We start from the raw sequence: 115,094 nt of genomic DNA on the forward strand, positions 1-115,094 counted from the left end.
TATCTTGGCCTTTCTTTTCTTTTTTGGGTTCAGTAATATCGCAGATAGACATCTTGCTTTACATCTGGGTTTTGGTACCTGATCGGCATCAGCGCTAACCTATGGTTTGTATTATTGTCAATAATACATTTCTAATAGTGTTAAAATAACACAAGTTAGCGCTACGGGGTGTTGTTCTATGATGAATAGTGAATAGATTAATAGTTTTTGATAATTTTAGAGAACCAATAAATAATAACTATTACAAAATTAATTTAAAATTATACTCTTATATGGAAAGTCCACACTACTTGTAAATTCGAGAAGCGTGTGCATTAATCATTTTATCATAGTATAGTATTCTTGCTCCCCAAGAAAAACCAACCAATTGTTTACTTAGTACTCTACGTTATACTAGTTTCTACTCACGACTGGTCACAAACACGGCCGCTGAGTCATCTGAGGAACAAAGAGCAAATCAAAGAGGGATGAGTCATGCTTGGGATTATTCTTTTGGCACTTCATGTGATCGCAGATCGAGAAAAAGATCCTCAACTTTATTTTGTCCGAAACTCTTAATTAGGGAAGAAGCCCATGATCCCATGCATGGTTTGTGAAGATTATCTTACTATAACTTTCTTTTTCTATCTTCCCATGCAGCACGGGCGTACACAAAGTAATCTCCCTATCTTTTTATTCGGTGGTACTAACATCCTACATTTAAAAATAGAGGTAGTAATATTTCTTACTACTTCACCTGCTACTAGCACCGACGGTTTGTGGGCCCACCAATTGGGCGTATGTTGAAAATACGTTGTGCGACATATATATTAGCAAAATAATAAAAAAAATATAAGTAAAACTTATATATATGTACGTACGGTCATTAGCAGTGGGACCACCTACTTAATTTAGTTAATATAATGAATTAATTTGCATTTCATAGACTTCAGTATGTTTATTCATTGATTTGAAATAAAATTACACACTACTTACACTCTACTTACATATATAATTTTGGAACTTACATTATAAATACATTAAAATTATGTATGTAATTTAGGGACTTACAATGTAAATGCATGCCGACTATTTTTATGAAAAATATGACATCATAAATATAGCTACCCTCAAGAATAAAGTGATGTATTGGGATTGGAAAATCCCTTATATTTTATAGCATATTACCTTATATTATGGTACGGAGGGACTACTATATTTTCGCTTATGCATATGCATATCTGAATCACTTATTATCAACTAAGGATCTTTATATATGTGTCCTCAGTGATTCACAAGCAAAAAGGGTAACGGGGTCACCTATATATTTGTCGATAAATTTTCTACTAAAAATTTGACAGATGTAATTATAGTACAATCGTAGTGTAATTACACTGTAACTTGTATGTAATTACAGCATGTAACTACAGTGTAACTTGTATATAAGTTTTACGTAATTTTGAATCGTTAGATCTATTACAAGATTTGTCCTAGTGAGAAAGAAAAAAAAATCACAGCACACACATATGTGTGAGGATTTGTTCCCACGACCTTCATTTTACCGAAATAACATGTTACGGGGAGATTTTTGAAAGTTATATACAAGTTACATTATAATTACAGTGTAATTACATGTAAGTTACAGTGTAATTACACTACGATTATACTATAGTTACATCTGTCAAAATTTTGGGAGAAAATTTGTCGACAAATATATAGCAAAATTGTAAACGAAAAGATAGGGCTGATTGTAGGCAGATCCACCTAGGTCAGGGTTTACTGGAGAATCGATAATTAAGCTGGCAAAACAAGTCCAGTATAATTTGCAGATAGGCCCGCACTTTGGTGGGCATCCCCCTAGATAGCCTGTTACCGCTTGGCCCAACTCCGCCGAGCAGCCCAACTATGTCAAAGAGATGCCGTGCGGGTTCGGAGATTTCTCCCCCGACCCATCCGTACCCGGTGCCGTCGTTGTGCTCATCCGATCCGCCGCCGCGGTTCATGTTGTCCGTTACTGGCTTCCGACGAAGGCAATGGCGGCGACCACCGTTACCTAAATAGCTAATCGAGTTTACATACTTTTTGTTTTTCGTTGACACGTTTTTCAAACGATTAAACGGTACGTTTTAGGAGGAGGAGGGGCTCGCCGGTCTCACGCGCGAGGAGGTTGGACTCGGACATGTACGCCCAGCCAGGCGGAGAGCGGTCCTGAACCCGAATGGCCTCGCGGGAGGGCACGCCGCGCTCGCGCGCCAAGACGTCGGCGCCGTTGGTGTCGGCCACGGCCACGGTCAGGCGTACCCGTGCGTCGCGATCGGCGAACGGCGCGCGGTGATCGGCGAAGGGCTCCGGCTCGGAGGCGCTGTCCTGGGGATGCGCAGGGAGGGGCACGACCACGAACTCGCCGGACCCCGCCGCCATCTTCTGATCCGTCGCTTGAATTCGATCGAGCAGAGGCGGAGGAGAAAACCGTTTCTTTTGGGCTTTTGGTGTGCTGGGGAGTGGGATTTGTGTGTGTTGTGTGGGGGTAGGCAACTGACAATTGGCGGTGCCCGGTGGAAAGGAAACTGACACGTGGCGGTGCCGGGCCGGGAATCACCATACTGACGGCAGAAAATTCTTGCAACGCTCGTGCGTAATCAGTGGCTGCCGTTGAGGCACTGACATGTGGGCCCTTCTATCAGTGTCTCGACGGCACCTGCCGTTACGGTGAAGGATCAGCTTCCTGCAAAACATTTCCTACTAGTAGTAGTATATATATATATATCAAAAATTATGTTTAGAGTTAAATGTACGGGTGGTATGACAATTAAAATGGTTATAATTTAGGTAGCGATTGGTTGCAAGAATGTGATGAGATAGGACGAACCCATTTTTAGAGGTGTTTGGTTGAGGGGTGAGCGGGATAGGTGGGACTAGAAGGAGGAGCGGCGGCGGCGCCAGCAAGGTGCAGTGGCGGCGTGGCGCACCTACAATGCCATGTGGCGACGCGTGAGGGGCAGGAGAAGCGAAGGGACCGAGACAAGAGTCACAGAGAGAGAGAGAGATTTGGGGAGGATTGGATTAGATTACACTAGATGGGCTAGACAGGCCGCCCGATGTAAAATGGGCTAAATAGAGTTGTTGTGTGGCCTGAAAGTTGCGGATTATCCGTCAAACAGTACATCAGATAATCGGATTAAAATATCGGATAATTCACATCCGCATCCACATCCGGCCGGATATCTCAAAACCCTTACCATATCATCACATCGGACAAATTCGGAGCGGATCGGATCGGATAATATCCGCTCCGTTTTCACCCCTACCCTCAATTATGCCAATAGCTCCCTCCTCCCCTTGTAGTTTTGAGAAAATTACTCTGAAAGAATTAGGAATATTGAAAAAAGATTTTAGAGTCCGTATGGGAATAAAATTTATAAATAAGTAAAACTCTGAATTTAAAAATTAAAAATATTGCAAGAAAGGTTGAGAGTACTTATAAGAATAATATTTATAAATAATGGAACTTTAGAATTAATAAATAAGAAACATAAAGAAGAGTCTGAAATTCATATAGGAATATAATTTAGAAATAACTAAAATTTGAGATTTAAAAATAATTAATAATTGACACTTCTATAGTACAATATAGATATTACACATTGATTAGTTTGGTCAAATTAGTACGGTATTTAAAATTATTTTGTTATTTTAATATATTTTAATAATAAAATATAAATATAAATATTACTAATTTTGAGCAGAGCATAGCAGCGGTGGGTTATGCTGCTGCTGTGTGTTATGCCGGTGTAGTTTGTAGCGCTTTGCACCATAGCGTGCTTTGTGCTTCTTTTTTTCTGAGTTGTTGATTCATATAAAACTGTAAAATATAGTGTTCTGTCTCAATTTGAGTTTAATTGGTCGCCGTCCTTCTATTATCCCGGAAAAAAATTGTTGATTGAGCAAAGTCATGTGCTAATAATTTTTTCTTTTTATATTATACGATAGATGCACGCGCACATACCATTACACACGCAACACCACACTCACACCTCCGTGAATGCGTCCCCTAACACACGTTCTAAGAGACGGAAACCAGTAGCAGATCCCTGGAGTCACAGTACATACCTCATCTACGAGCGTTCAATTATGATATTCTGTGAAAACAATCAATTCTGATATCACATTATTTAACGGTTTTGCATCATACGAGTTCTTAAGCATTGAAACAATTGTGGTGAACGTTTGAGTCTTCAATCATGTACCTCCATTAACGAAATTATATCTCCAGCTGATTGTTTATTACTGGTTACAGAATCTTCATAAGGTTGTCCCAGTAGGACGCTCAGGTCAGAATCCCCAAACCAATGTAGGATTCAAAGCTATCCCTGAGGGTTTCCTCCATGGGCCTGAAGGTCCAACCTAGCTTCTCAAGCTTCTCTGAACTAAACCTAGTGTTTTGTTCCTCATCCACTTCCACAAACCTAAAATCGATAAAAAGAACACAACACAATAAGTCTCTACATATGCGATGAATAAACAAAAATGCATATATCACACTTCAGGCATGTACTAAGGAACACAAAAATAATTAAGCTTGCTGATGAAGTGGCTTACTTTTGGGGATAATTGAAAGTTGGATATAAGCTCTTTGACGTGTTTATTATATCACTTAGTTTTCTTGGAGTTGAACTGCATATGTATCGTTCAGATCCCCCTGAATTTTCATAGACTAAAAGAAGAGCATCGGCAACATCGCGAACATCCAACAGAGTCTCGAGTCTGTTTCCAACCGTCTCGTTGTCTCCTGCATTAGAAACAGGGGCGGAGCCAGGCTTGGGGCAACTTGGCCTTGAGTCCAATACTTGGCTCCAAAACTCCAAGTAAATCCTTTAGTGAATTGTAAATAAAATTTGGAAGTATATAATTTCTAACTGAAATTGTCAAATTCAGCCCTAGCTTGCATATTTTTTTGCTCCACCACCGATAAGAGCAGTATGGTATTTCAGTACGCAACACTTATTATACAGAGTAAAGTAGCTTGATGTTTAATTATTGAGCTACGAAAATATTATAGCAATTTCTTTGCATGATTCATATTGGAAAAGGAAAAAATATGAAACAAGTGGTGAGATATCATGCATGCTATTATTGTCTAACACAACATCATACGGGAATTTTCAGTTAAACTAAATCCGCTACTATTGTTGAATGTAAAAGGCAAACTGAAATAAGAAAATTCCTATCCACCTTTTATAATATGAAAGAAGACTTCAATACTTGTAGGTACTGTAGGCCAATGGACCCATTATCAACGCCGGACAGATAGTTACAATGTCCATCCCAGTTTTTGCCGCGTACTCAAAAGCCTCACGCTCTGCCAGTGTTTTGGAAAGGTAATAGGGGTACCACTCCTATCAGAAACAGCATAATTAATTGATTTTTAGTGCATTTGACAAAGAAGTAGCATGAATTACTGAAGGTAAGGAAATTGTCTCTATGATTGGTAAACAAACCATGCACGCATTGCTAAAAAGGGAAAAATATTGTACCAAATATCAGGAAAAGAAAATTCAGATTGTGCCCTTGTTTATCTGTATAAAGTGGAGTGCATAGGACAAGACAAAGTCTTTTTTAATTTTTTTTTAAAAATCAATTCAGACTGTTTCTCTCTCCTAGAGTGCATAGGAAAAATTGCATATGCCCACCTAACCCAACATGCCAAAAATTGCATGTTACAAAAGTAGAAAATATTAGGACGACATAACACTACTTCATCAGTACTCTTAATAACAACTTAACATGATTACTGGAGTACCTCATTCTTCCTGCAGGTCTCCTCATCTGACCAGCTGTCTTCGTTGAAGGGCTCACCCGTTGGCCAGTTGGGATTATTGAACACTGCGACAACTGAAGAAACCACCACAACTCGCTTCACTTTTGCTTCGTGGCTAGCTCTCAACACATTCAGTGTCCCAGTTACAGCCGTAGCGATGATATCTACCTGCATCACAGTAATTTTTGTAGGACTTTATTACACATCTTAAAAGTTAAAAACACTTTTTGCTTCTAAGTGAACCTAGTTCAGTACTAGTAGTATATGTCATCGGAGTGATTACATTGGAACTAGAAGCAAATCCAAACTAGTATAGTACAGTAATTTTGACTGAAACTTCTGAAAGAAAAGGTAATTTTGTCTGAAAGGTTCAGGATGGTGTAAGCTACTGACCTCAGGATTGGTGGGTCGGCCGGAGGTGACAGGGCTGGCGACATGGAAGACGCCGTCGCAGCCGGCGATCGCCGCCGCAGCCGGCGATCGCCGCCGCGACGCTGCCGTAGTCGAGCACGTCGGCCTTGAACAGCCGCAGCCTCTCGCCGGCGTTCTCCAGCGCCTTCAGATGGGCGTTCTCAATTTATAGCTCAAAAAATTATTGCAATCATCTTGTACTACTTGTAGCGATCCTTCGTTTCAGAAAATTTCTTACAGAGATAAAATCGAAGGTTTTCTTACCGAGGTCGCGCACGGTGCCGTTGATGACGTAGTGGTCCTTGGAGAGGAGGAGCTTGACCAGCCACGAGGCGAGGAATCCGCCGGCGCCGGTGACGCACACGGTGCTCGACGTTGCCGGCGGCGGCGCTTCCATGCTGTCTCTCTCTCTCTCTCTCTCTCTCCTTGCTTCTCGATCCCAGCTTCCTGGCTGCTAAGGTTGATAGCTAGCCTAGCGAGTGGTTTGCTTGCTCCGATGTCATACGCTCTATCTTTGCCAATTGCCACGTGGCGCGAAACTGGACAGCGATCGATCGAGCTCCACAAGTTGATCAGTACTATGTGTTCGCTACTATTTGTGGATTTTTCGCGTACACGTGGACGTGGTCCGGTTTTTTTTTTATTTTTTTTCTGTCGTTTTTTCCAGTGCCGTACATACAGATTGGAGTGGAGGCGCCGGTGAAAATATCATTATTAAGGGCCTACTTGGAAGCCCTGTTTGTGGCCAAATAGCAATGTAAAATACCAGCCTAAATCTTTTTTAGGTGTGGAATAAGTCCACTTTGCCTCCCTTATCTCTTGTTGCTAACTAAATTACCTCCCTCAGCCACAAAACCAGATATAACGCCTCTTCCGTCTTCAAAAACGGTGCAAATAGACTCTTTGATGATTTGGAAAGTAGTTTTGCTGACGTGGCAGGTTGATCACGGTTGACTTGTTGAGTCAGCGGGTGGGGCCCACATGTCATTGCCCTTTTACACCTTTCTCTCTCCCCCGGTTTGGATCAGGGGCCTCGGCGATGACCTTCTCATTCCTCTCCACCGGCAGCTTCGTCGCGCAACTATGGAAAGCGATGGCGGGGGAGACGACGCTCCATTGGAACCTGAGGTTCGTGGAGGTCACAGATGAGGCGCCATACGTCGACGGGATTCACCCGTGCTACAGTAGGTTGTCGTCATCGTCATCCTCGCCAGTCGGCAACCCGGCGAACGACGCCTCCACGTCTCTGCTCCGAGCGATAGCATTCATGGTGTTTGCGTCGTCGACTCATCATCCACCGCGCCGTTGCGGTGCTCTCCTGCTGCTGCCTGTGAAGAGAGAGGGAGAGAAGAAGGATGGAGAGGTGGGGAAGAAAAAAAAAGGACCTGATATGTGGGCCCACCGTATTTTTTTTCATATCTCGCCGACATGTGGGCCCCACTTGCATAAACCGCTTCCCAAACCACCAAAAGAGTCTATTTGCACTTGTTTTCAAAAATGGAGGAGGTGTTATACCCGGTTTTGTGGCTGAGGGAGACGATTTGATCAAGGGTGATGAGGGAGGGAGGATAGACTTATTCCTTTAGGTTTTAATGTACAAGTGGTGCTTGGATGGCCCGTAGCCCACTAAATATACCTCCGATTGTCCCCACTTCGCAGAGTAGCTGACAGCAGAAACACGAGATATCGAGGTTGCGAAATGGGCACAGAACACATGAGAGATTTTTCTTGTGTGCTTGTGAAATGGGGTCAGTTGATTATGTGCACAAATTTATGAAATATGCCTCGATCTCTTGTGTGTTTCTGCTGTCAGCTACTCTTAAGGGTTTGGATGACCATAATTTTCATGTTCTGTGTATAATTTTGATGTAGTTTCAATTGGTTTCTCATTAAAATTTCTGTATATGACAATGTTTATACTCTTTTTTTAAAAAAAATCAGTTATGACCTTTATGCAAATCATGCTTGCTTGCTAGAGCTGAGTAGGGTTCAGCTCTTTTTCAGTGGTATTTTTGGGCCACACCAAACTACAGGTGTTTTTATTTTACACCTGAGAAATAAAACAAAACTCCCAAACAAGCTTTAAATGTGTATTTTACTTTAGATTGTGCATATGGATTAAAGTTACAAATAGACCAACATTATAATCACTTTTCATTCAATACCAAATATTTTATAATTTATTGTAAACGTATCCACCGCTGCTATATATGCTTTCCTCGTTTACGTCTTAACTAGTGATCTTCTATCCAGATTAGAAGAACTAACCATAGATCTAATAAGCTCCCTCTAAAAAATAGAATAGTGTGTGACTAATGACGGCTAAAGTTATAAAGAAAAATAAAATATAGACGTATAGATGGTCAATGAAGCCTTACGAACAGCCAACAACAACGGTTTGTTTAAACTTAGAAAATCATTGCATCCTAATGCAATGATTTTGTTTTCTTTGCCGAACATGTGTTGACATCATCGTCACGTGTCCAACGGGTGGATATACCGTTTACGAATTTTTCTAACCGAATAATCTAAAAGTGATTGCCGACATTGTCTCGCCTATATATGCATTGGCTCCCATCGGTTGCCCATTTTACCCAAAATGGCTTATTTGGCTTATTAAAAAATTAAAATTAATTTATAAGTAAAACTTTTGTAGATTTGTTAGTAGCGACTTAAAAGACAACATTAACAAAAATTACGTTAAAAGTATTTCAAAATCAAATAAAAAAATCTAAATTTTGACTTATTCTTTGACTGTTTAGGCCAAACGATGGGGCTGATTATTTTTTCTACTTTTTGTCAAAGAAAGAAAGCCATACTCGATTCCTCCGATGTAGAGCCCACACGAGGGGAAAGGGGATCGATCGAGGATGTGTTGGAAATGGAGGAGCAGAGTTGGTTAGAAGGGACAAAAGAAAAAGATTACTTATACTATAAGCTAATCAAATACTGACCACTTGCATTAAAGTGTTGCTTTCCGTTCTTTTTCTTGCGTACTAGCAAGAAAAAGTATTTTGGTGTTTTTTCTTCCTTCACTGTACTTTTCTGCACGACGACCAAGAATATGTGTGGTGCTCGTCGTTCCCAGGATGGTTAATTGGCGGGTTTAGTGGATTATTGTTCGGATCCGTTGTGTCTTGCCACGTCGAGCGAAAGTGAGAACTGGACAACAATGAGCTGCAGATTTCACATCATCTAAATTGTGCTTGATTAATTATCTGCGAATTTTAACATCTTTCCTCTTCTCCTTCTCCTTTTAGTATAAACCACCTGATTAATCACGTACCATGGAATGTGTCGTAGCTAGTGTATACCGTCTGTCGGAGTCGTGGGTCAGATTGAATACCGTGGCCCGTGGGTCGTGGGGCAGGAAGGCATCTTCCAGATCGAGTTGCTTAATTAATTAGTAAATCCGTTAATTAATTAGCAGACGAGATAGCGAAGTGAAGACGACAACGGGCAGAGCACGACGTACAGGAGAATAATCCAGCAATTAATGCAACTACCGACTTCAGGGTTGGGTTTTGTTACAAAGGTTGAATGAAAATTTGGATATTTGTAACACGTTTTTCAAATTGCTAAATGGTACATTCAGTACAAAAATTTCCTATACGGAAGTTGCTCTAAAATATTAGATAAATATATCTTTTAAGTTTTTAATAATTAAAACCTAATTAATTATACATTAATACTATCTCGTTTTATGTAAAACACTTCCTTTTTATCTATATGAGATGACTTCGTACCTTAATCCAATGCTGCTTTTGGGAGTGGAGTTTGGAACTTCACTTTCTTGCATGAAGAATATATTGGTTTATTAATGTATGATTAATTAAGTATTAGTTAAAAATGGTTAAAAATAGATTGATAGGATTGTTTAAAGCAATTTGCATGTAGAATTTTTTTAAAAAAAATGTATCACTTAGCATTTTGGAAAGCACGGATGTGAAAAATAAGATAAATGAGTTGGAAAATGAGGGAGAATAACACAACATAAAGATTAAAGATTCAATATATATTGGTCCAATTTTTAAAGATGCTCATGGAGAGAATTAATTGATGTCTATGTGTGTGTTTACCTTGATTAGGTATACGTGCGTTCGATGTCTTAACCATAATATAATCAATTAAAGGTACTACTGTGTACTTAATTAATGGCAAGGATCTTTGATCACTGCATGCTAGCGGCGGCTGACAATATCGCGATCGGGTCAACTAGGACCCTTTTTGGCCTCCAAATTGCTTCTAGAAAATATATTACGCAGCGTGCAGGAGAGAGGCAAACCGATCGCAAAGAGTAAGACTGCGTCATACTCCTTCCGTTTTAAAATGTATGAGTATGACAATCTTGTTGATTTTCGTATAACGTTTAATCATTCGTCATTTGCAATAGACTTCTCATGCAACACTAATTCCCTCTTTGTATATTGGTTACATGATCATGCACGTGTAGGTCGACAGTCCGATGGAGCAAATAAACCACTAGAATCAGTTGTCGTTTGCTCCAATCGCGTTGAATTTTACCTTGAGTACGCTGAAATCAGGCACTTATAAAAATTAAGATAATCAAGGTATAATACCTGTCGAAACATGAATTCGGCAATAATAAAAGGGGTAGCGCACGAGACCTAAAAGTGGATGGATACGGAGACAAAAGATTTAGACAGGTTCAGGCCCTCTCAGTAAGAAGTAATACCCTACTCCTGTTTGGGGATTTGAATCCGCCGGGTGTGTATTGATCTGATGATCAGGTTGTGGCATGTGCCTCCTAGAGGGCCTCCTGCCCACCTTATATAAGATGGGGGGCGGGATTACAAGATAGAAACCTTAACCAATACGGTATCAGTTTCCTAAATCTACTTTACAATCTTATCAAACCAGGACTTTAGGCCGTTCCATAATATACATGGAAACGTAATACCCAAGTCATGATCCGTTACATATTTCATAGATATAAGTTATCCCCTATAACCAGTCGGATAACCATGCCGTGTGGGTATGGGGTACCCATAATCTCCACAGTAGCCCCTGAGACTTTCACAGTCAAAAAGATAATCTTCTCTCAGACTAGATTACTCCAAAGCCTAGTGCTTCAATCATCTTCGCCATGATCTCCCGAGTACTTTTACCAAATCAGAAGACTGTGGAGGGCTGAAAAATAAAGTCAGGTGCATCGACTAGATGCACCTAATAGGTGTAGCCCCCGACTATGTGGTTAGTTGAACAAACTAAGCATATAGTCAAGGAATAAATAATCCAACCAACTGAAAGGTTTTTAATAATTATAGTCAACCAAGTGACTTAATATTAATATATAGCATATGCGGCGTGAATCCCGGAACAACATGATCCGAGTGATATACCGACTGCTTTGTAAAATATGATGCGAGCAACCTAAAGTTGTGTACATCATGGAAAATTCATATAGCAAAACAGTTATAAAAGAAGCTTGTATGCTGCGAATAAAGAAATTTCCAAAGTATTGAGCACACACAATGCGCACACTGCTTTAACAAATGTGCTTAAGTCCCTAAAAGACACATGGTTTCACCACACCTGGAAATACACAGCATATGTGGTATAAAATCCGAGTAAATAAACTCAAAAAGGATTTACCAATCGCCTGAAAAATGACCACAATATATAATCAGCCTAAGCCATAAAATTGGTCAATAAAAACGCACACTTACGTGGCAAAAAGCAATGATATTATATCCAATCAATTGCTATATAAACCCAAACAGCGCCTTAACTATATAAAAAAGTCAGCGGGGCAGCTATGAAAAACTTCACTGTTGGGCACCTTTTAAAATGCATTGTACCAACTCCTAAAAAGTTGAATAACTGTGGTATAAAAGGATTTTAAGGTATTGGGCACTTGATCACGCGCACTTTGGCCTAAGCAAAAAGTGCCTAAGTCCCTAAAAGAACGTGACAGGCCACACCTGAAAATATGGGCTGTAGACATATTAGGCCTAGGACAAAAAATATGCCTTTGACACCCTTTAAAGGATGACGCATATAACATGCGCCGAGTAATAATTCTTCCTGTTGATATAGACCAAGTGTAGCTCATATGAATAGCTTCTGATCTGAGTGATTATCCCTTATGGGATACTCCAAAATAGATATAAAAATTGAATCCTGACTGGCGCAAGTATTCGGTTGATAGCCCTTACGGGGAATAATGATTGGTCCAGTCTTCGAGCATAGAAAATAATCTCAGAACAAAATCCAACTTAAAGGTATGATCCTTGTGTTGAAGTTGATAAGCCCCTGAGCATTTATAGCTTGTCCTTCTGCCATAGTCAAAATTGTCCATTGGCAATAGCTGACGCAGTCTGCATGGAAATGAAATGACCAACATGAAGATGATATTGCTCATCAGAGGTGATGGAAGATGTCAGTGGTAGTAAAAACAGTGACACCAATCAAAGGTGATGAAGTCGCATAGTCGTGGAGGCGTAGAAACCAGTCGGCAGCAGTCAGGTCAGCTAGCAGTGAAGATGAAGGCGCCCAACAACAACGACAGAGCAGTCGGTGGCGATGAAAGTAAGCCGACGATGAAGATGTAGACGCGCATCAACGGTGATAGCGAAATCCACCAATCATGAAGATGAAGAAAATAGTCGATTACGACAAATGCAACCGATGGTAATGACGATTGGCAGCAATAGAGATGATCAAATATGATGACGAAGTTGCCCATCAATAGCAGTAGAGTGGGCTATGTTGAACAGGCTTGACATGATGTTGATGAAGATGACGATGTTGGTGATCCAGTCAATAGCGGTGTAGCAGCCGATGATGATGACGAAAACGTTCATCAGCGTTTGCGTAGTAAGTCAACTGTGAAGGTGAAATAATAGTCGGCGAAGACATAGTCATCCATTAGCAATAGTGGAGATGTCAGGGCCGATGAAGCAAAGGTGCTGGTAATGATGTCAGTGACAATAATCCATCAAACTGTTGAGAAGATATCAAAGCTCGAGTAGTTTCCTTGATGCGAGCATGTGCATAAAGAAAACTGATGCAACGCTTCTTGATTTACGAAGATGACTGCAGAACTTAGTGTTATAGCTGTTGTAAATGCTTCACTTGGAGAAAAGTATATGCTATTGTCCAACTCGTCCAAACCGAGCTGATTGGTTGATAACTCCAAACTCCCGAACATATAGATTAAATTCTTGAACTTGATACTTTGAGAAATTTGGAGTAGATTGAGGCGGCATGAAGAAGCCAAAATTGTCAGTGAAATAATTGAAGTTGATAAAGTAAAAAGCTTGCTCGGAAGCGAAGACGAAGATAATGACTCATTGGCTAGTTAATTGATTGCTTCATGTTGACATAACATCTGTCGAATTTTGAGTCTTGTATTTGTGTAGCCCCCGACTCTTTGGTTAATTGGGAAACAACTAAACATAGAGTCGAGAACTATAGCTTGTCGTCGAGTAGACTTTACTTGAGTGAAGATACGTGTTGAAGATGTCCGACTAGAATTCTTGAAAATTGGAGAACCACTTGTTGTAGTAGAATAGCACGGCATCGAATCTGGAAGTGCGTGCCGAGATGTTGAAGATCTTGTAGACGTCGTGGTTGGTGAAGTAGCAAAACTTGCGGAGTTGAGGCAATAGAGTTTGCCGGTTCCAAAGATAATGAAGATGAAGTCGCTCCACCAAGTCGGCAGCGGCATAACCAGTTGGCGACGGAAGAAGTAAAATGATGACGAAAACGAAGACGTCCTTGAACGGCGGCAAAATAGACCAACCATGAAAGCGAAGACACCATGGGCGGCGGCGAAGGCAAACCGATGATGACGATGACGCCAGTCAATGATGACGAAGGCGCGCAGCCATGGAGATGAACAAGCCAGTCGGTGTCAGACAAGGCGGCCAGCAACGAAACGATGACGTCCATCAGTAGTGGTAGCAGTATAAACCAACCGTAGAGGCAAGGGCACTAGTCAAAAGCAGACGAGATGACCGGCGGTGAAGACGATAAGGCCAATCAACATTGGCAGAATCATACAGCCATGGAAATGAAGAAACCAGTCGGCAGCAGACGTAGACAGCTTGCGTTGAAGGTGATGACGCCTATTTGCGGTGGCTGCGACGTGGCCAGCCGTGAAGACGATAGCAACAGTTGGCGTCATACGAGGTGGCCGGTCGGAGAAGATGTAGACGTCCTACAACGGCGGCATAATAGGCCAGCCGTGCAGGCGGAGACACCAGTCGGCGGTAGCAAAGGCAAGCCGGCGGTGAAGACGTAGACGCCCAACAACGATGGTGTAACCAACCAACCATATAGGCGAAAACACCAGTCGGTGGCGGACGAGGTGGCCAGTCGGTGAAGACAACGACGCTCAACAACGGCGGTGTGGCCACCCAACCGTATAGGCGAGGACACCAGTCGGCGGCGACGATGGCAAGTCGGTGGTTATGTTCTGACTGATCCATTCCTGTAGGAGATAAGCTTAAAGCCATGAATCCCTTTTATGCAAATCTGGATCTTGATCCTGCAAAACAAACATATAGGATGACTAGTATCTGATGTAAATATAATACTCGAGGAAAATTCAAGTATTTTAAAATATTTATAAATATGTATTTCTCCTCTCGTCAATCTTGATTTCCCCGAGCAGATGACTCCTTACGTTTAAACACTCTGCCCGACTAGTCATAGCCCCCAAGCACCGGGAGTCGGCCTAGGCGCTTCCCAGACATGCATACGAGTGACATGAGTTCGTCATTAATAGAACAAAGTTTCACGGATCAGAGTTTACTACTCGAGTACTTTTGCAATTGTTAAGAGCAGAAAATAAATTATCTTATCTCTATGCTTTTGATTTATTCCGAGTAATACTTAGCACCTTGTGTTACTCGGTCCATCCAACGAGCCCCCGGTGCTTGGAATCGGCCCAAAGGCAACTATCCATTGATAAACCAAACGGAAAGCATAGGAAGATAGAACTTCATAACTTAATAGGCACTTTACTGTTACTCGGATTATTTCGCAAGCAATCAAGATAAATATTATGAAAATTGTTGAAAAATATGATATAACATCTGTAGCCCCCGACTCACTAGTCAACGGCGAACCAGTTGATATAGTGAGGCAGAGGAAAAGAAAAATATCGTATAAAGAAAATTAATGATGACTTAGCTTTGTAATATTCCCCTTGGTAATGGCAGAGGTGGCCAATGTGGGAACAAAGTCGTCCATCAATAACAATGAAGACACCAGTCGGCGACGACGAAGGCGGTCGACGGTGAAAGCGAAGATGCTCACCAACGACGGCATAATAGGCCGGCCGTGTTGGCAGAGACACCAGTCGGCGGCGGCAAAGGCAAGCCGGTCGGTGAAGACGTAGACGCCTAGCAACGGTAGCATAATAGGCCAGCCGTGTTGGCAGAGACACCAGTCGGCGGCGGCAAAGGCAAGCCGGTCGGTGAAGACATGGACGCCCATGAACGGTGGTGTGACCAACCAACCGTATAGGCAAGGACACCAGTCGGCGGCGACGGAGGCAGGCCGGTGGTGAAGTCGTAGATGCCCAATAACGACGGCATAATAGGCCAGCTGTGTAGGCGGAGACACCAGTCGACGGCGGCGAAGGCAAGCCAGCGGTGAAGATGTAGACGCCCAACAACGGCGGCATAATAGGCCAACCGTGCAGGCAGAAACACCAGTCAGCGGCGGCAAAGGCAAGCCGGTCGGTGAAGACGAGGACGCCCATGAACGGTGGTGTGACCAACCAACCGTATAGGCGAGGACACCAGTCGGCGGCGACGGAGGCAGGCCGGTAGTGAAGTCGTAGACGCCCAACAACGGCGGCATAATAGGCCAACCGTGGAGGCAGAAACACTAGTCCGCGGCGGCGAAGGCAAGCCGGCGGTGAAGATGTAGACGCCCAACAACGGCGGCATAATAGGCCAACCGTGCAGGCAGAAACACCAGTCGGCGGCGGCAAAAAGGCAAGCCGGTCGGTGAAGATGAGGACGCCCATGAACGGTGGTGTGACCAACCAACCGTATAGGCGAGGACACCAGTTGGCAGCGACGGAGGCAGGCCGGTAATGAAGTCATAGACGCCCAACAACAGCAGCATAATAGGCCAACCGTGGAGGCAGAAACACCAGTCCGCAGCGGCAAAGGCCGGCCGGCGGTGAAGATGTAGATGCCTAACAACGATGGTGTGACCAACCAACTGTGTAGGCGGGTAGACCAGTTGGCGGCGACGGAGGCAATTGGTGCGGGTACATTTACCTGTAGCTCGAACCCTAGATACATCCACGCATCACCCGACCAATCCATGCTCATGCAATCTAGTTGTGAAAACGTGTCCTTTTATGAATCGGACTCAACCGTTCATGAGACTTGTATTTTCGGCGATGGCGACAAAGTCCGAACTGATTGTAGCATGTATTATCCGCACAGCTTGACCTGATCTGGTTGAAAAATTGCTTGTGCTTGATGAAGTGCTCCTGCTTGCATGCATGTGCATGTATATGCATGGATCCAAACAGACTTAACCAAACTAATGTGGCTCTTGCCTGTATGTACAGCGACATGCAAAGCCAGTCGAACATTCACGTCCAAGATAGGAACTGAATTGCTGACGGCTGAATTGCACTGTATAACCGTCGTGTGGGACTTGGCTTGATAGTGATCAGATTCCGATGACAGGGCATGTATCTGATTAATGATCTTGAATAGGTGATGTCAAAAATCAAATTGAATCCGAGATGAATAGAACTTGAGCATAGTCCTTCCGGCGTGTTCACCCAGCATCTCGACCGATGTCTCTTTGGTAGATTGATTTTTGATCAGAAGATGGTGTCGACGGCGGCAGAATCCATGAAACTCAAAGCGAGGATGATGCCGGCGACACTCAGGATGATTCTATCACACTTCTTGACAGAAAAACTCGACGCACACCTACCTGGCGCGCCAACTGTCAAAACATGAATTTGGCAATAATAAAAGGGGTAGCGCACGAGACCTAAAAGTGGATGGATGCGGAGACAAAAGATTTAGACAGGTCAGGCCCTCTCAATGAGAGGTAATACCCTACTCCTGTTTGGGGATTTGAATCCGCCGGATGTGTATTGATCTGACGATCAGGTTGTGGCATGTGCCCCCTAGAGTGCCTCCTACCCACCTTATATAAGATGGGGGGGTAGGATTACAAGATAGAAACCTTAACCAATACGGTATTAGTTTCCTAAATCTACTTTACAATCTTATCAAACCAGGACTTTAGGCCATTCCATAATATACAGGGAAACGTAATACCCAAGTCATGATCCGTTACATATTTCATAGATATAAATTATCCCATATAACCAGTCCGATAACCATGCCGTGTGGGTATGGGGTATCCATAATCTCCACAATACCCCACCTAATTGCTTCATGTATCTATAATATATACCTCCTGCTGAATTCTTTATTGATTTGATTTATCCTCATGCCCGATGGTCATACCTGAACGGCCATGCTGAGCTGCTCGCAAGCATACATATATGTCATGTCAAGCCAAATCCAAATCATCCATCCAAGTGTGTGGTAAGTGGTAGCAAAGATCAATATTCTACCTTGTACTAGGTAGTATATATCTAAAGTACGAATTACCCTCCCCCCCCCGAACTATCGCGGTCGTCCGAATTAGCCCCCAGAACCACAAAACCAGGCATTCTTCACCCCCAACTATGAATACCGGACGAATTACCCCCCTCGACCCAATCCGCGGTGGTTTTGGTCTACGTGGCTTACATGTGGCAGTCCAGTCAGCATTCTCTTTATAAAAAAATTGTGGGACCCACCTGTCATACACTATTATCTCTTCTCTCTCTCACTCTTCCTCTCTCTCTTTCACACCGTCTCATCACGGTCATGGGTCGGCGGCAGCAACGCGTGACGTGGAGGCGGCGGCGGCGGGGGATGAGGAGCTCGGCTCGGCTTCCCCCCTCCCTCTCGGCGGCGGCGGTGGCGGGGGACACGGAGCGGCGGCGGCGCGTGACGCGGAGGCGGCAGCGGCGGGGGATGAGGAGCTTGGCGGTCGGCGCGGCTTCCCCCCTCCCTCTCGGTGGCGTGTGCGCGGGGAGGACGAGGGCGCGAGACGAGAAGGCGGCCGAGGAGGCGAGGCGAGGCGGCGGCGGAGGAGGAGGAGGAGGAGGCGAGCGGCGGCGGGAGCTCGCACTGCTCGAGGCGAGGCGAGGCAGCGGAGGAGGAGAAGGCGAGCGGCGGCAAAGGAAGCGAGGCGGCAGCGGCGGCGAGGCGGTTGGCGGGGGGAAGACGTTGCCGCCTTCTCATCTCGCGCCGCCTCCTTGTCTCGCACAGTCGCCTCGCCTCGCGCTGCCAGTTGCTACCTAGTCGCACCGCCGCCGCCGCTCAAGCCCGCCCCTATGCCGCCCTGCCCCGACCCGCGCTCGCCTCTGCCTTGCCGCTACGCTCGCCTCTCCGCCGCCGCCGCGCTCGCCTCTCCGCTGCTCTCGCCTCTCCGCCGCGCTCGCCTCTGCCTCGCCGCCGCGCTCGCCTCTCCGCCGCCGCCGCCGCCTCGCCTCTCCGCCGCTCTCGCCTCTCCGCATCCGTCGTCGCCTGGAGAAGTGAGAGGGAGAGAAGTGAGAGAGAGAGAGTAGTGAATGACAGGTGGGTCCCACATTTTTTTTATAAAGAGAATGCTGACTGGACTGCCACGTGTACGCCACGTAGACCAAAACCACCGCGGATTGGGTCGAGGGGGGTAATTCGTCTGGTATTCATAGTTGGGGGTGAAGAATGTCCGGTTTTATGGTTCGGGGGGGTAATTTGGACGATCGCGATAGTTCGGGGGGGGAGTAATTCGTACTTTTTCCTAACTTTTATCATCTCTGAGAGCAATTTGATGATTTCCCTACTGCCCTGAATCCTTGAAGAATTTCATCTCTTATCACTACTACAGGATAGATTTTCCTGGACGCCGCCCCTTTTGTTTCCATGCAATCCGTAAGTGGAACCGCACGGAAAAATAGGGGAACCGGTGCCGGGTTGTCACCCATTTTCCCGTGCGGGCATCTTAATCCGTCCGCACAGGTCGACTTAAGAGGACCGCATGGAAAAATCAATTTTCGCATGTGGACTTTTTAAGTGGACCGCACAAGAAAATACCTCCCTCTCTTTCCTCCCACCCACTTCAAATTTTTGACATCCTCTCTCTTCCTTTTTTTTCTCCTTTTATTCTCCATCAACCACTCCCATCTCTCTTTCTACCTTATCTCCTCCCGGCTTCCCACCTCCTCCCCACCTTAACTCTTATCGGCTTCCCCTCCTCCGTCAACAGCGAGCGTCAGCAGCGGTCCCTTCTGCCCGCGCAGCGAGGAGGAGGCATCGTCGGCCATTCGTCATGCACGTCGTCAATGCAGCGGCGGCAAGCGGGCGGAACCTCCTCCTAGTTGTCGTCCTCATCGTGCACGTCGTCAAGGCAGCGGCGGTGAGCGCGGCAGCGGCGAGCGGGCGTAACCTCCTCCTGGTCGTCTTTCTCGTCGTGCATGTTGTCGCTTGGCTCCCTCGACGACGACACCATCATCGCATGCATCGTCAAGGCAGCGGCAGCGAGCGAGGCGGCGGCGAGCAGGCGTCCCCCGCCCGGATCCAGCGGTGCCAGCCGTCCCCCGCCCGGATCCGGCGGTGCCGGCCAGCGCGACTGTGGCGGCGGCGGGCAGGCTCGACGGTGACAACGGTGGTGAGCTCGGCGGCGGCCGGGGGCGTGTGGTCCGGCGGGCATCGGTGATTTTCACACTTTTTTTTTTGGTGTTTTGGTACTGTGCGGGCGGTATAATTTGACCGCACGGGATAATCGATTATCCCTGCGGTCGGCTCGCCCGTATGCAAAAATACCGATTTTCCCAGATACGCGGCTGTAGACGGGTTGGACCACCGCACGGGATAATCAGACCACCCGCACAGAAAAATAGGATCTGTAGTAGTGTATGAGTCTTCTTGCACATAGAGAAGAATTCTCCGATGGCTTTATTCCAAGTTCCTACAAGGGAAATGTACATGTTGTTTATTTATTCATTGTGCATATATCAGTATAATAGCAAATGTATTCATACGATAATAATCCATATCAGTGATCATATTGCAACTTGTATTGTTATTTCTTCAGTTAGTTTCGTAGTTATTTTCATGCTACTGCATGTTTGAGGGGGAAGGTATCACCCAGCAACAGTATCGAGATATTATATTTAAATGATGTATATGATCGAAACTGTGGTATGTATCATGAACAGCAACACAAATTAGAATCCTCCATATCGCTAATATTGTTTTCTTAACATAAGAAATTTCTTCCAACACATTATTGTACTATATTTTTTCTTAATGGAACTTATAATTTTCATCATGCTTCCTTATAGATATAACAAAAAATTTCCGCAGAACGCGCGAGGTATTTTTTAGTTTTTTTTCCTTATGTCATTCTGTTTTACCCAACTAAAATACTAAATAGAATAGTATATAATACTATATATGCCAGATGCTACTACATATGATAGCCGTTTTATAAAAATATTTGGGGTATATAAGTGTACCTCATGCCTTATGACGTGTCCGCCGTTGACAACAACAACCATAGGATTACTAGTCCGTACCATCTGCCTTTGATGCCAAAGGCAGTCTTTTCGCTTACTTTCATCCATGTCAAACATAGCACAATTAACAGCTGTATGGCTTGGTCCCACCATCATAGTGATTAATTAACTATAAGTAATTGATAAAATTAGATGTTTCTCTAGCAAAATAAATCAGTATGATATCGGTAATTGATAAAATTAGATGTTTCAAGAGATCTTTCATGGGGTTGTTCATATTTTGATACCAGTATGATATTTTTCTGCTGAAGATGAAGATTAAGTTTTTTTACGTAAAATGAGGTGGTATTAACATATGATTGATTGAGTTTTAATTATTACAAACTTGAAAATTAGATTAGTATGATATTTTAGAGCACCTTTCATATAGAAAGTTTTCGCACGAAACACACCGTTTAGCAGTTTAAAAAACGTACCACGAAAATCTTAATCTTCATCCAACTTTTATCGAAGAAAAGAACGGAACCTAAGTATGCTAGCTCATCGATGATCCCCCGGTGCTTTTCACATGGTAAAAAGACCGCTTGCTATTTGCCAAGACAAGAAGATGATCTCCCAAAGCCGTAGGGAATCGGAGTCAAGCTCCGTCCGATTACTCACGAAATTCGGACGATGCACCAAATTTCAAGAAAAAAAAACATCGTAATAGTAATAGTAGAGGTTACACTCGACGCTGGAAAATTAACGAAGGCCGTGTTTAGTTCCGAAATAATTCTTCAAACTTCCAACTTTTCTATCACATTAAAACTTTCATACACGCATAAACTTTCAGCTTTTCCGTCACATCGTTTCAATTTCAACCAAACTTTTAATTTTGGTGTGAACTGAACACAGCCGAAGCTAGATAGATGTGATGAAAAAGTTAAAAATTTATGTTTGTAGAAAAGTTTTGATGTAATAAAAAAGTTAAAAGTTTAAAGAATTATTTTGGAACTAAACAGGGTCATATGGACAAAACGAGATGTTCAGACATTTTGCCGAAGCTACGCATGCACGACTCGGATCCCTAGACAGCAAACGTGCCGGCCGTAGGGGCGGGAGGTGTGTAGTACATCTTATGGTTACGAAGCTTCCTGGAAGGTTCACTGGTCTGGCTTACCCGCTTCACACTAGAAACTTTTTGCTCGATCGTAACGTGTTGTGTCATATTAGCTTATTGATTGGCACTCTTGATTCTTGAAGGCCGACCACCTCCGATCGGAAATTCAGAAATGCAACTTGGCTTTACATACTGATTTTTGCTCTGATTTCTCACCCGCGTTTTCTGCTACCTTAAAGTCAAGAAAAATAGTCCAGTTGCATCGTAATATTTCTGCCTGTCACTGGGGAGGATATTGGGTAACCCATACCCGTACCCCAATTTTACCGAAAATGATGGCGCGCGGGCGTCCGATCCAGCGATAGAAAAATCGGGCTCTCCTCCCAGCACTGCTGTCACGCTGCATGCTGCTGCCCTGCTGCCTCCTATGCCATGCAACCTATGCCCCTAGCATATGATGACGTCATGCAAACTTACTAAGCGAACTTTAAACTATTTTTTCACTTAAATTATTTATCCAAACCATGATCCGATTACACCATTAAATCTATTACAATTAAATCTTTAAAATAAGACCACACATGGATATAATCCGATGAAAAAAATAGTTAGCTTATTATTAAATTATTTTTAAATGTTGCACGCAGTTCCACCAAGTAGATCGGAACTGTTTCACTAAGTAGGTCGAAAATGTTCAATCGTTTGAAAAGCTGAAAATGTTTTGTTGATGTACACGGGGTTTAAGTGTTGCAATGGCTTTAAATCGTTTGTTGCATACATTGAACCAAATTGTTTCATCTAGCGATCTGACCGCGTTTCACTTTCTTTAATAATTGAAACATCTATTCACTATTTGCTGAAACATTATTTTTATATAAGATGAAACATCGTCTAGTTCTTTCGAAAACTGTTGTTTCATTACGTTATAGTAAAATGTTTCATGAGGTGATTTGGTTGTGTTTCAGCTTTTTTTACAAGACTGAAACATCTTCGATCTACTTAGTAAAATGATTCCGATCTACTTGGTGGAATTATAATTATTAAAACATTATAAAGTACATGCTGAAACATTCCTAGAAGAACACGTGCAACATTTACAAATTAAAAAGTGAAACGTTATATGAATACTACATGAAACATTTAAATGATATAAGTGCAACATTAAAAACAATTCATTAATAAAGCTAAATATTTTTTCATCGGATTATAGCCATGTTTGGTCTTGTTTTAAAGATTTAATTACAACGAATTTAGTGGTGCAATCGGATCATAAATTAGATAAGTAATTTGAGAGAAAAAGTAGTTTAAAGTTTGTTTAAAAAACTTGACACACGCATGGCTGCATGTTTTGTGCATGTAGGGACTACAACTAATATTTTCTGTGCATGCATGTTGTAACTGTGGGGGCTCTGATTGTTTTCTCTAGATCGGATGGCTGGGACAGGCCCCGATTTTTTGTCTTCCGGATCAGGCGCCCGATCGCTAGGCGTGTCCCAATTTTACCCAACCCAAATATTACCCATATCCAAATTAAGTTGGTATTACCCATTGGGTATAGGTAACCAAATGGATAAGAGAAGTGATATATGTGGGTCCCACATATAGGAATGGATTAAAATTTATGCAAAGTTGCTCTTTCATATAATAAATCATCCCTCTAAATTTCAGTTAAATTTGACAAAATTTTATAATGTGAACACGAGTTTAAAAATTTTAGACCAAAGTTTTACACATAGCAAATAGGTATGAACGAAGTGGGTAAAATGGATAATACCCTCCTAATATCCAAAATTTAAACGGGCTAATTTTTTATCCATATCCTATTCAAATAATGTGGATATAGATATGGATAATGAATACCCAGTGACAGGCCTACGTGATATCTTTTATATTTCTCGTTGTGACTTTTTGAGTCACAAAAGAGAATCCAGTTGCATATATGGTACCCTTGCATATTTCTTGTGCTGACTTTCTTAAGCATATGTTCTTGAATCTCACTTTGCTATTAGGATAACTTTATTATTCTCTTAACCCTTTTATTGGACATTTGTATTATTGTACAATCCTTAATTAGTCAATTATATCATAAAAATGCATACCTATGCCCAAGGTACAACTGCATACGCAAGTACAGAAACGACCATATATGCCATTTGGTTCATCCAGTAAACACTCTCCGTCCCACTTTAATTGTAGGTACGGGTTTCTGTTTCCAACGTTTAACCGTTTGTCTTATTTAAATAATTTAAAAAAAACTTAAAAAAATAAATCATGCATAAAGTATTGTTCATATTTTATCATCTAATAAAAAAATAATTATTAAAAAAATAAAATATAACGAGCGGTCAAAGGTTGAACACGAAAACCCATAACTATACTTAAAATGACATGGAGGGAGTAAATTGGAAAAAAGAGAAAACGTCCGTCGCAGATTGACAAGAACATCACAAAGGACACATACTTGACCCCTCCAATCTAGAGCCCGGATCGGAGCCGACACGACACAAGTAGGGGTGGAGCAGAGTTGGTCATTAACAAGGACAAACGAACAGATCAGCTCTAAAATAATCTTACCAAAATTTTGTCCAAAACTCAAAAAAGACGAGTACGAACACGGATTGGAGTGGGGTCCGCGGCACGTGTGTGTGGTGGTGGGTGAGAATTGAAGCTTCCGGAGTCCGGAATGCACCGAAAGGCCGGAGGACATTTATTCAGGTTCAACTAATCAAGAGAGCCCATCCTCAATTTTTTCTTATACTTATTAGTCAAAATTTTCAATACTAAATTTAAAATTTAATTTTTGATTTTTTTATTGAAATTTATTTTTAGTCTTTGCTTTTAGAACTCTAAAATACGTATATAAAAGTTTTATTTATAAATTATTTTTTGTGTGTAAATATATTGTTTTGGTTATTCCCCGTATCAAACCCCGGCCCCTCGTGTGGTCGTGACAAAAATCAGGCGTCAGCGTCAGGCGTATTGACTTCTAAGGGGCGCCGTTTCCCTCTTTAACATTCGCGATTGCGTGTTCAAGTAGCTCTAGTGTGCACGTAAAATCAATTTCAACGTCAAACAAACCGAACTATTGTATGTACACTACCGGAAGCAAACTGTATGTGCCAGATGAAAAAGCGACTCCAAAACAGAAGACGAGCACTGACGAAAAAAAAAGTTTAATTGACGGTTAGTTGCTAGAATTAATAAATTGAAGAACGCTTCTACAAATTTTGTGAGTATATCGACAAAATTAGTACTTAAAAAATAATATGTATGGCAAAGACGATATGATCGAAATAATTAAGTTGGTACATCAATTTTAAGTTAATTGTATTATAATAGCACCAACCTTACAAGTTGTTGTACCCGTATACTCACTTGTTAAGTTTTTCACTAAATCACACCCCTATCTTTTAATTGTTGCACTACAACACTCACTTCTCAAGTTGTTTTACTTAATTGCATCCATCTGCTAAATTGATGTATCATGGATGTAATTTACTATAGATTTTTTTAATTTTTACAGTTTTTTAAGTTATTATTGAATGCATTATCAAATCCTTGAAAGATTTCTTAATAGAGCTTTTCAACTAAAAGTTTAATTTCTTAATAACAACAGGAAAGTGCTCTGTACTGTTTTTGTGAACAGTATTTAGAAAAGATCTAGGACATTAATTTCTAATCTAATGGTGTATGTAGGAATGCTTAAATTGCCGTGGCTATAACCACTGGAGTTGATCCCAATCCGGGTCATGTGATATTGTGATTAAGCTGTCGGTTAGCCCCGGTCGCCTTGGGGAAGGGAAGCTTCCTGGAAACTACCTATACTACAATAATACGAAGATGAAGATTAAGATTACGGTAACCTGACCGGATGGTACTTGTACCGTAGGTCTTATGAATACCCGGCCTATGTGCCTCGTCCTAACCTACCTTTCCTCATCAACCAGGAAATTCACAAGAGTTTTTAGTTTTACGCTTTGATCTGCTTCTTCTCCTCTTCGTCGAAACCGCCTTTCACCTTAGGTCTCCAATAGGTTATTTTTCTGAGGTATCCAGCTTTCTTTCTCGAATCTCTTCCTCTCTATTCGATTTTAATTAGCCACTTTTAACTGTATATGGTTGGCTGAATTCGTTCTATGTACAGTTAACTCTTCCTCTCTATTCGATTTTAAGGGTCTGTTTGGCACAGCTCTAGCTCCTCTAGCTCCACCCCTCCTGGAGCTAGAGCTCAGCCAAACAGTTTCAGCTCCATAAAAAATTGGGAGTGGAGCTCTCTCATAAAATGAACTAGAGTTGTGGAGCTGGGTTTAGGCAGCTCCACAACTCCACTCCAGACCCAACTCTAGGAGCTAAATTTAGCAGTTGGAGCTGTACCAAATATATCCTAATTAGCCACTCTTTAACTGTACATGGTTGACTGAATTCGTGCTATGTACAGTTAAACCAATCCGTTTTCAGTTGGTAACAGTTGGTTCATACTATACCAATCTGTTTTAAGTTTACCCTCGGCTTCCTACGGCCGGCATCTTGGGAGATGTTTCGGTCTAAGTATGGCCAGTTTAATCGGTTTAGTTCAATTTACAAAAAGGCGGCCTTTTAAATTAAGTCGAATCTGTTTTCATCACTTCTCTTTCTTCTTTTTCTTTATCTACCCCTTTTTTTTTGGATAATAAGATCATTTGGGTTTGCAGAAGATTTCTTTTCTCAAATCTGTTGCCGGAAAGGTCGTGCATATGAACTTCCGCATACAGTTTGGTTAATTTGATCTATTAACTTCCGAATTCGCAATTAATTTGTGGGGCAGGAAGGCACAAATTTGGAACTACTCAGATCTTCAAACTTGGATATGCTCGTAGGCTTACCCAAGTCTTTTAGCGCTAATTATGCCTTCTCTGATACAGTAAGTATCCTTTACAAAAGCTGTTCAATCCTTTATATAAATAAAGGTGTTCTCTGAGAAGCGCAGGGGGAAAGTACATCTCTTCCCTTTCGAATTAACGGATTAGGAAAATCTATGTGTGGTTTTAGAAATTAATAGCATATTTTACATGTGAATCCTGCCATTAATCCTTTTATCATTTGCAAATTCGTTATTTTTTCTTCTTTGATTTTTGTCATTTGTATGTTCTACAACTTTTTGTGTCATTTTAAAAATCGAGTTTTTACTTCTCGTCAATTCGTCGACTGCTTATCAGTTGTATTCCGGGCCTTTTTACAAATTTGGAGGTCCATCTCTCTTTTACCTTACCGGAGGCTCCATCTTCTATGTTTAAGCAAACATGAGAAATATTGATTATTAGTATTCTTTTTCAGGAACAATTTGGAACAAACTGGCTTCCCAACGGGGATATGAAAAGAAATAAGAGTTCGAGTAGGCCGAAAGAAATAAGAGTTCGAGTAGGCCATAGTGATTATCTTATTATCCATTGATTGGCTTATCGCAAATAATTTTTTAATTTTAAATGTTATTTTTAGTTGATTTTTGAGAATAGGAGAAATATGGATTATTAGTATTCTTTTTCAGGAACAATTTGGAACAAACTGGCTTCCCAACAGGGATGAAAAGAAATAAGAGTTCGAGTAGGCCGAAAGAAATAAGAGTTCGAGTAGGCCGTAGTGATTATCTTATTATCCATTGATTGGCTTATCGCAAATAATTTTTTAATTTTTAATTTTATTTTTAGTTGATTTTTGAGAATTTGTATCGATGTCTGTATTTCAATCTTGTCTTTTAGACTACCGAGGGTAGTCTTTTTGAGAATTTGTATCGATGTCAGTATTTCAATCTTGTCTTTTAGACTACCAAGGGTATCCTCAATGTTTTTTTTTTTACATCCAACCATTTTTGAGAATTTGTATCGATGTCTGTATTTCAATCTTGTCTTTTAGACTACCGAGGGTATCCTCAATATTTTTTTTTTCACATCCAACCAGATATATACGGTCATTGAAATACGGAACTTAGCCCCGCAAACGACCTAATCTGAAATTTGCTCCTATGGAGATTTGAACTCAAAACCTTGGGACACTACTCAGGTCACTGTAAGTCTGTAACCACTAGGCTACATGTCCTTTCGTCAATGTAACCACTAGGGTATCCTCAATGTATATGTAACAATAAGCAATAGTGGTAGGGCCTAGTGCAGGAAGCACTAACTATTGGTAATACAAACATAACAAAAAAAAATGAGTATTAGATGTGGTCTCGTATCAAACATGGCAATGTGTGTGAGTGGTGGTAAGAGCAAGTTTAACAGTATACCCCACTACTAGCTTCAAATCATTTATAGCTAATGTAATAGACAATTCATACAATAGTTACTTACTGTACTATTAATACATGTTCCCACCTGTTATACACACATTACGTTTAGGAGTCTGTGCTGCAGCTGGTTATAGATCTATAGCCCGTTGCTATTCTTTCTCTTCATTTATCTCTTTAAAATATGTTTATAGCTGACTTATAGCCTGCTATTGTACCAGCTCTAAAAGGAGTATTAGATGTGGGTCCCATATCAAACATAGCAATGGTGTGAGTGGTTGCAGTGTATAAATAAATCAATAGCAGGGACTATCGTGGCCTCGTGGGTCACACCTATAAAGAAATATGCTCTCAGCTCTCTCTCCAACATACTCCCTCTATCCCATAACGTAGCAATCTAGTATGGGATAAGACATATTCTAAAACTATGAATCTAGACATGTCTAGGATGGAGTATAGAACAAAGACACTTATCTTCAACAAAAATTGGATAAAATTTTGGATACTCATGGCACACTTTTCATACTGCTAAACGGTGTGTTTTGTGCGAAAGTTTTCTATACTAAAGCTGCTCTAAAATATCCAAATTAATCTATTTTTCAAGTTTATAATAATTAAAACTCAATTAATCATACATTAATACCACATCATTTTGCGTAAAAAACTTGATCTTTCATCTTTTATCTTCAGGAGAAAAGAATATTAGAATGACAGGCGAGCCCCAACACTTTGTCCTTGTTTAGTTCCCAAAACAAAAACTTTTTACCCATCACATTAAATGTTTGGACACATGTATAGAATATTAAATGTGGGAAAAAAAACCAATTACAAATTTTTATGTGTAAATTGCGAGACGAATTAAGCCTAATTACGTCATAATTTGATAATGTGGTGCTACAGTAAATATTTGCTAATGACGGATTAATTAAGCTTAATAAATTCTTCTCGCAGTTTCATGGCGGAATCTGTAATTTATTCTATTATTAGATTACGTTTAATACTTCAAATGTATGTCCATACATTCGATATGTATGTCCATACATTCGATGTGATAACCAAACCTAAAATTTTTCCCCAACTAAAACAATGCCTTTTATCTCTCCACTAAAACCAGGTTCTATGCTAGCACCCATTCTTGGGTTAAGACCTAAAAAACAGCTGCAATGTATAGTGCGTTATCTAAGTCCCACACTGTGGATGCTCTCATATAACACATAAAGTTTTATCCATAAATTATTTTTATTGATTTGTTCACTTTTCAATGACTTCATCAGATGTGATAAGCCCTGTACATATATCAAGCATGTCGAAAAGTATGTAAAATAATGTCACTTTTATATCAGATGGTCTCAAAGACAGGAGAACGAAATTTTAGTCATTTATGTGTGGCTCGTTTATGAACAATTACCATCATCATTCCTCTAAAATTAATTAATTTTTCTTGTCTAATTCTTTGTTTGATGGAGTGGAAAAGGTCCTTATAATACAAAGAAGCAAAAAAAAAAAAAAACAACGGGCCTTCTCTGCACGCTAACCTTCAAAATTTACAAAAGTTAACCAACATCCATCTATGTTCAAAACTTCTTCAATTTTACCGGTATTTTGGTACATCATCTGTATTTGAGTCTGTTTTTAAGGTCGTTCACGTTTGGAAATACAGATTCAAAACCGATATTTTGGTACGTCATCCGTATTTGAGTCTGTTTTTAAGGTCGTTCACGTTTGGAAATACAGATTCGTGTTTGAGTCAGATTTTAAATTCGTTTGCTTTTAGAAATACAAAAGGATTCATATAAGAAATCTCTTTAAAAAAGCTCGCATGCTAACTTAAGATGAGAGTCGAACTCCTAATTGCAGCTCATGATTTTCTAAAAAAATTAGACGGTGAATTTTATCCTAACTAAACCATATAATAGTAATAAGTTTAAAATAGCATTCACCCGTTGCAACGCATGGGCATATTTTCTAGTAATACAAAGAAGAAAAAAACAACGGGCCTTCTCTGCACGCTAACCTTCAAAATTTACAAAAATTAACCAACATCCATCTATGTTCAAAACTTCAAATGCTAACATCCATCTATGTTCAAATGCCTTTATTTTACCTAGTTGCAGCTTTGGTTTTTTTTCCCCTTTTCTTCCTCACTCTCTTCGGGCATAGGCCTGTTTGGCCGATTGCGTTGTATAGGAAAAAAAAACTCTTTTTCCTTTATGTGTAATACTTTGGCGCATTCGAAAAAAAAATGCTGCACACATGAAATTATTTTATTTTGTGGGTTAAAGAAATAATTTTATTAAGCATTTACGTCTCTCTCTTCTCGATAATAGAAAAAAGTACTCCCTCCGTCCCAAAATATAACAACTTTTCACCAACATTCTCTTATAGACCACTTTCCTTATCCATAACTATTTTGATACCCAACATTTCAAGTTGAAACTTACGCTCAAGTTTGACTAACTATTAGTCAAAATATAAAAGACTGACCTTTTTTTTTAAAAAAAAATGAAACAAATTTACACGTTATAAAATAAACGTAGAGAGACGATGATGAAGCTTGAACGGAACCGCGCGTGCAGCATATTTTAGTTGTAGCTTAAGATTCCGCTCCTTATATTAATTATACCGTGACATCCAAATTGAGGTTGAAAAAAAAAATTCAGATTACCATTAAAAAAATCTTCTAATTGCAGGGCCGGCGCCGATGATGAGTCACCAGCTGGGTTTCGTCGTCACGCTTCTTTCGGTCAGCGCGACTGTCCTCCCGGTTGGCGTCGGTGGGGCCCACGCCCAAGTCAGCTATGTCCCACTCGTCGGGCTCGTCGGTGTCCTCGCCGGCGCAAGCCTCATCTTCGCCGGCGTCAAATCCAAGGCGACGGCGGCCAGCAATCCAACAGCATTCAGCCGCGACCTGTCCATGGTAGGCCTCCTCACTGCGGCGTCTGCAGTTGCGGCGCACGTCGCCGGCGTCGGCGGCGGCGGGCCGGCCGTCGCCTTCGTCCTCTTCGTGATGCTCCTGCTCGGCGTCGCCATGGTCATGCTTGGAATCCATGGCGGCCTCCACTGACACAGTGACACTTGTACAACAGTGAACAGCCAGCTAACTAACCATAATACTCCTAACATAGTATTATTAACCTTAGATTCGTTCTAACTAACCCATGATCTTGTGATCGCCTTTTTGTTGTACAAGAACACAAAATTGCCGCAATGCAATTTCACCACCTGATTGGCTATCTCTGTTGGGTTTTTGAATTTTTTGGTGATATATAGCTTTTCTTTCATGTTTTTTAAAATTTAATTATGTTTTTTCTGGATATTATCGTGGTGTTATAATTTATCTACGGAGAGATTTTTGAAAATTGCATGCAAGTTACATTAGAGTTACAATATAATTATATGCAAGTTACAATATAATTACACTATGATTATACTGTAATTACATCTATCAAATTTTTAAGAGAAAATTTGTCAACAAATATATAGCAAAATTCGAAGGACCACCTATACATTTGTCGACAAATTTTCTTCTAAAAATTTGATAAATATAATTATAGTACAATCGTAGTGTAATTACACTGTAACTTATATGTAATTACAGTGTAACTTGTATTAACTACACTGTAACTTGCATGTAACTATAGTGTAACTTGTATGTAAGTTTCAAGTAATTTTAAATCATTAGATCTATTACAAGATTTGTTCTAGTGAGGAAGAAAAAAATCACAACACACATATATGTGAAAGAATTCGTTCCCACGACCTCAATTTTACCGAAATAACATGTTAAGGAGAGATTTTTGAAAATTAAATACAAATTACATTATAGTTACAATGTAATTAAATGCAAATTACAGTATAATTACACTATAATTATACTGTAATTACATATGTCAAATTTTTGGGAGAAAATCTGTCAACAAATATATAGCAAAATTGATCTCTGTTTGGCAAGAGCTCTGCCCACCTTGGTTGATCAAACTTTGAATTTTCATGGGCGAAGATGAGGCCCATAGCAGTACGCTCAATAGGCGAGATATAGGCCATAGGCCCATAAGTCCAACAAAATGGGCTAAATGAGGAAAAGTTCGGCCCAAGTTTGTTCATCTACGCTTCTGAAACGAATTTGTCTTGAGTTGGCTCGAAATGTGCATTTCAAACGGTTTATTCAAAACTTGCCCGAAATCAGGGGGAAATAATAGACACCTCGCTAGGCTTGAATTTCATTGGCCAGTTAAGATTGTGAACCTAGAAACGACACAACAATAGTTTCGCTCATTGCAGGAACCAAGAAAAATGAAATGGAGATGGCCCAAAAAAGGTGGGTTGAACCATGTATAAATGGGAACAATTTTGAGGGGAGGATCTGTCGAACAGAAAGGGTAAACATTTCATCGACTCAAAAAATAATCTTCAAAAACTGACCGGTCCGGTCCGGTCGGAATTCCAAGGAGATCACGCAAAAGGCTGGTACAAGTCAAAACCCAACCGGAGTATCAAGTGGTCAGAACTTTTTCAGCTGCAGAGCTCAGCATTCGAAGGTTCATATGAACCCTAATTTTCAACTCATGGTGGTGGATTTGACTCGATGTGTATACACGTACGTGGCATGACCACGGATGTGAGCTATCATTGAAATTAAGTTATTGGGATGATCTTGAGGTGGTCAGAAAGTTGCTAGTACATAGTTTTAGTTTATTCACCATCAGCTGATGTTCTTTGCTACTATGTCGTATGAGTAATTCGGTCATCGGATGATCAACTGAAATTCTAACTAACATTTTCCGCTTTTACCCATTTTTGGATCTGTTATCCCAGATTTTTACCTCTTTTTTTTCTTTTTTCCATTTTTTGTAGAAGTGAAAAATCAGTCGTTGGCAATACACCTTGATTGGCAATGTTTACTTCCTGACAGAGTTAACATTCTTGTCATTATGTGACGGCTAGTTCATCTACTCTATCTTATCAGCCATTATTTGGTCCTTTGGCACACTAGTGAAAAATTCAAGCCAAAAAATGGAAAGTGATGACCAAACAGGATGGAGTACAAAATTGTACTACTCTAGCTTCATAAGTCAACCAATCGTTGGTTCCGACTTCCGAGCTGCTATAAGCCAATTCAAATTTGACTGCTGCTTATATAGGAGTACCATTTTAAATTCATTGTCGCCGTCTCGTTGGCATGGAAATTTCGTAAGAAATTCGTCCACTCACTACCTACCATGTCAGGTGTCGCTGTCCACCCTGTCAGGTGGCCGCCGTCGCCGTCGCTGGCCACTGACAACGAAGCCGAGTGGCCGCCGTCGGTAGCCGCCGGTGCGAACGACGGTTTTATGATCTTGCCTCGACCGCCCCTGATGGGCGCGTAAAGCGTAAACCATCCCCACCGTGGAGTTCGATCAGAGCTTCAACTAATAAACTTAATTTCTTTCTCTGTCTCAAAATATATAATATTTGGTTTTAATGTCTATGAATTTTATCTAACCAAAACTTCTTATATTTTAGAACAGATGGAGTATAATTTATTATTTTAAAATAAAGACTCACGATTTCATGTATAGATGAAAAGTCTACAGCAAATAATTCATTTTATATGGAGTAGAACATATACTCCCTTCATTTCATTTTAAGCGCATCCATAAGTTTATATGTTCAACTTTGATCGTCCATCTTATTTAATTTTTTTTATGATTAGTGTTTTTATTGTTATTACATGATAAAACATCCATAGTATTTCATTAATGACTTATGTTTTTTAAATTTTATTAAAAAATTTTAAATAAGACGGACGATTAAAGTTGAATATAAAAACTCAAAGTTGCACTTAAAATGAGACAGAGAGAGGGATAAACACACGTATCTATATTCACTAGCATATCTCATGCATAGTTACAGCCCAACTAGACAAGACAACAACGAGGATCGTATTATCGGCTTATAGACAAGACAGACACCACTTTTCATTTTCTTTATTTTTCTCTCTTTTTCATAAGCTTATAATTAACTTATAGCCTACTATTAAACTTACTATCAGATAGAAAATAAGAAAAAATATATATATTATGTCAAAAAACAAGCTCTTGTGTACTCTTTTCGTGCTAAATAAATTTAAGTTAGGAGGGGATGTAACTTAGTAGGGTCACAGGTTGAGTTGTTTTTTTTTTTTTTGACGGAGGGGTAGTTGCGTCCATCAGCAACAGTGGTTTGTGACAAGAGAAAGAGAGGAAACAAACAGAGCGAAGAAAAAGAAGCAGAGCACCGGTTGCGTGGCGCTGAACATGACTCCGGTCGCTGCCGACGACGCGGCGATGGTACCCAACACGGCCAAATTCCGACGAGCGAACGCAGCCGCCATGGCGAGCACGGTGCAGCTCCGGCTCACGTCGTCTCTGCTGGTGAGGTAGACGCCGGCGGTGATCAGGTTAACTCCGGCAACCGCAAGAGCCCAAAGAAAGAAGAGTTGGAGGTCGCCAGCGTCGCCGGCGTTCACCGCCACGGCGAGGGAAACCATGGTGACGGAGAGGCCGACGGTGGTCGCCCAGTGACCCCAGCCGCCGGAGTCAGCAGCACGCGCGACGTCGCCGCCGCCGCCAGCGCCTCCGCCGCGGAGGCGGAGCGCGAGGTGCAGGTTGGCCTCCTTCTTGATGTCGTACTCGGCGAGGGTGCGGCCGTCCTCGAGGTGCCGGCCGGCGAACATCAGCCGCTGCTGCGCCGCCGGGATGCCCCCCTTAGCCTGGATCTTGGCCTTCACCTTCCCGACGGTGTCCCACGGGTTCACCTCGACGGCGAGCGGTCCGGCCGTCACCGTCCTCACGAAGATCTGCATCGTCCCGGCGCCGTCGCCGGCGCCGCGGCGGCGGAGGTGGGGGACGACGTGGTCGGTGAAGAGCTGATCGAGCGTGTTACCCCGGACGACATCCCCGGCACCAAACCCGAGCCGCTTGCCCTTGCCGGCGCCGACGAAGCCGAAGCCGAGGCGGCGCTGCTTGGCCGGAGCTGCACCGCCGCTCCCGACGTCGCCGACGGTGGCGATGCGCGAGTGCGACGGCTCCACCTCATACGTGACGGTGCTCATCTTGAATAGTGAATACAGTAGATAATTACTTTAGTCGTTGCGCAACAGATAGCTACTAAGTAATTAGAGCTTAAATTGGAGTAATTAACAAAGAGAGATTAGCACAGGATGTAATTAACAAGGGGGTGATCGATGGAGACTACGTGATGGATACGGGATACCTCGAAATGGTATTCAATGCGCAATTTATAAGACATCAAGACATTTGATTATCGCCGTGACGTGCATACGAAACTTGATAGGTAAGCTATGGGTAATTGTGAATTCGTGATGATATCTCCCGTAGGAACGAACCTTCCTGTAGTCTTCGTTTGTCATTATCAAGCTCAATTACAAGTGGACACCCATGGCAAAGAAGAAACACCACGGTGGTACTCGAGTAAAAAAAAGAGCTTTTGTAATTAAGATACAGTTTTTTTTTCTCCATCTCCGTTAGCACGCTTTTAAACTATTAAACGGTGTGTTTTGTGCGAAAACTTTTTATATAGAAGTTACTTTAAAAGATCAAATAAACTTATTTTCAAGTTTGTAGTAATTAAAAATCAATTAATCACAAATTAATGTATTTCTCATTTTGTGTGCCCTAACTTCATCTTCCTTAGATTTAAACGGATGATTTCCCACCCACGCCAAGGATGTCTTTTAAATCCTAACCATTCATATTAGATCGAAACATTCTATCTAGAGGCATTAGGAGAGGAATACATTTTAAACTTTTAAGAGGATAACAACTCATTGTTTGCATGTCATTTAAATAGTTATAAAAATTAGTAATATAGATTAATATGCGATATATCACTACTCTAATAAGGTCAAATTCGACTTTTACATGTTGCAGAGAAGAAACCACAACCGGTTAACAAGTGTGAGCTTGGATCAGGCATGGTTGGAGCATCCTATCTAAATCCTTAGGGCTTGTTTGGATATGATAATGAGATAAAAAAAGTGAGATTGGGATAGGAACATGAATGAAAGGGTTAGAAACTTAGAATGAAGTTGGAGAGGGAGAATGAATGGTTAGGATTTAAAAGACATCCTTCGCGTGGGTGAGAAATCATACCCCTAATAAGACCTTAACCAATTTACCCAAACAGGTTCATTTCCCCCCTACTTTGATAACCCTTAATCATTCAAATGGCAGAAATTTTACTAAAAATACTAAAGCAGAAACGTCCGGTCGCTCTGCCCTTGGGGCGGCGCGGGTGGCAAAACAAGCCATGCTGCCCTGCCCTTCTCCTCCGATCCCCCGCCTCACCGCCGCCGATAAAGCGACGTGGTTGCAAGGACGGCAGCGGCGGGGTTCTCTCTCCCTCGCTCGCGGTCAAGGCGATCGGGGCACTGGCAAGATAGGAGCTCAAGGCAAGGCGCTGGTGTCGAGGAGAAGCGGCCGGCGATGTCCAGATCCGGCGCCGAGGAGACCGGATCCGGTCCTCCCATGGTCGGATTTGATGCTCCCGGCGGCGGAGAGCTGGATCGGCGACGGCGGCGTAGTCCGGGCCGGCGTCGGCGGCGTGGAGCCGGGTCCGCGGTGGGGCGGAGGAGGCAACGGTAACCGGCAAGACAGAGGAAGCGGTGGCGGCAGTGGGGATACGGTGTTTGGCGGTGGGACAGGGGTTGTGGCAGCCAGTCGGTGGGCTCGACCGCGCGTGGCACTGCCGGAGCTGCCCACCCCCCAGCCGGCTCTAGCGAGCGGTCTGTCCTCTCCGACGGGGGAGGCCAAATCCATGGCATCGACTCCCGGCGACGGCGTCTGCATTAGGGGGGGATGACAGTGGGGCAGAAGGCGCGATGGCGCAGCCCCGGTGGCGGGAGGAGGCTGGAGTGGCGCGGAGGCACGGTTGGCCACGGTGGGAGACCGCTGCTAGAGGTTGGCGCGGGCGATGGCACTGAAGAGACATGGCCGACGACTAGGCCCGACTGTTGTGGTTGGCCGGCGTGGAGAGTGGGTGGTCGTGTGGTAGTATGCGCAGGCTGGCCGGCGGGGGGTGTCGATGTAGCTGTGCCCACGTTCCAGCAGAGGATAGTCGGTGGTGGAGCATCGGAGCAGTGGTTGGGGATAGGCAGGGGCGGGCAGCGGGTGTGAACCTAGCCCGGTTTCGGCTAGGCCGGCAACAACGGTGTTTTGGGAATCGTTTTCCCTCCTGAGGGCGTTGTCGTGCCGCCCTCCTCCTCTTCTGGGCTAACGGGTGAAAACCCAGTCTTGGTTCTCTTTGAGACCTCGATGGGCGGCGGCGGCGGTACCACCGTCACTTCTCTCCCTGGAGACGTCGTCTTGGCATGCAACCCCTTTGCCAAAACCTCCCAAGAAATTGGTGCAAGCTCGCTCTAGATGTTTGTCCTCTTGTGTTGGCGTCCTAGCTTATGCAGGTTGGCTACATTGGAGGGCCTATGGGGAGAGCGGTTCCATCTTCTCTCCCAACCTCTCTCCTCAATCCCAAAAATGTAGCTAGAGCAGAGTATTGTTGTTGGTTGTTAGGGTGGGTTTTGGGCATTCCTGGCTGTAGTTCCTTTGTTGGCCTAGCGGAGGTTGGTTACACTTAGTGGTGGTCGGTCCGGTGCTAGCCTTCTCTTAAATAAGTGTATTGGCGTTGTTGGTACGTGAGTGATGTTTTTTCTTCGTTTTCCTGGTTATGACCTCCCAGTGTCGTTGTCTTCTAATTTTTTTTCTTGCTCTATCAATATGAATTTTGTAATGTCTTTGGTGCGAGTCGTTAAAAAACAATAAATGAAAATATTTGTCGTCAATCGAAAACCGGAGAAGAAACCACACTTGTTTACAAATTAATATATGGCCAGCGCAAGAGCAGGGGCTAAACTAGAATGGAACGTAGTGGGGTTCCACTCGTATATTTTACCATGCTTTGGATTGATTTTAGCTTGACACAGCTGCTTAAGTTTGGATTGAGAAGTTGTATATATGACGAAAATAGATAAAGTGACTAGTATAACCTAAAAAAATTTCTGAACTGGCCGGGTTCTAGGCAACCTCTTGACATATGTAGCTCCATCCCTACGTAAGAGCACACTATATATTGATGTGTTTGACCGCTTGTAGGTTTAGTTCCGTACCTCCGTAGCAACATGGGGTAGCTGGTGTACGTACATACGTCTTTTTAATGGTGGGCACGCATAGAAACCGAAAGTTCTATCTTTCATTCAAAAAGCGACAAGTTCGTCGTACCTAGGACTAATTCACTCACTGGAGTACGTTCTTCGTAGGTAGTGCAAAATTCTGAATTCGCAAGCTCCAGCTCCAATTTAAGCGACAAGTTAGGGATGATATATATATATTTTTTTTACTTCCGCGGATTCGCAATTCTACAGTACTGACCTCCTGCATGCTGATGTGTGCGTCCCCGCAGAGACATCGACGTAACGTACACACTTGCACTCGTGTCGCCAATTACCCTCGTCAAACATCCGACGTCATCCGTGACGACACGGTATCGAGATGTGTGCCCGCCCACACGTGTACGTCAAGGTCGTCGTACGCGCGCCTCTTCCTCCCTATGCGCGACATGTCGGCAAATCCACCGGTGCATGCGTCAAACCAGTGGCGTTCCTAAGTAATAAAGGTGGTTGAATTTTAGATGTAATGAATGAGATCAGAATCTGATCCATATATAACTTTTTATACGTTACTGCTATATCTACTCCTACCTCCGTCCCATAAAAATTAAATTTATAAGGAATTAAGGATATATTATAAGGATAGACAAATAACCACAATAATCCTATTTAATAAACACAGTACATGCACACATTTCATATATAAACTTGATTAAAAGGAATGCTGAGATAATGGGTTAGAGATGGGATAGCAAGAAAGAAGATTACAAGGAAATTGTAATCAGTTTAATGGTCCCACGTCAATAGAAATACAACTTTTACAGGAGAAGGATTCAAAGGTAAAAATTCAATTTTTATGGTACGGAGGTAGTATGGTTTTAATCTTGGGTCAAATCCTAATGTGATCCGTTGTTTACAGTGCCACACCTAGCTACACTACTTAAAAAAGACTAATAGGTGTCGTCACTATAGGTGCCGAAACATCTAAAACCGGCACCTAAAATACCTTGCGCCCGCCCCCACGCGCCTAATATTTAAAATCGGCACCTTTATGTCCAAATAAGTGCCCGTTTTTAAATAAAACCGACACCTAAAACCTGTGTCAGAGAAAGGTGCCGGTTCTAGACAAGCAAACGCATAACGCGTGTATTGTGCTGTCAGATTCAGAACGCGTTGGGTTTTCATTTCGTTAAATTTGGGGTGTGTTTAGTTCCACACCAAAAATTGAAAGTTTGACTAAAATTGAGGCCGTGTTTAATTTACCCCCTATTCCCAACTTTACATCACATCATATCGTATCAAAAACTTTCCTACACACATAAACTCCCAACTTTTTTTTTCCAAACTCCCAACTTTCTTCAAACTTTCAACTTTTTTTAAAAACTTAACACACCCTGAAAGTTTGAAGAAAAAAGTTAGGAGTTTATGTGTGTAGTAAAGTTTTGATGTGATGGAAAAGTTGAAAGTTTAAAGAAAAAGTTGTTAACTAAACAAGGGCTTGATATGCTCCCGATTTTGCGTCCGATGAGTATTTACGTTGATTCCATTTCTCTTCAATCCAACGACTGAGCAACATAACCAGTCTCATCTTTTAACCAACGGATTTTCTATTTTTATTTTAATAAGTAAAAAATGTTAGTTAATTCATTGAGGTTATGTTATACCATGTAGAAGGTTTTATTGGAATAATTATTCTGTCTTAATCATTGAAAATAAACAAAATTTCTTAATGGAATGGTAGGACGAAATTTTTTTGAAAAAATAATCAAAAGGAAGTGTGGACAGAAAGATATTGGAACATATGACATAAACAGGGGAGTTCATTTTGGTCATAGTATTAAGAAATGGAATATATGCTAAAATATCCTCTTACATCTTGACAAAGCGTAAAGCACTTATATTATAAAGCTAGTAAGAACCGCCGTTTTTATCAAAAGCTTTGTGATTTACTTTCTGGATGTAACAAGGCAAGGAAAAAAGCTCCATGATTGTTAGTTGTTGGTACTTAGTACAAAAAGAGCAGCAGATTTAGCAGTTCGTGACTATGAAAATGCACTAAACAAGAAAAAACAATTTATCTAATCTAAACTAGCCAAACCTAATTAGAAATACGGAATTTTCCACTCGTTACCCGAGTTAACTTTGAGGTGGGGTTACCGCCAACCCACGTTTGGTAAATCCTGCTCGTCACACGTCGTCGTTCTCGGCCGTCGTCCGAGCGAGTCGTCGTCCGTTCTCCGTGTCGTACCTACTCCTACTAGTGTGCCTGTGCGCGCCAAATCCGCGTGGCATACTCCCTCCGTGCTAGTAAAGGAAGTCGTTTAGGATAATGTTTAAGTCAAATATTGAGAATATAAATCATGAATAACTCTCAAGTTGTTGAGTTTGAAAACGTAAAATTTATATGAATAGATTTATCTTGAAAAATACTTTCATAAAAAATATACATATATCACTTTTTAATAAATATTTTTATAGAAACAAGAAATCAAAATTATGTTTTGAAGACCATATTATTGTTCTAAACGATTTTCTTTACGAGTACCAGAGGAGTAGTAGCTGCCCCGCGCAATCGGTGTGGCAGTGGCACACGCTCGCCAGCCCAGCGCAGGACGCGAAACTGGACCAGTGCCACGTGGCACAGTAGCACTCACTCGGTCAGGTCAATCGGCCCCGTGCAATTGTCGCACACGCTCACCGACGCGCTTAGAGCAAGTATAATAGAGGGCTATAAAAAGGCTGAATGTTGAGGTGGATGAGAGAGGAGAGGAAAGAGATGAGAAACGGGCTGTAAGTTTACAGTCAGCTTAGGCACAGGAACCAACAAAATCTTTAATACAGACAGACGTGGACCATATATTTATAGTGAAAAGTTAACCACTATATAAGTGAGCTGATAGATAAGCTGCTTTATTATTATCCTTGCTCATACGGTGCCGAGCAACTCACTGGCGCGCGTTGCCAGCTGCTGCTACGACGACGACGTACGCACATCCTGACGTTGTCGTCCGTTGTCCGGCGGACTCATTAATTAATTCCTCCACACAGTTACTTAAGTGGCCCGTCTAGTGTAGATCTAGGCATGTTAATTCATTGTGGCGGGGAGTAAATCAAAGTACTCTGGTAGTGTTCCACGTTTGACACGCTACATTGCTGCAACATAGTGCCTGATTCGTTTCATAAGTCGTTTAATTTTTTTTTCTTAATCAAAGTCCTTTATAATTGATCACCCTATTGGGAAAACAATTTTTGCAGATAAGGTGTTTCTATTTTATCTTAGACGGAGCAAATTTTTCCAACCACCGGCCTGCAAAATGGGGGAGGGGGTCGAGACAGCTGTCCGCCTGCGAAGATCAATCTTCCCAGGCAGACACATTAAGTGCTTCGCCTGCGAAGATATTTCTTCCCAGGTGTCTCTTTAAGTTGTCTACCTGGGAAAATGCCCCTATATAACCTTTTTCCTCTCTAGTAATGCATAGTTCATATTAAGTTTTTCTCTCTAAAAACAAGCAAAATATAGGGAGGAGTTATTGAACTCAAAATCTTCGGTGAATTTTATTTACAGTGGTTATGTCGGAGGATGAACTCTTCGAGCGGGGACCGTAAGGCCCCTCCTTTGTTAGTTCGGACGGGGGCAGTGGGTGAAAATTGAGGAGTTGGAAGGATTGGGAGAAATCGAGGGGGTCAGGCCCTCTCGATGAAGATGAGACAAAAGAGGTTTATACAGGTTCGGGACGCTAAGAAGCGTAACACCCTACTCCTGCATATGATGATTTTTCTGAGCTTACAAAGTCTCCGAATCTCTAGGGTACAAGCTGGGGCTGCCTTTCACTTTTCAATCCCCCCTCCAAGACAAGGAAGATCTCCTTGTTGGAGTAGGAGGTGTTTATGATGAGGGGCATGAGACTGCTCTAATGACCAAGGGTTCATCCCCCCTCCCATAGTAGGCCAGGACCTCCTTTTATATTTCAAGGGGTTACCATAGGGGCCCACCGAGCCTAACTAGGGAGGATAATCATACTAAGCAATTGTATCGTTGCTTGCCTTGGAAACTACTTGCCTGCCTTGCTGCAATGTGGGACCCATCAAATCCTCGCGCCTGACACGGGAGACACAGCAGTCATTTGGCATTTAAAGAATGAGGACTTTTGGGTCCTCATTTGCACCGAGAAGTGGGAACCCTGCCTTAAACGGGTTAAGCAAACCGTCTTCGGCAGACGTGAGAGGCTGAGCTGCCTCTCACAATTGCGACGTGACGGGGGGTGTCAGGCGGCAGCCGCCTGACATGCAGCCAGAGTGCAGGTGCACTACCCCGTCCATGTCAATCATCGATCACAGACCGATCTGATGCACCACGCCACAATAAATGTTGCGCGTGGAGCACTCGTTCAGACCGCCTTAAATGCGGTTAGGTGGGCGCTCCTCGCTAGGAGCGCCCGTCTAGCGTGGTACACGTGGCGCCACGTGGAGAGGGTCGGGGTGGCTTGACCCCCAAGCGAGGAGGGGGCAGCCGCCACTCCACCCCGGGCCCGACCCTCCTCGGGGAAGTGCCACGTGGGTCTGGGGGCAGTCTCCTCCCTCCAAATTCGGTACCCCAAGCTAGGAGGGAGTAGCCGCCGCTCCACCCCAGGCCCGACCCCCCTCGGGGGGCGCTATGTGGGTTCGGGGGCCACATATCACCGACAGGTTAGATCCATTCATTCCCTCTCTTCGTACGATTTTTTTTTAATTTTTTAAACCTTACTAGTGATGGATATATGCATGTAAAAATAGTGAAAGCACCATGTGCATGCAATTTCTTTTTTTTTTATGCTACGATTGTGGTGGATCTATATATACACCTTAATGCTATGTTCTCCTCTCATTCATTGTGCTTAAATGTGAAGCTTTTATTATCCAAAATATATGTATATTGCCCACTTTCTTGTGCTGCTGGTTCGAGTGGATGCCTGCCTTGCTATGTTACCTGGATACGACAGAGAAGTCACGCATCTGTATCGTATATGCGTATGGATACATTAGATTGTAGATAATCCAAGAAATGCCATTAACAATGATCCAAATTCAAGAAATGTCATCGACAAGTGTTTGTTTCAAGAAATATCATTATACAAACGACTTTTTTTTTTCAAAAATGTCATCGCCGTTAAGAATCTCCGTCCATTTTTGGGAGAAAGTCGTTTGTACAATGGCATTTCTTAGAACTCATACTTGTCGGTGTTATTTCTTGGATTATCTCTTTTCGTAATCAATTACAACTCTCTCACATTCAATTCTACCTATTTTCTTGATACCTATGTCCAACCCTATAATTCCTATTACCTTTGTCACATATTTTCTTGATACCTATGTCCAACCCTATAATTCCTATTACCTTTGTCACATATTGATTGTATTTTTAGGATTCAAATTTATCCCAAAATAGTTATTACAATAGAATACTAATTGTCTCATCAATCACTTCTCATTTGAATTTCTTCATATTCTACCTTCAACCACCCCCTTCCAATCTTTCCACATATACACCATTTAACTAGAGATATTATTGTATTTCTTCTCAAACCTTAATATGTGCTAAATAATCTAAGATTGCAATTATTTTGAGACAGAAGTAGTATATATTTTGGAACGGATGAGTATTCAATAATGGTTTTTACTAAAACTAATTTGATATTGTAGATGTTGCTATATGTTTCTATAAATTTAGTCAAACTTAAAAATATTTAAATTAGAACAACCCCTGATAGACGAGTACTACCTGCAACCCATAATAGATGTCATTTGACTTTTTGCTTGCAGCGTTTAACTCTTTGTTTTACTTAAAAAATTAGTGCAAATATAAAAAAAGATAAGTCATACTCAAAGCACTTTTGATAATAAAGCAAGTTACAAACAAAATAAATAATAATTTTTTTAATAAAATGAGTTTTCAAACATTACAAACAAAAACTCAAAGCGACCAGTAAAATGGAACAGAGAAGGTAGTTTCTTAATGCTACAATGTGCAACTGTCACCCAGGCTTGTTGCCTCTTGATAGTCTATCAGGACCCATCAACAAAAGTTTATTTAATCATAGTTATAATATGTAACGAAACTTCATGAGTTTAGATCGAAAGTTACGGAAAATAGTAAACATGGACCAAGAAGACACATGCCGCAACAGAACACACACTTGCGTCATACCCTCCCTCCGTTTCTAAATATTCCAAGCCGTTGACTTTTTTAAACATGTTGAACCGTTCACCTTAGTAAAAAAAAGTAATTATTAATTCTTTTCCTATCATTTGATTTATTGTTAAATAATACTTTTATGTATACATATAGTTTTACATATTTCACAAAAGTTTTTGAATAAGACGAACAATCAAATATGTGATAAAAATTCAACGGTGTCAAATATTTAGAAACGGAGGGAGGGAGTATAATATAACGCTTCCAAAGGCCGCCGCATGTCCTATCTATATGTACAGTCCACACACGTGACCTCCATGTCCATCTATACCCAATTAACGCTTCCCATAGGCCGGAGAAGATGATGAACACCGTTAAGCCTGCCGCCGACGGCGTTGATCCGATAGAACAGCACCGCCTTCGCCGCCGCGGAGGCGCCGGCGGCGGCTGGGCGACCAAAGCTGGATTCCTCACCATCGTGATTTCGTTCGGCGTAGCATTCAACTGCTTACCTGCAGCCACAGGATCCGCGGCCAGGGACGACGACGGTGCCGCCGTCCAACTCTTGTTCATTTTCTCTTTCGTTTTTGCGGTCGCCGGCGTGAACCTGATCACCGCCGGCGTCTACCTGGCCAGCCGCCGGAGCAGACACGACACCGGCCGCCGCCGGAGCTGCACCACCGCACTGATCAGCAAGGTGGCCGCATTCGCTCGTCGGAACCTCGCCGTGTTGGGTACGATCGCCGCGTCGTTGGCCGCAACCGGCATCATCCTCAGCATCGCTCATCAGCTGGGGCTCTGTTTCGTTTTCTTCTCACTGTTTCTTCTCTCCATTTGTTTGGTCACCATTAGCATTAATTGTGGGACAGCTCGCTTTTGCTGGCGGTGTCGCTTCGCCGGGTTAACTAGTTGCTGTGATACTACTACTATAATCCCGCTCCTCGTATTTATATCCTGTTGGATACTTCAATTAATTAGATATAGAGAGAGCTTGTACTTGTTAGCTAATGCAAATAATATTTTATCACAGTATGCATGCATAAGAGAGATGCTACTCCCTCTGACCCAATATAAGTGTAGTTTTGCACTGTTCATTTCCAACATTTGACCGTTCATCTTATTTAATTTTTTTTATGATTAGTATTTTTATTGTTATTAGATGACAAAACATTAATAGGACTTTATGTGTGACTAATTTTTTTAAAATTTTTAAATAAGACAGACGGTCTAACGTCGGACACGGATACCCACGACTGCACTTATTTTGGGACGGATGTAGTACTCGTTAGTATATATATTCTCTCTGTTTTTTAAGTATATGACATTGCACCGATTGACTTTTGATATGATGTTTGATCATTCGTTTTATTAAAATAATTATTTTGTTGTGTTTTGTTTTATCATTAAAAAACTAGAATCTTAACTTCTACATTTACGTATCTATACTAATTTTTTAAATTAAACAAATAAAGGTCAATGGTATCATATACATTAAAAAAACGGAGGTATTAGTTATTTGTGCACTGGCCGCATGAACACTCAAACTGAATCAATTTAGAGTTTGGGTGAATACATATACTTGTGACCAGTTTGGATGATTGTTAGCAAAGAAGTACTCTCTCCGTATTTTAATGTATGACGCCGTTGACTATTTGACTAATGTTTGACCTTTTGTTTTATTCAAATTTTTTGTGTAAATATGAAAATATTTATGTCATGCTTAAAAAACATTTGATGTTGAATAAAGTCACAACAGAAAAAAAATGATAATTACATAAATCTTTTGAATAAGAAGAATGGTGAAATGTTGGATAAAAAGTAGCATGCATGTAGTGGGGGCAGTTGGCAAGCCACAGCACCATGGCTCCTCCTCCGAGGAGCTCAACCTCTTACACAACACATGGACGGCGGCAGCTGATGAGAGGGTGACCCGGCGGGCGGCGGCGACTGGATGGGATGCTACTCGATCGGCTTGCTGGCCGGGCTCAGCCGCCCGTGGAGTTCCTCAACTATTTCAGTGCCAGCGGTGCCCCGGTGCGGTGGCTCGCCATGTGGGCGGCGCTCGTGGACTCAGCGCGGGAGGGGGGAAGGGCATCCTGGGCTCCTTCCTTGTCGACCTCACCGAGATCGCCACGGCGGAGAGCTTCAACCCGTGGTTTGGCGGTAGGACGCTCAGGTTTCCGCTCGGCGTCGTGCCTGCAGTCGTGTCCCATCCGAGCAGGGCGGCTTCACTTCATCACGATCGGTGGCAGAGATGGAGGGTGCCCGGCGGCGCGTTGGGTGGGGAGCGCACGTGGACGAGGAGGCCGAGCACGGGGTTCATACCTCATCACGATGGAGAAGGGCACCATCTCGTCCTGGCCTTGCCGGTCGTTGGGCGAGGACGAAGCTGACATGAATGACAAGAAGGTATGCCCGCTGATGGAGCTAGCGCCGGAGGAAGAGGCAGAGGCGGAATTCTCGACATGGAGAAGGTGGAGGAGTGAGGGACAAGTACTGCGTGAGGACGACCAAGGAGATCGAGAAGGGGTTGAGCATGAGCCTCGACGTGGGGCTCGATCAAGATTGAGAGGGGAGTAGAGGGCCTGACAAGTCGACTCGACAGTTTTTATTGACCTTATTGACTTTCTATTTTCAATTTTTCATCACACTTGGATCAAGTTAACCTGCAGTCATGCCACCAGAAAACAGCTACCCAAACGATGGAAAGAGTCAATTGGCGTCGGTTTTTTAAGATGGGGGCCGGGAGGCATTATAACCGTTTTTTCAGTTGAGGGTGGCAAGATAGACTTATTAATCCCTGAGTCAATGACGTGGTTTATGGGCTAAGATTTACTGGGCCGTACTGTGTTGGGTATATTTTGTCTATTGGGTTTCAGCTATACTCGAGGGGTCATTACTTATGCACTGCATATCCATCCGGGGAAAGGTAGTAGTCGGCACGTAGAAAACCGTAAGATTAACAAATCTTGCTAGGCCAAATTTAGCCTGAATTGTTGAGTAAACTCACGTGGAGCAGGAGCATCACTCGATTCGGTTGTGCCGGCCCACAAACCTATATATTTGTTAACAGGCTATACCCGATTACAATATTTATAGAGTATGGGGATCGTGGATAGCAGAATATGCGCGAGATTGTATTAAGAAGACAAAAAAAGTTTATACTTGTACATGCTCCCGAGACGAGTAAAAATCCTACTTCAATTTATATGCATTGACATCTCCATCAGTCGTCCTTGCCAGCCAGCCTCCTCGTATATAGTTGCCTCTTCGCCGATCGCCGATCCACTCCAGGATGTGAGCCCACACGCGCCGGCCACCAGCACACCTGTCGGCGATGCCAATGGCCGGCACCACCTCAAGACGCCGCTTCGTGTCATAGTCACCACTCCCACCGAACCATCTAATCATCGTCGCTATCCCCACCAAGCTGTTGAACCATCATCACTGCCCCAACGAGTTGTCGCTCTAGCGTCCGACAAGATCTACATAGGGCAACGACAAATCTAGCAGAGTTGTGGCCAATCAGGCCATCCCCTCACCGCCGGCGATAATGACAATTCGTTAGGATCCACACCCTCCATGATCGCACCTACCTCACCACCTTATTCCGCTTGCCACATCGTTTCCATTGGTTGCTGTGCGTACTGACTTGTATTTCTTTGGACAAAAGTACAGAGACCCGGCTTTTAATTGAAAGCCACACTGGCAGTGTTTCAGCTGGGGGCACCAGCGAACAAGAGAGAAGTTCAGAAACAGCATAGGCTAAGCCCAAAAAATCCTAACCAACTCTGCTAAGAACAACAAAACTTCAGGACGCAGGATTACAGTCCGAGGACATCAAACATAAGCAAACCGAACATCATCAGCAGAACTCTAGCATGAAACCAAGGCAACAAGCCAACAACTCAAAAAAGGACCAGCCACTGAAACACATTCCAGCTACCCTACTCCTGTTCTTGGGGTCCTAGACTTGCTACCACCAACTTCGTCTTCGATCTCTATCGGTGACTCTAACTTGTCCTCTCTTCAGATCGGTAGAGCTTCTTCCACTGCAACAGATTTGAAATAATTTGGAAAGGTAAAGTTAGGGGAGGATATATACACCCGGCCCATCTATCTCTGAAAACCATGTTATTTCTAGGAAGTCAAAGATTCCAGCAAACAGCAGCTAGTAAACTCATGTTGATTCTAAAAGAAGTTGGATTGTGTAAGGCCATGTAGCCTAGTGGTTGTAGTGACCTGGGTTATTTGAGGGTTAAATTTCTAAGTTAAAAAGGCTGCATATATTCGGTTGGATGAAGAGGCCAGGCAAAAAAAAAAAAAACCCTTCTCTAAAAAAAATAATAAAAAAAGAAGAAGTTGGTTAGTACTGACTTGTATTTTCTAAGTTCGGCTTTTTTTGTTTTTGTGTCATTTTTTTTCCATGATATAAACACACCAATCATCACAAACATAATTCCAAGAAAAACTCATGCTTGCACGCATACAAGCAAAACAACTGCAGACAAATTAATCACGGGCACGCTTAGCTTCGTCGTGTGTAACTACATATTTAGACAGAAAATGATGTTGATGACACCTCACACCTTCCTTCCATGCATGATCTGATGAGATTTCTATGTGCTACGTGGAGTAATATCGATCAGCATCTTCGCCGTCTCCCTGGAGGAGTCCGGCCATGGCAAGCAGCAAGGAACGGCGCCAGCCACGCCCGGGCCACGGCGCGCGCGAGGCGGCAGCGGCGGGGGCGCCGCGCACGCACGCAGACGACGCTGAGGGTCACCATTGCGACGCCGTGCAGCAGCACCACCAACGCGATGATCCTGCCGCCGCCGCCGTCGAGCACCGCGGCGGCGAATGCGGCGCTCCCTAGGCCGAGGTGTTGGATGACCCGCCGGAGCCTGCGGATGGGAATGTCGTCGTCCCAAAGCTCCATATACAGGTTCATCAGCTGGCATACATCCATCTTGTATAGTTGTGTACTGTACTCACTTCCAACTGCTGAAACAAAATAACTGACAGAAAACCTACTTTGGCAATGCGTAATACATCAACACTCCCTACATAAATGAAGAACATACATAAATAGAGCCATTTTACTCGTATTAGCTAAGATATGACCGCCTAGCTAGTGTTAATTTTGTGGGCTTGTTTTGGCATGCACGACATGGTCGGTCGATGTATGCAAAGCTACCTCCGCACAGGGGAGCAAGAAAAACCGAAGCCGCGCTACGGACTAATTAATGGAGATGCGCAACGGACATGGAAGCTAAGCTGACAAAAGAATCGGGGATGAGAATTACTGCATGAATATATTACTCCCATATCCCATTTTAACTGTAGTTGTGAATTTCTCAGTCCAACGTCCATTCGTAATATTTAAATTTTTTTTATGATTAGTATTTTTGTTACTATTAAATGATAAAATATTAACACTTCCTCCGTTACATATTATAAGACTTTCTAGCATTACCCACATTCATATAGATGTTAATGAAAGGCAATGTTAGAAAGTCTTATAACCTGAAACGGAGGTTGTAACGGAGGTTGTAGTATTTTATATGTGACTTATTTCTTTTAATTTTTTCATAAATGTTTTAAATAAGACGGGATGGTCAAACGCTGAATATAAAAACCCACGATTGTACTTAAAATAGGATAGGATAGAGGGAGAGTAGAGAAATGGTGACTAGCAAAATGCCAAGAGTTGCCGGTGAATATCGAGACAAAGCCCAATCGATCATTCCCTCGCTAGCAACCATACAAGTGATAAAATTACTAATAATATTGGCTCTCTCGACTGCAGCTCGCTGCGAAGATTTTGCCTAATCATCAGCACATGCACACTCACTGCTGACAAAGCATATATATGTTTGTGCTACCGCTTTCAGTAGTAAATATAAATATATTTATCAATATATATATATATGCTCGCGGTTGGCAGGTTTATCTCTGTCATTTCATCATACATTTATAAATGGCAAACCGGCTTAGCTTTCATAATGGCGATGATCTGCACCAAGGTGTACGGAATATATCTAATGGTGAGAAAATTCAGCTAAAATTATCCAATCCAAAGTGTAATTGATCTGCAGCTTTTTCTAGTTTTTTTCCCTAAATATATATTGAATCTGAAAGAAGAAATTGTAATGCCATTTTATACTCCTAAAACGATGATTCCGGCCGGCTTGACAACAAGTGCAGCGACCTCTACCAAGCAGATTGTACTACCTGACATAGAACAAAGCCTATGCTTCCCCTGCAGCACAGGCTCGGCTAGAATCCTTTTTTCTAAAAAAAATAATAATAATGAAAGTATAAAGTGTTTTGTTACTTCCGGTCTCTGCATCAACTAAAATACACATAGTCATATACTCATGACGACGCACCACACAAATATAGTGATTCACGCCAAATGTTTCTCTAATTGTTGAGGAGTTTCCAGCTCTAGGATAACTAACGTAAGATCATTTTCTTTATTTCAGGATTAAATAAATGTAATACGGACCATGTACAGGCAGAAATCCAATGCTCTCTCTCCCATTGTTGAGGGGTTTTCAGCTCTAGGATTACCAACTCAATGCAAGATCATTTTCCTTTTTCCAGGATTCAATCAAAGTAATAGTGGTCATGTACAGGCAGAAAATCATCCAGGACATTAAGGTTCCAGCCAATGTATTATACTCCCTCCGTCCCATAATATAAGAGATTTTGACTTTTTGCTTCCACTGTTTGACCATTCGTCTTATTCAAAAAATTTTGGAATTATTATTTATTTTATTTGTGACTTACTTTATTATCCAAAGTACTTTAACCACAACTTTTCGTTTTTTGTATTTGCACAGATTTTTTGAATAAGACGAGTGGTCAAACAGTGCAAACAAAAAATTCAAAATCCCTTATATTATGGGACGGAGGGAGTATTGTTTTGGGTGAGGCCCTTAATTAGGGGAGAAGGAGCCAGGGGCAAACATACCTAGACCGTGGATCACAATCACAATGATCTGATTGAGCAGTATAAAAGTGACATCTCAAAAATTCAGCAAGCAAGATCACTAGATTAATATGACATTGTTCACAACTAGGTTTAATTATTCATGAAAAACTAACAGACTCCATTATTGCAAGAGATTAAAAGGCGAGCCAATACTGCAAACTCACAGACCCCCACGGAGACGGAGGACAAGATGGAGGGTGGACTCTTTCTGAATTTTGTAGTCAGCAAGGTTGCGTCCTTCCTCGAGCTGCTTACCGGCGAAGATGAGGCGCTGCTGGTCCGGAGGAATGCCCTCCTTGTCCTGGATCTTTACCTTCACTGCTTCACATTGTCGATGGTGTCGGATGACTCCACCTCGAGGGTGATGGACTTGCCGGTCAGAGTCTTCACAAAGATCTGCATCTGAGGAAAGATAACACTGATGTTAGATCAATTTGAAGCATACAGAAACTATACGCAGCAAAGCACATTGAACAAATAAATTCCAGATAAAAAAAAGTTGATGGAAAACAGAGTTTCATGCAAAATTTCTGTTCCCAGTAATCTAGTTTGTTCTGAAACATACTATATGTACCACTCCTACCGTCCCACTCATATTTGCTATGGAAGCAGCAATACAACAAGAAGTAAATAAGGAGTATGAAACTGTGCACGCATTATTTGTTAAGTCTGAATGTAAACTGATCATGGTTGAGTCTAATAGATTTTCAATAGCCATCTGACTTTCAAAATTATTGAATATGTATCCTTGGGCAACATTGACAATGACCAAAGCCAAACTGTAGAACAAAACTGTAAACCACACGTAACAAATCCCATGTACAGCAAATTAATCTACTGTATAAACCAGCAGCAAAAACAGAGTTCACGCCGGACGATCCAATTCCACGAGGCTATCAAGCGTAAACAGCCAGATCCAAACACACGGATCAAACGCAACAGCCAAACTAATATACTAATTAACACAGGACAAATCTAGTTGAAACCATACACCATTATCTAAAAAAGGTTGAAACCATACACGGTGTGCAGAAGCAGAACTCCCTGCGACAGAGTACGCGAGAAACAACAGATCACAGCAGCAGTGCAGTACCAACGAAAGATCAGTGATTCATCGATCGACCAAAACTACGAGATTACAAGGTAATTAGGGCACGGGAGGATTAGGTACACGTACCTTGCGAAGGCGATTGGATTGAACGATGAGGAAGAAGACGGCGTGGGATGCTCGATCGCTATTTATCGCTCGCAGGTTACCTGTTCTGTTCAGATGCGCCGGAGATGGAAACGGCCGGGTCCAATCTATCCGGTTCTGACTTGTTCTTATGTTTCCATTTTTTACGTGTTTCGAATTGGAAATTTTGTTTTCTTTCTCAGATAATTTTCTCCGTAGTTTGAATTCGAAATGTCTTACAGTTGTATTGTTTCGATTAATTAGTTAGTTGCTGATGGTTATAAGAATTTAGACTATTTATCATCCAATTTGCGTGCCTCAATTTTTTTACCACCCAATTCGTGTGCCCTCTGTAATATGTCTTTGGGACTGCTAATTGCTCTATTTGGTACCACTTTCTCAAGTTTTTCATGTATTTCTCATTTCTTAATCCCATTTGTATTTTTTTTCAGGCTTTGTGGACTATTTTGCCCCTGGGCCCACTGTCAGATGAAAGGAAGAGGCTTTCTCTTCTCTCTTCTCTGGATCGATCGATCTCAGTCTCCAGCGTCGCTCGGCACGGCCGTGAGCGCCACCACCTCGCCGCCGGCGCCGGAGCCGGCCACCAACCCCGCCGCCAGTCGCCGCCACCACTCCACCGCCGGGCGCCGCCAGCTGGGAAGTCTTATTTGATGTGCTGAACATGCATTTACTGCAGCAACCTATTATTTGCTCTCTTATTATTTGCTTTCTGATACTTAAATGATGCTAAATCTCACAATCAAATAACCGTGCAGTATTTTACCTCCCAGTTTCTGCAGTTAAAAATACCAGCATCTTAGTGCACTAACATTGAACATGTTGCCTTCAATGTCCTGTAATTTAGGTAAAAGGAGATGCTTTGGTGGATGATGTGTTCGCTGAGATCGACAATCAGCTGACTTCTAGCCTTGATAACAAAACAGAAATGGTGGCTAGCGCATGAGGAGAAGAGCTGTGCCTGATTGTGCGATGAGCAGTCAAGCAGCAACTGGAACTCTGGAACCGGGGCAGCGGCGGCGCTTGGCGGCAAGGTGGTGCCGCTCGGCGCCGGAGCTGGGGCACGCGGGGCGTCGAGGGCCGGCGGCGGCGCTTGGTGGCGGTGGGGCGTCGAGCTGGGCCGGCGGCCAAGCTTGGCGGCGGCGCACGGCGGCGGGGTGGTGGCGCTCGGCCGGAGTGGATGTCGCACTCGTGAGGGAGAAGGCAGAGAGATCGATCGATCCAAAGAAAGAGAAGAGAAAGCCTCTTCCTTTCATCTGACAGTGGACCCAGGGGCAAAACAGTCTACAAAGTGTAAAAAAAAATACAAATAGGATTAAGAAATAAGAAATACATGAAAAACTGAGAAAGTGGTACCAAATAGAGCAATTAGTAGTCCCAATGACATATTATAGAGGACACACGAATTAGGTGGTAAAAAAATTGAGGCACGCGAATTGGATGGTAAATAGTCTAAATTCTCCATATATGTGGGGCAATTTTGATTTGGAAAAGGAAATACACAGAATATTTTATTTCTTGCTTTATTATTGGCAACAGCTATATTATGCAAAGGTACCGGCACACAGCAGATGTAAACAATGATACTCCCTCTGTCCCATAATATAAGGAATTTTGACTTTTTACTTGCACTGTTTAACAATTCGTCTTATTTAAAAAATTTTGAAATTATTATTTATTTTGTTTATGACTTACTTTATTATCCAAAGTACTTTAAGCACAACTTTTCGATTTTTATATTTGCACAAATTTTTTTAATAAGATGAGTGGTCAAACAGTGCAAGCAAAAAATCAAAATCCCTTATATTATGGGACGGAGGGAGTAGTAGGTTTTTTTTTTTTTTTTGAAACCGAACAATGATACGAATTAGAATATATATGGTAGTTTGAAGGAGATTACAATAGAATCAATTTGCATCGTACTTTTCCAGAGGAACTGCAGATCGGGCACACGATTCCTTCCAAAAAAAGAAAACAAGCAGTTAAATATTTCCGTTGACCATGAAGTAAAACATTAATCTATACAGGGTGAAAATAATACAAATTGAAACATTTGAAAAAAAATAATATGAAACACGGTGAAAACACACATTGAAACATATCGTTATCACATATGAAACAATGAGTTTAAACACTTTGAAACATACATACTTCTTTCATCAGAATATAGTCATATAATATCTTGTTGTAAATATTTAATTACAATAATATACAACAATGTGATCAGATCATAAATCGGATAAATATTGTCAGCCTTATAGATAAGGCATATCCAATAATCTTAGGTTGGACTCAACAGGGCCCATCATATACTAAGTCTTACACCAAATCATGTCTCATATACGAAAAGTGTTTCGGATAAGAAAGAAGAAGCAGAGTTCAACTTGGGCACTACAGGTACTACTCGTATCGTTTCTATACATGTTTCCCTAGTTCTACTTAGACAAGAGAAAAGACCTCTAGGAAGAAGGGGACACGACAATAGAGATGATGACAAGCTAATATAGATCTAGCCGAACCCAATGCAGGAGTCACAAAGGTCGACATAAGGGATATAGGGACAACTCCAATCCCGCCAAGTTCATATTGGAGGAAGCTGACTACGCTAGCCGTCGACTATGTGTGAGAGCTCCATGCTGACAAGCCGACAGAGACTGGATTATATCATCCCAAATAATATACTCAAGTGATAGCGATATATAAAGGCAACACCAATTTCGGACAACAGGAGTAAAGCTATTACCTGTCAGTTAAGAGGCCCGAACCTGTATAAAAATATTTGTATCCCGTCTCTTTTACCTCAATCTTGCATATACCCTGGCTCCAACGATCTCCATACTCTACAAACACTGTAGTTAAGATCTACTCCCTTGAGAGTGGTGCGACACGTAGGGGATCTTGGTGCTTCAAGCTTTCGGCAAGATGGGTTCAGGAGGTGTAATTTCTGACAACTCTTCGATGACTTCAGACCTAGGAGTTACAACCCGATAGAAGTTTGTTCTCCTCCAAATTGGAACCCTCGTCATCTCAATCTTTATCAAGACGTTGCCACTGTGGATTTTTTGACGAGGGATACTTCGATGACTTCGAATTTGGGAGATGTGACTGAACAAGATCAGAATTATCACCACCCAACAAATAGATCTATCAAGATAGATCAAACTTCAAGACATCACCGCCGCGGGGAGCAACAGTTCAATATTATCGTCCGTGAGACCTTGTTTTAGATGGACTACTTCCAAACTAAAGACCGCCATGAAAAATACGAATGGCGGAGCGCACCGACAACATTGTTGTTCGACAACACCGCCAAAACCTCTACCCGACGTCACTCAGCTTGATTCTTACTCGGATGCATCTATGTACGATAATCGACTACAACGTGACACACATGTCATCCAAGGTAATTAGCTAGATTAATTTTTAAATTAATCCGCTAATTTCGTGGATATATCATGCATAGAATTTATCGTACCTATTTACATATCGGTAATTCATTATGTTTACCTAGAGCATGTTTTGTATGCTGTATCTATTGTGTGAGTGTTTTCTATATTAGGCCGACTATGATTTAATACTGGGGGCTTGCTTTGTTTCCTATATATAAACCATGCTTGTTTATGGTAAATATAGTACCCAATATTTAATTCAAATATGCTCATTATATCCTCACAACACAAGATGATCTCTATAATTTTACGAGTACATACCTATACAAGTTTAAAAAAAATACCGTGAATATACATTAATTCAATTTGTTCTTTTTTTCCAACTGAATTTTAACTTGGCATATATTTGTGAAATGATATATTACATATTAATATATATTTTTAATTTTATCTAAAAAGTATTTTTTATAATTATTTGAATGACATGAAAAAGGAGAGAATGTTTCATCAACTATTTAAAATCCGCTCCCCATATAATTATTTAGACGGAAAACTCTTGATGACACCTTCCATGAATGATGTGATGACGATCATGCTCTCAGCTGCTACGTGAAGTAACAGCGATCAGCTTCTTCACCGTCTCCCTGGAGGAGTCCGGCCAGCACAAGCAGCAGGAACGGGGTCAGCGATGCCCGGGCGACGGCGCGCGCGAGGCGGCAGCGGCGGCGAGCACCATCACCTGGGCCTCGCGCCGCCGCCTGCACGCCGCAGACGCTGAGGAGCACCATCGCGACGCTGTGCAGCAGCAGAACGAACGACGCGAGCGCCGGCAGTAGGACGACCCCTCCGGCGCCGCGGCGGCGGCCTTGGCCCTCTAGTGCCGCGACGGCGACGGCGGCGCTGGCCATCCCTAGGCGCCGGATGACCCGCCGGAGCATACCGGCCGGCATGTCGTCGTCCCATAGCTCCATGTACAGATTGATCAGCTGGCAAACATCCATCCCTGCTGGTAGTGGTAGCTAGCTACTGGCTGTCTCCTTGTTTAGTTTCACTCCTATCTGAACAATTCGCAGTTCCCAGTTTTATAGAGTACCACGAGGAAAATTAACTATTTTCATAAACATATCCTCATGTTTCTCCTTATACAATTGATAGCCCCTGTCTCACCATAGTAAAAGTTTTTCTCCCTTCATCCCAAAATGTATAACGCTAGCTGCTGACTTTTTGCATAACATTTAACTATTCATTTTATTAAAGAAAATATAAATATCATTTATTTTGTTGTGACCTATTTTATCATTTTATCATCAAAGAAACTATAATCTTAGCTTATACTTTTATATAATTATACTATATTTTCAAATAAAATAGATGGTTAAAAATTATTAGGAAAGTCAACGACGCCTTACAATTTAAAATGGATGTAATACATAGGGTTATCTGGGGGTGGCATTCGGTCCTAACCGAAATTTCGAGACGGTTAATTTGATCTATGGAAATTAAGGTGGAAATCGAACTTTTTGGCAAAAGATTGTAGACCAATATAATTTGGTTTGGTCCGGTCTGCGATCTCACCCAAGCTAATTAACATCCATAGCTAGATTGAGGATGCATTCGTCATATATTATCGGCTACTATGAGATCATCACGGGTATGTTTCTTGATTCTCTATATACAGTATTTAATAAAACAGCTGACCGTACATTCGGTTTCTTTAGAATTGGGTCCAGGGTTTTTGGGGATCGGTTGGTTTATTCTGCTCACCCTAGGGATGTGTCCTCCGTACGTGGCCAGAGGACAAAAGCTTTGCTTTGTGACCTTGTGTGCCGGCCGGAGCTAGCGGAGGCACAGGTACATCACGCCAATTTTTGCTTCTTCCCAAAGGGCAAAGCGAAACAAACTTCCGGTCTGTTCAGATTATAGCCAAAATAAACCTTACCAAATTTTAGCAAATAGTAACATTACTAAAATTTTAGCAGAATTTCTTACGTACTTACTAAATTTTAACAACAAAGTAAATATAAATATATTTTTTAGTAATTTTATATAAAAAATGATACGATTAAAAATAGCATCAATCTGAACAGGCCCTTCCTTTATACACAAACAAACGTTGCATGCGAAAAAAGTTAAAACTCCTACGTACGTACGTGTGGAAGCTGCGATAGCGCCAAAGCAAGCACCTGCGTTTCCAAATTAATTCCAACCATCGAGGATTGCCGCCTCCACCTCGGGTGACGCGAATTAGCATCCAAAAAACACTAATGGACACGTCGACGACAGTGCATGCCTTTCGTCGATCTTGCCTAACTTTAATACCTACGATACGACAATTCAACCGTACATATGCTGGAGCTAGTAATCAACTTTATCATTATCCCGATATTTATTCTAGGATCTTACAGTAGTAGGATCCTATGAAACCGAAATGGTACAATCCTCACCTATCCTAATTTTTATATATTCGTTTCCACACATCTTACTAACTTAAATTTAGGTAATATCCTGATTCTATCCATACGATCCTATAAAATATTATTTAAAATATGGATTGAATAATAATGTGACTAAATATATAAAAATAAAAAAAATGTTTTTTTGTCTATATAAAATCTGATAACTTACCCATAAGTGCATCATGAAGCTGTTCTAAGTGTTTTTCCTCATGGAGTAACCTTGGTCTATTATGAGCATTTTGGACCCTTATTGATCTTCGACTTGTTTTATTTGTTGCTGCAAATATTTTTTTTCTTTTTATTCCAAGCAAGAAGATGTTTTCCTAGATGAATAGATTTGTTTTGAAAAGAGCCATCAACAACATACCAGCATGTCTGAGCTTTATTGAGAATAGCAATAATATATACGAGCATGACCACTATAAAGCATAGATAAGTGATAAACGGTAGAATGAGGGAAAATGTATGCACCGTTCAACATTTCCTAAGCAGCAACAAAGACGTTCAAGAACCATATCACAACCAGATTGTTTATTAGACCAAGTATAAGCAAGACCATTATAACCAAGATCAATAAGACCAAGATTCCTAATATGATGGTGAAATTGAGAAATTCTAGTACTATTGATAGGTAGATCTATACATGATATCATTAAGATTCCTCATATGATGGTGAAACATTTCATTATCATACATGATATCATTACAATCACCCATACAAGTAGGTCTATGGCTACTTTGTACAACAAATTTGCACTCTTTTTCCATATAACAACACTAGCTTGATGGTTAGGGTCACCATATATATATATATATATATATATATATATATATATATATATATATATATATATATATATATATATATATATATATATATATATATATATATATATATATATATATATATATAGATAGATAGATAGATAGAAACAAAGGAGATTAAACATCATGCTTATTGGACTATGTACCCCAAAATCAAGCATATATAATTAGGGCTAGACATAACTATGGTAAGATCTCATTCGTCCACATTAATCAAAGGCTTTTTGATCTTTGTATAGCTAGAACCACAAAGCTATTATCAACCCGAAAAGCATTAGTAAGCTCATTAGCAGTTATAGTAGATTTTTTTTATTCTGAAATAAATATTACCTAGGCCTGTGTGAATCAAACAAGATTTTGGAGGTGTTGCATCTTATTGTTAGTGATATGCCCTAGAGGTAATCATAGAGATGATTATATCACATACTATGTTTATATATTTATCCGATATTGTTCCTTGAAATAGATTACTCATTATTGGTTAATGAATATGTGATTCTTTCATGAGACTCTTTATGTTGATTGTTACTATTTCTAAAGGATCCCTGATCAAATATCATATGTGGAACAAATATGTTTAAATGATCAGCACATGTATTAATTGATAATCACGTCTCATGGATCATGTTATAGAGATACCAAATTAATAATGTGGATACATGTTGGGGAACATGTTTTTGGATAGACCCAACATGAGACACTGCAAGAACCATATGTGTTGTGTCATCAGTGATCTCATTTAGTGTTGGTGTTGAATTCTTAGACCTGAGATTATCATGGTTCTCAACATGTGTAGTAGCTTACTTAGGGACTGCTAAACGCTACTCCATAATTTGGTAGTTATAAAAATAGTTTTCGGGTATGCTATAAAACATGCAGTGAGATATGAATAATCAAGATGGGATTTGCCCCTCCTATGGAGAGATATCTCTGGGTCCCTCGATGTTATAGATTATGAAAGTACATGGCCATGCCAAAGGTGATTGAGGAGTCAATCACAAGTTATATAATCCATCACAGATTCGAGTGAATGATTGAGCTATTAGAGGATGACACATATCTAGCCTTGAGCTTAATCGATATCGTGAGGTAAAGGGGTTCATACAAGTATACACTAGAGGTTCAGCCGATATGATCTTTATGTATGCCCGGTGGGCCAATACGTTCTGCTAGGGGCTGCTTTTGATACGTGCACCGAAAAGGAGTTTTCGGGTTACAGCCGAGTGTACATGAACTTACAGGGTCGCACGCTTAATGGGCCGGAATAAGGGGATTGGATGGAGATCTAATATGAGTTTAATTCGGATAGAGATCCGAATAGGAGTCCTGTGAGCCTTGGAGGCCCGAGTTATGGATCCTATATATTCATGAGGGGTGTGACCAGCGGAGGTATTGCATCACGTGAGAAACCCTAGCCGCCACTCCCTTCCCCGAGCAAAACCCTAGCCGCGCGCGGGTGCTAGCATATCTGCACGTGGCGTTCCGTCCTTGTACGTATGGATACCGGTAGAGGCACCGCTGTTCTGCGGTGTTGATTGGCGTGGGAGTACGCGAGGAGAACGCACGAGGAGGAGAAGGTCAAGCCGGTGCGATCGACTACTTCCTCTACATCGACGCGCGCTACATCGCGAGGGTTCCTTCGCCTTCTTAGCACTTTCTTCCGTTGTGCAGCGCGTCAAGTGGTAACGATCTATGATATAATACTTGCATGGTTCCTGGTTTACACGGTAGAAAATTTTGATTTATGCTATCGTAGCCTACGTGTATCCCAACACTTATTACTGTCGAGGTGACCCCCAATCCCTCAGCAGTTCCAACTTAGCATCATTGCGCCTTGTCGTCTTTGGGGCTTGGCACCATAGCCCATTTAGCATCAACTCTATATATACCATCGCCAGCTTCGAGTATATGGAGAATAACATGAGGGGGCGTGGATGTCCACTACTACATTATTGACTATCACTGCTAGGTAAAAATGATATCACTGTCGGTTTTAATTCGGTAGTATGCCTATAATCATCACTATGCCGGTGCAACCAATGAAGGAATCAACGATATGCACGCTCGGAGGGAACAGGGAAGGTCAAATCGATCAATAGTCCTAGTTTAGCATATGGGTCAAACCTTTATAGGCTTATAGTAGAAAAATATAGGACTAACTATAAAACTTTTGAAAGAAAATTTCTCCAAAATCTTCCAAATACAATTATAATATAATTATATTGTAATTTGAGTGTAACTTCAATGTAACATTGTAACATTTATGTAACTTGACCAAATCTTCCAAATTCTGTGACAGTGCAAGTGGCTAGCATGCATGGCTTATGAACAACCGGTTGTGAGTTCAAACTCGTGTGTGCGCACAGTGCACAAGTGATTTTTCTTCCAGCATGAATCTTGAGGTAAATCCGACAGAAGAAAAATTAAAAGTTTCCTCCCGCACCAGCATAAATTTTGCCCAACCTTACGCTTGTCTCCTTTGTGACCAAGTAGATGATGAAGAAATACAACCTATTGTATGTTGATAGAAATTTAGTAAATCCGAAAATTTTAACTTGGATCCCCCACCCTTCCGCTTGTCTCCTTTGTGATCAAGTAGATGATGAAGAAATACAATATATCATTGTGTGCTGTCTTTACAAGGCAAGTTTGGTCATTCCTGTGCCGTGTAAAATGTGTTTGTATATAGGTTTTATGTGTCAGTGTGTGAGTTTGTTTTTTTTTAATTACCCACGGTAGGAGATCAGACGTACGTTATGCAAAAGGCGTCATATAATTTAGGATTATAAATTATTGTATTACTTTCTATCATAAAGTATCATATTGCTTTCTGTATAACCAAAACACAGTCCAATAATCATGACGACAAATGGCAATTCATGCCAATGCATTGTTGAGGGATTTCCAACTCTAAAGATTACTTACAAAAAGGAAAAGGGGCTAGGTAATTAAAGGCAGAAAATCGTCGAGGACATTAGTCGATCTAACACCAAGCTATTCTAGATCAGGGTTCGACTTACCGTCGGTTACCGCGGTTACCGGACTTACCGCGGGGGTACGGTAATATAAATACCACGGTAACTTCTTTAAACAAATAAATTTAAAAAATAATTTGAATTTTTGATAAATTTTGCACGGTTTTTTACAGTTACCGCACGGTAACCGTGCTTACCGCCGGGGCGCGGTAACCCTGGCCCCGGCGGTTTGGGAAACCCTGTTCTAGATAAGCTGCAACTTACATAACCACGTGTATTATATATTTCTGTTGTTTTGGCTGAGGCCCTTAGGTGAGCAGGAGCCACGAGCAAACAGGTACTACCTCCATCTCCATCTCAAAATATAGCAACTTTTAGTTACGAATCTGGACACACAATTATCTAGATTCATAACTAGAAATGTTCAAAATGATCAAATGATCTGAGCAGCATATAAGAGAGAAAATTGCCATGGAAGTAACATCCGAAGGGAAATTCAGCAAACATACTAATCACTAGATTAAGATGACATTGTTCACAACTAGTTTAATTATTCATGGCAGACTAACAGACTGTCAGACTCCACTATAGCAAGAGATAAAAAGGCGAGCCAATACTGCAAGCTCACAGGCCACCACGGAGACGGAGGACAAGATGGAGGGTCGACTCCTTCTGAATGTTGTAGTCAGCAAGGGTGCGTCCTTCCTCGAGCTGCTTGCCGGCAAAGATAAGCGCTGCTGGTCCGGGGGAATGCCCTCCTTATCCTGGATCTTCGCCTTCACATTGTCGATTGTGTCGGATGACTCCACCTCAAGGGTGATGGACTTGCCGGTCAGGGTTTTCACAAAGATCTGCATCTGATGAAAGATAACAGTGATGTTAGATCAATTTGAAGCACACGGTAACTATGCACAGCAAAGCACAATTAACAAATAGAGTACATTCCAAATAAAAAATAGGTTGATGTAGAACATAGTTTCAGTCTGATGTCACATAGAAATACATTCATATTCCGAGTCACAGATATCATTAGTACTGATATGAGTGCAGTTTTTCCTTGTACAACTAATTAACAAAAGGATCCAGTTAGCTCTGAAACACCCCATATTTGGAATAGAAGCAGCAATAACAATTAGCTATGAAACCATGCACGCATTATTTGTAGTTCTGAATGTAAAACAGATAGGGGTGAGTATAATCGATTTGCAATGGCCATCTGGATTTCAAATTAATCAATACACATGTATCCTAGAACACACTGACAATCTCCTATAAAGACCAAATCGAACTTGTACAGCGAAACAGCAAACCACACACACCAAATCCCATGTTCAGCAAATTAATCTACTAAACCAGCATCAAAAACAGAGTTCATGCCGGACGATCCAATTACGCTAGGCTTTCAAGCGTAAACAGCCAGATCCAAACGCACGAATCAAGCGCAACAGCCAAACTAATCTACTAACTAACACATGAAAATTCAAATCTAGTTAAAACCATACACGGTGTGCAGAACTAAAACACGGTTATACAAGGCCCTACGACAGAGTACGCGAGAAACAACATATGACAGCAGCAGTGCAGTTCCAAAGACCGATCATCAGTGATTAATCGATCGCCAAAACTACGAGATTAGAAGGTGATTAGGGCACGGGAGGATTAGGTACGTACCTTGCGAAGGCGAATGGATTGATCGATGAGGAAGAAGACGGCGTGGGGTGCTCGATCGCTATTTATAGCTTACCTGTTCTGTTCAGATGCGCCGCAGATGGAAACGGCCGTGTCCAAGATATCAGTTCTGATTTGTTCCTCTGTTTCCAATTTTTTACGTGTTTCGAATTGGACGTTTTGTTTTCTGTTTCCATGGTTCGAACTGGAAATGTCTTACAATTGTGGTTGTTGATGGTTATACTACTAACAAGGCTCATATATGTGTAGCAATCTTTATTTGTAAAAGGAAATACACACAATAATTTTATTTCTAGCTTTTATTATTGGCAACAGCTATATCAAGCAAAGATACCGGCACACAGGAGAGGTAAACAATGATACGCTTTTTTTTTTTTTTTAGAAACCGAGCAATGATACGCACTATAATATACTCCATATGGTAGTTTGAGAGAGCGGTTTTCAAAAAAAAAAAAAGGGTTTGAGAGAGACTACAATAGAATCAATTTGCATCATATTTTTCGTTATATCTATAATTAATTTGTATTTACTCATCATTAGATTTTCTTCCTTATCTCCAACGTCGGTCCGCGGCAGCATTGTCATTCGTCGGTCATTCCAAGCCCGGTTTCGTTGTCTTTCCTTGAAGAACTAGTTGGCCGCTGCATGCGGATCCTCAGTAGTCAGTACAAGTCATCGACTCTCCACTTTGCTGTACTACTTCATTTGTTGTTTTGACAAAAAAAAAAAGTTCATTTCACGTACCTAATCTAAGATATGAGTTCTATCTTCGTAGAAATGAGGTCCTAAGGTAATATTGAGAGCGGTTTCACTTGACTTGCTTGTTTGACTTGTTCTATCTCCATTGAGGTGCAGCCTATATGGCCATCGAAAAGAAATTTAAAAAAAATTACGTGAGGCCCATCAGGGGCGGACCTAGCCCAAAAATCGAGTGGGAGCATCTTATTAGAATTGATAGTGTGCTCAAAATTTTTTTACTTAATTACACATTAGTAATACACTAAATATTAAATTTGAGTGGGGTCCTAGGACCCCACTCCACATACTGTGGATCCGCCCTTGAGGCCCATTATCACTGGATGCCCTTTCTCCCCCACTCTCTCTCCCCTTTTTTCAATGCGTGGAGATGATTCCCCTGGAACAGACCTTGACGGCAAACTCTAGTAGAAGCAGCGGGGGACGAGGCAGAGCGAGGACATGGGGTCGGTGGCAACCGGAGCTCGAATAAGATTGGTACTCTAGACTGAGTCGACGGTGCCATCGGGAGTGATACACAGAGGAAACTCGGTGGCTAGCGACAACGAGGCAGGGCGGGCCCTTACCAGCAAGCAAGAGGCAATGTTGTGGATAGTCGGGGTGCTGGACTACAACGACCAATGCAGAGCTCGATGAAGATGTCCGGTACAGAGGGGTTGATGTAGGACGGGCTCTTGGAGGGTGGTGGAGGAGGCCTTGTAGAGGCCTGAGATCCACAATTCGCGAATCGCAAGGCGGCAGAAGTGGCAGAGCCAGACATGGCGAGGAGTTCGAGTGGTAGATGGTAGGGACAAAGGAGCCGAAGGCGTTAGGGCTACATACCGGCGTGGTTAGGAGGTTGAGCCGCATGGCAGCGTGTGAAGGAAGCGAAGCCGCGGTTGCCTAGGATTAATTACAAGGTCGCTATTGCTTTGGTCCTCTTCTGCCCCCTCCCCTTTCATGTCGGCCGTCTTCCTAGATACCAGGAAGAGATAGACAAGAAAGATGTGGGGAAGAGGGGAGAAGGGAAAAAGATATGAACCCTTGACATGTGAGCTCATGTGGGTCCTACTATTTTTTATTAACTGTAAGTGCCATGTCAGCAAAAGTCATCCTTAATACTACCTTAGAATTAAATTTGCACTGGTTTTGGAAAATGAAGGATGCGTTATACCCAATTTTATGGTTGAGTAAGTTTGAAAACTCAACCATTTCGAGGGACAAAGTAGACTTTTTTCCTGTATTTGAGCTAAGCTTCTGCTTTCCACGAGGCCCAAATCCTGGCTCATGTAAATGGGCCGGTAAATTAAAGTAAATAAAAGAAAAAAAACGTGCATAATTCGTCTTGGCTGAGGACCTTAGCGGAACAGGAAGTCTGCAACCATGAGCAACACAAAGCCAACAAAGACCTTACATTACAGTCACATTACTAATACAGTAGCAAACAGTGGATCACGATCACAATCACAACAATTAACTGATTAAGAGAGACATGTCTAAAATCTCTGCAGATCACATACTACAACGAATGACATTGTCGAAAATCTCCGCAGCACAGACGAACAGCCTCCATTGTCGTACGGACAGCGAGAGCACACAGCCCAACCCTCCAAGCCACACCGGCGAGGTTGGAAACGGAGAAGACTCCGGCCATCCTGCACACTCTAACCATCAACCACACGCTCTCCCTCAACCCGCTCGCAGCCAGCGAAGTCGAGCCTCCTCCGCCGCCGCCGATCGCCTCCACGTCGTCGTGGTCGTCGTCGATGGCATCGGCGGCGCCGAGGGTGACGATCTCGCCGTCGATGGCCTTGACGACGATCCGCACTTCACCGTGGTCGCCGAGAAGGACTTGCACGAGGTGAAGCGTGGACTCGTCGTGGATGTCGTAGTCGGCGAGGGTGCTGCCGCCGTCGTCGAGCTGCTTGCTGCCGGCGGAGACGTCGACGAGGTGCTGCTGGTCGGAGCGGATGCCTACCTTGTCCTGGATCTTCGCCTTCACGTCGTCGATCGTGTCGGATGGTCTCACCTCGAGGGTGATGGTGATGCCGGTCAGAGTCTTCACGATGATCTGCATTTTCTGATTAAGAGAGATTGTAGCAAACATTGCCAATGTTAAAACAGCATGCCAAGACATTTACAGCCCCATCGTTTTGAATAAACCAAACGGCGTATTTGCAAATAAAAAAACATAATTTCTAAATAAAACTTTTATATACGTGTTCTTAACGATCTAAAATAAACTTTGATGAAAAAAACCTTAAAATTAACTTCAAATTTAAAATTGAAAATTCAAATTTTTGACTAATAAGCATAAGCGAAAATATGAGCCTGTTAGTTGTAAACCATATCAAACAACTAATAGCAGGCTAAATAAGACTATAGCAGTTAAATTGTACAATGATAGCAAAATAGCTAGATCCTCCTCAAACAACCATCTCCGAAGATAATGGTAGTTATAGCCGGAGATTTTAAAACCTTGATACATGTTTGATCAATTAGAAATACAATCAAATCCATATCATGCTGTGTTATTTGCGACTTGACTAATTTCCAGTTATACCGAGAAGCATAATGCACGTACACACATACGTTATTACAGATTACAAACATGCATGTTGATAATAGCCTGATTCTGATAGTAATACACAATTATATTAGCGGAGGATTTAGTTACCTTGCGAGAAGTTGATTAGATCGTGCGTGGATTCCGGACGTTGGGGTGGTCGCGATCGATCGAGATGGGGAGAAGAAGAACGGGTTGGGGTTTCTCGCTATTTGTGTCGAGAGGTTAGGTTCTGTTCCGATATGGCGTCGGAGTCGGAGATCGACGGCCGTGTCGGAGTCCACGTCGGCGGCGCCGGATTTTGCTCTTTTGTCCACGATTTGCCCCCAGACCCGCGTGCCAGTCGCCTTGCGCTGGCCCAGATTTCACCTCGTTCTTCTTGGCCCAAACCGCAGCCCATGACAGGCAACCATCCCGGATTTTTTAAAAAAATATTAGAAAAAATGTCCGTGCGTTGCAATGGGTGAAGTCTATTTTAATCTTATTATTTTTATATATGGTTTAGTTAAGATGAAATTCACCGTAGGAGTTCACTTGGATATCTATTTTTTTTTAGAAAATCATGAGCTACAGTTAGGAGTCCGATCATCTCAAGTTAGTATGCGAGTTTTTTTAAACAGATTTCTTATATGATTCCTTCTGAACGATCTTAAAACCTGACCTAAATATGGATATGTATTTCCAAAAGCAAACGAACTTAAAAACCGACTCATACACGGATGACGTATCAAAATACCGGCAAAAATATCCTCAATTTTTATAATGGTAGAGAAGAGATATAGGTTAAAACCAAAACATAAAATTAAAACCGACTCAAACACGGATAACGAACCATGGAAACATCTTCAATTTTTATATAACCTACTCAAACATGGATGACGGACCGCGGAAACATCTTCAATTTTTATAATAGTAGAGATATATTTACTAAAATATATTTTTTAAAAAGTTTTACAAATCCTTTTTTTCAGGGAAAGGGAGATATATTACTCAGCTAATAGAGTCAGCATCAACGAGATGCGAAACAAAATTACAAGAATTATCAAGTTTTACAAATCTACACCTAACGCCCTCTTTAAAAAACGCCCTCCCAAAGAGCCAGGGGCTGAACTATTGTGCAAAAGGTGTCCATAAACCTGGTCAAGAAAAATATTTACTTAGCTATCTATTTTCACCATACCCTTCAATGCAAACTATTTTCACTATATGTGCATCCTCTTCAATGCAAACTTAGACACTTGTATCAGCTTAAATTTGATGTTGGTTCCCACCTTCATTTCGTTCTAACTCCACCCCTACAAAGAACCTTTTTTATGACGTACTGCACATCCGTTGAAACATGCTAACGGTTGCGGAGGGATGCCGTTCATTTTGCAAGCCCCCTTACTGCCCTCCCAACTATTAGTCATTAGACATTCTTCCCATTGCTCTGATCTCTCTTTCTCCCCTATCTCGACGCACTTGAGACAAGCGCTAGCACCGAAGTTCTCCCGAGCGGGATCTGTAAGCTCAAGCTCGAGGGACAAAGGGGGAAGTGGAACTTGACCTTGCTAACGCATCGAGGGGACGCTCGGTGAGGGGAGGGGGAGGTGGAGTGCTCTCAGGCTCACCAGCATGTCGGGGAGGAGGCGTAGGCTAAGCTGAAGCTCGTCTAACGGCCTGCGCATGGAGCATGTGCTTAGGGCATCGAGAAGGCGGAGCTCGACCATGCCAGCACATTGAGGAGGAGGAGGCGCTTGGGAGGGCAACGCAGGAAGGAGTCAAAGCTCTAGTTTGCAACGCTTGGGGGGGGGGGGGGGAGTTCACGAGCTCACCTGCACCTAGAGGAGGAGGCACTCCAAGATGTGGCGAGGAGCAGGAGCTCAATTTCGTCGGCACATGGAGGAGGAAAGCGCTCGAGGAAACGGGGATGCTGCGGGAAGCCAAAGGTCTACCTCGCCGGCAGTTGGAAGAGGCACTTGGGGAGAAGGAGTTTAACCTCGCCGGTTGGAAGGTGAAGGTGGTCAACGCCTCGTCGGCAAAGGCGGATGGAGCAAGCCTATCGGTGGAGGCAAATCAAGGAAATCTCAAGAAGAGGGAGAAAGTAGGTGAGAGAAGAGGAAGAGGATCTCAAACTCTCAATGCCATGTGGGGTCATTATTGCTTTTAATAATTTTGCTGACCCATATTGGCACGTAGATGCCATATAAGTAGAAAAACCACTACGGTATGTTCTAGGGATGTAAATTGAATGGTTTGATAGTTGAGGGTGTTAGATTCCTGATTTTAAAGTTAAGGGGTGAATTTTAAACAGTAAGAATTGAGGGGGTGTATGATGGATTAATCCCTATAAAAGTAGCAAATAGTTAAATTTCCTCTTGCTGACAGCATTCCAATAAGGTTGGTATTCATTTAAGATTAAGATGAAGTTATGAAAAAAAAAGAAAGCCACTAGCACATAATTAATTAAATTTTAATTGTTACAAACTTAAAAAATAAATTTATTTGATATTTTAAAGCAATTTCAAGTTTTTTACGAAACACACCATTTATCAGTTTGGAATGTGTTAATGAAAATTGAGGTAAAATCTATACCACATGTATGAATGCAACATTTTGGGATTGCCACGATAGATAGCGCCCAAATTGGGGGATCTTATTGCAAAGTTGTGGACAGCTACTACCAGTGTAACGGTCCAAATTCAGGGGGCTTTTCGCAAAATTAGATCAATACGGACCGTTGGATCTACTGAGCCATCTCCCTCTCGCCGGCCGGTCGCCGGAGCCGGGAGAGGAGACCTCGCCTCCGATCTCCCGAAGCCATCTCACGCGCCGCCGCCGCCGCCGCCGCCGACGACGACGACCACGACGAGTTCATATGCGTGTTCATGATTCCAATTAACCATGTTTTATGAACCTTCGGTATGTCACTCTCACAATTGATCTGTACTCCGTACTAACTAATGCAGGGCGAAGCGTTTTCAGATTATTCAGTTTCTTGATTGCAGTTTTTCTTTTCTTCTTCTTTTTTTTTTCATTTTGTACACTGTAGCGTCATCAAGGCAGACACCTGTGCACGGTAGGGTTTTAATTGAACTGTCTCATTTTGTGTGTTCACTTTCACCATCCAAGTTTATTTATTAATCATCTAAAAGAAACACAGTACAGGATTCAGTGATGCTGATTACTGAACTTTCTTTAGGCACTACAAAAGAAATGGATTCAGAGAGTTCAGACAATATCTTGTGGATCATCTTTTACATGGATACTACTTGAGATATATTGCTGCTAAAAGATTCATTTGGCGACCTCAAATTTTCAATCATCTGATGAACCACACACAAACTTTTGCATAGCTGGAGGGCAATGATGCCTCAAATACTCAATAGTGTAGTTCCATTAGAGCAAGGTGTACTTGGTGGTCCAATATGTACAAATTGCTCATGCATCCTGGAGGGGAGATTATTACGACATACATATATTGTACCATTAATACAGCCTTGCTGTACCACAGATTTACATTTAATTTCTGTCTTCTTATGTTTTATAACCCTTTAACTTTTCCTTGGCAACCCTTGGTAATGTACTGCCAATACACTTGCCACATAGTATAAAGTTGTCCAATGCAGGAAACACAGAGTAGCCATGTAATAATCATGCAAGCTATTTGTATCATGAGGATATATTGGAAGCAGAATTTTGATGTTTTCTTGTTTCAGTGCTAAGCTAGGATTATATATATCTGAATGTGAAAAGTGACAAGTAATTTTTATCTTGATTAGGCAGAGTCTGACACAGAGTTATCTGAATCTTTTCTGAACCTGTGGGTTGTTTGTTGCACGCAGTATGGTAGGCTGGCTGGCATACATGGTGACATATACGCCTCTCCCAGGGACCATATATGTGCTTCTCTGCGTAACTGGGCTCTGCCAATAGCTGACCCACTATTCAAGACAAGGTATAAAGCCAGTCCCTACACAAGAACCAAAGCCAAGTAAATACATATGGCCGCTGTGATTTTTCCCTGCAGATTTTACTCCTCCTTTGTTTGCCAACCGTGCTTGCAGTTTGCAGTTTGCAGAGGATGCATATGCTTTGGTTTTGCAATGGCGATGCATGCACAAATGGACATGCAGGTTAGAGATTGGAGTTGGTCTTTCTCTTTTCAAGTGGCTCTGATGAGTCTGATGACCCAGGGCAGGTTCACTTCAGTCCACCCTTTTCTTTTTATGAGATTGACTTTCTGTTGCTGGCCTTGGATTAATGGATAGTATATTTGGATTACAAAAATGGGCCACTAGGCAGAACATAAGGTGATGTTCTTTTCTAATTAAGATATAGATTTTACCTTGATTTTTATTATCATCCTTTTTAAACTGTCAAATGGTACGTTTTGTGCGAAAACTTTCTATATAGAAGTTACCTTTAAATATCAAATAAATCTATTTATCAAGTTTATAATAATTAAAACTCAATCAATCTTGAGCTAATGGCTTTCTTGTGTTCTCAAGTTGTTGTATGACTGTTTTTCTTTCAATGGCTATATTATATTTACTCTCTATCACGGCGTAGGCAGCTTGCAGCACACATGAGTGATGAGTGATGAATTCATGAATATAATCATATACAACCAGTATATATATCTTAGACCTGAATATATGCATGCTTTCTTTGTGTATGCAATATATGTATATCGATTTTTGCTGGAACATGATTCCTAGTTAGGAGTCTACGACTTGTCATTACATCGAAGTTTGCAGAGTACTTAATTATATATAGTGACTATTTACTGGGATGCAGAAATGGGAGGGCTAATGATGCTAATATATCCAAAGACTGTCAGGTTAGTATATAAACATAATTTTCCTTTGAACTTCCACCATACTTCTGCAAATTCCAGTGTCACCTACAGCTTGCTTATGTGTGTATAAATGCAATATTTATGTCACTGGGCAATAAGTGAGGCTGTTGAAGTACCAAAAGGAACAATTTGCATCGTTAATGCTGCAATATTTAGTATCTCACGCACTGAGCAATAAGTGAGGATGGAGTATTAAAGTAGTAAAGGAACATTTGGAATTTCATGCTGATGATCATAAGCCTGAAAATTAATGACGGTTTATCTTTTTATGGGAGTTGAGATAAACCGCTCGTAATTATGGAGCAAACTTAATTCTAATGTACTGACAGTGGAAGAAAATGATGTCTAAGGTATGTTTATGACCAGTGTATGTCGGCATTTAAAGGTAATTCTGGTCGTTGAACCTTAACACAAAGGAAATCAATGTTTCTTCCTCAACAAACATATTCTCACAGTTCTCAACTAGACATATCATGTTATAAATAATTGTAGTCAAACTTAAAACTTTAGCCTCAAATATCCACAAAAATACAGAGATTTAGCATGTGAGAATAATATCAGTACATATTTATCATAAAAACTATTATCATATTGTTATGATTTATTTATGAACACTTACTTAAGAAACTGAAACCGAACAAAGAGAAGGGAACTAATTAACCTTTAGAAACCGAAACAAACACACAAAGTGGTGCACAAAACGAGTGTCTAATGGCCTCCAATGTTTTTCAGAGAGTAACCCTGTTTTTTCTTGACCAAATGAAAGGTTCATCTTGGGAATAAATTGATTCAAGCGACCAAATAAAAGATAAATCTAGAGAGATTTGATTTACCATTTAAAACCTGAAATCAGACGTGAAATCGTGCACAAATCGAGTTTCTAACGATCTCCAAAGGTTTTAGAATGAAAAAAAGAATTGACGACCTCCCTTGCCTCTAGCCCGAGAAGAATGAAAATTCTTAATCAGAGGAGTGCACGGCCTTAACTAATAAGATCCACGTATCATTATTGGTTCAAGTGATGAACCAGTAGTGATGTACATACTTCGGATGGTCAGTTCATCTGAACAATAGTCACTACCGCTTTGTGGCAAGAACCGGTAGTATTGTGTCACCTATCATTTCGTGCCGTGAACCGGCAATGACGGTATCACTGTCAATTCAGATCATGAACTGGCAGTGATACCGAGCCGGTTCACATCGGACAATGATAGTTGTTTATGTAGTAGTGTTATTAGAAATGATAGTACTTAATATGCATATTGGTGACTATGTTGGTGTATAAAACAAGTATAAAAATTAATAAACATAAATAAAGAGAGTGCATTTCGCTGAATGACAAGGAGCCTTCCATCATAGCCTACTGATTCTACTCATGTACCTGTAAACCAAGGAAATTGTGTACACAAAGATTCTTAAGATACCAAAAATTGTTTAATTAATTAGCCTCTACAAAAATTGGGATGGCATCACACTGTAGACCATTAATGAATTATTTAATATAATTATGCATGTATATCTCTGTTAAATCTCTAGGGAACATGTTCATATCCTTATAATAAAAATCATGCTACCCAACATTTCTTTAAAAAAAAACAAGATGTTATTAGTGGTAGTGCCTTAAATACAATGTTACAGGAGAGGAGGCTTGCTTTCACAAGTTGGTATTTCCACATCAACTAACACGACACAAGGACATGGAGGCCCACATGTCAATATCAATATGTATATCAATGTCAATGGGGCATTAGTGATGACCCTGACTCGTGTGATTTCGAATGATGCGTATAGGGTTTCAATATGTGCACTTTTTTCCAACCAATCCTTAGAACAGATAATCAAATTAAATATATAATCTTGACTTTACTAGATTTGGTATTATACAAGCAAGTTTGTATAATGAAATATAATTAATATTTCAAAGCACATATGTAGTTTAGTTTATACAAAACTAAATTATATTTTATATTCATCATTAGTTTAGGTAATTATAAGGAAATTTATAATCTTTTGACACCAACATCATGGATTAATGTTTGTCTACAAAATTACTTCTTAAGCTAGAGGTTTGTTATTCATCAATAATTGAAGTTGATAAGTCCATGTATTTTGTGGGGCTTGCCATGACAGTGAAGGGTGTACAGCCACATGTTTTGCAATTATTATACTTGTTTATCAGCGAGGGAAAATGATCGATGAACATATATATATATATATATATATATATATATATATATATATATATATATATATATATACCACACCAATAATTTGGGGTTAAAGATACTACTACTTGGCATGGACTACACCCACGTATACTTTTCACCATATGAACACAGGATGATTGTTGTCACCGTCGTTAGCCGGCCGGTGGCTGTACGTTTAGGCTTCTGATTCAGAATAATTAATCTCCCCTCCAAAATACTGGGGTAGTATTTAATTATAGTTGGTAGTAATATTATTCAAGAGGCTTTTACAACCTCATCTTTTCGCTTATACTTATACATATCAACCAAAATTTAGATTTTTAACTTTAAATTTAGAGTTGATTTTGAGTTTTTTTTCATCGTAGTTTATTTTTTAGTCTTTGCTTTCAGATCGTTAAGAAAATGTATATAAAATTTTTATTCACAAATTATTTTTCATTTGCAAATATATCGTTTCGCTTTTTTTCTCCAATATGCCAAATGATGGGGTTGTTAGTTACTGCTAACATTAGCAGTTTACTATATATTATCAGATTATCTTGTGGAACAAAGGGATATCATTATTATTTCTAAATTATAGTACGAAAACCGGACCGGTGACGAGTGACCCGAATAATCTCTCGGTTCACCAATTTGGCGGTCTAACCAATGGGCTAGATGTATAGTACTACCCGGGGTCAGGGACCCGGATAAATTATTCAATCATAGCTTAATTTATACTATATTAGTTAGTATATATCAACCAATAATTTGATAGTTAGCATGTATTGGACCCCGGTAATTTTTCTTTTGGGTTTGCCACGGACTGATGCAATGGTAAGATGGTTAGCACAGATCGCTCCCAACCAGCAAACGGACCAGACAATCTGGTTCTGGGTTTTTCGATTAAACAGTCAGGTCAGCCTGATTTTTTAAACTATAGGTGGTGTTTAAATCTCCTGAAGATAAATATTAAGTGTTTCACGTAAAACGAGTTGGTAATAACATGTGATTATGTGATTAATTGAGTTTTAATTATTACAATCTTGAAAAATGGATTAATCTTATATTTTAGAACAACTTTTATATAGAAAGTTTTCGCACGAAACGCACCGTTTAGCAGTTTAAAAAGCGTGACACTTTTATCTAAAAGTTTATTCAGTTTTTGTTGGAAAAAAGAACAGGGCGATAGGCTTGTTACAGCTACTCCAAGAATGTTGAGAATATGAGATCGTGGCCGGGGCGATGAAATCCCTAAAAAGTGTTGAAAGGTTGGACTAGTTATTAATTGCCAAGTTCTTACATGATTTGCATATTGCTTCGCTAGCTATACCAAGATCATGAGGCGAATTCCCAATCATATTGCAATACGCGGAACAAAATATGCAATTGTTGCCAGAAAACCTAGACAACGATATCCCGTTAGAATGGGATACCCTTCTATGAGACGATACCTCAGGGGCGTAGCCAGCTAGGTGACACCGTGGTCCACGGACCACCTAAAAAATTAAAATTATATTATATGTGCTAGTTAATATAATAAAAATTGTATAGTGGACCACCCTTTTAATTGACATATTATATATAGATGGACCACTTTTACTTTAAATCCTAGCTACGCCACTGCGATACCTGATACCTAATACCTGTTGTGGTACCAGTTGCATCGTACCCGATACCTGTGATACATGTTACCCGGTACCTGTGATACCTAGAACTTGATACCTGTGATACTCGTGCAAGAAAATACTCCCTCCGTTTCACAATGTAAGTCATTCTAGCATTTTCCACATTCATATTGATGCTAATGAATCTAGACATATATATCTATCTAGATTCATTGATATCAATATAAATGTGGGAAATGCTAAAATGACTTTTTTTTCTTAGATAATGGAATATAATATCCCGGCCTTTACTCAAAAGAGCTACAGCCAATTATTACATAGTAGTTTTCATGAACATAGTGTAAATCTAAATGAATAGAACACACCGAAGATCACTATTATTGAAACCAGCCTAGCGTAAGGAAATCACAATTATTGAAGTCTATTTGTAAATCTCTAACCATAATTGGCAAATAGTTGCATAACCGTGGTCTCCAACTTTCGGCATGCAACCTTCAGAAACTCTTCATCTTCATCACACCTTTGTAGTTGTGCCCAAAACCGGAGCCAATGAGTTGCCCTGAAAATAACCTGCATATAGGAAAATGATGGTGATTTGTCAAAAACCATATCGTTCCTACTCAGCCATATTGCCCAACAAATGGCAGAAGCTCCAACAAGTATCAGTTTACTCATTTTCTTATCAACTCCCAAAAGCCACCCATTAAAAATATGAGATATGCTAACTGGAAGATTAAAACCAAAAGAGAACTGAACTGCTCTCTATAGAAATTTCGCAAAATGACAATCCATAAAGAGATGTTGAATAGACTCATTCTTCAAACAAAAAGAACACCTCAAGCTGCCATTCCAGTTACGCCTTGCCAAATTATCCTTAGTTAACACAACCCCTTTAAGCAGGTACCACATGAAAATTTTAATCTTAAGTGGCAACTTAAGCTTCCAAATACACTTGTTTCTCTCGATATAGCCATTATTAATTAAAGCTAGGTATATAGACCTCACCGAGAACAAGCCATTCTGATGGAAATTCCATCTTAAACTATCAGACAAATCATTCAACTGAATATGTACTATAGAGGCACACAACTAATGCCAACAAACAAGATTCTGACCAACTAAAGTTCTCCTGAAAGAAACATTAAGCGGAACATATCCCATAACAGTGGCAATAGAAGATGTTTTCCTCTGAACAATTGCGTACAAAGATGGATATTTATCCTTAAAAGCCAAGTTACCAATCCATCTATCTTCCCAAAATCTGATTTGTTCCCCATTATTGACAATCCAAGAACCCATATTTAAAAAAGTACTTTTGACATTCATGAGACCAGACCAAAAATGGGAATCACCTTGTTTCCTGTCAACTTGGGTTATAGATTTATTATAAAGATATTTCCTCTTCAATAAATCATGCCAAACCCCATCCTCATTAATTAACTTAAACAACCATTTACTTAAAAGACATTTATTTTGTATCTCCAAATTATGAATCCCAAGACCCCCCTGGTCCTTGGGTTGACAAACAACATTCCACCTAGTGAGCCTGTATTTTTTCTTATGGTCATCCCCTTGCCAAAAAAAACCGCGATCTATAATAATCAATTTTACGAAGAACCCCTTTCGGCACCTCAAAAAAAGATATCATAAACATGGCTAAACTTGAAAGAACAGAATTAATCAACACCAGTCTACCACCAACAGATAAATGCTTGCCTTTCCAACTACTAAGCTTTTTCTCAATTCTCTCTTCAATAAGTTTCTAATCTTTATTAGAAAGCTTCCTAAAATGCATCGGAATTCCAAGGTATTTAAAAGGAAAGGTACCTAACTTACAACCAAAAATATCAGAATAGTGTTCATAACATTCCTTTGCCTAACCAAAGCAAAATAATTCACTCTTGTGAAAATTTATTTTTAGGCCAGATAACTATTCAAATACCGATAAAATCAGTTTCAAATTCTTTGCCTGTTGCAAGTCATGCTCCAAAAAGATAATAGTATCATCTGCGTATTGCAAGATAGACACACCATCATCAACAAGATGAGGAATAACCCCATTCAAGAGTCCCGCCTCTTTAGCCCTCTTAATCAATAGAGTAAGCATGTTAGCTACTATATTAAAAAGAATAGGGGATAAAGGATCCCCTTGCCTAAGTCCTTTGTAAGTTTGAAAACAATTACCAGCTTGTCCCGAGGCGTTAATTTCTCCATCCAGGAAAAGCAAAAGGAGAGCTTCTGATAGTGATCAGCTTGTCCTTGAAAGAGCTGAAAGGTTGAAGGCGGAAAAGAACTTGGAGAAACCCCATGCTAAAGGTAATATGGATGTTAATGTTTCTTTTTTACAATTTACAAATGATCAAATTTCTACTTCCCTTAATAATCTAGGTGTGATTCCTTCAAATAAAAATGTTATTCTCAATAATGTTATAGAAGATTTAAAGTGTGTAGAGAAAAATAGGTTGAGTGAACATATTAGTTCCTCTGTTAACCAAATTCCTGATGTAATTGTTGAAGGTGAGTTAGACGATCAGTTCGATGATAATACTCTACTACAACATTTATGTGGTGAAATTATGGAGGAGGTGATGGATTTAAGTGGGAATAGTGATAATATTCAGTCCACTTTGGATTCCATGGTACCTTCTACTAATAGTATTTCTAATGGTAAGAAGGGTAAAAAAAAGAAGAAGAATAATAAAATTAGTTTTAAATGAAAGGAATCTTTTGGAATTGTGATGGGTTCAAGGACCCGAAAAAACATAAGTTTGTTTCTGATTTAACCAAAGAACATCAACTTGATTTTATTGCTTTATCTGAGACTGTTAAGAAAGAATTTTCTACAGCTGCTCTTAATAATCTTTGTGCTGGTAAAGATTTTTTGTGGCATTGTAAACCTCCTAGAGGCAGATCTGGTGGTCTTCTGTTGGGTATTAATTTATTAAATTCTGACATTGGTTTGATTGATGAGGGGGATTTTTATATTAAGTTTCATTTGCGAAATAAAGCTGATAATTTTAAGTGGGCCTTAGTGTTGGTGTATGGACCTGCACAAAATGAGTTTAAGGACCAATTTCTTGCAGAATTAGTTAACATGTGCAGTCATGAGACCTTACCAATTCTTATTGGTGGTGATTTTAACATTATTCGTAGTCCTAATGAAAAAAATAATGATAATTATGATGATAGATGGCCCTTCTTATTTAATGCTATTATTGATGGGTTGTGCCTTAGGGAGATACAAATGACTGGTAGGAATTTTACTTGGGCAAATAATCTGGCACACCCAACCTATGAGAAACTGGATAGAGTTTTAGTGTCGACGGAATGGGAGCAAAAATACCCTTTATCCTCTGTTGTTGCTCTCAATAGAGATATTTCAGACCATACTCCTTTGCTCCTAAATACAAAATCTTCCTCTTTTAGTAACGCTCAACATAGTTTTAAGTTTGAACTTGGTTGGTTGTTACGTGATGGATTTGTTGATATGGTAAAAGAAGTTTGGTCTGGGGTTGATGAGGGCAATACTCCTATGGAGCGTTGGCAAGCGAAAATTCGCCGCCTAAGACAGCATCTTAGGGGATGGGCTAAACATACCAGTGGTTTATACAAAAAAGAGAAAAAGCATATTTTAGATAAGTTGGAGGCGCTGGATAAAAAGGCAAAGACTGTTCTCCTGTCTCAAGAGGAAGTTGATATTAGATTGTTTTTCAGGAGTAGGTTATCTGTCATTCTAAGGGAAGAAGAAATTAAATGGTATCAGTGGGCTAAGACTAAGGATATTTTAGAGGGTGACTCTAATACAAAGTATTTTCATTTAGTGGCAAATGGAAAACATAGGAAAACTAGAATTTATCAACTACAGGAGGGTGATCATTTAATAAGTGGTGATGCCAATTTAAAGTCGCATATTACCACTTATTATAAAGGTCTTTTTGGCCCTCCTGATGAGTCTGACCTTCAGTTTGATGAGAATTATGTTGCTGACATTCCTCAAGTTTCATATTTAGAGAATGAAGCCTTAACTAAGGAATTTTCTGAAAATGAGGTTAAGGATGCTATTTTCCAAATGGAACATAACAAAGCTCCGGGCCCAGATGGATTTCCTGCTGAGTTTTACCAAGTTTTCTGGAATGTCATTAAATTTGACCTTTTAGAGCTATTTAAGGACTTTCATTCTGGGAGTTTGCCTTTATATTCGCTTAACTTTGGTACTATCATTCTTTTGCCTAAGTGTGCTGAGGCTTTAAAGATTCAACAGTATAGACCTATATGCCTACTTAATATTAGTTTTAAGATTTTTACCAAAGTTGCTACAAATAGAATAATGGATGTCGCTCAAAAGGTAATTAGTCCTACTCAAACTGCGTTTATTCCTGGGAGAAATATTATGGAAGGGGTGGTTATTTTACATGAGACTTTACATGAATTACATCGCAAAGATAAAAGTGGTGTAATTTTTAAGATTGATTTTGAGAAAGCTTATGATAAAGTTAAATGGCCTTTTGTACAACAAACTTTGAGAATGAAAGGCTTTTCTCCTAGATGGTGTGAATGGATAGCTTCTTTTGTTCAAGGTGGTCATGTTGGTATAAAAGTTAACGATGCTAAAATGACTTATATTGTGAAACAGAGGAAGTAGTTAATATGTCCATCCCGTTGCAATGAGATCCCGTCTTGTAGCAGACAAGCCGTATAAATCATCTCGTCGAATTCATTTATTATTAGGGGACAGTCCAGTAAACAGTACTACTACTACTCCCAAGTCCCAAGTCCCAACTAAGAGCAAGGTTAATAGTATAGCCAACCACTAACTCCAATTCATCTATAGTCAATCTAATAGCCTATTCATACAATAGTTGCTTACTATACTATTAGCATATGGTCCCACTGTCATACACACATTGTGTCTTGGAGTCCGTGCTGCAGTTGGCTACAGATTTGTAGCCCGCTACTCTTCTCTCTCATCTTTTATCTTATTAAAATATGTTTGCAGCTGGCTTATAGCCTACTATTGTACCTGCTCTAAGATCATATACAACTGTATGAATTGACCTGCTATACTTTCATATTCCGAGCAACAGTAATTATTTAATTCTAACATGAATCTAGCTAGTATAGTCGTGCTACCATTAGACTACTTCAAACTTCAAAGTTCAGATTACTTCTCTCTTGAGAAAGTCAAAAAAGAGAGAAACCAGCAAAGAGCCAAAGAACTTGCATGTAGTATCAGAAGTTGACATGTAGTAATGACCAAATTCAATGCAGGTTATCTGGAGGTTTGTATACTCCACTCTATTATGTTGAGTCAACACATGAGGCGATTACTAGTAACGGTTGTCAGTTATTACTACTAGTACAGGTCACATATATATACTCACATATGACCTGCATGCTAATTAATTATAGCACTACAGTAGAGTAAATATAATTTGTGCCTCTGTTGTTCATGGAAAAGGGTCCGTTTTACAACCTTAAACTTTTGCGTAAGTTTGAAAATCAACCATAAATTTTTTTAAAAAATAGATGCTATTCAACACTCTTAATTTTCCAAACCAGACAAAAATGCCTCGGTACGATGCAATTTGGTTCGTGATGCTGACACGGGAATGGTTTTGCTGATGTCGGCAGTCTCAATTAGGGATGAAAACGGCTCGGAAAGTTTCTAGATTCCGTACGTGGTTTCGAAAACAAAAAGTGTTGGTCGGAATTTTTTTAGAAACTTTTTTCTCAAAAACGGAAACGAATATGATAAGGCTGCTATCCATCGAAAATCGGAATCCGTTGGAAACTTTTCGGAAATGAATTCAATTTTTTTTCTCGGAATTGGAAGCGAAGCATTTCTCATATACAACTAATTAGCTTCTGTTTTCTCTACTCTAAATGTTTAAATTTATACTATGTATTGAGATGTTTAATTAAATAGAAATATTTTTCTAGTCCAGTACTTTAGATTTTTTTCCTAATGATTTTTTTCCAATTTTATTAGGCCATGTCGTAGATGAATATAGTTCTTTTTTTTCCAAGAAAGTAAAGTGTACAACTAGATGTATTATTATTATTGATAAAAATATAAGTATCTATTTATTGTTTTAGAAAAAAAATATTTAGCTACATCTCTTTGTTGATTTGAGAAGTTCAGTTTAAGGGCTTTTTATATTCCGATAAATATCCGTTACCGTATTCACTCCAATTCATATTCACTTAATTTTCATATCCGAGATTTCCGATTCTGAAAAAATTATGGAAACGAAGACGATAAAGGTGGTTTCCATCCGTTTCCAAACCGTTTTCATCCCTAGTCTCAATGCTACTAAACAAAGAAAAAATAACAGGGTCCACATGTCATCACCCCTTGTCTTTCTTCCAAAAAGGGAAATGTGACTTGTGAGATATGAAGAGATTGTAGGAGAGGGAAGAGAAAGAAAGATATGTGCAAGAACGTGAAGGAAGAACAAAGAGATGAGAGAGCATGATATCCGAGTCCCACTAATCCTATTTATTTTACTTTCAAGTTTGTTAAGTTGCTGTGCCATGCAAACATGGTTGTATTTGGCCGGTCTTAAGGGACATATTGTTTTTCCAGTTTATAAAGTTCAGTGTTGATTAACGTTGTTTGAAACTTTAATTAGGTTTTATTTTCAGGCTTCCACAGCTAAATTACACTGAAATATCAAAATAACTGCTTTGTTCCTTTAAAGATTTTTTTTATACACCATTAACAGTTAAAAAAAATCATGTTCACGAAGTATTTTTCATGTAAGAAATGTAATGCTGTTTTCTTAACTATAGCTATATTTTGTACCAATTGATGGTTAAAAGTTATTTTTGAAATGGGCAAAGACCTTAAAAGATAAACAAAAAATGGTGGATATATATACATTGAATTATTAATTTATGCTTTTCAATACTGATCCAAATAAAGATATATTTACACAAAATAATATGAATGTATAAGCAGGATACAGGCTAATTAAAAAGGTCAGCTTAAACGCAAGTGGAGAAATTGAAAGTTGAAATGTATCGTGAAAATTTTGGATTTTTCATTATTGATGAAGTCCCTTAGACTCATAAATACTGTCACCCACCAAAACAGATTGTCATACGTGATCTTTGAGTTGGGAGCATCCAATGATGATGAAATAGGGTCTCTCCCTGCATCATCAATTCAGTTGGCGCTATATAGCTGCATGCCTGTTTCACCACAGCACAACAGTACTCATGCACATATACTACCAAGGAATTTAATACGGGAAATAATAATAATGGATGGGTGTACATCAATGTGTTGCGTTGGACGATATGGTGTACTATAGCTCTCGCTTTTCTCCGTAGTGGAAAACAAATTAAATAAACTGTAAATAACTACAACCTCGTTATATATAATATTGTTTGCTCTGTGCGGTTTCAAAAAGGGAAAAAGTACAATTACCACCCCCCCCCCCCCCCGGGGAACTATCGCGGATGACCGAATTACCCCCTATACCCGAAAACCAGAACATTCACCCTAAACTTTCAATACTGGATTAATTACCCCCCTCGACCCAATCCAGAGCGGTTTTGTCCTACATAGCATACGTGTGGTAATCTAGTCAGCATTTTATTTATAAAAAAATACGGGACCCACTTGTCATACTCCTCTTCCCTCTTCCTCTCTCTCTTCTCTCTCTCGCGCATGGCGTGCACGGCGGCGCAGGGATGGGTGGTGGGCGCCTAGGCGTGGGCGAACGGCACGGACGACGGCGCAGATAGTGCCAGCCAAGGACAAGCCCGCCACGCCCGAACATGTTGGAGACGTCTGCCGAGGAGGACGCGCACACCGTGGTGCAGACACAGTCACAACCTTCGGGGGTGGACGCGGCGCGACGCAATCGCAAGCGGCGGCGGTAGGAGTAGCTCAGCATGTCGGCCTCCTTCTTCGAGCGCCTGGTACAATGGCTCATGGAGCACCAGGAGAGCCTCCACCGCTAGTTCCTTGACGCCATGGAGCGTAGGGAGCAGGAGCACGCCGCCCGCAACGAGGCGTGGCGCCACCAGGAGGCCGCCTCGCACGCGCAGGACCGCGCCAGCACCGCCGCACGCGAGTCCGCCGCCAACCCTGTGCTTGGCTCCGACGACATGAGCCTACAGGTTGTCCATGATGCCTCGAGCGGCCTCCGCCACCGCCCGCCGCCACCCTGCCACCCCATGCTGCGTCCACCCCCGCCGCCCTCGTCCTCCAATCCCCTCCTCGGTGCCGCCCGCCGCCGCAGAGTCCTCCTCGCGCTTTGCCACCGCCCCTGCACAAGCCTCGTCGCCATTGGCACGAGCTTGAGAGGGCGCCGGCCGCCGTCGCCGTGTCCTCCCGCGCTTTGCCACCGCCCCCTGTATAGGTCTCGTCGCTGTTGACACGGATCCCGAGAGGGCACCACCCGCCGCTGTCGCGTCCTCCCCGTGCGCCGCCGTCCACCGCGCGTCCCCACGTGTCGCCGCCCACCTCCCGTCCATAGCCGCGTGCCCGAGCCCATCCACAGCCGCCTGTCCAAGTGAGAGAGAGATGGACTAGGCAGAGAGAGAGGGCGCTAGGGAGAGAGAGGGACTGGGGAGAGAGAGAGAGGGGAGAGATATGACAAGTGGGTCCAAGGAGTTTTTTTTCTGACTGGATTACACGTTAGCGCTACTTGTGCAAGCTCAAGCCAAAACTACTTAAAACAGTGTCAGGGGGGTAATTCATCCGGTATTAAAAGTTTAGGGTGGGCAATATCTGGTTTTCGGGTTCAGGGGGTAATTTGTACTTTTTCCTTTCAAAAATGAATGAAGCAATAAAAAAAATTGTTCTTAGTGGTTACAAAAATAAAATACTACAAAAAAATCCCCTCGAAATCAACATAAAATTAACTTTTAAAATTCAAATTTCAGTTGTACTAGCTGATAATAAGGCAAAAGCCAAAATTCAAATCTAGTTAAAATTAAAGTTTCGATATACAAATGCACACGATGTGTTGTGTGCTGCTGCAAATTATCATATTGTTCATTCAGAACGCGAGATACAGCTAGCTAGCTGTTTATTGCCATCTACGAGCTTAAATACCCCCAGCAAGAAAACAGATATCACATATGTGTGCTGGAATAATATTAAATCAAATGCATGCCTGCATGAACAGCGCTAGCACAAAGCTAGCTAAGCCAGTGCAACAACGCAAAACTAATTAAACACTACACATATTGACATATACTCGTATCAAACCATATACACAAACAAAGTTGACTGTTGCAATCAAAAAAGAAAAACAAAGTTGACTGTCTTGCAGTATAGAGTAGTAGTAGTAGTATCCGTTTCTACCTCTACCTACACAGAATTCGGTAGTAGTATACGTTTCTACTGAAATGTTACTGTCTCTCTCTCTCTCTAGCTCTTGTGAGCCTGAGCAATAACGCTGCACCCTCTCTCAATAAATGCGATTGCATCCGCTCAACACTCGCCCCCCCCCCCCCCCCCCCCCCTCTCGCAATAACTCCTCCCCATCTCCACATTCCTCCCCCAAATCCCCTCTTCTTCTTCTTCTTCTTCTTCCTCCTCCTCCCATGGCGATCGGCGTCTGCTTCTAGCTGGAGAGATCTCGCTTCGTTTCGAGCTGTCCACCGGTGGTTTTCTCGCATGCGATATCACACGCTTCTTGGAAGCACATCAGGTAGAACAGGGCAGAGATCAAGGCGGATATATACAGCTAGATCTCATCTTGTTGCTGTCGTCTCTAACACAGGTTTTGATGGGATTTTTGTTTTTCTTTGCAGAGTTCTTGGTGCTGACCTTGCCCTAGATCTGCTTCTGACTGTTGCTGTTACGTGGCGTGCAAGCTAGCTATAGCCATTTCTGTGTGTGTAGCTGTACTGGTGGTGAAGAAGAAGATGCAAGCGAATGGGAGGAGGAGCTAGAGGCTTGGCTGGAGGAAGAAGAAGAAGGGGTTGGTGGTGGCTAGCTAGCTAGGGTGCGTGCTTAATTACCTGGCTTCGTTCATGACGCCGGCGAGGCGCATGCCGCCGGTGATCGGTCGGAACGGCGTGGCGTACGAATCGCCGTCGGCGCAGCTGCCCCTCACCCAGGTACGGTAGTTCTTCAGAGATGAACAAGAACCCACCGTATATATATATATATATATATATATATATATATATATATATATATATATATATATATATATATATATATATATATATATATATATATATATATATATATTTGCAGCTTTCTTTTTTTGAAGTAAATTTTGAAAAAAAGTTGGTGTACTTTTTGTTTGCAGCTAGTTACTTTATTAATTTGCTTTTCGTTTTCTTTTTTCTTGTTGCGTTTGACTCTTGTACTATAATTTAACTGGCTGTGCATCTGTTTTTCATTTTGTTTTGGAAACGGTTGCTAGCTGTGAATACGTGCATGCATTAATTGGCGTGCCATTCGAGGATACTGAGTTTACTGGCCAATTGATGAGCTCTTTTATTGGAAATCAGAAGTACTGGTTGGAGATATCATACACAGTACAGAGAAAGAGAAGTTGATCTTTTGTTCATACAACTTCATACATGAACATGAGTCAAGCAAGAACTGAAGAAACCATACATGAATACATAAACAAAGTCTCTTCCCTTAGGTCTCTCTAGGTCTTGATCTCTTAATGTTCTAATGATCTATGTTTTTTTTAAAAAGAAAAAATTTAAAGGCAGACAGGCACAACAGGTTAAGGGAAGGATTAGTTCATTTTTAGCATCATACTAAAAAGAAAAATAGCTAGCTATATCCATTTTTGACAATCACGTCTCGAAAATACACTATACTGAGCAGAAGCAAGTCAGCAATTTCCAACTTTGCGGCCGAAGTAACTACTCTATCCTATCCCTTTTAGAAAGAAAAAGAAATGGAAGCATGCAAAATTTCCCCTTTTTTATGAGCGTTTCGTATAAGTTTTTCTTTGGTACATCTTAATTGCTTTCTCATTCGATTATTCCAAATTAATCCTGAGCTAGCTATATATGGAACACATATATCTGATGAGTTGGTCTCCTCTCACAAAATACTCTTAATTAATCTCTCCTGAAATTGCAGGCTGATATGCTGGACAGCCATCATCTGCAGCAAGCACTCCAGCAGCAATACTTCGATCAGATCCCGGTGACGACGACGGCGGCGGCGGACAGCGGCGACAACATGCTGCACGGCCGCGCCGACGCCGGCGGGCTGGTTGACGAGTTCGAGAGCAAGTCGTGCAGCGAGAACGTCGACGGCGCCGGCGACGGCCTCTCCGGCGACGACCAGGACCCCAACCAGCGGCCGCGCAAGAAGCGTTACCACCGCCATACCCAGCACCAGATCCAAGAGATGGAAGCGTAAGATTAATTTATCATTTCATCCCTATGTTTTCAATTCTGAGATAATTTTCTTCTCCCTTGCAAATCTTTGTCAGATTGATTAAATGTTATGAATCCTATTCATCAGTTGATCTTTGTAGATTAAGTAAATGTTTGTGAATTTTGATCAGTTTCTTCAAGGAGTGCCCGCACCCAGACGACAAGCAGCGCAAGGAGCTGAGCAGGGAGCTGGGTCTTGAACCTCTGCAGGTTAAATTCTGGTTTCAGAACAAGCGCACACAGATGAAGGCAAGTATAAAAACTCCTTATAGATATATAGAGTGTTCTTTGGTTATTTAATTTGATGGCTTCAGACTAAAATGATTGGGAATTACTGAAAAATAAAATTTTGGTGCACTAAATTCCAAAATCCAAGACTAGGAAAAAAAACACGTTGGACACTGGGGAAGGACCCAATATCGAATTTATTAAGAAAGAGGGTCAACCAGCTGCACCATGCCATTAGCGCTACACACAGTCACAAAATCCAAGACTAAAATCCAAGACTAAGAAACGGATTATTGCAATCCATGTTCTTTTCAGTTCATTCACAATATTATTCAAATAGATTATTTATTCCATGCTTTAAAAAATATGTTTTTCTCAAAACAATTTCTCAAAAATTACTGCCTATTTATTTCTTAAAACATTTAATATAAACCTTATAATTAAGTAGATGTTCCGTGACAATAATCTAAATCAAATAGGGGTGAGTATTAAATCTAAATCAGCTAATAATTTGACTTTTCATTCTTCATACTAGTACAATAATGAGCAGTTTTCTACTTAATTACTGAGCATGTATAATATTTATATACTTAAGTTACAGTATCTATATGAATATTTAGATTGAACAACGAAGGTATATAATGTTTATATAACTATCTCCATATATCTTTCATGATACTAAATCTTATAGTATCTTTCAGAATTTATATATTCTAATACAAACTATAGTCATAAAAGTTGTGTTTTCTCTAAACCATATTCCAATGCACTTAATTGTTTGTGACCGGAGTTAATTAGTACTGCTATCAATTTTTGGCCAAAAAAGCAAATTAGGTTGTGCACACACGGATGAAACTAGGCGGTACTACTAAAAAAGGACGATGTTTTTTTTTGGGGGGGGGTCTTGAATTAAAATGTTTGGATAACACTGAGGAAAAGTTTTCTCAACTTGAAATCAATGCAAGTGTCTAAACCTCACATAACAATTTGCACTGGCTTGCATTAACCAATTTTCCCGAGGACGCGGATGTTGCTCAGCAGCAAGATTGTTTCCTGCACCACCGCAGCAGTTAGTGTTTGAATTGAACCTTGTTGTATCTCTTAATGGAACAGACTATATGAAACAACATTGGGACTCACCATTTAGTTTTAGTTTATGGTTAATTACTATGAAGAAATACTCCATTCGTCCTAAAATATTAGCATTAGTAGAATAATGCTAAGTCAAACATTTTTAGCTTTATCTATTAATAGTCAAAAAAAAATAAAACAGATCAATCATTGTAAAATTGATGTTACTAGATTTATCATTAAATCAACTATCATAATATATAACTCTTTTTATTTAAAGCATCTTAACTTTATAGATATTGTTGGTTAAATGAGCATCTCGAAAATTGTGTTAAAGTTTAAAAATGCTTATATTTTGGAATGGAGAGAGCATGTTATTTCTTTCTTCACTTCTTTTTTTCATTTCTGATTTATTTTATTTCACTTCTCCCTCTGGCCTCTACTCCTGTTATACATGGTAGATATAGTGAAATATCATAAATTCCAGCCCAGACGTATCTATATATATATATATATATATATATATATATATATATATATATATATATATATCTATATATATATATATATATATATATATATATATATATATGTGCATCTTTTTGTCTATTGAACAGATGGAAAAATATTGTGTTTTCTGTCAGCTACATATATTGATCGATTGACCCTTACAAAACTACAAATATATCAGTAAAATTAATGTTGTAATAGTATATTGACGATATGTAGTGTTGAATTAATTCAGAACCAGCACGAGAGGCACGAGAACGCGCAGCTGCGGGCGGAGAACGACAAGCTGCGCGCGGAGAACATGCGATACAAGGAGGCCCTGAGCAGCGCGTCGTGCCCCAACTGCGGCGGCCCCGCCGCCCTCGGCGAGATGTCCTTCGACGAGCACCACCTCCGCGTCGAGAACGCCCGCCTCCGCGACGAGATCGACCGCATCTCCGGCATCGCCGCCAAGCACGTCGGCAAGCCCCCCATCGTCTCCTTCCCCGTCCTCTCCTCCCCGCTCGCCGTCGCCGCCGCCCGCTCCCCTCTCGACCTCGCCGGTGCCTACGGCGTCGTCACCCCCGGCCTCGACATGTTCGGCGGCGCCGGCGACCTCCTCCGCGGCGTGCACCCGCTCGACGCCGACAAGCCCATGATCGTGGAGCTCGCCGTCGCCGCCATGGACGAGCTTGTCCAGATGGCCCAGCTCGACGAGCCGCTCTGGTCGTCGTCGTCGGAGCCGGCGGCGGCGTTGCTCGATGAGGAGGAGTACGCGCGCATGTTCCCGCGCGGCCTCGGCCCCAAGCAGTACGGCCTCAAGTCGGAGGCGTCCCGCCATGGCGCCGTCGTCATCATGACGCACAGCAACCTCGTCGAGATCCTCATGGATGTGGTCAGTGTCACAACGACTCAAACCTACTACTGCTGCAGTGCTGCTACCTAAATATGCAGTAATTTCAGTTGAATTTCGTTTGAATTTTGCTTGAATAATTTTGCTGTAGAATCAATTCGCGACGGTGTTCTCGAGCATCGTGTCGAGAGCGTCCACGCACGAGGTGTTGTCCACCGGCGTGGCAGGCAACTACAATGGTGCACTGCAAGTGGTACGTACACGTCTTCTTCTTCCTCATCGACTACTCGATCAACTCCTTAATTTAATCTGTTCATGGCACGCCTCCAATTCCATGCTCCATGGATATATTCTGGAATTCAGATCGATATGATGATCTAAAACATTATCGGTTGCAGATGTCAATGGAGTTTCAAGTGCCGTCGCCGCTGGTGCCGACGAGGGAGAGCTACTTCGTCAGGTACTGCAAGAACAACTCCGACGGGACATGGGCCGTCGTCGATGTCTCTCTCGACAGCCTCCGCCCTAGCCCTGTCCTCAAATGCCGGCGCAGGCCATCTGGCTGCCTCATCCAAGAAATGCCCAATGGCTACTCCAAGGTAATTAATTCGATCAATCTCTCTACATATATCTACAATATTAAAGGATAGTACATATTTTTGTCCATATTTTGTCAGCAAAAGTTGAAATGGGGTTGATTGCTCATATTCTGTTGGCAAAGTTAATATGAAATGTATTGGGTTGTTGTGTGTACGTAGGTGACATGGGTGGAGCATGTGGAGGTGGACGACAGCTCGGTGCACAACATCTACAAGCCATTGGTGAACTCCGGCCTCGCATTCGGCGCGAAACGGTGGGTCGGCACGCTGGACCGGCAATGCGAGCGCCTCGCCAGCGCCATGGCCAGCAACATCCCCAACGGTGACCTTGGAGGTAGAAGACGAATCAATCAATCAATTAACCACTCCTACGTCCTACTCATTGCAATTATAAGAAGTACAGATAATTGTGACCAATGAAATACCACATTACAATCATGATTACTGATGATTAGTATAATTTGTGTATGAAATGTTATGTGTGGTGGTGCAGTGATTACAAGCGTGGAGGGGAGGAAGAGCATGCTGAAGCTGGCGGAGAGGATGGTGGCGAGCTTCTGCGGCGGCGTGACGGCGTCGGTGGCGCACCAGTGGACGACGCTGTCGGGCAGCGGGGCGGAGGACGTGCGCGTCATGACGAGGAAGAGCGTCGACGACCCCGGCAGGCCGCCGGGCATCGTGCTCAACGCCGCCACCTCCTTCTGGCTCCCTGTCCCTCCCGCCGCCGTCTTCGACTTCCTCCGCGACGAGACCTCTCGCAGCGAGGTGCCCAATTTGCGCCCCCCCCCTCCCCCCCCCCACCCCTAGGGAATTCATCCAATTTGCTGACCAAATTTTATGTGTGATCAAGTTCATTCCTGACGAGTTTGGATTTCCGCAGTGGGACATTCTGTCCAACGGCGGCGCCGTCCAAGAAATGGCTCACATTGCCAACGGCCGTGACCATGGCAACTCTGTCTCGCTTCTTCGTGTCAATGTAAGTGCCAATTAGTTACTACTCATCAAGGCAATAAATAGCATGTAACGGTCGGTAGCGAATTAGTGTCTGGGTAGCGGATTGCAAATAGCAGGCACTAAGTTCCAATAGCATAATTAAGAAAAATAACCATAAATTTAGATTGTATATCAATATTAACATCAAGTTTCACTTAAAGTTTAAAATTTAGATTGCATGTTTAACTACTACTACATTTCATAACATAAATATATAAGATAAAGAAAACATACAATGCTAGGTTATTCTATCCATATGTAAAGAACACTATCTAAACATTATAGCAATTCAACAAAGTCAATAGCGGGCTGCTATACCTTGTAGCGGCATCGGTAGAGGATCACTACTGCTATATTGCAGCCGCTACGAACGCTATTTATTACCTTGCTGCTCATGAATATGATGATTACACTGTTTACACACGATGAAATCGGGTATCATCATTTCTATAAAATTAAGTAATGGTGTGTTTATATATGTATGATTTGTCCATGTGTGTAGAGTGCAAATTCAAACCAGAGCAACATGCTGATCCTGCAAGAGAGCTGCACGGACGCGTCGGGCTCCTACGTGGTGTACGCGCCGGTGGACATCGTGGCGATGAACGTGGTGCTCAACGGCGGCGACCCGGACTACGTGGCGCTGCTGCCGTCGGGGTTCGCCATCCTTCCCGACGGGCCGTCGGGGAACGCGCAGGCCGCCGTCGGGGAGAACGGCTCCGGCTCCGGCGGGGGGTCCCTCCTCACGGTGGCGTTCCAGATCCTCGTCGACTCCGTGCCGACGGCGAAGCTCTCGCTGGGCTCCGTCGCGACGGTGAACAGCCTCATCGCCTGCACAGTGGAGCGCATCAAGGCCGCCGTCTGCAGGGACAGCAACCCTCAGTAGTAGCACCGGCTTCAACCAAATATGATCACGAACAATGTTCCAAGGTACATGCTTGCTACCTTTAGTAAAGCGTTGCTGCACGAATCTCAAAGCACCTACTGAAATGTTTTGAATTTGTGTGTGTGTTTTTTTGCAGGAGCAGCAAAATTTTGGAGTTTGATTCAGCAGTAGGGAGTCAAGAACGCACCTCAAACTCTCCTTGCCATGTGGTGCCCTTGCTAGTGAAAAATTTGCGAGGAAACCGACGCGTTTGCGAGAACATTTTCGCGAAGATACATAGTGTCACCACTATGCAAGGGGGGATGGTTCGGGCATTGACTTCCACCTTTTGATTTTCATCAAATGCATCGAAGAGTGGATGCTGCTACCTTGTTGTTTTTCTGAATCTCTGTGTTAGGGCTTCTTTTACCATGTTTAAAAAGCGCTATGAAGCCTCATTTTTATCTGTACTGTTGTGATGTGTTGTCTGTTTGTTCAGACTTCAGGTTCCTGTCCCTTAGCTAGGAGTTGAGAATAGAGAGATTCATGTCCCCCTTTTGGATTTTATCACATTTCCGATGATTTGTAGACTTGTGGTTGTTGCTTGTTGGTCATTACCATTCTTGTCTCAAATGTGCCTGCTTTTGTGTGTGTGTGTGTGTGTGTGTGTGTGTGTGTGTGTGTGTGTGAGTGTGTGTGTGTGTTTACATGATATTTTAAATGTTTTGGTTTGAGAATTTTCACTTCAACCTATCGCTAGGGAAATGCATATGGCAGTATTCCTGCCAGTGCCAAGCTGCTGGAATGCTGAGAAAGAAATTGTTGCAACGGATGGCTTTACAACATAACCTAACCATTTGCACGAAACACTTGGGCAGTTTGAGCAAATTACTAGTTCTCCTGTTTTGAAATTTAACAAAACTCAGATTGTTCTTCACAAGAATGCTAATTCACGCGCGCACGCCGGCAGCGCGCACTCATGCCCCACACGGCCCACGCGGCGCGCGCGCGATTTTTATGGCTAACCTACCACCGTTTTCTTTTTTTTCTTTCTTTCTTTTTTTTCCGTGTTTTTTTTTCGCTTTCCTTTTTTTGCGTTTTTTCCTAATTACTTTTTACTCTTCCAGCAGAAAGTGTTTTCAATTTTTTTTAAAAGTTTTTAAATCTTGACTTGAAAATTTTTAAATCTTAATTTAAAATTTTTCAAATCTCGAGTTGAAAGTTTTCAAATTTCGAGTTGAAAGTTTTCAAATCTGAGTTGAAAGTTTTTAAACCCGAGTTGAAAGTTTTCAAAATCTCGAGTTGAAAGTTTCCAAATCTCTAGTTTGAAAAACCCTAATTGAAAGTTTTTCAAATTTGAGATGAGAAGTTGAAATTTTCAAATTTTGACTTTAAAGATTAAAATTTTGAGTTGAAAAGTTTTTAAATCTAGATTGAAAGTTTTCAAATTTTGACTTCACGTGTAGATATGTTTTCAATATGTTACTTTAAAAAGATAGGATACGGCAAATTACCGAGAAATCAAAACTAGTTATGGTGCTAATTACAGTGTTAATCGTGGGATGTCGCGCGAGGGTTGGGCCGCGTGCGGAATCCCCTGTTCTTCAAACACAGTTGCACCATGAATATTGGGGTAACATAGTACAATTACAATTATACAATTACGGAGTAGTCCATGACCGTGTGTCTGAAATTCCTGTTACATCAGGACAGAATGCAGGGGGGCAGACAATGCTTTGGCGATATATAGAAATATAATAGGGTTGGCAATGGGGCGGGTCAGGGGTGGGTTGGGCTGGAACGACCCCGCCCCCAACCCCCGACTTCTCCACCCGTCCCCAGCCCCGAGTGGAGTTGCGGGGCTAAATCACCCCCCAGCCCCGGCCCCTGCGGGGCCCCACGATCAGGGCCCCACAGTGGGTTGCCTCTTCATCAATTCAGCACAGAACATATATAGAAAAAAATCATCTGTGAATCGACCGCTCGCGTGAATAGATCGAGAAATACCTCCTCAATGCGAGAATCGTCTGCTCGCGTGCGCCCCTCCCCTCCGTCGGTCGCCGAGTTACCAATCGACGCTCGAGCGCCGCCCTGCGTACCGTCCCGCGCTCTGCCCGCCTGTGACTACATGGAGACCAGAGGAAGAGGGAGACTGGGAGAGGGGAAGGCGAAGGTCGGAGGGGACTGGCCGACTGGGAAGACAACGAGATGGAGAGGTAGGGGAGATCGGGAGAGGCGCGTCGGAGAGGGGCGCACAGCGCTAGCGTCGGCGCGTCACGCGTGCGCGTCGGCGTCACAGGCTTGCGGCGGTGGCTAGGGATTGAGGGAGAGAACGAGACTGTGCAGTGGGTATTAGGTTAGGGTTTTCGTGGGCCTAATGGGCCGTGTGATGTTTTGTGGTGGCTGTGTGACGGTTCGCACAATATTTACAAGTCTAATATACCCCCCTCAGGGGCCCGCAGGTCACCCGCAGGTGAAATACCTCCCCCACCCCCTCACCCGCCCAATTCCGGGGCCCCGGCCCCGATTCCCCGCGGGGCGTAAACTCCGCCCGGCCCCGGCCCCAGCACCGCAGGGGACCTGACCCCGCGTGAAAAATTGCCACCCCTATAATAATATTCTTGCTTCGAACACAAATGTACAAGAGTTCCAGAGATCAATTTAAACAGCATACTTAAAAACAATCTAGTCTGAACTTGACATGTGCAAACATATCCAGCAAGATGAGTCATACATGCGACCAAAATGAACTGTTGTGTTAATACCAGAACGCCATGCCATACAAAAGAGTATGAAAAAAGGGGGAAAAATTCAAGAAGAGAGCATCTCCTTCATTTTCTGGAAATTAAGCTGATGATTTTGCTTCCATCCTTGATCGCCTTACATGTCCTTTCGATTTTGGAAGTTACCAGCCAGGTAGCCGACTGATATTGTCCTGCACAAAAGGAAAGAAGGGAAACAAGAAAGAAAGATATTGTTTCGCAAGTTCAGTGGAGTGATTGCACCGTTCTGAACTAGGGCTGCCTATCACCTAGTAGACATGGGGATTCCAAAATATACTATAATAATGGAAAAGCAGCACACTGCATGTGAGATGGTGGGACCAAACGATTGAACATGCACCATAGTGACTGTCGAGCAAAAATGCTCATGCTCAATCACTATATTACAAAAGGCATTTTACAGTTGTACACTATCATCACATGAACATTCTATGCAAACCCATGGTTGTCAATTGAGGATTAAATACTAAGCATACCAAAATCTGCTCTCTCTCCAGTAGTTTACATGTCTTGTCTACAGCCCCAGCCACGAAACAAATGAGGCAAGAGTACCTGCAATAAAATTGTGAAGTAGTTAACTCATGCAACATATTGAAAATTTGTCTGTTTGAATGATGCACTTCTAGGGGTTTAAGCAGCAGATGCTGGCAAACTTCAAATTATGTGTAACAACATATACTTAATAGTGTGAATAAGCATAATTGTACTCATAGTCTATGTAAGTCCTCAACCCAGAGTAGCCCAAGAACCAAAAGGACCTATCATTCTATATAGGACGAAGGAATTAACTTCCCATATAACATCCACACTGCTAACAGTTAGCTCCAAATGGTGATCAAAGTTGAGGCCATCACATTCTATTTATATTAAATGCAAACTTACACTGCTCAGTATCCCAATTCCCAGTATGTAATTGTCTGGGGTTTACATATTGCATGAACAATTACAAACACAATATTAGCATATATGACAAATCTTAAACAAAAAGGACCTGGCACACATAAAACATTGGCTGTAAATCAGTTAACAAGGAAAGCACAATGGAGCGCATAATTCCGGTTCTGGACAACAGAATACTACATTTCCAGTAGGAAAAAGGTACGAGCTGGTTCAACTAGTTTCGGGAATTGATGGACAACTCCCGCTAATTCTACGAGACTGACCGTCTTGGGTGTCCAAGCGTTAAAGACAAATCATTTGTTTGACAAAATGCTATTTTAGTGTGCTAGTAACATACAAGAAGAATATTGTTTCATAATACTACTAGAAGAGTATGCTCAAACCCAATCTTCCTTTGAAAATCATGAATCATACTAAAAAAGTGTATTCAGGTGTTCTAGAATAACTCAGATTTTTCAATTTTACTTTTGCATGCAGGAAACACTTGATAACACTAAATTGTAGAACAATTGACCACTCATTCGACCTGTATGAAAAAAGCTCATTTCATTTAATTTTCATTTTTAAAAACCACAACTGTTTTATTTTTAGCAGTCCATTGCAGAACAATAAATGTTATCTTCACATCATCAGCAAACATGACAGTTCCACAGTAAGTGCAGTCATAATGACAATCATAGTAATCATAACCACACACATAGACTGAATTAGTTCATGGATTTTACTTGGTGGCCAAAACATGCCAAAGGTTCTGTCCACCCTACACACTGAAGGATCAGAAATCTTGTTACTTGTGGTAATTAGCAGATCTACAGAGAAATGATCAAACTATCAAACAAAAACGCATTTCCGTACTAAATGATCCAAAGGATCCCTGAGGTGAATAGATGGCATGTAGATACTACAGAATAGTGCTAAACAATTTAAGTACCACAGAACTGACAAAAAAAGAGAATATACAAAAGTAGAATGAATAATCATATTAACGAGGTAAAATGCTGTCCCCAACCAATGAAGAAAGATGCCCTGTGAGATCACTGTTAAAGAAGTCTATCACATCCAAAATTATAATCTAGTCAGATAATATGATCACAGCAGCAGTTGAACACATGTGAGCATATGGCCATTAACGTATACTAGCTATACTTTCATAGTGAGGTTGCAAGTAATGCATGGATACTCACCAGCAGCTAGGCCGGCCTAAGTATTGTTTGGCCCAGATAGACATTTAGCATGGACAATAGGTCCCAACTGCGACCTTTCTAGACCACCAATATTTCCATCTGGTGCATTCATATAAACTGCACCTTTGTACATCCACTCTTCAGTTTCATCACTGTAGAAATCTTCAAATGGCTCTTGACATAAAGCACATGTTGTTTGGTCCTCATCAGCAGGAACAGCCAATTCTTTCTCTTCCTTTGCGTCTGCAACTGGTTCGGCAGGCTCAAAAGAAGGAACACCATCGTTTCCTACTGTTTCTGCTGCTCTTAACCATTCACCCACAGTGACAAAATATTTACGTGAAGTTTGCTTACGATTCTTTGAATTTCTGTTTTTCGTAACATGCCAATCCATGTGAGCACGATGTTCTTCTTGGCATTTAAAACGAAGGCCACAAGTTTTGCATTGCCTCGGAAGATCCTGATACAGAGCATTAATGACAGACTCGTTCCGTACCTTGAGGTCAACATTGAAGTCAACACCCACAGAATCCTAAAAGAACAGATTACAGGTATAATGTAAGTCATAGAATCAACTGCATGCGTATCCATAGAACAATATCAGAGACTGGCAATGAGGTGCACATATGAGTACCTGAGGTTGGCTGGGTGGTTGCAATGAGATTATACCATGCTGCATAAGGTTACTTAACAATCCAGAGACAAGTGGAGGGCCCCCAACTTGCGATGATGATGGACCTATCTGCGATGGAGGAGGTGGTCCTGAAGGTAACGATGGCAAAGGAAATCCAGGCATAGACTGCAAGCCATAGGGTGGTACTGCAGGTGGTACAGGGAAAGAACTTGGCAGGAGTGCAGCTGCGCTACCTCCTTGTCCATGGAATATATTTTGTGGAGGTGCAACAGACATACTGGGGGCAAAGCTTCTAATTGTCTCTTGAAGGTGAGAATGAGGATGGGGATGAAATTGCGGCGGGTGATGAGGTTGACCTTGGTTTCCCAAAACTGTGCCCTGATTTTGTTGACTCAATGACAACAAATCTGGATGCTGATATGATGGTTGAGCTAAATCATCAGCATTCATTGTTCTCCGATCCAAGGCATGATGCTGTGGAACAAAAACAGACGAACTGGACCCTTGGCTAATAAATGGTCTAGAATCTAGACCATCTGATGCGCCTCTAGGATGTTTGGTATCAGGTGGAATTGGTTGTATAGTTAGTGACTGTGTATTAAGAGGCCATTCCATTGGAGCATGAGCAGGTGAGGACCTTTGCTTCTCCAACAATGGAATATCTACATTCAGCGCATCATATGTACCACCAGTGGCCAACCTCTTGACTGGCACTTCACTATCAGTAGGCAGTGGCATTCTATTCAGAATTGATGCAGGCTGGGGCGCTTGTACCCGCAACGGCTGACCAATAGTCTGCTGCCAAGGTGGAACTGGCATGGTAGTTCTCCCAGGATCAAGAGTATGTTCAGAACTCTGGTAATCTAAAAAGGCTCCATTCTGAACACCAAAATTGCCTGGATATCTCCTGTTATTAGTTCTGTCAACGGGCTGCAAAAAAGGCAACGCTAATTAAAAGGTAATTAAAGTAAATTCAGATCAGTACAGCATTCCGCTCTTATAAGTTGAACTGTGCATGAATTTTGTTCATTGCAAGGACAAAATGTTGAACTTGTAGAGGCAGTTAAGTATCATGGTAATAAAATGGTAAAGGAATATCTAGTGTATATTCAAAACTAAAATTTCTGAAGAATGAAGGAGATATCATGTGCCAGCCAGCATGGCATATGACCACAAAATATACAGTAGCAAACATTATCAAAATCTCTTGGTGAAAAATGGCATAAATTACTTTGCACCAAAGTTCTGAAAGGCTGAAATGCAAAGATATACATTACAGAAACAAAAATGTGTTAAATGCCTCCAATTAGTAGTATATGTAAGTAAACAGAGTAGCTTTGGGCAAGCATATAATGCTAAGGAAGATAATCACCATAAACAGTGAAGCCAAGGAAGACCCAACATGAATGCCGTGTTGTAATCTTTTAAGCTTTAATTAACTAAGTATATGCACAAAATCTATTGGAAGCCTTTTCTTATAAAAAACAGTTAATAGACTTGAAGAATAAAAAAACACCTCCTGAAAGCAAGAGATGGCATATTGATTGAAATTATTTCACTAAATATTATTAGTGCTAAGATACACAAAGTTCATTTCAACGTGAGTAACAATAATCATAACTAATAGAGTTCAGACAAGCATACCCCGTTAGTAGGAATTCTATCTTCAAGATTTAGTGGTGGCCCATCAATTGCTGGTCGAGGAGCCTGGCCTGGCCAACTGTGCCTCACAATATCAGATTCCAGTAGTCCACTGTTTGGCCCAAGAAATCCAGCTCTCAGGGTTCCAAGGGGAGGTAAAGAGGGCACGCTGGTTCTGTTTCGATCAGTTAAAGTAGGACTCATATCCTCCCAAGTATACTCTTCTTCCTCCGAAGTTAGCCATTTTTGTGCACTAGGTCTGCCTGCCATGCCATTTGAATCTAGACGTTGCATCTTGGGAAGCCTTTCATCGACATCTTTTCCTTGAGAATTTCCATAAGCATCAATAAGTTCCCTTGCACTTTGCTTTCTATATTCTTCATCAAGTATGCTCATCGAAGGCCGTTGTGCACCATCCTCAAAAGCCCACTTCCGTTCAAACCAACCATTTCGATCAGGCAATCTTCTGGGGTCAGGTCCTAGAACAGAATGCGATAGTGGTGGCCTCTCCAGAGCTCTCTTGGGGGATGCATTTCTAGGGAGCACATCAAGAGGTGGTGATCTTGACATGGTTCTTCTTGAATTGGCTAATGGTCCTTCTGTATTGAGTATGGAAGGATGTTTGCTTAAAAGATGTGGCGAACTTGGCCTTATCAACCCAGTATGTGAACGAAATGCCTCTTGTTGATCAAGATCGTCAGCATACAGCATAGTAGATTTCTGTCCATATGATTTCAAGACAGATTATAAACAAAATTTACATGTTACATTTTAGATAAACAAAACAACAAAGTAGCAACAGCATATCAAAACTTGAATTGAAATAAAAATTACTGAGCAGGGAAAACTTCATAGGAAAAAATCCCATTTAATAATCTACACTCCTTATAAAAGGGAGTAGACAGGTGGTGGTTCTGCCACAACCCCCAATACAACTCCCAATTTTTTTTACGGAAAAGATGACATGTGGCACTAGAGGGCCCACAAGTCAACTACTCCCACCAACTCTCATACTTTTTGTGGGAAGGAAAACAGATTAATGTGGGACTAAAAAGGTCTACATGTGATTGAAAATATATATACAAAAATTAAGAGACGTTAATGAAATGTTTATGGTAATTTTCTTTAATTAAAATTCTGTTGCAATGCACAGGCAATATGCTAGTGTCCAGAAATCAACCATAAACTTCATAACTGCACACAATTCAACCCTGAACTTTCAAAACCACACATTTTTCATTCTTCGCACAAATTTGAAGTGGTTTTGACAATTTGACTTTTGATAGACATGGAGTAAGATTACATGGCAAAGTGGAAAGGCTGAAAAAAAATCAAATTTCAAAAATTTTAAAATAAAAATCTTAGAAATACTTAAAAATTGCCACTGCTCTATACAGTATTTTGCAACAACAAAAAGTTCATAGGAGTTGAATAAACTATAATCCCCACAGAAAATAGTTTTAAATCTAGATAAAACCATTTTTGTGCATCAAATAAACTTGATTTTGCTATGCTCATAAAGTCATAATTTATTTATGTTTCAATACACCAATATGCAACTGAGAATCTTTACAGATTATTTTTTGTGAAGTGGTTTAAAAATTATAAAAATTCAAATGCAATTTCATCCTTGGGTTACGTATTTGAATTTTACAAAATAGTAATTGAAGTATAAAAACATTTGTTCATTAGACCATCTAGAACCTATTTGTTCAGAGTGGAATATAGTTTAATTATCTCCTAAAATATGGTTTTGTTCATATTTAAGCACTATTTTCTGCATGGAAAACTGCAAATTGTACTATATTTTGCTCATATAGAAATATATCTATGTTATAAATACTCCATAGAAGTTATAATTTTGAAGAATTTTGAAGTCATTTACAAATTTTTAAAATTAGAAAATATTTAAAGTCTTATGCCACATCGCCATGTCACCCAAAACTAGGCTAAATTTGGGTAATGTTAAGACTTGAGAAGGGCAGAGTTCTGAAAGTGAAGTTTGGGGTTGTAAAAAGCATTTTCTCTTATTTAATATTGAGATGGATGGATTTTGTTACACCTGGAGACAACGAAGGCGCTTTACATTGTCCCAAACAATGCAAATGTCATCACAAGAGTTATAGGAACTCACTGAAGACTACAAACAGAGCCAGGGTTTACAAATGTGTTAAATCACATGGTTGTTGCTATCTCAAATAACCATTCCCAAAACAGAACAAAAGGGAGGTTCTCCTTTGTCAAGCTACAAAGAGAGCACCTTCAAAGCCCCTATTGATGAGTCAGTAATCAGTACATATATGAGAAAGAAAACAACAGAACTGCTTCTATGTTGTAAAAAAGCACAAATGCATTAAGGATCTGATTTGCAACTAGTAGATACTGTCTTCAGTGTTAGGATTTATGCAGTTTAATTTTCTGGTGATCACAGGAGAACCAGAATGAGTTGCGCAAAAAACAGAACTCAATACTGTGTACTTATAAAAAGATAGGACTCAACAGTAGCATCTATCTGTATAGTATTGGCTTATACTCCCTCCGCCCCAAAAAAAGCTAACTTAGGTGGGGATTTGACACCATCTAGGACAACGAATCTGGACATGAGGTTGTCCAGATTCATTGTCCTAGGTGGTGTCAAATCCCCACCTAGGTTGGTTTTTTCTAGGACGGAGGGAGTAGGTATCAAACCTGGCTGGTAATTCAGAGTGAAAGAATGACAAGAAGCAAAAAAAAGGAAGATGAAAGACCCAGTACCTGGAGCTTTGAATTAGTTGCAGGCCATCCTTGTGAACTTTTAGATGTTAAACCATTTATTTGATCCTCTTCCACATCATTCATTTGCCGATTTCCACGAGTTATTGGTTGATGCACCTAAAAAATATATGCACAAACTCCAATGTATAAAATTGATCTGAAACAGAAAGGCATCACATATATCTCAAGCTAGGCAATGAAATAAATAGACACCATGCTTAAATCACACAACAAATAGTCAAAACAACTAGCTGTAGCAAATAATCAAGTTGGTATTAACAAGAAGTAAAAAAACACATACCGAAGTTGACTGCTTAAATTGTTGTTGTGCTTCTAAATATTTTGGATTTACATGAATGCCATGAGACAGTCTAGGAGATATCGACTCTGACTGTCGGATATCAGTCGCTGTGGCAGAGCGCTTATTCTCTAAGGGGGAAAACTGAAGCTCATCCTCAATTCCGCGTAGCACAGAGGAAGGGAACACTTGTGACCAGGTACCAAAGAGGTGTCGCATTGCAGCATGCTGATTGCGGTGAACTTTCCTATAGGCATCACAAAATACCTTCTGCAACCTAGCGGCAAAATGCCCTACATATTCTCGTCCTATGTTCTTCACAATACTGTCTAGCAGATACAAAGATGGTAATTTCTGGTCGGCAGACACCTGTAACAAAATTGAATAAGAAATCATGTAAAGGAACAGTTCGTTCATAGATAATTAATAGAAAGCATGCATATGATTAAAATTAAATCAAGCAGTCTCTTATGAAATGATGAACAGAATCTGTAAAGAAAGCTACATGGTGTTCTGTTAGTTTAGTTTATTAACTCATTTCTCTTAGGATTGGTTACCATATTGTTGCCATTTAAAATTGCAGTTTTAATGTTCTCTTCAGAAAAGAAATCAAAACTAAATAACTAATAGACTATTAACAGACAATACAAAGCAAAACAATACTGCCCAAGAGTCCAACAATAACTCTAAATCGTTTTACTGATATTCCATTTCAAGCAGCAATTATGTTGTGCCAAAAAAACAGCTAAAAGAAAATTTTAGAAAAATTCCCAGCCATGTATATTCCGAGCAACCAATCACCATTATTTTTCCCTTTTTTGGTTCAGTTTTACAGACAAAAAATTTCTTCCAGAACCAAAGATCCTAGCAACTTCATTTGGAACAAGATAGCCTATGCATGGAGGCTGTGAATGCCATTACCACCTATACGCTTGATTATCTGAAACTCAATTCTAGTTATAGATACATCACTTAGATATCACAGACTGGTGCTAGGTGCCAATCGCATACACTCCGTTTCCATCACTTCACTTTAAAACTTGTTGAATCTCACTCTGATTACTGAACCCTAGCAACCAAATTTGCAACAATCGGAGCCACTACAAACAGGGATTGATCCGATTGTTCACTATATGTGCATCAAGTCAACAAAAATCCCACATCAAATGCAACGATTACAAAACCCTAGGAACAAAATGTCATCTACAAAGCGCACCAAACCCGAACTTTTACACTGGCTCCAAAATTCAAAAACATGTATATATCTAAAATTTTCAGCAGAAGCACATCACCAAACCCTAGCATTCACAACAATCAGCAAGCAAGCATATCCACTGGACGAGTAGTCTACGCAAGCCCACACATCCCCAAAACCTAGGCTATGTACATACAAGCGAAGAGCCCCCCGGATGAGGGGGGAGAGAGAGAAAACAGCAACCTCCGCGATGCGGGCGCAGATGGCGTCGGCGATCCCCCTCGCGGCGAGGGCCGCGTGCTGCCCGGCGATGATGGTGAGCTCGGTGATGATGGGCTTGCAGTTGAACGTGAGCTCCGAGAGCACCTCCACGTACACCCGCACCACCGCCGCCGCCGCCGCCTCCCCGCCTCCCCCCTCCTCCTCCTCCTCCTCCCGCAGCCTCGCCCTGAACCTCTCCACCACGTGCCCCACCCCGCCCGCCCCCGCAACCGCCGCCGCCGCCGCCGCCATGTGGGACGGAGGAGATCCCGCCTTCCCGCCTACTCCCGCCGCTCCCGCCGCCGATGGGGGACTCGCCGCGCCGGGCTAGGGTTTGGGGGCGCCGCGACGAGGCGGAGGCGGAGGCTTATGCGTCGCGGAGGCGAAAGGGGGAAGAGAGGTTTCGATTCGGAGTTAGGCGAATTTGGGGATTTTTCTTCTTTTTTTTTCTTTTTTGAGGGAGATTTGGGATTCGCTGGGATTTAATTCCGGCGGTGACTGATGGGCTCTCGGCCGTCCGATCCTGATCCGACGTGTCAGATCAAACTGGGGGAATAGAGTGAGACTGCTCTGCTGGACTCATCGACTTCATGTCTTGTTTGTTTGTTGTCCTCCTCTGAGAGAAAAATGGTAGTGTTCCTCTTGTGTGGATTTATGGCCTTGTGGAGTTGTGGTAGATAAGATGTCAAATGCATGATGGCATTATGTTTTCTGTAGATCTTGGACTTCACGACGAAGTTGCTTGAGATTCTTTTATTTTTGTGACGGTTTGCTTGTTCAGTACACGCATTATACCCATTCATGTTATTTGGATGGTAAAGGCCGATATTTGAAAAGATTGTCATTGATGTGTTTGATATGCCTCGTCCTTGTTCTCGATGGGATGAGGTTATGGTGAATGTTGATGCATTTTTGTTGAGGTTTTTTTTGTGATGGTTTGCTTGGTTAGTATATGCATTACACCCCCATTCATGTTATATGGATGGTAAAGAATAAGATTTGAAAAGATTGCCGATGATGTGTTTGATATGCCTTGGCCTTGTTCTCAGTGATATGAGGTTGTGATCAATCTTGTTGCTTTATTTCGTGAACCCTGGTCAATCTTGTTGCATTTGATGCATGTTTATGATATGCATTCACATCCACGATTGAGCATGAAGTATGCATTACTTGTCAAAATCTCTTTACTTGTGGATCTTTAAGAAGACATCACCTTTTATTGCTGGAAGATTCAGTCACCTTCAAAAAGATTGAGTAGTAAATGCATTAGATAGGCATACGCCCTTTTTCCCATTGTTTAAAAAAGAACTTTATACTAGGGTTTAATCTATTAGTAGGCACTGATATGACCGGAATTTCAGAAATTACAATAATTTTTGGGCCAAATAATTTAAAATTTAAAACAAAAGTTGGTCAAGTTTGATTTTTTTTATAATTCACAAAGAATCAAAATTTCAAAAAAAAATCTAGGTGAAATAGTTTGTTTGTTTATGTGTCCAATAGACCCGAAATTTCACGCCAGAATTTATCTCCTTTGCAAATAGTCCCCCCCCCCCCCAAACATTAATGCTTGATGACTTGTCACTCAATATGCAGCTAACATATTAGTATTAAGACATGAGATGAAAATTTCTTCAAAAAGTTTTTCAGTTTCAATGCTCTAGTGATTTTGGCAAGTAGGAAGGATACATGAATTTAAGAGAATTTGCACAATATTTTGGACTTATTATTTTTTCCTTCAATATTACGATATGAGTTTCGGTATGAATTCCTAACATTACAAGATATAAGAACTAATCATGCAGACAACCACAGCCATGTGGGGCTGTCAGCCTGCCAGGCCTAACCTTCAAGCTCATATATAGTTCATAGCTAGCCCAATTACAGTCAATCCTAGAACATGTCTCATTGTGCAAAGATGGACTGCAATGTATATATGTATGTATGGGCCCACTACACAATCCAGTTAGTCAGCTGAAGCCTGAAGAAAAAACAATTTATAAGACACACATGACTGCCCATTTGCATATTCTAAGTAGAAATCACCATCTTTGTTCAGCCCAAAAGATGGTTACAATTATAAAAATAACAAAGTGCTAGCTGGTGTATTATAACCATCTTTCTTGAGATATTCTCTCCACATGATACTTTATGATAGTTTTATTGATGATTAAGACACCAAGGTCAATATCTACGTATATGTTAGGTGGATGCCATGTGAATGTTGTTGTCATAATACCTAGAGAGGTAGGGAATAGAGATAGATGGAGAGAGAGAGAGAACATAAAGACATCACATTGTCATATATAGTTATTAATTTGGCATTTGTACTTTTTTTAGGTGAACTTCATTAGAGTGCAGACCCACATTGAACACCAAATTCAGCTCACATGAATCTGCATAAAAATTGTTCAATTGGAATTTAATTCCATAAGTCTGGTGGCCATCTTGAATTGAAATTAGTGCTTTCATCACAATTCCAAAGGATCAAATTAGCACAATCCTGTCAAGGTGATGCTCTGTTTTACCCTTATTCTGTTTTAAACCAATGATGCTTGAAGTTTCCCCATGAGTAATACTAATATTGGAGAGGAGAACTCCAAAGTTAAAATTAAAAATGTACAGGGACCAGATTTTGAATCTAATTCCATCCAACTGCTCAAATCTGAATATTCCAAGAACAAAAAAGGAACACTAGGCAAGTAAAAAACAAATAGCCCAACTGTTGTCCATGTTCTTCTCAAGGACCTAGGTACTTGTGTGCTTCGGCATCTTCGATGTGCACGATTTTATACTATTATCAGACACAACGAAGAGTTCATCTCGACTCCATCCACAAATACTCCCTCCTTTCCTTTCCTTTTGATTGACGCTTTAAACAATGACACGCTTTACAATATATACTTTTACCTTATTTTTCTATTATAATATATACAATAAATAAATACATGTTTACTTTTATAATAGTGTTTTGAAAGACAAATCTATATACGTTTTTCTAATTTTTTTAAACTAAATATTTTTAAAGTTATTGATGGTCAAAGTTATAAAAGTTTAACCTCAACCTTGTCCAAAACGTTAATATAGAACTAGAGGGAGTATCAATTTTCACAAGTGACAACCTCTCACCATTTACTCGTCTTCTTTCTCCTAATCATCCAAGTGAGACGATCTGATCCCTACAGCACAATGAGATTAACACTTACTGTACACACTAAACCAGCATTAAAAGGTGCAGAAATTATCAAATTAATTCGTCATCGAAAACGACGTCAGAGTTCGCAGGCGGCGTCAAATTTCATGCCACTCGGGGAAGGCGTGAGGATCGACGAAAAAGAAGAGTGATCAGTGCACAAGAAAAGGCTACGATGAAAGCTACATCGACGAAGGAAGAAAAAAAGAGAGGAAAAAAGGAATATCAGAAGCTGATGTAGTACTAATTTTTTCTAAGTCGCTAACTAACCTGTCCATGAACAGATTAGCCAGCTAGCTTTCAGAAGCTTCAACGGCTGCTATTGGATATTTTCCCTTTTGTCTTTTTTTATTTGGCATGTGTTGATTGATTATGCACAAAGTATGCTTTTAGTACTTAATTGTTGATTTTGAACAGAGAAAGAGGTCTAGGTCAGTACTAGTAGTTTTGAGTTATGAATTACCCTGAAATCTGAATCCCTGAAGAGTTACCAGATGTAAGGAAGAACGACCGGCTTACAGTTGATCAGTCAGGCCCTTGTATATTTTAGCATGCAAACTTTCCTGAACTTTTGAAGGTTATGGACTATAGACTCACTATATCTATATCTATATCTATATCTATATCTATATCTATACCTAATAAAAAAATACATAAGGTTTCCGCATATTTTTTCGTCCGTCATCCTGATCCCGTTACTAAAATCTATTTTAATCCGCTTAATAGTCCGATCGGACATTTTCCAATCTACTAAAAAAATCGCGGCTGATATAGAATATGTGTTCTTTCATGTAACCTCCAAGCAAAAGTAGCAGCTTGCCGACATGGTTAGGAAAGGAAATCTGCGATGGTTAAAAAATCAAAAAAGTTTTGCCTCTCCTAAGCCACTATTATTATTTGCACGCTCTATGAGCCTCTCCTAGGCCAAATTACTCTATCAAAAACTTTTGCACTTATTATTACTCAGAATAAGTCTACTTTACGTCCCACATCTTAAATCCTATTTTCACTCAATTTTTTTCTCTCCGCCACTAGCACGGACCATGCACATCCGATGGTTAAAAAATCAAAAAAGTTTTGCCTCTCCTAGCCAAATTACCCACTCAGAATAAGTTTAATTTGCGTCCCACATCTTAAATCCTATTTACACGCAATCTTTTTCTCTCCGCCATTAGCACGGACCATGCACATCCCATGGTTAAAAAATCAAAAAAGTTTTGCCTCTCCTAGGCCAGATTACCCTATCAAAAACTTTTGCACTTATTATTACTCAGAATAAGTCTACTTTGGGTCCCACATCTCAAATCCTATTTGTGCGTATTTTTTTCTCTCCGCCACTCGCACGGATCATACACATCCGATGGTTAAAAAATCAAAAAAGTTTTGCACCTCTTTCTTCAACATATATTTATTTTTTCTCTCCACCACTAGCACAGACCATGCACATCCGATGGTTAAAAAATCAAAAAAGTTTTGCACATCTTTCTTCAACAGATATTAAGTGCCACTAGCACGGACCATGCACATCCGATGGTTGAAAAATCAAAAGTTTTGCACCTCTTTCTTCAACTGATTTTTAGTGAATCTGAAATCTTATAATGAACCAGTTTTTAATTCTAAAATTAAACATAATTAATGAACCAATTTTTAATTTGAAAATTAAACATAATTATTTTTTTCTTTTCGCCATCTGCAAAACACGACATATTAGAGTCCGCACCATCTATCGTCCACGCATGAGCCGTGAAACGATCTGTCTCCACGCAAGTCCGTGTTCGATTTTAGAAATTATATCAGACGCTTGCCATGCAAGAGTTGAGAGCGTGTGTTATGGCAATATGAATATATAAATATGCAATAGTTGTTTCTTATCAGTCCTGATTATCATTAACAATGCATTAAACAATTTATCTATCTTGGAACATTATTACATATATGTTAACTTTGTATTTATAGCATTTAACTTTCATTATACCCGTAGCAAAGAGTTGCTTGACCATTTAATTACCTGTTCTATCATTGTACAACTTAATTATTGACGTGGACTGTTTATTGGATTAATACAATAAATTTTAAAAATATAATTCGCAAATAGTTTAGAATATGTGGTCTAATCCATACAGAAAGAAAGTTTATTGAGAAATCATATTTTAAGAATACGTGGCAGAAATCTGGAGAAAAAATTGAAAAAAAAAGGTCTCAAAGCAAATGGCTCCTACTCTGAAAAAGGATTACTGTTCACCTCAACCCATTGAAAAAAGAACACAATCCCATATTTCAGTTCTTCTGCGAGGTTGATTGGTACGTACTTAGAACTTAGAAGTGCTACTCAATTATTACAGAGGTTAATAAATTCCTTTCTGCAAAAATTATGAGACAAAGGCTCTGTTTAGATTCCAACTTTTTTTCTTCAAACTTTCAACTTTTTTGTCACATCAAACTTTTCTACACACACAAATTTCTAACTTTTCTGTCACATCGTTCCAATTTATTCAAACTTCTAATTTTAACGTGGAACTAAACACAGCCAAAGACCTTGTTTAGATCAAAAAATTGTGGCAAAAAACATCACATCAAATATTTGGACACATGCATGAGGCATTAAATGTGAGGAAAATAACCAATTGCATAGTTTGCATGTAAATTGCAAGACGAATCTTTTAAGCCTAATTACACCATGATTGACAAATGTGATGCTACAGTAAACATTTGTTAATGACAGATTAATTAGATTTAATAAATTCGTCTCGCGGTTTACAAGCAGAATATGTTTGTTTTGTTATTAGTCTATATTTAATACTTTAAATGTGTGTCCGTATACTTTAAAAGTTTTACACCCAAATAACTAATCACACCTCCGAAGAGACCGAATTGGCATAGCCTACTTAACAACATTTAGCTGCTATGTGATGTCATCATCAAAGGGCTGTTTGACCTCTTGGATTAGCAGAGAGCCGCTTGAGTTCAAAGGACTCTCCAAGAGGTCAAAATTTTCCTGAAACCCCAAAGTGACCAAATTGTGATGCCAGGTCTTTGGGGGCTCATTGGCCCCCCCAGGAAAATTGGGGACAATCTGGGAATATGCTCCTCTCCTCTCCTACCAGCTACCAACTCTTTCTTTGGTCAGTGGTCATCTCCATTTTTTCATGCTTCCCTTATCAAAGATGTGAATATTGGGAAAATGTGGGGTTGTTGTGGAAAAGTGACATATGGTCTGACCTGAATGGATTATTATTTAATTAGTACAATTTTTTAAATCTATAGTACGGATGTGTGCTTGCACTATTATATTGGAGTCCTCCTAGGGATGCTGTTGTGGTACAATGTGGATGCAAAATTGATGCTAACATACCAAGAAGCTTCTGCACTGAGTGGAGTTTGTGCTTTTGTAATTTATTCAGAGACAAGAAGATTAGATAAAATAAATGGATAAGCAAAGGTAAAGATTCAAGAAAAAACAAAGGCATTTAAAACATTTATGGACTATACAAAGATCATGCTAAATGATATTGTGTATTTGAGACTATAGATGCCTTTTTGCATGATTTTAGATGTTCAATTGTGAGGTGCTCAAACTTTTGGAGATCCATGTTTTTTTAAGTTTTGGTAGGATACTAGATGGCAATCAAGTTCCATTTACAGAAGATTTGGATTTTGAGTGGTTTTTTAAATGTAGTTTTATATTAAAAAATTATAGCAGTCTAGGAAAATAATATATCATGCATCACCCTTCAAGGTTTAAATCGTCAGGAAACTTTACGAATATGTTGGCCTAAAAGACTCTATGTGATTTACTATTTAATTTAAACGGTGAAGTTTCTCGTAAAAAAATTTAAAAATGGTGAAACCATTTATTCCCTTGGCCCCTTTAACTATTACTTTGATCTAAATCTCAACCATATAGTTTTAATCTGTGTAGGTCACATATGGCAGAGTCTACTTTGTGTTACTGAGTCTACTTGCCAAATTTTATTTCTCATTTTCCACCTTTTTATCCTCGCAACACGAGAGTGCTCAAGCATGTAGTGTATAGGAGAAGAGAAGGGAATCAGCATGTAACCATTGTGGTTATTTGTGTTCACATGTTACGCGGCAGCGGTATATTTACCATCATGTCCTCTAACTCTCATTTCCTATTTCTTCCTTGCCCTCATCATGTTCATGCACATCCTAAGGCCCTGTTTAGATTCTACTTCCAACTTTTCCGTCACATCGAACTTTTCTACACACACAAACTTCCAATTTTTCCGCCATATCGTTCTAATTTCTTTAAACTTTTAATTTTGGCGTGTAACTAAACACAACCTAAGATATGATCACCAACATGTCTCCTTGCTCCCCATCCCTCTTTGGCGATATTATGAAGGATTGAATAACTTTTGATACCTTCTTGTCACCTATAACAATTGAGTATAATGTGCCGCATTTCAAGCTATTGTGCACTGCTAGTGTTTGCGACAATTCATAAGCCATAATGAGGTGGGCTAGATGAGAAACGGATAGGGGTCTTCCGGCTAGCTCCACAAAGTGGCGGGCTAGACGATCTGGGTTCAAAGTCTCACTCCTCCTAATTATTTGGTATTAGGTCGTTTTCTAATATTCACGCTTTTTAAGCCATAATGAGGTGGAAGTCACTTCGTCCAATACAATGGTGTATCTCTCGCGACGATTCAAGATGTGGAGCATCTTTGTTCTGTGTTAATAGATCTTTATCTTAGGTTATTATAATAGGAGGGTTGCAAATTATTTACTTATTCAATATAATTTAACCTGTATCAGAGAAAAAATATTGGTGATAGGGAGAGGGCGATGTTCATCTACAATTATCTGATTTATTATTAAAAAATTATCTGATTTATAAATTCATTCCAATGTGATACTACCTAACCCAGTATTTTCGATTTTACTACTACCAAGTTGCCGAAGTATTAAAATCTTAACATATTTCACATGAACTACCTCAAAACCAAAGGAAAAAAAATATATCTCTGCGTTCCTGCTCAACCTGACAGGCCACAGGCCCTCGTGTCGCCCAAATCCCAATGCCCATGGCGCAATGGGCCCACTATTTCAAAGGGCAAATCGCCTCCGGTAGGTACTATTTAGTACTATTTTAAATTTATCGTTTAATTATTTGTCACCAATATATGAATGGTATGGTGTAATTCTAAAAAAAATATCAATGGTATGTAAATTCTTATATACTTATGACATATATAGGTTCAGACGATAAATTATTAATTGTCACGTTAAAAGGTAGCAAATAGTTAAATACTCCCTCCATCTCTAAATATTTGACGCTGTTGATTTTTTTAAACATTTTTAACGTTCGTCTTATTAAAAAATCTAAGTAATTATTATTTTTCGCTATCATTTAATTCATTATTAAATATACTTATATATATATATAGTTTTACATATTTCACAAAAGTTTTTGAATAAGACGAACGGTCAAACATGTTTAAAAAAGTCAACGACGTCAAATATTTAGGGACGGAGGGAGTATGTCTTTTCGACGAGTAGCGGCGGCGATGCTCGATCTGCACTTGGCTCGGCGGTAGGGTAAATCTTAGTGGCAACAACGCTAGCGAGCATGTGACGACTGATGACATTGCCCAGCATCGAAAGCTGCTTAGGCTGCGTTCGGGAGGAGGGGGCTCCCCGGCATGCAGAATGAAGCACATATTATTGAATGATTAATTAAGCATAAACTCTTTTTTGAAAAGTGAATTAATATGATTTTTTAAAACAACGTTCGTATAGATTTTTTTTTTTTGCAAAAAAACACACCGTTTAGCAATTTAAAAAACGTGCGCATAGAAAATGAGAGAAGTGAGTTGGGAAAACTGAGGGAAGAACACAGCTTTAGTCCAATTCATTGACTTCAAATCGGTTAGATTAGAGTATTAGACGGTGAGGCTGACGTCCGGCAATGGGCGAGCTTAGAGTGTGTTTGTGGGCCTAGTAACCTTCTCTAATACGTAAAACGGAGCGACGAATTATTATATAATTAATTAAATAATAATAGCTATTTAAAAATAGATTAATATGATTTTTTTAACGAACCTGCTAAAAACCTGTTGCCACATTTTGTGGCAGATCACAGTCAGGATCCTGACTGTCTCCAAGCCTTACACTGGACACCTTTGTTTATATCTCCTGTTTTTCTCTTTGCTATATTTTTTTAGAAACACAGACACTCACACTCACTCCCCTATGAATACACACTATTCATATGAGCACATCCGAAAGACTAAATCAGTATATATTAGGATTCACAAAGTCATCATAGACGTCTCGCTCTACCACTAAAAAATAATTAGCCATAAATATCAGCACCGTATCAAGTCTAAGACTTCAACCTGGGTGTACTAATTCCACCACAAAGAATCTAGCTAATTGAGATATGCTCACTTCGTAATCTCTTTGCTTTATTGGTAATATCTACTACTCTCTCCTAAAAAAAACCATCTTAGGTTTGAGCATGGTACCTAATACATGTATAGATTTAAACTTAGGATTGTGTTTTTTTATGGAGGGAGTAGGTAACTAATTTTAGTCCCTTATCTCATCATAGTATATAGTAAAAGATTTGTTGTTCGTATAACTAAAGTGTTGTCGGAGAATGAACTCCTCTACCAGGGAACCGTGAGGCCCCCCTTTGTGAGTTCGGCCGAGGGCAGCGGGTGAGATTTAAGAATTTGGTGAGCGAAACTGTGTGGTCTTGAGGGGGTTAGGCCCCTCCAAGACGATCAGACCGAAGAGGTTTATACATGTTCAGGCCGCTATGAAGCGTAATACCCTACTCCTGTGCATGATTGATTGAATGTAGAACACTAGTGCTTGGGGTTGCGAGACCGAAGCGTCAGTTCGCTCGGAAGTCCCCCCTCTACCACTAGGCCTGGACCTCCTTTTATACCTCAAGGGGTTACCACATGGGCCCAACAACCTAACCTAACTCCGGTGGAGAAGTATTATAATCTTTGCATTAAATGCATGTCTTGTCTCTTGACTTGGGAAGCCAAGCACACGTCGTCTTGATGATGGGGCCTGTCAAATCTTGCCGCCTGACACGGGGGTGCCCCTGTTAGTCACCATTTAATGGGTGAAGACTTTTGGGCTCCTATTACACCGGGAAACAGGAGCCTTGCTTTGACCAGAGCGGGAGGACCGACTCCGGCTGGGATAAGAGGATGAGAACCTCTCACCATCATTATTTGATGGGACATGTCAGGCTGCACGCCGCCTGGCACACGAGCAGCGCACAGGCGCACTAGCCAGTCCCATCGGTGATTCGACCGGTCACAGACTGGTTGAGTGCACTGCACGCCGCATTAAATGCGGCGTGGCGCGACCGCTCGGGACGCCACAAATGCGGGTAGGTGGGCACCTGGAGGCGGACACCTAACTCACCGTACGTGGTGACCTAGAGAGGGGGTCGGGGGAGCCCGACCCCTAGTCACAGGAGGGGGCGGCCGCAGCCCGACCTCGGGGGCCCGATCCCCCCTCGAGGGGGAGCCACGTGGCGCCTAGGGCGGCCTTCTCCCTCTAGTCTCGGCCAGGGAGTGGCCGCCGCCCTACTTCGGGCCCGACCCCCCTCGGGGGAGGGTCATGTGGCATTGGAGGGCAGCCTCCTCCAACTAGTCTTTGGGTAAGGAGTGGCCGCCACCCCACCTCGGGCCTGACTCCCCTCGGGAGAGGGCCACGTGGCATCGGGGGGCAGCCTCCTCTCTCTAAACCTGATACCCCGGGCCCATATCACCGACAAGTGTAATTACACTATAAATATATGTATTTTATAATGTAATAAAAATATCGCTCTTTTTATTTTATAATGTA

At 41.1% G+C, this 115,094-nt stretch overlaps 3 protein-coding genes and 2 pseudogenes across 5 annotated transcripts; 2 read left to right on the forward strand and 3 right to left on the reverse strand.

Moving 5' to 3' along the window:
• Window positions 1-4,205: 4,205 nt before the first annotated feature.
• LOC127782048 (cinnamoyl-CoA reductase 1-like) lies at window positions 4,206-6,605 on the reverse strand (annotated as a pseudogene).
• A 19,217-nt stretch (window positions 6,606-25,822) lies between these two features.
• Window positions 25,823-31,354, forward strand: LOC127781778 (uncharacterized). 3 transcript variants are annotated; one of them, XR_008019061.1, is made up of 2 exons: window positions 25,823-25,927; window positions 26,684-29,630. XR_008019061.1 is itself a non-coding variant. In XM_052308814.1 (2 exons), exon 2 carries the CDS (start codon window positions 30,843-30,845, stop codon window positions 31,203-31,205), a length of 363 nt encoding a protein of 120 aa, XP_052164774.1. In that variant the 5' UTR covers window positions 25,823-25,927; window positions 30,832-30,842; the 3' UTR covers window positions 31,206-31,354. The 3 variants fall into 3 exon arrangements, 1 of the variants encoding a protein (XP_052164774.1); XR_008019062.1 differs by having other exon boundaries at window positions 27,193-29,630; XM_052308814.1 differs by lacking the exon at window positions 26,684-29,630 and adding an exon at window positions 30,832-31,354.
• Window positions 31,355-34,180: 2,826 nt separating this feature from the next.
• On the reverse strand, window positions 34,181-66,792 carry LOC127781777 (polyubiquitin 11-like; annotated as a pseudogene).
• An 18,626-nt stretch (window positions 66,793-85,418) lies between these two features.
• Window positions 85,419-93,032, forward strand: LOC127782297 (homeobox-leucine zipper protein ROC1). Its single transcript, XM_052309443.1, has 12 exons — window positions 85,419-85,606; window positions 85,710-86,018; window positions 87,013-87,293; window positions 87,446-87,563; window positions 89,359-89,997; window positions 90,107-90,208; window positions 90,354-90,554; window positions 90,714-90,888; window positions 91,048-91,319; window positions 91,435-91,530; window positions 92,050-92,477; window positions 92,570-93,032. Exons 2-11 carry the CDS (start codon window positions 85,932-85,934, stop codon window positions 92,431-92,433), a joined length of 2,355 nt encoding a protein of 784 aa, XP_052165403.1. The 5' UTR covers window positions 85,419-85,606; window positions 85,710-85,931; the 3' UTR covers window positions 92,434-92,477; window positions 92,570-93,032.
• A 2,036-nt stretch (window positions 93,033-95,068) lies between these two features.
• LOC127781959 (polyadenylation and cleavage factor homolog 4-like) lies at window positions 95,069-104,622 on the reverse strand. The gene is made up of 7 exons (XM_052309030.1): window positions 104,045-104,622; window positions 102,610-102,975; window positions 102,309-102,425; window positions 99,558-100,274; window positions 97,914-98,843; window positions 97,280-97,811; window positions 95,069-95,747 (listed from the first exon to the last, which is right to left on the reverse strand). The coding sequence occupies exons 1-6, from the start codon at window positions 104,312-104,314 to the stop codon at window positions 97,296-97,298; spliced, it is 2,916 nt and encodes a 971-aa protein (XP_052164990.1). The 5' UTR covers window positions 104,315-104,622; the 3' UTR covers window positions 95,069-95,747; window positions 97,280-97,295.
• Between the last annotated feature and the right edge of the window lie 10,472 nt (window positions 104,623-115,094).

The sequence above is a fragment of the Oryza glaberrima genome, chromosome 8 (genome assembly GCF_000147395.1).
Source record: "Oryza glaberrima chromosome 8, OglaRS2, whole genome shotgun sequence".
Lineage (NCBI taxonomy): Eukaryota > Viridiplantae > Streptophyta > Magnoliopsida > Poales > Poaceae > Oryza > Oryza glaberrima.

What these genes read in the sequence shown, in the direction of transcription:
- LOC127781959 (XM_052309030.1), bottom strand. Translation starts at nt 104,314, where the DNA reads ATGGCGGCGGCGGCGGCGGCGGTTGCGGGGGCGGGCGGGGTGGGGCAC. An exon ending in TCTGCGCCCGCATCGCGGAG is followed by an intron (nt 102,976 to 104,044) that starts GTTGCTGTTTTC and finishes ATTTTGTTACAG; the next exon opens with GTGTCTGCCGACCAGAAATT. An exon ending in AATTTAAGCAGTCAACTTCG is followed by an intron (nt 102,426 to 102,609) that starts GTATGTGTTTTT and finishes TATATTTTTTAG; the next exon opens with GTGCATCAACCAATAACTCG.
- LOC127782297 (XM_052309443.1), top strand. Translation starts at nt 85,932, where the DNA reads ATGACGCCGGCGAGGCGCATGCCGCCGGTGATCGGTCGGAACGGCGTG. An exon ending in ACAAGCGCACACAGATGAAG is followed by an intron (nt 87,564 to 89,358) that starts GCAAGTATAAAA and finishes GAATTAATTCAG; the next exon opens with AACCAGCACGAGAGGCACGA. An exon ending in TCTCGCTTCTTCGTGTCAAT is followed by an intron (nt 91,531 to 92,049) that starts GTAAGTGCCAAT and finishes CCATGTGTGTAG; the next exon opens with AGTGCAAATTCAAACCAGAG.
- LOC127781778 (XM_052308814.1), top strand. Translation starts at nt 30,843, where the DNA reads ATGATGAGTCACCAGCTGGGTTTCGTCGTCACGCTTCTTTCGGTCAGC.